The sequence below is a fragment of the Ranitomeya variabilis genome, chromosome 5, assembly GCF_051348905.1.
Source record: "Ranitomeya variabilis isolate aRanVar5 chromosome 5, aRanVar5.hap1, whole genome shotgun sequence".
Lineage (NCBI taxonomy): Eukaryota > Metazoa > Chordata > Amphibia > Anura > Dendrobatidae > Ranitomeya > Ranitomeya variabilis.
Genome location: NC_135236.1, coordinates 138,892,918 through 139,037,096, shown reverse-complemented (window position 1 = coordinate 139,037,096; position 144,179 = coordinate 138,892,918). Strand labels below are relative to the sequence as shown.

The following is a 144,179-nucleotide window of genomic DNA, read 5'->3' as shown; positions in this document are numbered from 1 at the left end:
TGATGACAGTCAGCCATTGTCTGGTCAGGGCTGTGTAGAGGACGCGGTATCGGGCGAAGAGGAGGAGGAGGATGAGGAGGATGATGGGGATGAGTACTTTTTTAATGAGGAAGCTTCTCCTCGGCCAACCGAAATTAGTGGCGTTGCAAGGCCGGGTTCTGTTTTTTTAAGGGAGACAAGTGACGTAGATTTGCCTGTAACTGCCCCTCAAACCAGCACAACCGCAGATTTGACAACTAGAACTTTGGCCCACATGGCGGATTATGCCTTACGTATCCTCAAAAGGGACCCACGCATTATTAAAATGATGAGCGATGACGATTACTGGTTGGCCTGCATCCTTGACCCTCGCTATAAAGGCAAATTGCAAAATATTATGCCACATGAGAACCTCGAACAAATATTAGCAACCAAACAAGCTACTCTTGTAGACCGTTTGATTCAGGCATTCCCAGCACACAGCGCCGGTGATGGTTCTCACACGAGCTGCAGGGGGCTACAGGGCAGAGGTGTTAGAGGTGCACAAATCAGAAGTGGCGTTGGACAGAGGGGTTTTCTGACCAGGTTGTGGAGCGATTTCGCAATGACCGCAGACAGGACAGGTACTGCAGCATCTATTCAAAGTGACAGGAGACAACATTTGTCCAGTATGGTTACTAACTATTTTTCATCCCTTATCGATGTTCTCCCTCAACCGTCATTCCCATTTGATTACTGGGCATCCAAATTAGACACCTGGCCTGAATTGGCAGAATATGCATTGCAGGAGCTTGCTTGCCCAGCAGCTAGTGTGCTATCAGAAAGAGTATTCAGTGCTGCTGGTTCAATATTAACCGAAAAAAGGACTCGTCTGGCTACCCAAAATGTGGATGATCTAACCTTCATTAAAATGAACCACTCCTGGATTTCAAATTATTTTGCCCCACCTTTCCCGGCTGACACCTAGCTTTCCTATAAAAAGGTCTTGCTTGTGGACTGGTCTTACTGAGTGTTCCAATCTCTTAATTTGCAGCAGCTGTTTGTCCAGCATACGACATGTTTACACCTCCCTCAATGGGAAAACTCCCCCCACGGGGCCGTGGTCTCGCCACTTGGCGCAAGCACGCGTTAGAGTGCCGTTTGTCTGAAGAGGTGGGTGTGCCCGCTTTTGGTCGACGGCACTGCCACTGGGTCCCTCATAGTACAATAAAGTGTCTCTGGCGGTGGTGGCGCGCACCCAACGTCAGACACACCGTTGTAACATGAGGGGCCCTGGGACGGTACCGCCGGCCACAAGATAGTTCACCCCCCAGCTCAAACTGTGCTCTACCACGTGCAAACTTAGCTCTCACAGCTCCACCAATGTTTAGTCTATGCGCTGACATCATTCAATGCCTGGCACTGACAATACCAATTTGTTGACATCTATGATGCTAGTTAAAGTAGTCTGGGTCAGTGTCCTATATTGACACCAGTAAATACTTACTGCCAAATTACTATGTCAGAAACTCAGCAGATGAGCCCACCCCTGTACCTAAGTATCCCTCACTTTTTTTTTTTTTTTTGTTTTTTGGCGAGACATTAACATCTATTTATTTTTTGTGAGTACTAACTGTGTCAGACACTCCTTGCAATCGTCCTCCGCTGACCACACCAATGCTGCCTGTGTACCCCTGCGAGATAACTCTAAGTGCCTTGAGCCTATTTTTATTTATTTTAGGCCTAGTACACCTGTCTGCGGTCCCTCCTTGCAATCCTCCTCCTCCGCTGACCACAATGCTGCCTGTGTATCCATGTAACCGATTTAAAACTGCCTTGAGCCTATTTTTATTTATTTTAGGCCTAGTACGCCTGTCTGCGGTCCCTCCTTACAATCCTCCTCCTCCGCTGACCACAATGCTGCCTGTGTATCCATGTAACCGATTTAAAACTGCCTTGAGCCTATTTTTATTTATTTTAGGCCTAGTAAGCCTGTCAGCGATCCCTTCTTGCAATCCCCCTCCTCCGCTGACCACAATGCTGCCTGTGTATCCATGTAACCGATTTAAAACTGCCTTGAGCCTATTTTTATTTATTTTAGGCCTAGTACGCCTGTCTGCGGTCCCTCCTTCCAATCTTCCTCCTCCGCTGACCACAATGCTGCCTGTGTATCCATGTAACCGATTTAAAACTGCCTTGAGCCTATTTTTATTTACTTTAGGCCTAGTACGCCTGTCTGCGGTCCCTCCTTGCAATCCTCCTCCTCCGCTGACCACAATGCTGCCTGTGTATCCATGTAACCGATTTAAAACTGCCTTGAGCCTATTTTTATTTATTTTAGGCCTAGTAAGCCTGTCTGCGGTCCCTCCTTGCAATCCTCCTCCTCCGCTGACCACAATGCTGCCTGTGTCTCCATGTAACCGATTTAAAACTGCCTTGAGCCTATTTTTATTTTTTTTAGGCCTAGTACGCCTGTCTGCGGTCCCTCCTTGCAATCCTCCTCCTCCGCTGACCACAATGCTGCCTGTGTATCCATGTAACCGATTTAAAACTGCCTTGAGCCTATTTTTATTTATTTTAGGCCTAGTAAGCCTGTCTGCGGTCCCTCCTTGCAATCCTCCTCCTCCGCTGACCACAATGCTGCCTGTGTATCCATGTAACCGATTTAAAACTGCCTTGAGCCTATTTTTATTTATTTTAGGCCTAGTAAGCCTGTCTGCGGTCCCTTTTTGCAATCCTCCTCCTCTGCTGACCACAATGCTGCCTGTGTATCCATGTAACCGATTTAAAACTGCCTTGAGCCTATTTTTATTTACTTTAGGCCTAGTACGCCTGTCTGCGGTCCCTCCTTGCAATCCTCCTCCTCCGCTGACCACAATGCTGCCTGTGTATCCATGTAACCGATTTAAAACTGCCTTGAGCCTATTTTTATTTTTTTAGGCCTAGTACGCCTGTCTGCGGTCCCTCCTTGCAATCCTCCTCCTCCGCTGACCACAATGCTGCCTGTGTATCCATGTAACCGATTTAAAACTGCCTTGAGCCTATTTTTATTTATTTTAGGCCTAGTAAGCCTGTCTGCGGTCCCTCCTTGCAATCCTCCTCCTCCGCTGACCACAATGCTGCCTGTGTATCCATGTAACCGATTTAAAACTGCCTTGAGCCTATTTTTATTTATTTTAGGCCTAGTAAGCCTGTCTGCGGTCCCTTTTTGCAATCCTCCTCCTCTGCTGACCACAATGCTGCCTGTGTATCCATGTAACCGATTTAAAACTGCCTTGAGCCTATTTTTATTTACTTTAGGCCTAGTACGCCTGTCTGCGGTCCCTCCTTGCAATCCTCCTCCTCCGCTGACCACAATGCTGCCTGTGTATCCATGTAACCGATTTAAAACTGCCTTGAGCCTATTTTTATTTATTTTAGGCCTAGTAAGCCTGTCTGCGGTCCCTCCTTGCAATCCTCCTCCTCCGCTGACCACAATGCTGCCTGTGTCTCCATGTAACCGATTTAAAACTGCCTTGAGCCTATTTTTATTTTTTTTAGGCCTAGTACGCCTGTCTGCGGTCCCTCCTTGCAATCCTCCTCCTCCGCTGACCACAATGCTGCCTGTGTATCCATGTAACCGATTTAAAACTGCCTTGAGCCTATTTTTATTTATTTTAGGCCTAGTAAGCCTGTCTGCGGTCCCTCCTTGCAATCCTCCTCCTCTGCTGACCACAATGCTGCCTGTGTATCCATGTAACCGATTTAAAACTGCCTTGAGCCTATTTTTATTTATTTTAGGCCTAGTACGCCTGTCTGCGGTCCCTCCTTGCAATCCTCCTCCTCCGCTGACCACAGTGCTGCCTGTGTATCCATGTAACCGATTTAAAACTGCCTTGAGCCTATTTTTATTTATTTTAGGCCTAGTAAGCCTGTCTGCGGTCCCTCCTTGCAATCCTCCTCCTCCGCTGACCACACCAATGCTGCCCATGTACCCCTGGAACCTATTTTAAAGTGCATAGAACCTATTTCTTTATTTTATGTAATATTAAAAAAGCCATGATGGACTACGCTGTCCCATGCTACGAGCTACCCAGTCGACACTTTTGCAAGAAAAGCCATCCCAGCCCTCCACCAGCACCACCTCCATTGTCCATGCACTCTGGCAATCTGTGAGTACAAAGGTGCACCTGACAACAGACGCATGGACCTGTAGGCATGGCCACGGAAGGTTACGTGTCCATTACGGCGCAATGGGTTAATGTAGTGGATGCATGGTCCACAGGGGACAGCCTACTAAGTCTGTCTGCAGTCCCTAATTCAAATTTTCCTCCACTGTCTAAATCTGAGCTTCAATCTTCTGGCTCTCATTAAGTGCTTTTTTAAAAAAAATTGGTGGTTGGGGCCTAATACCTCTGTTTGCCGCTCCCTGGTGTTGTCCTCAACTGAATAAATCTGAGCTTCAACCTTCTGGCTCTCATTAAGTGCTTTTTTTAAAAAAATTGGTGGTTGGGGCCTAATACCTCTGTTTGCCGCTCCCTGGTGTTGTCCTCAACTGCATAAATCTGAGCTTCAACCTTCTGGCTCTCATTAAGTGCTTTTTTTAAAAAAATTGGTGGTTGGGGCCTAATACCTCTGTTTGCCGCTCCCTGGTGTTGTCCTCAACTAAATAAATCTGAGCTTCAACCTTCTGGCTCTCATTAAGTGCTTTTTTTTTTTAAATTGGTGGTTGGGGCCTAATACCTCTGTTTGCCACTCCCTGGTGTTGTCCTCAACTGCATAAATCTGAGCTTCAACCTTCTGGCTCTCATTAAGTGCTTTTTTTAAAAAAATTGGTGGTTGGGGCCTAATACCTCTGTTTGCCGCTCCCTGGTGTTGTCCTCAACTGAATAAATCTGAGCTTCAACCTTCTGGCTCTCATTAAGTGCTTTTTTTAAAAAAATTGGTGGTTGGGGCCTATGTTGTGAATTCCATTTCTCGGACTCCCTCCTGTGGTCATGAATGGTACTTTGGTTAGTTCTGCTCTTGGACTCCCTCTGGTGGCTTTGAGCGGAACTGCTGGTCTCTGAGGTTTGCTTTGTCAGCTGCCCTCGTTTATTGTTATGCTGGCTTCCCTATGTAACTCTACTCAGATCGTTACTTCATGCCAGCTGTCAATATATCAGTATTGGTTCAGATCTCTCTTGGACTTCTCTGAGGACCTGTCTACTCCAGCAGAAGCTAAGTCCCTGCTAGTTCATTTGTTGTTACTGCTGCCTGAATATATTTCTTACTGTAGGGTTGAGCGACTTTCATTTTTTTAAGATCGAGTAGGGTTTTGGGAAACCCGATTTTGTCCAGAGTCGAGTCGAGTGCAGTCGGCCGATTATCGCTAAAAGTCGGGGATCGACCGAAACACGAAACCCAATGCAAGTCAATGGGGAAGCATAGTCGGCAGTGAGTGGAGGCCAGGAAAACACCTACAGTGCCCATTTTAATGCCAAAAACATCCATTCTTGTTTCTGAAGCTTGCCAATCTTAATTAACTGTATAATAATAGTTGGGCATAGGGAATTGGGTGAAAGTTGTGGGGGGAGTAGGGCTGGCTCAAGTTTTTCGTGGGCCCAGGAAATGCGGACTACGTCACGGCGGTGTTGCAGGGAAAGGTAAGTATTTAAAAGTTGCAAGTGCTGTGATCCTGAGCAAGCAGGGGGGGGGCCCACTCGTTCGCATTGCCACTGGCACAGGGCCCCTCAAAGTACGGCGGTGTGTTTGCATGGCGGGGGCGCCTCCCACCAGCAGCGACACTTTTGCGTACTCTGAGGGGCCCTGTGCCAGTGACGTCGCCAACGAGTATGCCCCCCCACCTGATGAAGGAACCTGCACTTTCATCTGCACCTTCCTCTTTGTCCCTGTGTAAGGTGGTATAACATGCGGGAAGGGGAACCTTACTTTCAGCAGGGACAGATTCTGGCTGTGTAGAGTACAAGGGGAATGTAGTGGTCTAGGTCAATGTACCAGCAGACTCATTTAGCAGTGGCTGGGCAATGGGCAGGATGAGGAGGAAACAGATATAGGGCCAAAGAATAAAGTAGGCTACATGCAGTTCAAAATTGGTAACAGGACTAAACAGGCGGCATTGCTTTGTTCAGTGGAGTAGCAAACCCAAGAGCAGCAGACACTGTTTCAAGGGCCTAACCACACTAGTAGGCCAAATGCAGTTTAATATCTGATAGTATAGGGCGAAAGCCAGAATGTGGAAGCTCAGCTTTGTTCAGTTGAGGACAACACCAGGGAGGGGCAGACACCTTTAGTAGGCCGGAAAAGCCTATTGCATTTTTTAAAATGGTAATTTGGAGCAGAAGGTTGAAGCTCAGCTTTATTTAGTTGAGGGCAACACCAGGGAGGGGCAGAAGCCGTTAGTAGGCCCTAACCACCATTTTTTTTTTTTTTAAAACCACTTAATGAGAGCCGGAAGGTTGAAGCTCAGCTTTATTTAGTTGAGGACAACACCAGGGAGGGGCAGAAGCCGTTAGTAGGCCCTAACCACCATTTTTTTTTTAAAACCACTTAATGAGAGCCGGAAGGTTGAAGCTCAGCTTTATTTAGTTGAGGACAACACCAGGGAGGGGCAGAAGCCGTTAGTAGGCCCTAACCACCATTTTTTTTTTTAAAACCACATAATGAGAGCCGGAAGGTTGAAGCTCAGCTTTATTTAGTTGAGGACAACACCAGGGAGGGGCAGAAGCCGTTAGTAGGCCCTAACCACCATTTTTTTTTTTAAAACCACATAATGAGAGCCGGAAGGTTGAAGCTCAGCTTTATTTAGTTGAGGACAACACCAGGGAGGGGCACACAGACAGACACCTTTTGTAGGCCTGAAAAGCCTATTGCATTTTTCAAAATGGTAATTTGGAGCAGAAGGTTGAAGCTCAGCTTTATTTAGTTGAGGGCAACACCAGGGAGGGGCAGAAGCCGTTAGTAGGCCCTAACCACCATTTTTTTTTTAAAACCACATAATGAGAGCCGGAAGGTTGAAGCTCAGCTTTATTTAGTTGAGGACAACACCAGGGAGGGGCAGAAGCCGTTAGTAGGCCCTAACCACCATTTTTTTTTTTTAAACCACATAATGAGAGCCGGAAGGTTGAAGCTCAGCTTTATTTAGTTGAGGACAACACCAGGGAGGGGCACACAGACAGACACCTTTAGTAGGCCTGAAAAGCCTATTGCATTTTTCAAAATGGTAATTTGGAGCAGAAGGTTGAAGCTCAGCTTTATTTAGTTGAGGGCAACACCAGGGAGGGGCAGAAGCCGTTAGTAGGCCCTAACCACCATTTTTTTTTTAAAACCACATAATGAGAGCCGGAAGGTTGAAGCTCAGCTTTATTTAGTTGAGGACAACACCAGGGAGGGGCAGAAGCCGTTAGTAGGCCCTAACCACCATTTTTTTTTTTAAAACCACATAATGAGAGCCGGAAGGTTGAAGCTCAGCTTTATTTAGTTGAGGACAACACCAGGGAGGGGCAGAAGCCGTTAGTAGGCCCTAACCACCATTTTTTTTTTTAAAACCACATAATGAGAGCCGGAAGGTTGAAGCTCAGCTTTATTTAGTTGAGGACAACACCAGGGAGGGGCACACAGACAGACACCTTTTGTAGGCCTGAAAAGCCTATTGCATTTTTCAAAATGGTAATTTGGAGCAGAAGGTTGAAGCTCAGCTTTATTTAGTTGAGGGCAACACCAGGGAGGGGCAGAAGCCGTTAGTAGGCCCTAACCACCATTTTTTTTTTAAAACCACATAATGAGAGCCGGAAGGTTGAAGCTCAGCTTTATTTAGTTGAGGACAACACCAGGGAGGGGCAGAAGCCGTTAGTAGGCCCTAACCACCATTTTTTTTTTTAAAACCACATAATGAGAGCCGGAAGGTTGAAGCTCAGCTTTATTTAGTTGAGGACAACACCAGGGAGGGGCAGAAGCCGTTAGTAGGCCCTAACCACCATTTTTTTTTTAAAACCACATAATGAGAGCCGGAAGGTTGAAGCTCAGCTTTATTTAGTTGAGGACAACACCAGGGAGGGGCAGAAGCCGTTAGTAGGCCCTAACCACCATTTTTTTTTTTAAAACCACATAATGAGAGCCGGAAGGTTGAAGCTCAGCTTTATTTAGTTGAGGACAACACCAGGGAGGGGCAGAAGCCGTTAGTAGGCCCTAACCACCATTTTTTTTTTTAAAACCACATAATGAGAGCCGGAAGGTTGAAGCTCAGCTTTATTTAGTTGAGGACAACACCAGGGAGGGGCAGAAGCCGTTAGTAGGCCCTAACCACCATTTTTTTTTTAAAACCACATAATGAGAGCCGGAAGGTTGAAGCTCAGCTTTATTTAGTTGAGGACAACACCAGGGAGGGGCAGAAGCCGTTAGTAGGCCCTAACCACCATTTTTTTTTTTAAAACCACATAATGAGAGCCGGAAGGTTGAAGCTCAGCTTTATTTAGTTGAGGACAACACCAGGGAGGGGCAGAAGCCGTTAGTAGGCCCTAACCACCATTTTTTTTTTTAAAACCACATAATGAGAGCCGGAAGGTTGAAGCTCAGCTTTATTTAGTTGAGGACAACACCAGGGAGGGGCACACAGACAGACACCTTTTGTAGGCCTGAAAAGCCTATTGCATTTTTCAAAATGGTAATTTGGAGCAGAAGGTTGAAGCTCAGCTTTATTTAGTTGAGGGCAACACCAGGGAGGGGCAGAAGCCGTTAGTAGGCCCTAACCACCATTTTTTTTTTTAAAACCACATAATGAGAGCCGGAAGGTTGAAGCTCAGCTTTATTTAGTTGAGGACAACACCAGGGAGGGGCAGAAGCCGTTAGTAGGCCCTAACCACCATTTTTTTTTTTTAAACCACATAATGAGAGCCGGAAGGTTGAAGCTCAGCTTTATTTAGTTGAGGACAACACCAGGGAGGGGCAGAAGCCGTTAGTAGGCCCTAACCACCATTTTTTTTTTTAAAACCACATAATGAGAGCCGGAAGGTTGAAGCTCAGCTTTATTTAGTTGAGGACAACACCAGGGAGGGGCAGAAGCCGTTAGTAGGCCCTAACCACCATTTTTTTTTTTAAAACCACATAATGAGAGCCGGAAGGTTGAAGCTCAGCTTTATTTAGTTGAGGACAACACCAGGGAGGGGCACACAGACAGACACCTTTAGTAGGCCTGAAAAGCCTATTGCATTTTTTAAAATGGTAATTTGGAGCAGAAGGTTGAAGCTCAGCTTTATTTAGTTGAGGGCAACACCAGGGAGGGGCAGAAGCCGTTAGTAGGCCCTAACCACCATTTTTTTTTTTTAAACCACATAATGAGAGCCGGAAGGTTGAAGCTCAGCTTTATTTAGTTGAGGGCAACACCAGGGAGGGGCAGAAGCCGTTAGTAGGCCCTAACCACCATTTTTTTTTTTTAAACCACATAATGAGAGCCGGAAGGTTGAAGCTCAGCTTTATTTAGTTGAGGGCAACACCAGGGAGGGGCAGAAGCCGTTAGTAGGCCCTAACCAAAGTTGAAGGCCAAATGCAGTTTAATTTCTGATACTATAGGCCGAAAGCCAGAAGGTGGAAGTTCCGATTTAGACAGTGGAGGACAATTTGAATTAGGGACTGCAGACAGACTTAGTAGGCTGTCCCCTGTGGACCATGCATCCACCACATTAACCCATTGCGCCGTAATGGACACGTAATCTTCCGTGGCCATGCCTACAGGTCCATGCGTCTGTTGTCAGGTGCACCTTTGTACTCACAGATTGCCAGAGTGCATGGACAATGCGGTCTTCTACATGCTGGTGGAGGGTTGGGATGGCTTTTCTCGCAAAAGAAGTGTCGACTGGTTAGCTTGTAGCGTGGTACAGCGTAGTCCATCATGGCCTTATTAATAGTAAATAAAATATATAACTAGGCTCTATGAACTTTTAAATAGGTTCCAGGGGTACACGGGCAGCATTGGTGTGGTCAGTGGAGGAGTATTGCAAGTAGGGGCTGCAGACAGGCTATCAAAGGCCTAAAATAACAAACAGTAGGCAGTCATGGCAGTTTTACATCGGTTACATGGATACACAGGCAGGCACTCCAGGCAGCATTGTGGTCAGTGGAGGAGTATTGCAAGTAGGGGCCGCAGACAGGCTATCAAAGGCCTAAAATAACAAACAATAGGCTCATGGCAGTTTTACAGCGGTTACATGGATACACGGGCAGGCAGCTTGGTGGTCAGTGGAGGAGTATTTAAAGTAGGGACCGCAGACAGGCTTCAAAGGCCTAACATAAGAAAATGGGCTGGCTGTAGGCACTTTATAATTGGTTCCAGGGGTACACGGGCAGCAGTGGTCTGGTCAGTGGAGGAGTATTTAAAGTAGGGACCGCAGACAGGCTATCAAAGGCCTAACATAACAAACAATAGGCTCATGGCAGTTTCACAGCGGTTACATGGATACACGGGCAGGCAGCTTGGTGGTCAGTGGAGGAGTATTGCAAGTAGGGGCTGCAGACAGGCTATCAAAGGCCTAAAATAACAAACAGTAGGCAGTCATGGCAGTTTTACATCGGTTACATGGATACACAGGCAGGCACTCCAGGCAGCATTGTGGTCAGTGGAGGAGTATTGCAAGTAGGGGCCGCAGACAGGCTATCAAAGGCCTAAAATAACAAACAATAGGCTCATGGCAGTTTTACAGCGGTTACATGGATACACGGGCAGGCAGCTTGGTGGTCAGTGGAGGAGTATTTAAAGTAGGGACCGCAGACAGGCTTCAAAGGCCTAACATAAGAAAATGGGCTGGCTGTAGGCACTTTATAATTGGTTCCAGGGGTACACGGGCAGCAGTGGTCTGGTCAGTGGAGGAGTATTTAAAGTAGGGACCGCAGACAGGCTATCAAAGGCCTAACATAACAAACAATAGGCTCATGGCAGTTTCACAGCGGTTACATGGATACACGGGCAGGCAGCTTGGTGGTCAGTGGAGGAGTATTGCAAGTAGGGGCTGCAGACAGGCTATCAAAGGCCTAAAATAACAAACAGTAGGCAGTCATGGCAGTTTTACATCGGTTACATGGATACACAGGCAGGCACTCCAGGCAGCATTGTGGTCAGTGGAGGAGTATTGCAAGTAGGGGCCGCAGACAGGCTATCAAAGGCCTAAAATAACAAACAATAGGCTCATGGCAGTTTTACAGCGGTTACATGGATACACGGGCAGGCAGCTTGGTGGTCAGTGGAGGAGTATTTAAAGTAGGGACCGCAGACAGGCTTCAAAGGCCTAACATAAGAAAATGGGCTGGCTGTAGGCACTTTATAATTGGTTCCAGGGGTACACGGGCAGCAGTGGTCTGGTCAGTGGAGGAGTATTTAAAGTAGGGACCGCAGACAGGCTATCAAAGGCCTAACATAACAAACAATAGGCTCATGGCAGTTTCACAGCGGTTACATGGATACACGGGCAGGCAGCTTGGTGGTCAGTGGAGGAGTATTGCAAGTAGGGGCTGCAGACAGGCTATCAAAGGCCTAAAATAACAAACAGTAGGCAGTCATGGCAGTTTTACATCGGTTACATGGATACACAGGCAGGCACTCCAGGCAGCATTGTGGTCAGTGGAGGAGTATTGCAAGTAGGGGCCGCAGACAGGCTATCAAAGGCCTAAAATAACAAACAATAGGCTCATGGCAGTTTTACAGCGGTTACATGGATACACGGGCAGGCAGCTTGGTGGTCAGTGGAGGAGTATTTAAAGTAGGGACCGCAGACAGGCTTCAAAGGCCTAACATAAGAAAATGGGCTGGCTGTAGGCACTTTATAATTGGTTCCAGGGGTACACGGGCAGCAGTGGTCTGGTCAGTGGAGGAGTATTTAAAGTAGGGACCGCAGACAGGCTATCAAAGGCCTAACATAACAAACAATAGGCTCATGGCAGTTTCACAGCGGTTACATGGATACACGGGCAGGCAGCTTGGTGGTCAGTGGAAGAGTATTGCAAGTAGGGGCTGCAGACAGGCTATCAAAGGCCTAAAATAACAAACAGTAGGCAGTCATGGCAGTTTTACATCGGTTACATGGATACACAGGCAGGCACTCCAGGCAGCATTGTGGTCAGTGGAGGAGTATTGCAAGTAGGGACCGCAGACAGGCTTCAAAGGCCTAACATAAAAAAATGGGCTGGCTGTAGGCACTTTATAATTGGTTCCAGGGGTACACGGGCAGCAGTGGTCTGGTCAGTGGAGGAGTATTTAAAGTAGGGACCGCAGACAGGCTATCAAAGGCCTAAAATAACAAACAATAGGCTCATGGCAGTTTCACAGCGGTTACATGGATACACGGGCAGGCAGCTTGGTGGTCAGTGGAGGAGTATTGCAAGTAGGGGCCGCAGACAGGCTATCAAAGGCCTAAAATAACAAACAATAGGCTCATGGCAGTTTTACAGCGGTTACATGGATACACAGGCAGCTTGGTGGTGAGTGGAGGAGTAGTGCAAGGAGTGTCTGTCCCAGTACTCCCAAAATATAAATAGATGTTAATGTCTCGCAAAACAACCAAAACAAAAAAAAAAGGTGGCATACTTAGGTACAGGGGTGGGCTCATCTACTGAGTTTCTGACATAGTAATTTGGCAGTAACTATTTAATGGTGCCAATATAGGACACAGACACAGACTACTTTAAGTTGCATCATAGATGTCTACAAATTTGTATTGTCAGTGCCAGACATTGAATGATGTCAGCGAATAGACTAAAGATTGGTGGAGCTGTGCGACATAATTTTGCACGTGGTAGAGCACATTTTGAGCTGGGGTAGGGGGGAACTCTCTTGAGGCCGGCGGGACCGCCCCAGGGCCCCTCATGTTACAACGGTGTGTCTGACGTTGGGTGCGCACCACCACCGCCAGAGACACTACATTGTACTATGAGGGACCCAGTAGCAATGCCGTCAACCAAAAGCGAGCACACCCACCTCTTCAGACAAACAGCAGTCTCACGGGTGCTTGCGCCAAGTCGCGATACCACGGCCCCGTGTGGGGAGTTTTGCCATTTAGGGAGGTGTAAACATGTCGTATGCTGTACAATCAGCTGCAGCAAATTAGACATTAGAAAAGTAATTCACAGGCAAGAGCTTTTCATAGGAAAGCTAGGTGTCGGCCGGGCAAGGTGGGGCAAAAGATTTCGAAATCCAGTTGTGGTTCATTTTAATGAATGTTAGATCGTCAACATTTTGGGTAGCCAGACGAGTCCTTTTTTCGGTTAATATTGAACCTGCAGCACTGAATACTCTTTCTGATAGGACACTTGCTGCCGGGCAAGCAAGCTCCTGCAATGCATATTCTGCCAATTCTGGCCAGGTGTCTAATTTGGAGGCCCAGTAATCAAATGGGAATGACGGTTGAGGGAGAACATCGATAAGGGATGAAAAATAGTTAGTAACCATACTGGACAAATGTTGTCTCCTGTCACTTTCAATTGATGCAGCAGTACCTGTCCTGTCTGCGGTCATAGCAAAATCACTCCACAACCTGGTCAGAAAACCCCTCTGTCCAATGCCACTTCTGATGTGTGCACCCCTAACACTCCTAGTCTGCTGCCCCCTGGAGCTCGTGTGAGAACGATCACGTGCGCTGTGTGCTGGGAATGCCTGAAGCAAACGGTCAACAAGAGTTGATTGTTTGGTTGCTAATATTAGTTCCAAGTTCTCATGTGGCATAATATTTTGCAATTTGCCTTTATAGCGTGGATCAAGGAGGCAGGCCAACCAGTAATCGTCATCGTTCATCATTTTCGTAATGCGTGTGTCCCTTTTTAGGATACGTAAGGCATAATCCGCCATGTGGGCCAAAGTTCCAGTTGTCAAATCTCCGGTTGTGATTGGTTGAGGGGCAGTTGCAGGCAAATCTACGTCACTTGTGTCCCTCAAAAAACCAGAACCCGGCCGTGACACGCAACCAAATTCCTGTGCCCCCGGGAAAGGTTCGGCATTAAAAATATACTCATCCCCATCATCCTCCTCGTCCTCCACCTCCTCTTCGCCCGCTACCTCGTCCTGTACACTGCCCTGACCAGACAATGGCTGACTGTCATCAAGGCTTTCCTCTTCCTCTGGTGCAGACGCCTGCTCCTTTATGTGCGTCAAACTTTGCATCAGCAGACGCATTAGGGGGATGCTCATGCTTATTACGGCGTTGTCTGCACTAACCAGCCGTGTGCATTCCTCAAAGCACTGAAGGACTTGACACATGTCTTGTATCTTAGACCACTGCACACCTGACAACTCCATGTCTGCCATCCTACTGCCTGCCCGTGTATCCTCCCACAAATAAATAACAGCACGCCTCTGTTCGCACAGTCTCTGAAGCATGTGCAGTGTTGAGTTCCACCTTGTTGCAACGTCTATGATTAGGCGATGCTGGGGAAGGTTCAAAGACCGCTGATAGGTCTGCATACGGCTGGCGTGTACAGGCGAACGTCGGATATGTGAGCAAAGTGCACGCACTTTGAGGAGCAGGTCGGAGAACCCAGGATAAGTTTTCAATAAGCACTGCACCACCAGGTTTAAGGTGTGAGCCAGGCAAGGAATGTGTTTCAGTTGGGAAAGGGAGATGGCAGCCATGAAATTCCTTCCGTTATCACTCACTACCTTGCCTGCCTCAAGATCTACTGTGCCCAGCCACGACTGCGTTTCTTGTTGCAAGAACTCGGACAGAACTTCCGCGGTGTGTCTATTGTCGCCCAAGCACTTCATAGCCAATACAGCCTGCTGACGCTTGGCAGTAGCTGGCCCATAATGGGACAACTGGTGTGCAACAGTGTCATCTGCCGATGGAGTGGTTGGCAGACTGCGTTCTGTGGAAGAGCTGTAGCTTCTGCAGGAGGACGAGGAGGAGGAGGAGGAGGGGGTGCGAACGCCTACAGCCAACTGTTTCCTAGACCGTGGGCTAGGCACAACTGTCCCTAAATTGATGTCGCCTGTGGACCCTGCATCCACCACATTCACCCAGTGTGCCGTGATGGACACATAACGTCCCTGGCCATGCCTACTGGTCCATGCATCTGTAGTCAGGTGCACCTTTGTACTCACAGATTGCCTGAGTGCATGGACGATGCGCTGTTTAACATGCTGGTGCAGGGCTGGGATGGCTTTTCTGGAAAAAAAGTGTCGACTGGGTAGCTCGTATCGTGGTTCAGCGTACTCCATCAGGGCTTTGAAAGCTTCGCTTTCAACTAACCGGTAGGGCATCATCTCTAACGAGATTAGTCTAGCTATGTGGGCGTTAAAACCCTGTGTACGCGGATGCGAGGATAAGTACTTCCTTTTTCTAACCAGAGTCTCATGTAGGGTGAGCTGGACTGGAGAGCTGGAGATCGTGGAACTTTCGGGTGTGCCGGTGTACATGGCAGACTGAGAGACGGTTGGAGACGGTATTGTTTCCGCCGGTGCCCTAGATGCAATATTTCCTCCTACAAAACTGGTGATTCCCTGACCCTGACTGCTTTTGGCTGGCAAAGAAACCTGCACAGATACTGCCTGTGGTGCGGAAAATGGTGGCCTTACAGTGACGGAAGGGATGTTGCGTTGCTGACTAGCTTCATTGGCCGAGGGTGCTACAACCTTGAGGGACGTTTGGTAGTTAGTCCAGGCTTGAAAATGCATGGTGGTTAAGTGTCTATGCATGCAACTAGTATTTAGACTTTTCAGATTCTGACCTCTGCTTAAGCTAGTTGAACATTTTTGACAGATGACTTTGCGCTGATCAGTTGGATGTTGTTTAAAAAAATGCCAGACTGCACTCTTCCTAGACTCGGATCCCTTTTCAGGGATTGCAGACTGAGCTTTAACCGGATGGCAACGCTGTGCTCCAACAGGTTTTGGCTTTGACACGCGTTTTGGGCCAGATACGGGCCCGGCAGATGTAACCTGTTGCGATGTTGATGCCTGCTGCGGCCCCTCCTCCACCTCCGCTTCTGAACTACTGCCGCCTGCACCCTGTTCCCCCAATGGCTGCCAATCGGGGTCAATAACTGGGTCATCTATTACCTCCTCTTCGAGCTCGTGTGCAACTTCGTCTGTGTCACTGTGTCGGTCGGTGGTATAGCGTTCGTGGCGGGGCAACATAGTCTCATCAGGGTCTGATTGTGGATCTGTACCCTGAGAGGGCAATGTGGTGGTCTGAGTCAAAGGAGCAGCATAGTACTCTGGCTGTGGCTGTGCATCAGTGCACTCCATGTCAGAATATACTTGTAATGGGCATGGCCTGTTAAATGTTTCACTTTCTAAGCCAGGGACGGTATGTGTAAAGAGCTCCATGGAGTGACCCGTTGTGTCGCCTGCTGCATCCTTCTCTCTTGTTGTAGTTTTTGCTGAGGAGGACAAGGAAGCGACTTGTCCCTGACCGTGAACATCCACAAGCGACGCGCTGCTTTTACATTTACCAGTTTCGGAAGAGGAGGCAAAAGAGCTAGAGGCTGAGTCTGCAATGTAAGCCAAAACTTGCTGTTGCTGCTCCGCCTTTAAAAGCGGTTTTCCTACTCCCAGAAAAGAGAGCGTTCGAGGCCTTGTGTAGCCTGACGACGAAACTGGCTCCACAGCTCCAGACTTAGGTGGAATATTTTTATCCCCACGACCACCTGATGCTCCTCTACCACTACCATCATTACCAGCTGACAATGAACGCCCACGACGACCTCTTGCACCAGACTTCCTCATTGTTTTAAAATCTTAACCAAAGTAACTTTATTTGTTGCTGTCAAACAACTTACACGGTGAGCTATAACTTCAGTATGATTTCAATATCCCTTAACAGGTTGGTGAGACCACAAGGAAAATCAGGCACAATGTTACACACTCTGTTTTCTGTGGCACAAAATCACAGAGATGACACACACGCAGGACTGTCACTCAAGCACTAATGTCAATATTAATCTCCCACCTAATTTATTTATTTTTTTTTCTCAGGGAGACTTTAGAAACCAAATAATATTAAAAAAAAAAAAAAAAAAGGCTTTCTATGGCCCACAATTAGAGAGAGAGAGGTGGCACACCCAGGAGTCAAGACTGGCACACAAGCTGAGAGGGCAATATTACTCTCCCACTGTTTTTTTATGTATTTTTTGTTTTTTCAGGGAGACTTTAGAAACCCAATAATATTTTAAAAAAAAAATAAATAGGCTTTCTATGGCCCACTGAATGAGAGGGAGAGAGGTGGCACACCCAGGAGTCAAGACTGGCACACAAGCTGAAAGGGCAATATTACTCTCCCACTGTTTTTTTAGGTTTTTTTTTTTTTTTCAGGGAGACTTTAGAAACCCAATAATATTTTTTAAAAAAAATAAATAGGCTTTCTATGGCCCACTGAATGAGAGGGAGAGAGGTGGCACACCCAGGAGTCAAGACTGGCACACAAGCTGAAAGGGCAATATTACTCTCCCACTGTTTTTTTAGGTTTTTTTTTTTTTTCAGGGAGACTTTAGAAACCAAATAATATTAAAAAAAAAAAAAAAAAATAGGCTTGCTATAGCCCACTGAATGAGAGATAGCACACACAGCAGTGGCACACAAGCCCTGACTGAGGCCAATATTTTTCTCCCACTGATTGATGTAGTGTTTTTGTGTTGAGGTAGAATTTAGAACACAAATCACGGAAAAAATAAATAGGCTTTCTATGGCCCACTGAATGAAAGGGAGAGAGGTGGCACACCCAGGAGTCAAGACTGGCACACAAGCTGAAAGGGCAATATTACTCTCCCACTGTTTTTTTATGTATTTTTTGTTTTTTCAGGGAGACTTTAGAAACCCAATAATATTTTTTAAAAAAAATAAATAGGCTTTCTATGGCCCACTGAATGAGAGGGAGAGAGGTGGCACACCCAGGAGTCAAGACTGGCACACAAGCTGAAAGGGCAATATTACTCTCCCACTGTTTTTTTAGGTTTTTTTTTTTTTTCAGGGAGACTTTAGAAACCAAATAATATTAAAAAAAAAAAAAAAAAATAGGCTTGCTATAGCCCACTGAATGAGAGATAGCACACACAGCAGTGGCACACAAGCCCTGACTGAGGCCAATATTTTTCTCCCACTGATTGATGTAGTGTTTTTGTGTTGAGGTAGATTTTAGAACACAAATCACGGAAAAAATAAATAGGCTTTCTATGGCCCACTGAATGAGAGGGAGAGAGGTGGCACACCCAGGAGTCAAGACTGGCACACAAGCTGAAAGGGCAATATTACTCTCCCACTGTTTTTTTAGGTTTTTTTTTTTTTTCAGGGAGACTTTAGAAACCAAATAATATTAAAAAAAAAAAAAAAAAATAGGCTTGCTATAGCCCACTGAATGAGAGATAGCACACACAGCAGTGGCACACAAGCCCTGACTGAGGCCAATATTTTTCTCCCACTGATTGATGTAGTGTTTTTGTGTTGAGGTAGAATTTAGAACACAAATCACGGAAAAAATAAATAGGCTTTCTATGGCCCACTGAATGAAAGGGAGAGAGGTGGCACACCCAGGAGTCAAGACTGGCACACAAGCTGAAAGGGCAATATTACTCTCCCACTGTTTTTTTAGGTTTTTTTTTTTTTTTCAGGGAGACTTTAGAAACCCAATAATATTTTTTAAAAAAAATAAATAGGCTTTCTATGGCCCACTGAATGAGAGGGAGAGAGGTGGCACACCCAGGAGTCAAGACTGGCACACAAGCTGAAAGGGCAATATTACTCTCCCACTGTTTTTTTAGGTTTTTTTTTTTTTTCAGGGAGACTTTAGAAACCAAATAATATTAAAAAAAAAAAAAAAAAATAGGCTTGCTATAGCCCACTGAATGAGAGATAGCACACACAGCAGTGGCACACAAGCCCTGACTGAGGCCAATATTTTTCTCCCACTGATTGATGTAGTGTTTTTGTGTTGAGGTAGAATTTAGAACACAAATCACGGAAAAAATAAATAGGCTTTCTATGGCCCACTGAATGAAAGGGAGAGAGGTGGCACACCCAGGAGTCAAGACTGGCACACAAGCTGAAAGGGCAATATTACTCTCCCACTGTTTTTTTATGTATTTTTTGTTTTTTCAGGGAGACTTTAGAAACCCAATAATATTTTTTAAAAAAAATAAATAGGCTTTCTATGGCCCACTGAATGAGAGGGAGAGAGGTGGCACACCCAGGAGTCAAGACTGGCACACAAGCTGAAAGGGCAATATTACTCTCCCACTGTTTTTTTAGGTTTTTTTTTTTTTTCAGGGAGACTTTAGAAACCAAATAATATTAAAAAAAAAAAAAAAAAATAGGCTTGCTATAGCCCACTGAATGAGAGATAGCACACACAGCAGTGGCACACAAGCCCTGACTGAGGCCAATATTTTTCTCCCACTGATTGATGTAGTGTTTTTGTGTTGAGGTAGATTTTAGAACACAAATCACGGAAAAAATAAATAGGCTTTCTATGGCCCACTGAATGAGAGGGAGAGAGGTGGCACACCCAGGAGTCAAGACTGGCACACAAGCTGAAAGGGCAATATTACTCTCCCACTGTTTTTTTAGGTTTTTTTTTTTTTTCAGGGAGACTTTAGAAACCAAATAATATTAAAAAAAAAAAAAAAAAATAGGCTTGCTATAGCCCACTGAATGAGAGATAGCACACACAGCAGTGGCACACAAGCCCTGACTGAGGCCAATATTTTTCTCCCACTGATTGATGTAGTGTTTTTGTGTTGAGGTAGAATTTAGAACACAAATCACGGAAAAAATAAATAGGCTTTCTATGGCCCACTGAATGAAAGGGAGAGAGGTGGCACACCCAGGAGTCAAGACTGGCACACAAGCTGAAAGGGCAATATTACTCTCCCACTGTTTTTTTATGTATTTTTTGTTTTTTCAGGGAGACTTTAGAAACCCAATAATATTTTTTAAAAAAAATAAATAGGCTTTCTATGGCCCACTGAATGAGAGGGAGAGAGGTGGCACACCCAGGAGTCAAGACTGGCACACAAGCTGAAAGGGCAATATTACTCTCCCACTGTTTTTTTAGGTTTTTTTTTTTTTTCAGGGAGACTTTAGAAACCAAATAATATTAAAAAAAAAAAAAAAAAATAGGCTTGCTATAGCCCACTGAATGAGAGATAGCACACACAGCAGTGGCACACAAGCCCTGACTGAGGCCAATATTTTTCTCCCACTGATTGATGTAGTGTTTTTGTGTTGAGGTAGATTTTAGAACACAAATCACGGAAAAAATAAATAGGCTTTCTATGGCCCACTCAGTGAGAGATGGCACACACAGGGATGGCACTGTAGCAGAAATGCCAATCTTAATCTCCCACAAAAAAAAAAAAAAAAAAAAAAAAAAACTGTCCTACAATTACTATCTCCCTGCAGTAATGTAAGCCAGGTATGGCAGGCAGCAATAGGAGTGGACTGATGCACAAATTAAATAAAAAGTGTGGACAAACAAAAAAGATAGCTGTGCAGAAAGGAAGGAACAAGAGGATATGTGCTTTGAAAAAAGCAGTTGGTTTCCACAGTGGCGTACACACAGCAATACAGCTATCACGGAGCCTTCTAGGGCAGCCCAATGAGCTACAGCGCTGAGGGGAAAAAAAAAAAAAAATAGCTTCCACAGTCCCTGCACACCGAAGGTGGTGTTGGACAGTGGAAATCGCTGCAGCACAAGCGGTTTGGTGGTTAGTGGACCCTGCCTAACGCTCTCCCTGCTTCTGACGAAGCGGCAGCAACCTCTCCCTAAGCTCAGATCAGCAGCAGTAAGATGGCGGTCGGCGGGAACGCCCCTTTATAGCCCCTGTGACGCCGCAGACAGCAAGCCAATCACTGCAATGCCCTTCTCTAAGATGGTGGGGACCAGGATCTATGTCATCACGCTGCCCACACTCTGCGTTCACCTTCATTGGCTGAGAAATGGCGCTTTTCGCGTCATTGAAACGCGACTTTGGCGCGAAAGTCGCGTACCGCATGGCCGACAAGCACAGGGGTCGGATCGGGTTTCATGAGACGCCGACTTAGCCAAAAGTCGGCGACTTTTGAAAATGATCGACCCGTTTCGCTCAACCCTATTTCTTAGTACTGCTAAATTCTAGTCCAGCTTGCTATCATGATATTTCCTTGCTAGCTGGAAGCTCTGGGGTGCAGTGTTGCACCTCCACACCGTGAGTCGGTGTGGGGGTCCTTTTGCATACTCTGCGTGGTTTTTGTAGTTTTTTGTGCTGACCGCATAGTTACCTTTTCTATCCTCTGACTATTTAGTGAAGTCTGGCCTCCTTTGCTAAAACCTGTTTCATTCCTGTGTTTGTGACTTTCCTCTTAACTCACAGTCAATATATGTGGGGGGCTGCCTTTACCTTTGGGGAATTTCTCTGAGGCAAGGTTAGGCTTCTATTTCTATCTTTAGGGGTAGTTAGCTCTTAGGCTGTGAAGAGGCGTCTAGGGAGAGTTAGGTATGCTCCACAGCTATTTCTAGTGTGTGTGATAGGAGTAGGGTTTGCGGTCAGCAGAGTTACACTTTCCCAGAGCTTGTTCCGATTACTAGTTTACTCATCAGGTCATTCCGGGTGCTCCTAACCACCAGGTCCATAACAGGCCTAATACCTCTGTTTGCCGCTCCCTGGTGTTGTCCTCAACTGAATAAATCTGAGCTTCAACCTTCTGGCTCTCATTAAGTGCTTTTTTTTAAAAAAATTGGTGGTTGAGGCCTAATACCTCTGTTTGCCGCTCCCTGGTGTTGTCCTCAACTGAATAAATCTGAGCTTCAACCTTCTGGCTCTCATTAAGTGCTTTTTTAAAATAAATTGGTGGTTGGGGCCTAATACCTCTGTTTGCCACTCCCTGGTGTTGTCCTCAACTGAATAAATCTGAGCTTCAACCTTCTGGCTCTCATTAAGTGCTTTTTTTAAAAAAAAATTGGTGGTTGGGGCCTAATAACTATGTTTGACGCTCCCTGGTGTTGTCCTCCTCCTGAGTGTTCTCCTCCTTGGTGTTCTCTTCCAGGTTGCCTTGTCTGAGCTTCAACCTTCTGGCTCTCATTAAGTGCTTTTTTAACAAAAAATTGGTGGTTACGGCCTACTAACGGTGTCTGCCGCTCCCTGGTGTTGTCCTCCACTGTATAAAGCTGAGCTTCAGTCTTTAGGCTTTCGGCCTATAGTATCAGATATTAAACTGCATTTGGCCTTCAACTTTGGTTACGGCCTACTAACGGTGTCTGCCGCTCCCTGGTGTTGTCCTCAATTGTATAAAGCTGAGCTTCAACCTTCTGGCTCTCATTAAGTGCTTTTTTAACAAAAAATTGGTGGTTACGGTCTACTAACGGTGTCTGCCGCTCCATGGTGTTGTCCTCCACTGTATAAAGCTGAGCTTCAGTCTTTAGGCTTTTGGCCTATAGTATCAGATATTAAACTGCATTTGGCCTACTAGTGTGGTTGGGCTCTTAAAACAGTGTCTGCTACTCCTGGGTTTGCTACTCCACTGAACAAAGCAATGCCGCCTGTTTAGTCCTGTTACCAATTTTGAATTGCATTTAGCCTACTTTATTCTTTGGCCCTATATCTGTGTTTAGTACTCCTCATCCTGCCCATTGCCCAGCCACTGCTAGATGAGTCTGCTGGTACATTGACCTAGACCACTACATTCTCCTTGCACTCTACACAGCCAGAATCTGACCCTGCTGAAAGTAAGGTTCCCCTTCCCGCATGTTATACCACCTTACACAGGGACAAAGAGGAAGGTGCAGATGAAAGTGCAGGTTCCTTCATCAGGTGGGGGGGGCATACTCGTTGGCGACGTCACTGGCACAGGGCCCCTCAGAGTACGCAAAAGTGTCGCTGCTGGTGGGAGGCGCCCCCGCCGTGCAAACACACCGCTGTACTTTGAGGGACCCTGTGCCAGTGCCAATGCCAACGAGTGGGCCCCCCCTGCTTGCTTAGGATCACAGCACTTGCAAACTTGACATACTTACCTCTCACTGCTCCACCGCCGTGACGTAGTCCACGTTTCCTGGGCCCACTAAAACCTTGAACCAGCCCTACCCCCCACAACTTTTGCCAAATGACCCCCAATTTCCAATGCCCAACTATTATTATAAAGTTAATTAAGATTGACAAGCTTCAGAAACAAGAATGGAAGTTTTTGGCATTAAAATGGGCACTGTAGGTGTTTTCCTGGCCTCCACTCACTGCCGACTATGCTTCCCCATTGACTTGCATTGGGTTTCGTGTTTCGGTCGATCCCCGACTTTTAGCGATAATCGGCCGACTGCACTCGACTCGACTTTGGACAAAGTCGGGTTTCGGAAAACCCGACTCGATCTTAAAAAAATGAAAGTCGCTCAACCCTACTCTCCACTCCTGACCTCGGCTACCTATCCTGAACCTGTGCTGTCTGCCCTGACCTTGGACTGCCTGACTACACTTCTGTCTTTGCCTCTCTGTGCTCGGCATTACCGCTTTGAACCACGGGTTAGCTGCTGCAGGTCCAGGGAGTGGCACCTGTAGACTACCTATGGCCCAAGTTTATCTTCACCTATCACCCCCTTAGTTAGGTAAAAATAATAAAATATTTTTTTATTTTTTCCATTCTTTGCAGTTAGGGTTAGTGTTGGGGCTAGGGTTAGGTTTGGTGCTAGGGTTGGGGTTAGAGCTAGGGTTATGGTTGGGGATAGGGCTAGGGTTAAGGTTGGGGCTAGGGTTAGGGTTGGGCTAGGGTTGGGGCTAGGGTTAGGGTTGGGTTAGGGTTGGGGCTAGGGTTAGGGTTGCGTTGGGGTTAGGATTGTGTTGGGGTTACAGTTGGGGTTACTGTTGTGGTGTTGGGGTTAGGGTTGGAGTTAGGGTTGTGTGGGGTTTATGGTTGTGTTGGGTGTCATGGTTCTCAATGGCAAGAGAACGTAATTAAGCATACAAAAGGACTAGCTCTTGGAAGATGGGAACTCGAGCTGACCATGAGCTAAACCTACCGCACAACTAACAGTGGCCGGGTAGCGTGCCTACGTTTTATCCCTAGACGCCCAGCGCCAGCCGGAGAACTGACTGACCCTAGCAGAGGAAAATACAGACCTGGCTTACCTCTAGAGAAATTTTCCCCAAAAGGCAGACAGTAGCCCCCACATATATTGGCGGTGATTTTAGAGGAAAATGACATACGAAGTATGAAGATAGGTTTAGCAAATTGAGGTCCGCTTACTAGATAGTAGGAAGACAGAAAAGGGAACTTCACGGTCAGCTGAAAACCCTTTCAAAATACCATCCTGAAATTACTTTAAGACTCTAACATCAACTCATGACACCAGAGTGGCAATTTCAGCTCACAAGAGCTTCCAGCCTCAGAAATATTCAATCACAGAGAACTGGAACAAAAATGCAAAACAAACTTAGGACAACAAGTCCAACTTAGCTGATAGTAGTCTAGGAGCAGGAACATGCAACAGAAAGGCTTCTGGTAACATTGTTGGCCGGCATAGAAATGACTGAGGAGCAAGGCTAAATAGAAAACTCCCACATACTGATGTGGAAAACAGGTGAACAGAGGAGATGAAGCACACAAGTGCAGTACCACCAGAAACCACCGGGGGAGCCCAGAAACCAAATTCACAACAGTACCTGTTATGACCCCAATGGCGAGGGTCTCAGAGGTACGTGGAAGTCTGCAGAATACAAAAATCCAGCTCATAGGGCAGTGGTAACTGGGTTGACCATATATCTACTCCTAACGCCAACACTAGAAGTAGCCGGGGATCATTCCTACGTTGATTCTAGATGACACGCTCCAGCCGGAGAATCTAGCTACCCCTAGTAGAGGAAAACAAAAGACCTTTCTTGCCTCCAGAGAAGGGGACCCCAAAGCTGGATAGAAGCCCCCCACAAATAATAACGGTGAGGTAAGAGGAAATGACAAACACAGAAATGAACCAGGTTTAGCACAGAGAGGCCCGCTTACTGATAGCAGAATAAAGAAAGGTAACTTATATGGTCAACAAAAACCCTATCAAAATCCACACTGGAAATTCAAGAACCCCCGAACCGTCTAACGGTCCGGGGGGAGAACACCAGCCCCCTAGAGCTTCCAGCAAAGGTCAGGATATAGATTTGGAACAAGCTGGACAAAAATACAAAACCAAAACAAATAGCAAAAAGCAAAAGGCAGACTTAGCTGATATAACTGGAACCAGGATCAGTAGACAAGAGCACTACAGATTAGCTCTGATAACTACGTTGCCAGGCATTGAACTGAAGGTCTAGGGAGCTTATATAGCAACACCCCTAACTAACGACCCAGGTGCGGATAAAAGGAATGACAGAAAAACCAGAGTCAAAAAACTAGTAACCACTAGAGGGAGCAAAAAGCAAATTCACAACAGTACCCCCCCCTTAGTGAGGGGTCACCGAACCCTCACCACGACCACCAGGGCGATCAGGATGAGCGGCATGAAAGGCACGAACTAAATCGGCCGCATGAACATCAGAGGCGACCACCCAGGAATTATCCTCCTGACCATAGCCCTTCCACTTGACCAGGTACTGAAGCCTCCGCCTGGAGAGGCGAGAATCCAAGATCTTCTCCACCACGTACTCCAACTCGCCCTCAACCAACACCGGAGCAGGAGGCTCAGCAGAAGGAACTACAGGCACAATGTACCGCCGCAACAAGGACCTATGAAATACATTGTGAATAGCAAACGACACAGGAAGATCCAGACGAAAAGATACAGGATTAAGGATTTCCAATATCTTGTAAGGCCCAATAAAACGAGGTTTAAATTTGGGAGAGGAGACCTTCATAGGAACAAAGCGGGAAGAAAGCCATACCAAATCCCCAACGCGTAGTCGGGGACCCACACCGCGGCGGCGGTTGGCAAAGCGCTGAGCCCTCTCCTGTGACAACTTCAAGTTGTCCACCACATGATTCCAGATCCGCTGCAACCTATCTACCACAGAATCCACCCCAGGACAGTCAGAAGGCTCCACATGACCCGAAGAAAAGCGAGGATGGAAACCAGAGTTGCAGAAAAAAGGCGAAACCAAGGTGGCGGAACTAGCCCGATTATTAAGGGCAAACTCAGCCAACGGCAAGAATGTCACCCAATCGTCCTGATCAGCAGAGACAAAACACCTCAAATAAGCCTCCAAAGTCTGATTGGTTCGCTCCGTCTGTCCATTAGTCTGAGGATGGAAAGCAGACGAAAACGACAAATCAATGCCCATCCTACTACAAAAGGATCGCCAGAACCTAGAAACGAACTGGGATCCTCTGTCTGACACAATATTCTCAGGGATGCCGTGCAAACGAACCACGTTCTGGAAAAACACAGGAACCAGATCGGAAGAGGAAGGCAGCTTAGGCAAAGGAACCAAATGGACCATCTTGGAGAAGCGATCACATATCACCCAGATAACGGACATGCCCTGAGATAGCGGAAGATCAGAAATGAAATCCATGGAGATATGTGTCCAAGGTCTCTTCGGGACAGGCAAGGGCAAGAGCAAACCGCTGGCACGAGAACAGCAAGGCTTAGCTCGAGCACAAGTCCCACAGGACTGCACAAATGACCGCACATCCCTTGACAAGGAAGGCCACCAAAAGGACCTGGCCACCAGATCTCTGGTGCCAAAAATTCCCGGGTGACCTGCCAACACCGAGGAATGAACCTCGGAAATGACTCTGCTGGTCCATTTATCCGGGACAAACAGTCTGTCAGGTGGACAAGACTCAGGCCTATCAGCCTGAAATCTCTGCAACACACGTCGCAGATCCGGAGAAATAGCTGACAAGATAACTCCATCTTTAAGAATACCAACAGGATCAGCGACTCCAGGAGCATCAGGCACAAAGCTCCTAGAAAGAGCATCGGCCTTCACATTCTTTGAACCTGGTAAATACGAGACAACAAAATCAAAGCGGGAGAAAAACAATGACCAGCGGGCCTGTCTCGGATTAAGGCGTTTAGCAGACTCGAGATACATCAGATTTTTGTGATCAGTCAAGACCACCACACGATGCTTAGCACCCTCGAGCCAATGACGCCACTCCTCAAATGCCCATTTCATGGCCAACAACTCCCGATTGCCCACATCATAATTTCGCTCGGCAGGCGAAAACTTCCTGGAGAAAAAGGCACAAGGTTTCATAACAGAGCAACCAGGGCCTCTCTGCGACAAAACGGCCCCTGCTCCAATCTCTGAAGCATCCACCTCAACCTGAAAGGGAAGTGAGACATCGGGCTGGCACAAAACAGGCGCCGAAGTAAACCGGCGCTTCAACTCCTGGAAAGCCTCCACGGCAGCAGGAGCCCAGTTAGCTACATCGGAGCCCTTCTTGGTCATATCCGTCAACGGTTTCACAATGCTAGAAAAATTAGCGATAAAACGACGGTAGAAGTTAGCGAAACCCAAGAACTTCTGAAGACTCTTAACCGACGAGGGCTGAGTCCAATCAAGAATAGCTCGGACCTTGACTGGGTCCATCTCCACAGCAGAAGGGGAAAAAATGAACCCCAAAAAGGGAACCTTCTGTACACCAAAGAGACACTTTGAGCCCTTGACAAACAAAGAATTTTCACGCAAAATTTTAAAGACCAACCTGACCTGCTCCACATGCGAATCCCAATCATCAGAAAAAACCAAAATATCATCCAGATAAACAATCAAAAATTTATCCAGATACTTCCGGAAAATGTCATGCATAAAGGACTGAAAAACTGAAGGCGCATTGGAGAGCCCAAAAGGCATCACCAAGTACTCAAAATGACCTTCGGGCGTATTGAATGCGGTTTTCCATTCATCACCTTGCTTAATGCGCACAAGGTTGTACGCACCACGAAGGTCTATCTTGGTGAACCACTTGGCACCTTTAATCCGGGCAAACAAGTCAGACAACAGCGGTAAAGGATACTGAAATTTGACAGTGATCTTATTTAAAAGCCGATAATCAATACAAGGTCTCAAAGATCCGTCCTTTTTTGCCACAAAAAAGAATCCCGCACCAAGAGGGGAAGAAGACGGACTGATGTGTCCTTTCTCCAGAGACTCCTTGATATATGAACGCATAGCGGTATGTTCAGGTACCGACAGATTAAACAGTCTTCCCTTAGGAAACTTACTGCCTGGGATCAAATCTATAGCACAGTCACAGTCCCTCTGAGGAGGCAGTGCACTGGACCTGGACTCGCTAAAGACATCCTGATAATCAGACAAGTACTCCGGAACTTCCGAAGGCGTAGAAGAAGCAATAGACACAGGCAGGGAATCCCCATGAATACCACGACAGCCCCAACTTGAGACTGACATAGCCTTCCAGTCCAGGACTGGATTATGGGTCTGTAACCATGGCAGCCCTAAAACAACCAAATCATGCATTTTATGTAAAACCAGGAAACGTATCACCTCGCGGTGTTCAGGAGTCATGCACATGGTAACCTGAGTCCAATACTGCGGTTTATTTGCTGCCAATGGCGTAGCATCAATACCCCTAAGAGGAATAGGATTTTCTAATGGTTCAAGAGTAAAACCACAGCGCTTAGCAAATGAGAGATCCATGAGACTCAGGGCAGCACCTGAATCTACAAACGCCATGACAGGATAAGATGACAGTGAGCAAATCAAAGTTACAGACAGAATAAATTTAGGTTGCAAATTACCAACGGTGACAGGACTAACAACCTTAGTTATACGTTTAGAGCATGCTGAGATAACATGTGTAGAATCACCACAGTAGTAGCACAAGCCATTCCGGCGTCTATGAATTTTCCGCTCATTTCTAGTCAGGATTCTATCACATTGCATTAAATCAGGTGTCTGTTCAGACAACACCATGAGGGAATTTGCGGTTTTTCTATCACATTGCACCGAATTAGGTGTCTGTTCAGACAACACCATGAGGGAATTTGCGGTTTTGCGCTCCCGCAACCGCCGGTCAATTTGAATAGCCAGTGCCATAGTATCATTCAGACCTGTGGGAATGGGAAAACCCACCATAACATTCTTAATGGCTTCAGAAAGGCCATTTCTAAAATTAGCGGCCAGTGCACACTCGTTCCAATGTGTCAGCACGGACCATTTCCGAAATTTTTGGCAATACACTTCAGCCTCGTCCTGCCCCTGAGACATAGCCAGCAAGGCCTTTTCTGCCTGAATCTCAAGATTGGGTTCCTCATAAAGTAAACCGAGCGCCAGAAAAAACGCATCAAGATCAGCCAATGCCGGATCTCCTGGCGCCAGCGAAAAAGCCCAATCCTGAGGGTCGCCCCGTAAGAACGAAATAACTATTTTTACTTGCTGAGCAGAGTCTCCAGATGAACAGGGTCTCAGGGACAAAAACAATTTACAATTATTCACAAAATTCCTAAACTTAAACCTGTCTCCGGAAAACAGTTCAGGAATCGGTATTTTAGGTTCTGACCTAGGATTTCTGATAACATAGTCTTGTATGCCCTGCACACGAGTAGCCAGCTGGTCCACACTTGTAATCAAGGTCTGGACATTCATGTCTGCAGCAAGCATAGCCACTCTGAGGTAAAGGGGAAGAAGAAAAAGAAAAAAAAAAAAACTCAGAATCTTCTTTCTTATAATCCCTCTTCTGCAACGCATTAAACATTTAATACTGGCCTGGCAAACTGTTATGACCCCAATGGCGAGGGTCTCAGAGGTACGTGGAAGTCTGCAGAATACAAAAATCCAGCTCATAGGGCAGTGGTAACTGGGTTGACCATATATCTACTCCTAACGCCAACACTAGAAGTAGCCGGGGATCATTCCTACGTTGATTCTAGATGACACGCTCCAGCCGGAGAATCTAGCTACCCCTAGTAGAGGAAAACAAAAGACCTTTCTTGCCTCCAGAGAAGGGGACCCCAAAGCTGGATAGAAGCCCCCCACAAATAATAACGGTGAGGTAAGAGGAAATGACAAACACAGAAATGAACCAGGTTTAGCACAGAGAGGCCCGCTTACTGATAGCAGAATAAAGAAAGGTAACTTATATGGTCAACAAAAACCCTATCAAAATCCACACTGGAAATTCAAGAACCCCGAACCGTCTAACGGTCCGGGGGGAGAACACCAGCCCCCTAGAGCTTCCAGCAAAGGTCAGGATATAGATTTGGAACAAGCTGGACAAAAATACAAAACCAAAACAAATAGCAAAAAGCAAAAGGCAGACTTAGCTGATATAACTGGAACCAGGATCAGTAGACAAGAGCACTACAGATTAGCTCTGATAACTACGTTGCCAGGCATTGAACTGAAGGTCTAGGGAGCTTATATAGCAACACCCCTAACTAACGACCCAGGTGCGGATAAAAGGAATGACAGAAAAACCAGAGTCAAAAAACTAGTAACCACTAGAGGGAGCAAAAAGCAAATTCACAACAAGTACCCCCCCCTCAAGGAGGGGGCACTGAACCCTCACCAGAACCACCAGGGCGATCAGGATGAGCCCTATGAAAGGCACGGACAAGATCGGAGGCATGAACATCAGAGGCTGTCACCCAAGAGTTATCCTCCTGACCGTAGCCCTTCCACTTGACCAGATACTGAAGTCTCCGTCTGGAAACACGGGAGTCCAAGATCTTCTCGACAACGTACTCCAACTCACCCTCAACCAACACCAGAGCAGGAGGCTCAACGGAAGGCACAACCGGTACCTCATACCTGCGCAACAATGACCGATGAAAGACATTATGAATAGAAAAAGATGCAGAGAGGTCCAAACGAAAGGACACAGGGTTAAGAATCTCCAATATCTTGTACGGGCCGATGAACCGAGGCTTAAACTTAGGAGAAGAAACCTTCATAGGGACAAAACGAGAAGACAACCACACCAAGTCCCCAACACAAAGACGAGGACCAACACGACGACGGCGGTTGGCAAAATGCTGAGTCTTCTCCTGGGACAACTTCAAATTGTCCACCACATGCCCCCAAATCTGATGCAACCTCTCCACCACAGCATCCACTCCAGGACAATCCGAAGACTCCACCTGACCGGAAGAGAAACGAGGATGAAACCCCGAATTACAGAAGAAAGGAGAAACCAAGGTGGCAGAACTAGCCCGATTATTGAGGGCAAACTCCGCCAAGGGCAAAAAGGCAACCCAATCATCCTGATCCGCAGACACAAAACACCTCAAATAAGTCTCCAAGGTCTGATTAGTTCGCTCGGTCTGGCCATTAGTCTGAGGATGGAAAGCAGACGAAAAAGACAAATCAATGCCCATCCTAGCACAGAATGCTCGCCAAAATCTAGACACGAATTGGGTTCCCCTGTCAGAAACGATATTCTCCGGAATACCATGCAAGCGCACCACATTTTGAAAAAACAGAGGAACCAGCTCGGATGAGGAAGGCAATTTGGGCAAGGGAACCAAATGGACCATCTTAGAGAAACGGTCACACACCACCCAGATGACAGACATCTTCTGAGAAACAGGGAGATCAGAAATAAAATCCATGGAGATGTGAGTCCAAGGCCTCTTCGGAATAGGCAAAGATGACAACAATCCACTAGCCCGAGAACAACAAGGCTTGGCCCGAGCACAAACATCACAAGACTGCACAAAACCTCGCACATCTCGCGACAGGGAAGGCCACCAGAAGGACCTAGCCACCAAATCCCTGGTACCAAAGATTCCAGGATGACCTGCTAACGCAGAAGAATGGACCTCCGAGATGACTCTACTGGTCCAATCATCAGGAACAAACATTCTACCAGGCGGGCAACGATCAGGTCTATTCGCCTGAAACTCCTGCAAGACCCGTCGCAAGTCTGGGGAAACAGCAGATAATATCACTCCATCCTTAAGGATACCTGTAGGTTCAGAATTACCAGGGGAATCAGGCTCAAAACTCCTAGAAAGGGCATCCGCCTTCACATTTTTAGAACCTGGTAGGTAAGAAACCACAAAATTAAACCGAGAGAAAAATAACGACCAGCGCGCCTGTCTAGGATTCAGGCGCCTGGCAGACTCAAGATAAATCAAATTCTTGTGGTCGGTCAATACCACCACCTGATGTCTAGCCCCCTCAAGCCAATGACGCCACTCCTCAAAAGCCCACTTCATAGCCAAGAGCTCCCGATTACCAATATCATAATTTCGCTCAGCGGGCGAAAATTTACGAGAAAAGAACGCACAAGGTCTCATCACGGAGCAGTCGGAACTTTTCTGCGACAAAACCGCCCCAGCTCCGATTTCTGAAGCGTCAACCTCAACCTGAAAAGGAAGAGTAACATCAGGCTGACGCAATACAGGGGCGGAAGAAAAGCGGCGCTTAAGCTCCCGAAAGGCCTCCACAGCAGCAGGGGACCAATCAGCAACATCAGCACCCTTCTTAGTCAAATCAGTCAACGGTTTAGCAACATCAGAAAAACCAGTTATAAATCGACGATAAAAATTAGCAAAGCCCAAAAACTTCTGAAGGCTCTTAAGAGAAGAGGGTTGCGTCCAATCACAAATAGCCTGAACCTTGACAGGGTCCATCTCAATGGAAGAGGGGGAAAAAATGTACCCCAAAAACGAAATCTTTTGAACCCCAAAAACGCACTTAGAACCCTTTACACACAAGGAATTAGAGCGCAAAACCTGAAAAACCCTCCTGACCTGTTGGACATGAGAGTCCCAGTCATCCGAAAAAATCAAAATATCATCAAGATACACAATCAAAAATTTATCCAAATAATCACAGAAAATGTCATGCATAAAGGACTGAAAGACTGAAGGGGCATTTGAAAGACCAAAAGGCATTACTAAATACTCAAAATGGCCCTCAGGCGTATTAAATGCGGTTTTCCACTCATCCCCCTGCTTAATTCGCACCAAATTATACGCCCCACGAAGATCAATCTTAGAGAACCACTTGGCCCCCTTTATTCGAGCAAACAAATCAGTAAGCAGTGGCAAAGGATACTGATATTTAACCGTGATTTTATTCAAAAGCCGATAATCAATACACGGCCTCAAAGAGCCATCTTTTTTAGATACAAAGAAAAAACCGGCTCCTAAGGGAGATGACGAAGGACGAATATGTCCCTTTTCCAAGGACTCCTTAATATATTCCCGCATAGCAGCATGTTCAGGCACAGATAGATTAAATAAACGACCCTTTGGAAACTTACTGCCCGGAATCAGATCTATAGTACAATCGCAATCTCTGTGCGGAGGTAGTGAACCAAGTTTAGGTTCCTCAAAAACGTCACGATAATCAGATAAAAATTCCGGAATCTCAGAGGGAATAGATGACGAAATGGAAACCAAAGGTACGTCCCCATGAGTCCCCTGACATCCCCAGCTTAACACAGACATTGCTTTCCAGTCGAGGACTGGGTTATGAGATTGCAGCCATGGCAATCCAAGCACCAACACATCATGTAGATTATACAACACAAGGAAGCGAATAATCTCCTGGTGATCCGGATTAATACGCATAGTTACTTGTGTCCAGTATTGTGGTTTGTTACTAGCCAATGGCGTGAAGTCAATACCCTTCAAAGGTATAGGAACTTCCAGAGGCTCTAAATCAAACCCACAGCGTTTGGCAAAGGACCAATCCATAAGACTCAAAGCGGCGCCAGAGTCGACATAGGCGTCCGCGGTAATAGACGATAAAGAGCAAATCAGGGTCACAGATAGAATAAACTTAGACTGTAAAGTGCCAATTGAAACAGACTTATCAACTTTCTTAGTACGTTTAGAGCATGCTGATATAACATGAGTTGAATCACCACAATAGAAGCATAACCCATTTTTTCGCCTAAAATTCTGTCGTTCGCTTCTGGACAGAATTCTATCACATTGCATAATCTCTGGCGCCTTCTCAGTAGACACCGCCAAATGGTGCACAGGTTTGCGCTCCCGCAAACGCCGATCAATCTGAATAGCCATTGTCATGGACTCATTCAGACCTGTAGGCACCGGGAACCCCACCATAACATCTTTAATGGCATCAGAGAGACCCTCTCTGAATTTCGCCGCCAGGGCGCACTCATTCCACTGAGTAAGCACAGACCACTTACGAAATTTTTGGCAGTATATTTCAGCCTCATCTTGCCCTTGAGACAGGGCCATTAAGGCTTTTTCAGCCTGAATCTCTAAATGAGGTTCCTCATAAAGCAACCCCAAAGCCAGGAAAAACGCATCCACATTGAGCAACGCAGGATCCCCTGGTGCCAAAGCAAATGCCCAATCCTGAGGGTCGCCCCGGAGCAAGGAAATTACAATCCTGACCTGCTGTGCAGGATCTCCAGCGGAGCGAGATCTCAGAGACAAAAATAATTTACAATTATGTTTGAAATTCTGGAAGCGAGATCTATCCCCAGAGAAAAATTCAGGTAAAGGAATTCTAGGTTCAGATGTAGGAGCATGAATAACGAAATCCTGTAAGCTTTGAACCTTCATAGCGAGATTATTCAAACCTGTAGCTAAACTCTGTGGATCCATATTAATCAGGTGAAATCAGAACCATTCAAGGATTAGAAGGAGAGAGAGACGAAGGCTGCAGTAAGCAGAGATGCTAGTGAATCAACTAATGAGCAAACTCAGGGAAAAAAAAAAAAAAAATTCTCTGCAGACTTCTTTTCTCTCCTTTCTTCTGCCAATTATTTTAACCCTTGGCCGGCCAAACTGTCATGGTTCTCAATGGCAAGAGAACGTAATTAAGCATACAAAAGGACTAGCTCTTGGAAGATGGGAACTCGAGCTGACCATGAGCTAAACCTACCGCACAACTAACAGTGGCCGGGTAGCGTGCCTACGTTTTATCCCTAGACGCCCAGCGCCAGCCGGAGAACTGACTGACCCTAGCAGAGGAAAATACAGACCTGGCTTACCTCTAGAGAAATTTTCCCCAAAAGGCAGACAGTAGCCCCCACATATATTGGCGGTGATTTTAGAGGAAAATGACATACGAAGTATGAAGATAGGTTTAGCAAATTGAGGTCCGCTTACTAGATAGTAGGAAGACAGAAAAGGGAACTTCACGGTCAGCTGAAAACCCTTTCAAAATACCATCCTGAAATTACTTTAAGACTCTAACATCAACTCATGACACCAGAGTGGCAATTTCAGCTCACAAGAGCTTCCAGCCTCAGAAATATTCAATCACAGAGAACTGGAACAAAAATGCAAAACAAACTTAGGACAACAAGTCCAACTTAGCTGATAGTAGTCTAGGAGCAGGAACATGCAACAGAAAGGCTTCTGGTAACATTGTTGGCCGGCATAGAAATGACTGAGGAGCAAGGCTAAATAGAAAACTCCCACATACTGATGGAAAACAGGTGAACAGAGGAGATGAAGCACACAAGTGCAGTACCACCAGAAACCACCGGGGGAGCCCAGAAACCAAATTCACAACAGTTGGGGATATGGTTGTGTTGGTGTTACGGTTGGGGTGTTGGGGTTAGAGTGGTGTTGGGGGTTGGAGTTAGGGTTGTGGTTAGGGTTGGGATTAGGGTCAGGGGTAGCGCTGTGTTAGAGTTGGAGTTAGAATTGGGGGGTTTCCACTGTTTAGATATATCAGGGGTCTCAAAACGTGACATGGTGCCTGCCTTTGATTCCAGCCAATTTTGCTTTCAAAAAGTCAAATGGTGCTCCCTCCCTTCTGAGTCCTGCACTGCACTCAAACAGTGGCTTTCCCCCACATATGGGGTATTGTCAGGAGAAATTGCACAACAAATTTTGCGGTCCACAAAAATATGTTTGTAAAGGAGAATGTATTGCCGGACCTATTGTGATGCTGAGTCACTACTCACGGCAAGTCATGAGACAGGATAGTTAGGTTGTCCGAGGTGAGATACCAGGAGGGCTCGTAGTATAGAGGGGTGATATAAAAGCATGGTAACTTAACAGTCTGGGGTCAAATTCCAGGAGGGTACATCAAATGTAGAAGAGGAAATCCAAAAGAGTAGTCAGAACAAAATCCAGGATCATCATCAACAAGATCAAAGTGAGACAGTGCATAAAAGTCACCAACACTCTGCTGACTGCAGAGCTCTAAAGCACCTTTAACATTAACGTCAGCATAAAAACTATGTGCCTGGAGTTTTCGTGGCATTGATTTTCATGGCTGTGGCAAACCTTATATCACTATGCAAAATGCCAAGTGTTTGATGTAGCTGTGTAAAGCACCCCACCACTGGACTCTGAAGCTGTGAAAATGTGTTCTATGGAGTGACGAATTGCACTTCTCTATCTGATGGACTGAGGAAAAAATAATGCCTGCTTGACTGCATTGTGCCAACTGTAAAGCTTGGTGGAATATAGATAATGCTATAAGCTGAATAGAAATATTAATGCTTCAGAATTTTGAAGTCATTTTGGACAATTGTATGCTTCTAGCTTTGTGAGAAAAGTTTGGGGGACACCTTTCTCTGTTCCAGCATTACTGTAACCCACTGTACAAAGCAAGTTCTGTTCCATAAATATTTGCGTGAGTTTGGTGTGGAAGAACTTGATTGGCCCACACAGAGCTTTCAACTAAACCCTATCGAACACCCTTAAAATGAACTAGACAAAACACTTTAAACCAATACCCCTCTCCAACATCAGCGTTTGATCTTACATATGCTCCTGTGATGCTAGTCACTTCTCCTGGATAAGCCGTGAGGCTGGGTAGTCAAGAGGTGCAAGGTCAAAAGGCAAGAGACTACATCATAGACATACCAGTAATATAAAGGTGCAGTCAGGAAACAGTTGGGGTCAGAATTCCAAGATGGTAGTGGATCATAACAAAAAGTGCTAGTCAAACGCATGGTCAACACAAATCTAAGGTCAAGCAGCAAAGATCAAAACACCAGACACGGAGCACAGACCAAGCCTACACCTCATGAGCAAAGCTACAATTGTCAGCAATCAAAGACAGTGAGCTAGTTTAATAGCCAGGTAATTACACTGGACAAGAGACACATGGATGAGGCCCCGGCACATCCTGGTCCTGGTTGGACAGCTAAACTGTCACACCAGAAACTGACAGCTCAGTCCACCCCAGCATTCAGTTGGGTGGCTGAGCTGTCCATCACCATACTGACAGCTCAGCACACCTCATGCCTAGAATGAACAGCAGAACTATCATTCGCTGCATACAGACACTCTGATAGGAGAAATCATGACAGCTCCAATTGGCAAAACTTCCCATAGGCAATGGCCGGACTGGCCATCTGGCAATTTTTAAAAGGCAACAATTTTAACAGTATCGGCATCTTCAGGACACCAGTACTGTTAACAACTCTAACATAGCCAGGAGCCATCAGCTCCCTGCTCCACTACTTTAGTCTGGTTGGACGGTTCCACAGGACTGTACCATAGGGGAAGTTGGGCAACTTGCTGACTGACTTCATTGTGCTGCCTCCTCCAGCCCAGATTCTGCAGTGGAGAAGAAGAACATCAAAGCTCATCATGGAAGTACAGTGATGTGAGTATTATTTATCTTTATCCCCTTCGGCAGGTACAGAGGATGAACAAACAGGGGTGCCTATTAAAAAGTGTCACAAAGGGGGCAGTTTTAAAACAAGGCAAAATAGAAGTGATTTAAAAAAAATGCACAATAGGGGATGATTTTTAAAAGAAAACACAATGACAGGGGGGTGACGTTTTTAATAAGAGACACAATTGGGGTGATTTTTAAAAGGAGGCAGGGTCATTTTTAGAAGGAAAAACAATGCAGGTTATTTTTAAAAAGAGAGACAATGGGGAATCATTATTAGGCCTCGTGCAGATGAACCTTGGATCGCACTCGTACCAATGTTATGGGGCCGCGAACGTGTCCGATTTATCCTCAGAGTCTGCCCCAGAACAAAAATTGCAGCATGCCCGAGTTGCATCCGATATTTGGATGAATCTGTGAAAAAAATCTGACCACACTCGGATGACATCCGTGTACAGTCCAATTTCCTGGGACTGACAGAATGGTGAAGATGGAGACTTTTTTTTCCATCTTATCCTCATTTGAGAAAATCAGATCACACTCTGATCAAATTCTGATCAAAGCGTGATTGTCATAATTGGAACAATTTTCTCGAATGAGAGAAAATAGGTTTGGGTGACCCTAGCCTTATAAGGAGTCACAATGAGGGGTCAATATTAAAAGGAGGCACAGCAAGGGGTCATTAATAAAGGCACAAAAGTGGATCTTTATTATAAGGAGACACGATGGAGATTATTATTCTAAGGAGGCACCAATGGGAGTTTCATTATTATAAAGCAGTAAAAAAGGGGATCATTACTATGAGGAGGCACAATGAGGGGCTTATCACTATAAGGAGGCAATCATTATTACTGTTATAAGTAAGCACAGGGAGACATTATTATAATGAGACATAAAAGGGCATTTTTATAAGGAGGTACAGGTGACATTATTATTATAAGGGGGTACAGTTGGCATTATTAGTCACAGGTGGCATGGGCCTCAGGGTTGCCAACTTGACATTTTATTTTTCTGGACAGCTTCGTAAAAAATCATGGTTCACGAACAGACAATATTTTTATGGACACATTGTAAAAGTATAGTAAATCATTATGATTATCAGTGATCCATGTCTACAGCCCATAATTCTGATATGAAGACATCAGCTGCATTCACTGCAAACTCGAAACTGATGATAATTACAATCAAAATAATCTGTATAAGTTTCTTCAGACTCTAATAAAAATCATGAACAACTACAATTTTTTTTAATGGACATGGGAAAAAAGTGCCCTATTTTTTACAGATTGCCCAGGAATTTCTGAACTGGTTGTCTGCTCTGATGGGCCTGTGTGCTTTCATATGCAAGGGCTCAATTTCAAAATGGGTACAGAAATATAAATAATATATATATATATATATATAGATATATATATATATATATATATATATATATATATATATATATATATATATATATATATATACATACATGACCACACAGCAATCAAAGTGATCTATACTTTATTTGTTAGGATGGAGTAACAGTCAGATTCCGGTACATTTGAATGGAACTGTCTAAATTATTTTTTTCGGATACTAATAGGCGTTGAGAGCATTTCTTTCTCTTTCCCACATGCTCCTGCGACATAAGAAAGTTTAACCTATGCTCTGCAGTCAGCTATTCAGCTCCAGTGTCACATACTCTGCACGCAGTGCTATGAATGAGGCAGTGGGTGGAGGAAGACATCCAACCTATCAATAGGCTGAGAGGAAGGAGTGAGGTAGGGTTGGTAATATCAGGGAAGTGCTCAGACGGATCTCTCCCTACACTCTGAACTCTGCCACCTTCAGGGGCTCAAAATAACAGAGGATAAGTGGGCAGTAGGACGGGAGCATGCATTCATCTCTATCGCGCACCCTTAGGCAATCTTGCAAGCAGCAGCTAATCTCCACACACTAGAAGTGTTCCAGATTTCCCTTGTTTTGAGCTTGACTTTACAACTCATGGTCAGATGACAATTAGTATTCAGCCTAGTTCTTTCACTTGTGGTCACAAGTTTTCCCTTATAATTTTCTTGCATTGTGTGCACTTATAGTTTCGATGACAGACGGCGGTGACTTTTTCCAAGAAACAGGCCAGAGCTCATTTTGGAATCCACAAGATCATCTTGTCATTTGCTCAGCAAATTTAACAGTTTTGCAACTAAGGCGTACCTGCGCCAAACTTAGCGCAGACCTATCTGAGGTCTTTTTGCCCCCTTAAACCAACCATTTTTATTACTTTTAGATGACACATATTCTAAAAAAAAATTTGCAATTTTTTGCAAACAGTCCCAGTATCTGTATCCTTGAAGGGCTTGCATGACATCCATACATTCATGTATCATGTTGTAGTTTACCTTTTGCAGTAAAAATGGTTGGGCGAGTTATTATGAACATTGTGCTTGAAAATGAAAGGAAAAATGGCTACGCTGCAGGTGAATCTGTAACTGGACAGGTGATTTTGGAGTTGCTGGAAGATATTCAAGTATTAGGACTTCACCTACTTGCATGTGGAGGAGCATTTGCATCCTTCACAGGGAAGAGAGGAGGAGAATCTATTGAATGTCTTAATGAGAAGATTTCCCTATTAGAGACATCCACAGGTGAGGACAACAGAGAAAAATGCATTATATTGTGCTTGCTCAAAATGTAATTGGGATGAGAACATTATTGTGTAAGCTTTTAGGAGATCATTACTTTATATGACTGTTGCTTATCTAAATTGTACCTTGCTTTAGAATAGGTTGGTGCCATATATTTAAATCTGATTTTCTATAAGGCTATGTCTACACAGCAATTTTTTTTAGGTGGCCAAAAGCATCTGTATTTCTAGAGGGAAATGCTTTTTTTCCTATCATATTGCAAACCCAAAGTACCATTTTTAGTATGTTTTCTCATTGTTCTCTGAGGTCTTTTTTTACGTTTTTGACTACCAGCAGTTTCTTTGTTTTTTTTTCCGGGTGTATTTTTCTACTTGCGTTTTCTAGATACCGGTATATTTTAATTTCAACATTAAAAAATCGCTGGCTTCAGTATGTCAATTCTTTCAGCATTTTTATATTCAAATAAATAGGGGGAAAAATGGCTCAAAAACACTTGAACTTTACACAGCGTTTTTCCTGCCAACACACTATTTTTTCAGTAGAAAAATTCACTTGCAAATACTCAACGTGTGCACGTAACCTTAAGGAAAGTGCCCACAACCAGGAAATAACAGCAGCATCTTTTCGGAGCATCCAAAATGCTGTATCATGCAGTTAAATCTACATGTGTTTATTGAACAATGCAGATTTACTGCATCCAATACATTATGTTGTGGAATTTCTGTTGCAGAGAATAGCGTCTGCGCAATAAAAATTGCTTAGGTTTGTAAACCCGCACCAAGGGTGAGTTTACGCAGCGTCAAATAGAAGCACAGTGGGCATGGGATTTCTATAAATCCCATCTACTGTGCTTCTAATGTAGAACACAATGTTTTGAAATGCTGCTATTCTGGTTCGTAGGCATGTACCCTAAGAGAAGTTTTTGATGTACTTTTTTTTTAAAGTCCTTAAGACAAAACATCTGTAATTTGCAGCATCTGCCATACCAAGCTAAGAAGTGACAAAAAGACTGCTAACCTGAGCATCACCAGCATGCAAAAGCACATGACAGCAAAGCACCCCAGCAGGTGGGCGGAACGCCTGGATATGATATCTGTGTCTGATGGTGAAACCACTGCCCTTCCCCTGTGTTATTGCCTTCCCAATCTGCTGTCCTGCCCAAGACGTTACACAGGAAGCAGAAATATCCACCCTCCCAAACACAGGCCCAAACGCTAAACACCGACATTGCCAAATTGCTAGCTCTGGAAATGTTGCCTTTTCAGCTTGTGGGAAATGAGTCTTTCCATGACCTCTTGGTGGTGGCAGCCCCACGGTACTCGATTCCCAGCCGCCACTGTTTTTCCTGGTGTGCTGTCCCGGCGTTACATAAGCACTTGTTACAAAATATCAGCCATGCTCTGGCCAACGCAGTAACAGGGAAAGTCCACCTAACCACAGACATGTGGCCAAGTTCTTGCAGACAGGGATGCTACATTTCCCTGATGGCACACTGGATGAACCTGGTGGTCTGGGACAGAGTCAAAGGCTGGGACATCACACATTTTACCCACACCAAGAATAGCGGGTCCAACTTCCATCAGGGTTTCAGTCTCCTCGTATTCCAGTTCCTGGCTCTCATCCTCCTCATCCTCAGCGGAACAAGCATCCCCATCACTCCTCAGCTGGGAAATCTCCAGCACTGCCTTGGTGAAGCGGCAGCACGCTCTGCTGTAGCTCATCTGTTTAGGTGATAAAGCGCAAAATGCAGCGGAGCTATTGAAAGGGATAAAAGAACAGACCGATCAGTGGCTCTCAAACCAGGTCTGGTTGGTTGTGTGCGATTATGGGCTTAACTTGGTGGTAGCTTTAAAACTTTGCAAGCTGGTACACGTTCTATGCATGGCCAACGTGCTGAGCTTGGTTGTACAGCGGTATTTAAAAACATACCCTGACTTGCCAGACCTACTTGCCAAGGTACGCCGTGTCAGCGCACATTTCCGAAAGTCATCTCAGGCTTTCGTCGGTCTAGCTTTGCTACAGCAGCGCTTTAATTTGCATCATCACTGACTTATTTGTCACCTGCCCACATGCTGGAATTCGACCTTTCATATTTTCGCAAGGATTAGTGAGTAGAAATGAGCGAATATGTTCGGCTCCCTCCTTATTTGGCTCCAACTAACAGGCTTTCCATGCATGTGTTGTGAATTTCACCCAACCACGACACATGCAGCTATGGCGGCGGACAGCAGATCAGAAGGAGTGATCCAGATATCGGAGTTCTCTCTGCAGCTTATTCGGTAAGCGCTATAGCTTACCGAATAAGGAGGGAGCAGAACATATTTTCTCATCTCTATTAGTGAGCAGCTGAGGGCAGTGTCTGAATTCCAGCTTCTCAATGCCCGTCAGAGTAGCACTCAGCCCCCACAAATAACAAGTGCCGAGTGGATGTGGATTGCTGACATATGTGAGGTTCTTCAATACTTTGAGTACTGCACCAAGATGTTGAGCGCTTATGACTCTATTATCAGTGTAATCATCCCACTGTTCTGTCTATTAAAACGATCGCTGCAGAATCTCAAAGAAGAAGCTTTGAATGCGGACAGGTGGCTATGGAGCAAGATTTTACAGTGGCTGATACCACACAGCCCAGCCTCACGCCATATTCTCAGGCCACATTGGGTGATGATGAGGATCAGGAGGAGGAGGAACAGGAGTTTTTGGTCTGCGCTACAGAGGAGACTCCCAATCCCAGCTTTATGCCTATTCAGCATGGATGGCTGAAGAGGAGGAGGCAATGCGTTGTGAGGAAAAGAGTATGTTAGTGTTCTTCCTGCCACACATGGCACAGTTCATGTCCAGATTCCTTTCCCAAGACCCTTGTGTGAAACACAACTCGTTCAACATGAAATACTGGCTATGCACCTTTCTTGACCCATGGTACAAGGACAAATTTTGTACTTTCCTGTCGGAGGCAGACATGCCATTTTCAGTGCATGCATGCCAGAGGGCCATTGTGGAAGAATTGCTGAACTGATTACCCTCAGACAACGCTGTGGGCTGAGATATCGGCTCACCCACAAAGATTACAGGGGAGGGCCACGCACACCAGGTACAACTAAGGGGGGAGGGAATGTCCACCAACTGGGCCATTTTCACATCAGCAAAGGCTATCTTTTGGTGTAACTATCACAAGAAGGGAGAAGTTGACCAAGATGGTGAAGGACTACTTAAGTGACCATACTAGCGTCCTTCCTAATTCTTCAGTGCCCTTTAACTATTGGTTGTTCAACCTGCACACTTGGCCCAACCTCTCCTTGTACACCTTGGAGGTGCTGCCATGCCTTACCACAAGTGTGTTGTCTGAGCGGGATTTTAGTTCGGCCGGTGCAATCATAATGGACAGACGTACACGCCTGTCAACAGAAAATGCAGACACGCATTCAACAAGGGCTAGATTTCCTTCATCCTTGTAAGCTCTGCGGATGACAGCAACATAACCTAAATGCAGCTCAAATGGGGTTTTTTTTGTAAGTTGTCTTAACGTCCATGCCTTACCATCCAAACCCATTTTCTTCAGGAAATCATGTCGTCCTCCTCCTCCTGCTTCTGCAAAAGGTACTTACCGTATTTTTTGGACTACAAGACGCACTTTTTCTCATTGCCAAGAGCTCAATCTAAGCATGTGCTGCCCCCGGCAGCCATTTTCCCGCAGGCCATCCCATTGCAGTAATGGATGTGTGGGCGCTCCGGGCTTTCACAAAATGTCAGTGGATTCACCCCACCACAGAGCAATGCTGAACCTGCCGCACCAGTCTGGGATGGGAGTCATATCGCTGGACCACTGAAGACCATCCTGTGACCACGCTCCACCAGTGCTGCTGATCCCCCAAGGGTAAGCTGAATTTTGACTGTAAGACGGACTCCCATTTGACACATTATTTTTTTTCCCTATTTTCCTTCTGAAAATTTGGGGAGCGTCTTATAGTCTGAAAAATACGGTAGTGGTCATCTATGTATACCCCACATGGGTAATTTTTTTTTTGTTGGAAACCTTTGTACATTGTGCAATGGTAAAACTTATACTCTCAAGTTCTACCTATTGTAATAACTCCAAAATGTATTGTGAGGTCCCCATCACGGTCTTTTTTAGCATGTATGATACAGGCCCCTTTGGTAATTTTTGAGAACTTTTCACATTGTGCAATAGTCACATTTCTACTCTACATCTCTATATATTATATTATTATAATTTTTTCTATTGTGTTGCCCTCCTCACGGTCTCTTTAAGTATGTATCTGATAGCCAGATGTTGATTTTTGGGTCTGCACTTGGATATTTTGGAACATCAATGCATTAATATGCTCCACACAACTCTTAAGGTTTCAGCCTTACACAGAATAAGAATATGACTAATGTAACATGCTCTATATATATATATGCTGCTAGTTAGAAAATCTTACCCACACATCCCTTTATACAGGGAAATTCTACTTAATACCTCTGATGCTACCTGCCCACAACCTGCAGTTGCATAGACACAACAGTCAGCAACCACATCCAGTTCATTGTCCCAGCGCAGCTTTTAGTTGTCCCTTTTTAGCATATATGTCTGTTCACAAATTGTTAGATAAGGCATACATATTCGCTAGCAATTTATATTGTCCAGTGCTGGACAAAGATCATTGCTGGCTATTCCAGGCTCCTAAATGTGACTTGTGTCTCTTTATTAAACTGTTGTTTCCCTTCAATTTTCTAAATTTGGGTCCTAAAAAAAAGAAATGGTGGTGAGGTATTGGTCAGTTTCTGTACATTTTGAGCACGCCTAAGAGACTGGGTTAATACGCTCCACAGACCTATTCAGGCCGCAGCCTTATACATATTGGAACATGATCATTGCCATGCTAAGGCCTTTACCTGAGCTCTGTAGCACTGCCTATCACCTGAGTAATACACTCCACAGACCTCGTCACTCTCTAGGACATATCCTGTAATTACTCCATTGTTGCTCAAAACCATGCAAAAGATACATTCTGCCTCTTTGGGTAGTTTCCAGAAGAAATGCGTAGGCTTGTGCAGATTGGTCAATGGAAGTCCTGTCACTTTCCATTGAGAAGGCTGCTTCAAAGCGAAAGGAGGCTTGTACATGTTCCTGACATGGGTTTCAGGCCTGACATACTGACCATAATACAGGCTCTCGCTTGCAGACACTGTATTCAGAATTTAATACTAATGCTTTTGGTAGAATCCAATTTACTGACATTGAGCATACAGCTCCCCCAACTCCTGTATTATATTCATCTTACAGCGGCTTCACCGGCTATGACAGTGGTTCCATTGGGATCCGGTGGGCAAAATGAACTGTGGAGCTCATAAAACTCAGGTTTCACAGCACCTGCTGGCCCTCTGAAAATATGAAGCGATTTCCACATAATGACATGGCGGTGGACGTGGTGGTGGTGGTGGGCGAAGCCCAAAATTCAAATGGGCATGTTTTAGTTGGCATTGTAAAGTGATGGGGAATATGTATTCCACTATCTAGCTAACAATTTGGAATGAGGGAGCGTCCTCCCGAATATAGGAGTGAGAGCCCTCACAAATGTTAAAAGAAAAACTAAAGCCAAAACGCTCCATGTGAACGTATGGCTAAAGTGGAGGGATAATTTTTTTTATTTTTTTTTATTTTGCGTTATATAAATGTAATTATGAAGGAAATATATGTCTTAACATTTTTCCCTTTAAAAAAAATTTAGGTTTGGTAGGTCTTTTTATAAATCCGTAAAACCGGCGCAATAGTCTGACATTATTCCCAGATACCATATGTGAGTCATGAAGGCATGCAGGCATCTTCTCCATACTGTTCCTATTTAGTTTTAGCTCTTTCCCATCCATTTCAGCTTTTTTCCCAGGCCCCAAGCCCTTTTTGTTGGTTCCAGCAGAAAAATATTCGAGTTTCCCATTGACTTGCATTGGATTCGTTATGCGGTACGAATACACGGATATAAGAAATTATTTGTGCCGATTTTCACGAATCTGAATATTTCACTATTCGCTCATCACTAGTTGTTTGTAATATTGCAGTTTAGCTCTATTCATTCCAATGTGGTTGAGTTGCTATATGAGACACAACTCATAGTCAGGGGCGATAGTGTTTCTGAAAGAAAACATCCATGTATTTCTAATTCTGGATAACCGCTTTTAAACAGTGGGGTATGAAAACCCAGCACCGTTGCCGATCAGCTGAGGGAATGGGCGTCAAGACCATGTCCCCATCAATTTATTACACAGTCACAACGTTATTTATGCCACTGTGCTTGGGCAAACAATGAAGGGCATGTGTCCCTCCTAGATGCCAGTAATTGTGACAAATATTTACTAAAGTCGATGTGTGACTGTGTTTGTATGGCATGAAATCACTGCTGGAAAGTAACCAGATACCTGCGAGCGACCTCTAGAAAACCAGTGACCGGGAGTTGAGGTATTAAACAGTATTTCTCTTCTAATTTTTGGAAGCTTATTTTTTTGCTCTTCTTTAAGTTTAAAGGGTACTTGTCATGTAAGATAACGCTATTAACCTGCAGATTAACCCCATATCTCAGGTTAATCTGCAGGTTAATAGCGTGGTGACACGGTTCGTCGCCAGCACTTAGACCCCCGCTGCCATGATGAAATGAACTTGATCCCCCCCAGCAGCGTTCGGCTTCCGGTCATAGGTGTGGCGCTAACGTGGATTCAGTCAGCTCTCTGTATATAGAGAACGGCAGCTGTAACCACACCCCAGCACTGACAGCTTGCTCAGCATTAGGGCCGGCTGTAAGTCAGCGCCAGGATGGCAGTTACAGCCGCCGTTCTTCACACAGAGATGTGCCAGCACCACTACCCATGACTGAACCCCGAACGCTGCCAGGGGGAATAAAGTTAATTTCCTCACAGCGGAGGGGCTCTCTGTCGGCACCACACAATGTCAGAATGTTGTTAAGGTGGAGATTAACCCCATATCTGCAGGTTAATAGCATTATTGTACATGACAGGTTCCTTTTTGAGACCTAGTAAGTCACTTTATGATCAAGGCAGAATTAGTTACTGGGTGGCTAAGGGCTAATATAACCATACATTGAAAATGTTATCGTAAAAGCTTTATTAGTATACATGCGTGACATTGTGCACGGAAGTCCCCGAATGGATTATCTCATTGTATTTCAGTAACCGTAAACAATCTGCATGGTAAAGATTTGTGTTAAGGAAAATTCCATACTTTGCATAGTTGGTGATGTTTGTAATTCATTATGATAGATGGACTCCTCATGTGACATACTTTTGTAAGTAGGGCCCTTATTTGTCGTTAAAATTAATTTGTTAAATTAGTCAAGGTATATTACTCACAAGATAGGCTCTTCATTTATGGCTCATATCAGAGCATAGAAGAGGACCCCTGCTCAAGAACAGTGTATGGGCCCTTTGTAGTCCAATAACTGAGCAGAATGCACCCCATTATATGTCTGTGAGAGAAGGTGCGTGCAACTTTTGGGGACCTGTGCAGCTGCACATATGACACTAATTGTGTGTCCGCCGTTGTCTCAGAGTGAAAAAATATATGAGACCCCATAGCAGATGTTAAGTTGGATCGCACTTGATGTCAACCAAATTTAACATCAAGTTTAAGACAAAAATTAATATAGCCTCTGTTCTATGTACTCTGTTTCCTTTCAGAGGTCAAAAGTGTGTGTGTGGTGGGTTTGGCCTCCTCCTGGCAGGTATGCACCTGCATACTATTTAATTTACTTTATAGGAGAATTCAGCAGACTGTGCTTTACTATACAGAGAGCTACCATAAAAACAATGTATATCTTGGGGGTATCCTTTTTTCCAATGGTATTTGTCATAGAGGAAAATTTAAAATCCATAAGACATCTCCAGGGAGTTTTCTATCTTACATTGAACATATAGGGAAGAGAGAAAACTAATTATAACTGGTGAAGAGTTGACACTCCAGCCTCCTTTGATGTGGGACTAATTATAGCTAGGGAGAGAGAAACTGATTAAAACAGGATAAATATAGAGATTATGCTTCAACCTCTTTTGAAGCTGAGACCCCCTGCCATGAACAGGTGATTAAAACAGGATATCTGCTGGGGAGAAAGACAGTAAGCAGAAGATCTTTTTATGCAAAGACTGAGAAGAGAAGGGGCTTCCTTTGTGCCAAGGAAGAAGCATCCTTGGTTTAATGGAATTTTCTGAGCATGTTCTACTGTAGACTTTTAGTCTTCGTTGTCCAGATATGAAAAATTTGGGGTTTGCATTGATTGGATATTTATGGGAGATAGATTTTTAGCATCGTAGCGAAGGTACAAACAGAACGCATTCACTCATATCACTGTAAGGGCATTAGAACCCCTTCAACGTAATAACAGATCAATAGCTGATGCTATCCAGGTCATGTTTGAAACCTATGTAAAGATAAAACTGTGATTAGAAATCTGACAACAATATCTACCGCATGTAACCTCCAGGGCTGAAGAGATCCTGTAAGTTGGGGATTTCATAAAATTCTAACAGACCCAGCACATTCCACAATCACAATAAGCTCATCAAAGGGAGGTATGTGGGCGCAACCTTGAACTAACAAAAATCAGTATTTGGGTTTGGGTCATGTGTCATTCTACAAGACTTAGTTCATTGTAAGGGTGTCCCATTTTCCTAATCAGAGTGCTTCCCTCCACCAAGCTCTGAGCCATTCCCTCATTATTTCATTATTTCTTTTTATTTTATGTAGCTGTTTATATCATACTGTTTTTGTTCACATTTTGTGTCATCTTTGTATATTTTTATAAACACTTTCTATCTCATCCATATCCTGGTATGCATGGTCCCCTCATCCCTACCCTGGTATGCATGGCCCCCTCATCACTATCCTGGTATGCATGGACCCCTCATCCCTATCCTGGTATGCATGGCCTTATCATCCCTATCCTGTTATACATGGCCTCCTTATAATATCCCCTATCCTGGTATGTATGGTCCCTTCATCCCCATCCTGGTATGCATGGCCCCCTCATCACTATCCTGATAGGCATTGCCCCCTCATCCCTATCCTGGTAGGCATGGCCCCCTCATCTCTATCCTGGTAGGCATGGCCCCCTCATCTCTATCCTGGTAGGCATGGTTTCCCTCACTCTTATCCTGGTTCCCCATCTCCGTCCTGGTATGCATGGCCCCATTCTTATTCTGATATGATTGCTCCCCCTCCCCATCCTGGTATGCAGGGACCCCATCTCGATCCTGGTATGCATGGTCCCATCCTTTTCCTGGTATTATTGGCCTCCATCCCCATCCTGGTATGCATGGCTGCATCAGAAAAACATAAAAAAATATAAACCATTATGCTTACCTTCCTGCACTCCCTTGCAGCGTTTTGTTGTGATGCCAGCAGCTGCTTTATGCTTGCAAGCAACGTATGGCAAGGGCATCAAGTGCTGCTGGCAAGCCGAGGACAGCTGCCGTAATACTCACTGCTTTCCACGCCGGGACTATGTGTGTGAGTATTCATTGCTCTTTAATAGCGAGCACAGTGTCAGGCTTTCACGTGTGCCACTACTAAAGGGAATTAATATTCACTGCATTCCATGCCTATGGGACTGGAGACAGTGAATATTAATTGCCTTAAGTAGCGGAGACACTAGAAAGGCCGGTAGCTGCAGGAAGCAGGCGGCTGCGGCTAACAGTGTGTCAACGATTGAATAAAAATGAATATTCACTGTCCTGCATGCCCATGAGCATGGAATGCAGTGAATATTCATTTTTCATTAGCAGCGGGCACAGGAGTAAGGCGCAGCGGGCACAGGAGTAAGCTGCAGATGCCAGCTCCTGCCTCCTGTGACCCGCTGCTGCTCCCCCCCCTCCCCACCACAGCTAGACAGGCACATCCTGACTATAAGACGCATCCCCCATTTTCCGCCATATTTTTGGAGAAAAAAATTTGTCTTATAGTCTGAAAAATACGGTACTTCAATTTCACAGACTTTATAAAGTAATTTGCCCCTATTGAAGCCCCTTAGTGTTTCTGCACTCTTTAATAGCCCCACTTGCACTCCAAACAGTATAATGACCCCTCTTACAGCCCATCGGAAAGTATAATGGACCTCATTACTAGACAACCCTCCATACGGTATAATGGCACCTTCACGACCCTCTACCACAAAGTATAATGTCCCCCCATAACACTTCAAATAGCATAATGACACCACAAATAGCCCTCTAAATAGTACGATTTCCCAACAAATAGCCCTCCACATAGTATGATGGCCCCACAAAGTAGTCAGTGATTACAAAAATTTAAATGCTCATCTCTCCCCCTTCTCTCACTGCTCCAGTCTCTGCAGCATGTGGTCTACACTGCTCGGCACAGCAATCATGATGCAATGATGTCATCGCGCCCACTATGCTGAGCTGTCGGACAGGGTGAATGACTGAGGAGGGCGCATCACCTGACGATTCCCTCTTCTATCATTGCTTTCAGCTGTATCTGCATTCAGGATGGTGATGAACTTCAAACTTGGGCGGGGAAGGGGGCCAGAGCCCACACTGGCACTAGGCCCCTCCAACTCATGTGCCCTGTAGCAGCTGCATGGTCTGCTGCTATTAGGTGTATGACACTATTTTGATGCTGCCTTCATGTTGCTTCAGGAAATCTACATGTGCATTAGCCACAATGAACAGACATGGACCCTATCTTTTGTATTGAAGCATTCAATGAGCGTGTACAAAGCTCATTGTGAAGGGAGCGGAAGAAGCTGTAACATCACCAATTGAGTTGGCGGATTCTGTGTATACCAGATGTGTACAGCTGTTACCCACCATTGTAACTCTGCCTCAGCTATTAATGAGTCTGCTGAAAACTTCTTGGAAAGAACAGGAAATATGATTAAATACATCCACCATTGGTCTATGTGAAAAGTGCAAGATTACTAACGTGTTTTGTTTTTATAAAGATACTGATCTGCAAAAAGAAACTTTACCTATTTTTTATCCTTGTAACACACAAATCTGATTTAAACAATAGGTCACTTACTGATTCTAAAGCTTCCTCTTAAATAAAAAATCTCATAGGACAGGATTTGCTGCTGCCGGGACTAGTGCCCATGTGTTTTAGCTATGTAGAGACTTTATATGTGACACAGTGACATCAGAATTCCACGGGCCGAGAATACTGAGCTGCCTCTGTGACAGCATGTGCTACTGCTAATTATAGAATCTGCATTTCATTGCTTACTGAATGTACAGCGTTAATCAAACGCAATGGCTAGTGACCATTTGCTTTCGCCTTTCACCAATATTTATTTAAAGTTGTTATTCATAACTGTACAATCATTTCTTTATTCTTCCACCACACAGCATAAAATAAAAACACCTCAAATTTGCCTGCTGGGCAAGTATATAACTTTGAGAAACTAAGCAATATGTCACGGTGATCACGTGACATTGTCACATGATTGCAGCAGCCAATCAGTATCAGCTGCAGCCTTTACTATTCAGTCAGAGTGGAGCTTTGATTGAATATTGAAGGCTGTGGCTGTTAATTGGCTGCATTGGTCACGTGATTTAAGATGTCAGGTGATCACCAGAGGACACATTGCTTCCACTGGAGGAATGGTGCCCATCTGGAAGTCCAGTATGCAGTGTTTTTATTTTATAATGGGCAGTCGAGTTATTAACCCCTTATCGATATCTGCCGTACATATACGGCGCAAGTCAGTAGCAGGTGTATGGAGTGGGCTCACAGGGTGAGCTCCCCTCATGCCCAGCATGGCAACTAACCAAGACCTTTCTTCAACAATCACAGCTAGCATGAAGTGGACCGTGGGGCACTCGGGACGGGTCCGGTGGTCATTTAAGGGTTAGTCATGGTGGCAGTGACCCAATCTGTGGCCCTGGACGTCCAAGTTAAAGGGAAGTTTTTTAAAGGGGTTGTTTTGAAAGAAAATAAAGAATGTTCATGATGCCACCTGTGGTATTCGGTCAAGGATGACCGACACTGCTTAAAGGGGTCCACTGGGGATGATGTTATTGCAGCAGGGGTGGTATGGCTTCCCACAGGTGAAGCTTAGTCCCCAGGGCTCCCGGTGTAGTGGCAAGAATGATAGACGGTGTAGTGCCAGAAAGAATTGAAGGACACAAGGTTGCAGTCTCTTTAACTTTTTTACTGATGATGTTCCAATACACAGGTTACAGGCGGTCTTTGGAATCCGGGCAGCCTGATAGCAATTTGGAATCCCCTTAGCCAGGTGGGGATGGGAGCCTTCCTTACTGCGCTGTAATATGCGTCCCTTGCTGCCTGAGGCTTCTTACAAGGTCCTCTCTCTCTCTCTGTCCTAGGACAGTACCCGCATGGCAGGCAACGCGAGCCTTTATACAGGTGTCCCTATTTGCGGCTACTCTGGGCTCTATATGCTGCTGTGCCTTTGGGTGTGATTGTGGACAGGCAGCTTGAAATCCCCTGCCCTCCAGTTTCTGCTGTGGGGCATACAGTCCCACACAGCCTTGGACTCCCGGGGTCCAGTTCCTGTGCTTCGGCATGGAGGGAGCTCTGTCGCAGCTCCCCTGCAGCTCACATCTCCTGTGCTCCTTCTCCACTCACACTCTCCTACAGACTGAACTAACTCCTCCTCCAAGCCAGAACATATATAGGGAAGCTCCCCTGAAACCGGGTCTAGAGCTCCCGTTCTGGCATGGAATCAGAACATGTTGCATGTATGTGTTACCTGTTAAAAGGATCCTTGTCACTTTCAGGCATGGAATCACCCTCTCCAAGAGGAAGGCAATACCACTGTGGTACCCGAACTCCTGGGGTGCCACTGAAACGTTGTCCTTTGATGTTAACCTGTTAAATGCCGCTGTCAAACTCTGATCTGATTTGTCTAAATGGGGCTTGCTGAAATCCATGTGCATGCTAAAAAAAACACATTTAAATGTGTGAAACAATTTTGTACATGCAAAATTGTCATTGCGTACACTTATGATGTATCATGGGAATATGCCATAAATGTATAAAAGATGCAGGTCCCATCATTGAGACCTACATCTATCTTGAGAATGGGGCCCTGACACACGCTACTGTCAGTGAAGAGGTGTTGGGAATCTTTTATATGAGCCACTACAATTCACTATATTGGTATCTTCTTATGTGGATCCTTCATAATATTATGTATACATAATAAAGAATATAAGGAATATGTACTATGAAAGTAGAAGACACCTTTTTTGCTTCCTCTTTGTCATTTTCTGTTCCTTTTATTCCCTATTTTTAAGTTTAACCCCCATGTGGAAGGAGGAAATTGAAGCTTTTAAGAGATGTTCCCACCGTTAGAAGTGATATGTGTGGCAATATGTGTTTTGCGAATCGTTCATATGTAAGGGATTCCAATTAAATTCAAATGCAGTAGATATGCTCAATTTGCTCTGAGGACTTTCTCTTAACATAGGTAAGACAAAGTAACAAACAAGAAATTATGCCCAAAAGGCCAGCACAGCTTCAGTCTGGCTATCTTCTTGCTTCAAACCAGCTTGCTTATACCTAGTCGTATATTTGTGAAGATCAATACTGTATGAGCTTTTATGCAACTTTCCTGCTCCACAACCCTAGTAATTGAAAGGAAGATAAAGATGTCTCTAGTATTTAAGTTTATAATATTTTATTAATCAGGTAAACTCTGAAGAGATTAAAAGTGATCATGTTTCCTTAAACAACAAACTTGTGCTTTAATATACCGCATCACCTTCTATGGGATCCGGTGGAGTTCTGCTTTGCTGCTCAACTCTATGCTCTATGCGTGAGTCGGAATTCTCCTTTACAATGAAAACCTATGGAGCCTCATTCTGCCGCTCTATAAGCCTATATTATCTGGAGAGCATTGACGTCACTGAGAAGAGGAGCAAAGCTCTGCTGGATCCCAGAGAATGCAGTGGTAGGTGAAAATCAACACACATACACACTACATACAAACAAACACGGGTTTAGTAAAAAAGATCTCATGGCAGTGATTCTTTTAATGGGTTGAGTGAGGGTGACCAGACCTTTAAAAATTTCTATTTCTATAGCTCTAATCTATTTCGCTCCACTTTACAATTCAGAGGGAATATGTACAAGGATAAGATATTACAGAGTAATAAAGTCATACACATACCAAGTGTACCCTGCTCGCAAGCTTACAATCTGTGTACAATCTACACAAGTCACTAGAAAAGGTAACATTTTAGATGATTGAGTTGACCAGATCAGCAAAGGAAAATGCTTTATATAGAGTTACATTAGGTTTCTCAAACTTGTTTAGTAATGGAGTCTTGCCAGGTGAGCATGCTTACAGGCCATGGAGGTTGAGTTTAAAGTTTTTGTTGAAACAGTTGTACCTGCAGATTCAGTTCAATATATAGTTCTCCACTGCCACTGATGGTCCTTGACTTTTGGACAAATCTTCTGATAATTCTTTTCAATCCTGGGTCGATATTGACTTTTAGGACTGTTACTTCAAATAGGTGGCACTAGAGATCAAATCCTGAAGAGGTAATTTGCATACTTAATTCCCCAGAGGAGCATGCATGGCATATAAGTCTCCTACTGTAACTCTGAAATGTCAGGCCTGGCTTGTCACTCTCCAAAAGGAGAAATATTATCTCTTAGATCCCACTCCTCTGTCTGAAATCTTGCCTGGTTGAGGATGGTTTATGGAGAAATGATGATGTTCTTTCCCTTTTTTGATTATGGCCCCAACTGTGGTAACTGGAACCTTCAGTAGTTTATAAATTCTTCTGTAACCAATGCCATCAGTATATTTTGCAGAAATGAGGTTGCGAAGATCTTGAGACAGCTCATTGATTTTACCCATCATGACTTGTTTTTGTGTGGCACCTCAGTAATGAGACACCTTCTCATAAGCCATCAGTTGAACCATAGGATATTATTTTTCACTAAGTGGCAGGATTGCTTTCTAATTACTGAAAAATTTAATCTGGTGTTATGACTTTCCATGGCTTTTTGCCCCTTTTTCTTCATGTGTTCAATACTTTTTTCCTGGGTCATTTCTCATTATTACATATAACTTAATGTATGGACTATCTATGGTTTCATTTCTTTGCCTGTGTGGATTGAATGTGTGGCTAATGACATCTGGTGAGAATATCATGTCAATTGCACCTTTACAAATATATTTACCTAGAAAATTAGTGATGCATTCAATACTTCTTTCACCAGCTATGTTAAGTTTTCTCAAATAAAAAGTCAGAAGGTCTCCCTCTACCAAGAGTCAAGTTCAACGAACTTGGCACTTTGCCAAGTCTGTTATTCTTTGAAGATATCTTGCTTGCTGAAGTTGTTGCTATCTTTGTAAGTTAATGCTTATTCAGGTATGTGCTATTTTAGATTTTGATGAGCACCATAAAAACTGTAATCATAGTTTGTTGATCGAGACAAAGACGGACCTTGGGAGGTGGATTGGAAGGACTAGTAAATATGTAATTTTATGCTAGACAATACATTTTCCAGGATTTTTCCGTCACAGCCACAAAACATAGGCTACAGACCAAGTGGAAATACTATGTATTTTTAGCAGCATAGGAAAAAAAATAATGTACATCCCACAGGAGAGAGCTGTTACAAGCATGACTTGGTGCACACTCTCTCATGTTAGGTCAGGGGCCCCCCATAAAGCCTACAGGAATTTGAGTAGGCAAAGAAATGCTGATAAGCTGGAAGTTGGCGATGAAATAACCGTAACCGTAATCCACCCTCTGTAGTTCCTGGACATTTACAATGTTCTTATTATAAGAGTAATAGTTACCTCTGCTTTTGTATACTTTGTGTCCCGCCGCATGGTTAGTGGGCATCGACCTACTCACTACGTTCACCGTTCTGCTCCTCCCCTTATCTGGCCATCTCGCTGAGTTGCCTCATTCAGCACTCCCAGCACTGCTACATTCTCCTGCTGTCAGAACCTGGCGATAGGGTGGCGCAGACAGACTCTGCAGTAATTTAATCTGCTGTGTGCTACAGAGTTTTGCTTCCCTGGCCTATCCCCTGCCAGCTGGTGATATATTAGCTCCTGAGCTAAGGTTCCTAGTCCTATCTTAGGTTCCTAGTTACAGTCCATTTCTAGTGATCTGTCATGGTGCATGTTCGTTTAATTTCTCCTATTACCATCTCGACTTGTTTACTTCCTTTTTTCTGACGTCTACGCTTCTGACCCTTGCTTTATATTTTTATGCTGTGCTGCCCACCCCGACTATCTGACTACATCTTTGTCTTTGCCCTCTCTACCTCATGTTGTGCCTGTGAGCATTCGGTCAGCTGCTGCTGCTGGTCCGGTGACTGCCCTGGAGTTGCACCTGGTGGATGTGCACCCACTGGTGACCAGTGTCGCAGTGGGTGCACATCCGCCATCATCACACTATTTTCTTTTGCACGTGTATTGGAATTTTTGCACACATCTTGGGTCCAAGAATGATATTTTAAATCTGAGAAATACAATTTGAATTGTTTTTAAGAGAAATAAACTTCTCCCTATAAATGCATGGTTAGGTGCAAAAATGGGGGAGCTAACTTCTAAAAAAGCGAAAATACAGTTTATAAAATTGGTTAGATTTTGGAAGTCATGACTTTTTGTGCAGGGCCTTTGTAATTTGTCTCATCAGCTTCATTGACATTGGCTGATACAAAAGCAAATTACGGTATGTTATTTCCAGTCCATACATATTTTGAATAATCTAATGCATATTGACCCTTCCTGTTTCTTTGTAGGTGAAACCCACATGTTTACAGCTGGAAGTCATACACTTCCATTTCGTTTTCTTCTTCCTGATGGGTGAGTGCATTTACACACAGGCTGAATGTTTTTCCACTTTATATTGATGTAGCCTTTTTTTAACCTTTTTCAATATTGTAAGTATAAAGTATTTTGCATGCTGTGTTTTTTATTTTTTCATTTTGTTCTGTCTTTCCATAAGCTGCCCTTGCATTTCGCTAGAAAAACACTATTGAGTGCAGTCCAATAACAGACAACGGATGGCTGCTTTTAGAAATTTTATTTCATCTATTACCAGTGGACCCTGTAGTTGGACCCCCACAATAAGGCCTTTCTAACATGGTTTTGACAAATATCTTTAAAACAAACCTTTCCCTGTTCCATATTGGAATTTCAAGATTAAACTTAAATTTAAAAAATGGAATATCACAATCTTTTCTAACGTTTAAGCTCGATGTGGCCCTCAAGACAATAAAATATTTTTTTACTTCAATATTTTCAGGATTATAAAAACTTCCATTTATTTTTTTTATCATCAAGATGTATTTTTGTGGCTGCAGTTACTGCTAGGCTCATACTAGAGTTTGGAATTCTGTTCCTTGACCCCTTAGTGACCTAGGAATAGTACGCCCGAGGCCAGTACCTCCGCTTTGAGGTGGGCTCCGGCGGTGGGGATGGAAGCCTTCCATCTATTGCAGTGTTATAGTCCCTTGCTGCCTTAGGCCTCTCACAAGGTCCTCATGGTTTCTCTCTGTCCTCCTTGCAGGTAGGACACTAACCCGTATGACAGGTAGTTCGAGCCTTTTTACAGGATCTCTATCACGACCTGGGCTCTCTGTGCTGTGTCTTCGGGTGTAAAGGTGGACAGGTGACTTGAAGTCCAGCTGTCTGCCGGTTTCTGCTGTGATCCTTAAAGTACTGCACTACCTCGGTCTTCCGGCTACCGGTATCTCCATTTCAGCTTGGAGGGAGCCCACTCGCAGCTCTCCTCCAGCTCCTTTCTCTCCTGTGCTTCCCTTCCACCTTCAGGCTCTCTACAATCTGTTCTGCTTTCCTTTCTCTTTTCAGGTGCAGCACCTCACGTGGTTGTACGGCCCCTCTTTTTCTCTCTCAGACTCTCTGCCTCAGACTGTTCCATTCTACTGTCTGGCACTCACTGACTCCTCTCACTCCCTGACTAACTCCTCCTCCAGACCAGAATATATATCTATATCTAGGGAAGCTTCCCTTAAACCAGGTTCAGAGCTCCCCCTCTGGCCTGGAGTAAGAACATGTTGCATGCTTGTGATTACCTGCTAAAAGGGATCCTTTCTCACTTCCAAGCATGACATCACTCTCCCCGCAAGGAAAGCAATGCCACTGTAACAATCAGGGACCTGGGGTGTTACACTATTCCAGCATATTTTAAAAAGAAACAAACTATTCTACTCATCATCCCACACCACACAGTATCCTCTTATGCAGCAGGTTCAGGAGCCAGCAGCTGACTTTGGTGTGCCACCACGGGCACATGAAGTCACTAGCAAGCCAACATCAGCTGCCGGCCTCTGATTGGTGTGAATTGCAGTCATAGAATGGAATGCAGCTTCGTTGACTTGTGGTGCTGCGACCCCTGATGGCATAAACTCATATGAACTCTAGCGTGGGAATTTTTCTGAATATTTTCTCACGCTAGAGTTCATATGAGTTTATGCCACCAGGGGTTGCAGCACCGCAAGTCAACGAAGCTGCTTTCCATTCATTCCCTAGTTTTTACAGCCAGGGGCAGCAGCATTAGCAGGCTCCTGGTTGTAAAATTATTTAACCTGGACACGCATGGTCTGTGTGTAATACGTATTTTTCTTGCCCCCATAGACTTTCATTGGTGGATTTTTTGCACAATACACTGACAAACGCAGCATGCTGCAATTTTCTCAGCCCGTTAAATATGGCAGAGAAATATACGGCTGATGGGAGCTGCCCCATAGGGAAACATTGGCCCATGTGCAATGGGTTGTTTTTGCGCCTCTCGCTCGTCCGTATTCCTCTCTATTGTGACCCCGGCCTCACAGTCTCAGACCTGGCTGTGCACATTTGTATAATGATCCAGTCTGAACCATCCCTAATGCTTAATATTACATATCCTATTCCTGCATGTTATCTAAAAATTTATACAGTATTTAATAAAAAAAAATTGTATTTTAATATATCAGTGAACCTCTTTTTATATATTTTCTTTTGCCTTTCTTTAAATGAAACTTATCAGCAGATTCATTTTTTCCTTAAAAGAGTTGTCAAGTACCTTGATGGCCTATCCTTAGGACAGGTCATCAATATCAGATCGGTGGAGATGCGACACTCAGCATTGCCGATCAGCTGTTCTAGGTATCGGCATGGCCATGTGTGCTCAGTTGTGGAGCAGATCTACACAGCTCCATGAACTATATAGTGGCTACTGCACTCAGAGGCCGGTATTTTGTACAAAGGGACAACCTCTGTAAAGCATCATTCTACAGACAGCTTCCATTTAAGATTAAACCGTCCTGTACTCTTGACAAAGTATTTAGGCCTCATTTATTTAAAACTGTGGGGGTTTTCTTTTTTCTTTTTTTAACTCATTCAACTGAATGCATCAAGAACACATGAAAAATGCATAAAAAACGCACTCAATATACAGTGTTTTTACTGCCTGTAAAAAAAAATGCTGGCAAAAGCATTGTTTCTATTGTTATCAATAGCAACCTTCATATTCTAAGCTGCTCGGGAAACACGAAAGCTGAGCTCTGATTGGTTTCTATTGGCAGCGAATTATGTTTTACTGAAAGTCCTGAGAAATGAGGGCTGATTTCATGTGTGAATAGCAATTATAACAAACCTAGCAAATACTATATCACAACTTGTGCTCAATCGCTAAGAATTTGAAACTTGAAAGTAATATTCCAATTGACAGTGATACGGAAACCCATAAGGAAATGTAAAGTTTGTGACGTAGTAACATACCCTAATGTAAACTGAAACAAACAGCATTTTACATGTCCAAACATGATTCTGAAAATAAATGTAAAGATTTAATTTTTGTAGGTACCTTGCTAGGCACACTGCATGCTTCAACTTTTCCCACCTCTAGTATGGCCATATGTGCACATTCACATGCTGCTGAAAATGGAGAAGTTGATAACAGCGGTCACGCATAAAATATTAAAATGTCTGAAACAAATATCTTCTGGTTAGGAGACAATTGAACATGAAGCCCAAGATAATCATTGATACCCAGTATACCCCGATTTTCTGTGGCCTATTGATCAGGCCTCTATAGCACACTAGATGCTACAAACTATTTTAAAGTGAGGTTCCCTACTGGATGACGTTAATAACAGAATAATTTTTTGTGGCCTAGTGATCAGGCCTCTATAACACACTAGATGCTACAAACCATTTTAAGGTCAGGTTCCCTACTGTATGACACTAGGAACAGAAGATTTTTTGTGGCCTCTGGAACAGGCCTCTATAACACACCTGATGCTACAAACTATTTTAAAGTGAGGTCCCTTACTGTATGATGTTAACAACAGAAGAATTTTTGTGGCCCCTGGATCAGACCTCTATAAAACGCTAGATGCTACAAACTATTTTAAAGTGAGGTCCCTTACTGTATGATGTTAATAACAGAATAATTTTTGTAGCCTATGGATCAGGCCTCTACAGCTTAATTTCAACCCAACCAAATGACAAAGTGTGATACGGCGGGCTGTCTAAGTTTCTGGAACAGAAACAATTATAACTTTTTTTGAATGTGCCTTAGGTCTGCAGGCAGGTTCATATCACCACAGCACTAAATGACAAGGTGGGATACAGTAGGCTGTTTCACATTTAGCTTGTGAAAAAATATTAATTATAATGCTATACTCGTGCATTGAGCACAATAGAAGCAATGCACAACACACTTGTAGGAAGTGTGCTCTGCTGGCTTTGTCTGTGGATCTCAGTAATGGCAAAAAAAATGCTGGAAGGTAAATTTAACAGCCACACTCGACACTAGCTAGCTACACTATTTGACTGATATACAACCACTTAGCTAACTAGCTAAAATGTGGATACAGCAGGCTTTTTCACATTTAGTTAGTGAAAAAATATTATTTAGAGTGCTATACTTGTGCATGGAGCACAATAGAAGCAGTGCACAACACACTTGTAGGACATGTGCCCTGCTGGGTTTGTCTGTGGACCTCAGTAATGGCCCCCAAAAAAGTGCCGAAAGGTAAATTTTACAGCCACACTGGACACTAGCTAGCTACACTATCTGACTGATATACAACCACCTAACTAACTAGCTAAAATCTTGCTGTTAACAGTGCTAGCATCAGGAGCAGCCAGTGTCAAAATGGAGCTAAAACAAGATGTCCGCTATTTATATGGAGAGGGACATGTGATTTGCACAGGCAGTGACACAAGCCGTTGTGTCAGGACATTGTGGTTGTTTCCTGCGCCCTGATTGGCTAGCCGCTATGTGTACAAATAAAGTTAGGAAAAAAAATGCCTGTTTACAAGAACACAGCGCCTCTGAGCTCGGCAAATCCCCTCCCCTTATCAAATACGTGCGAAACGCTCATGATACACCACCATTATCGTTGCTAAAGTGCTGAAAATACTTTTATGGCAACGCAAATATTTTACAGCACTTTTACAGAATGTTACTGATTTTTACCAATTTTGTAAAACTTTGCTCTTGTTTCCGATCATGAATCCGAATCTGCTACATTCATGCTGAATTTATGTTTGGCCATCGTTTTCCGAACAAATTTGCTCATCACTACTTACTACCCTAACAAACTGTATCTAATCATGTATGTTTTAAAATGTTGATGTGCAAATATGGATGCCACACGGATGTCACACACATGACAATACAGATGGAAATAGTCCGAGTTCTCTGGATTAAAATCGAACAATTTAGCATACGACCGTTTGACCGTAGCCTCATAGATAGGGGCCTCCCCATCATTGTTAATGATGTTCACTATTTCACGATCCAGATACCCTTCACCACTCAGTTCTTTACAGCTCTTTTCCCAACAATCACAGCCATGGCAAAACATGGAAATTTGGTTATTGTTCATTTGGTTCCTAAATATAAAATTAAGCTTCAATCTAAATAGTGTTCACCAAACAAACTAAAATTTCCTATCATTTTATTTGTAGCAGCTATTGAATCACCTATATACACTGCGCAGGCATGGCGGGCACCTTTTTAAAATTGATTTTTTTTCTATCTGAAGAACATCAACCACATTTATTATTGGGACACTACACATGCGATTATGCTGCAGCGCAGGTGCCACGTATGGCACCTGCCTGCAGAAGGTTTTTTTTTTTCTTCAGTATATACAGATATTCGTTATGTAAACTAGGGGGCAGGTCAGTGATGGATCAGGGACCTGTCAGCAATCTGCATTATGAATACAGTAACTAATCAGAGCACCACATGAAGGCCTTCACCCCTCCACAGGCCGCCCCCGGAGCACGAGCATATCATTAACTCAAAACTGAAAATAAAGATTAAACAACAACCTCAAGATGGATTTCATCAACCCAGGTATCATTGTAATCAGTATAACGGTGCCGACCCGACACTGTCTGTAGGTTACTGTGCACAATCCTGCTGACAGGTTCACTTTACGAGCTTCTTCAAAACAATCGTACTCTACAGTTTCCCTCTGATTACATAGAAGAACTACACAGCATTAAACAAGATCTTGTTTTTAATGTCCTTTCAATAACCTGTGTACCTTTTTGTTACTTCTAGATCACTTGTCTCATCTTTTAGTGGCAAATATGGCAAGGCACGGTATGAGCTCAATGCGGTTTTAGAGAGACCACTACTACCTGTCTACAGTGTCCACCGAGAGCTGCGCGTCACCAGCCGTATTGATGTCAACGCTCCACCACTGCTCGTAAGAAGTTTGTTGGTTTTTTTTAAACTTACTTTTCTCAGTGATTCCAGTTAAATTGTGTTTACCTTCCAACACCGAGTACCTTTCTCCGTCTGCATTTGGTATCTGCACTGGTAATGTATGCAGGTGTGCCAATTTGTTTTATTAGCCCGACATCACGCAGTCCCATTTACCACAGCGCCTGCGTTTGTAAGGCTCGCTGTCCAATATGTGAATAATGACAGCCGCAGAAGACCTAATTATGGCAGACTTATTATTAATCATTGCAGGTCTGCTATCTAACGCAGACTATTATATGTCACGTATCCATCCATTTTTCATGCCATTTTCTACCACTAAGTAAGTGTATGCAGCTGCTGCGGGAATCCTTTCAGCTATCATGCCCTAATGGCAAATTGGATCACATTAAAGCATTGAACTCCATAATGACTGCAAATACATTGTATGGCAGGGAGGATCAGAGCATGAGTAACAACACATTGGCGAGATGTGGACCTAATGAGCTTTATTCTTTTATCTGCACCCATTTTATCAAAATAATATACAATTATACCTTGCACTTTCATGACAACTATACAGGAGCCTAATGGTTCAGTATTTAAATATGAATGATACCATCACAGAAAAATACTCTGACAGTTGAAACCGATTTCAAACAACACCAATTTGACATAAAATATCTTTTTTTTTTTTTTGGAAAGTTAAAATATAACAGCGATTTTTAGAACTTTTCAAACTCCAGGACATTCAGATTCACCCATGTCATGGCGCCAATAAAAGTACTCACACAGCTGATAGTTTTTTTTTTCCCATATTTTATTTAACATTACGGAAATTAATAATGCTTTGGTTTTTTACTCTTAAAGCTATAATAAGTAAATAACTTTTTTAAATCAGGTTTCTGTTAGTGTATTTTTTTTTACAAATTATTTGGCAATATTTAGTTTTGTTTCATATCACAATCGTTATTGAAAATTAAAAACTAGTAGTCTTGTAATTTTTACACTGGCCACTGTTTTTTTTTTTTTAGACTTTTACTTCCTGTAATTTCAGGAAGAGTTTTCAGAAGGCTCCATATCATCAGAGGCAGGGTTACAATGACTGGTAACATCTCTATACACAGCTGATATAACACAAGATCCACTAGTCACAATAAGATGTCATATGCTCCCTCTCCTTTCACTATGACCTTTACACATGCTGATTAGATGTTTCAATACAAAAGGTAGGGTCAGTGTCTGTTCATCTTGGCCAATGTACATGTGCTGTTTTTTCAAAACAGAAAGTCAGAGTCTAAAAAAGAATCCGAGGTCACTGTAAAAATTGAAAAATTACAATTTTTACTTTTTAAAACGTTTTGTGATGACGGGAAAAAAGCAATTGCCAAAAGTGAAAAAAAAAAACATTTAAGACAAATACCTGATTTAACCCCTTAAAGCAGGGATTTCAAATTTAAAACCTTTGGACAAAGTCACAGGCCAGTCTTTGCCATTTATTAAAAAAAAGTCTACATTTTTATCTAAGTGTTTCTATATCAATTATAATGATGAACTTTTTCATATGGAAACAAAGTCAAAGGAGTTGTCCCACGAACAAAGTATGTTTTAATTAATAGAACTTAGATTAAAATAAAACACATAATCACAAATGGGGCATACTGGAATAATATGATAAGTTATGTAAAAGAACAAAAAGCATGTGGCCTAATTTAAATATATAATAACCTAGGATAGAAAACTTGAATTAATAAATAATACAGATAATAAAGTATGATGCAAACTAAAGTACCCACCAAACACTGTCTGATATCCTCACAGTGAATTACCCCACAGTACCGCATCAGCAAAGTGTGATGACTCCTACACAGTATGATGCCACAACTGTGTTCCCTACAAAGCCATTCAGACATTGTAATAGGCTCCATATAGTACTCTATATGGAATAATGTTCCCCATATGGTCCTTTATACAGTATAATGGCCCCATATCGTCCTCCATACAGTATAATGGCCCCCACATAGTTTTCCATACTGTATAATGGCCCCACATAGTCCTCCACATAGTATCATGGACCCCACATAGTCCTTCACACAGTATAATGGGACCCACATGGTCCTCGATACACTGTAATGGGTGCCAGATTAAAATAAATAATTACACACCTCTCCTCGCTCACCTGCTCCTCTTCATTGCTTGGCACAGCTGATGCAAAATAGACATGTAATCACGCTCACTATGCTGAGATGTCAGACACAGATGGAGAATGTTGGCTTTCAAGTTTATCGCCATCCAGGATGCTGATACAGTTGGAGCTGTGATGCAGTGTGGGGGGGCAGGTGCCAGCACTGCAGGTAAAATATAATCACCCTGTGGGCCATAGTTTGACATTTGTGCCTTAAAGGGAATCTGCCGAAAGGTTTTTGCTATGTAATCTGACAGTAGCATGATGTAGGAGCTAAGACCTGCATTTCAGCGATATATCATTTTAGATTACTGAATGCAGCAGTTGTGATAGAATCACAGTTTTTCATTGGTTCAGTTCTAGCAGAGCACAGATGTTGAGCCTTGTATAATCCCACCAACACCACAGCTTGCTATGTTCAATGTATATTGACACAAATCTGCTAATCAGTGGTAGGGGATAGGGGAGTCGTTGGACCAGGAGGCTTGAGGGCAGCTAGTCCTTTAGTGATAATTTCCTGCTGATAAAACACTAATTGAAACGAAACCAAAAAACTCAGACTAGTAAGCGACACATCAGTGGAATCAGGGTCTCTATCCCTACATCATGGTGCTCTCAGTTTATGTACCAAAAACCAGGTGACAGATTTCCTTAGAGGATCTGGCAATTTTTTGTTTTTTTCACTTGTCTTTTTCCTCCCTTAGGGTACCTTCACACAGTGCCATTTTGATCGCTACGACGGTACGATTCGTGACGTTCTAGCGATATCGTTACGATATCGCAGTGTCTGACACGCAGCAGCGATCAGGGACCCTGCTGAGAATCGTACGTCGTAGCAGATCGTATGGAACTTTCTTTCGTCGCTTGATCACCCGCTGACATCGCTGGATCGTTGTGTGTGACAGCGATCCAGCGATGTGTTCGCTTGTAACCAGGGTAAACATCGGGTAACTAAGTGCAGGGCCGCGCTTAGTAACCTGATGTTTACCGTGGTTACAAGCGTAAAAGTAAAAATAACAAACAGTACATACTCACATACCGGTGTCTGTCCTCCGGCGTCTCAGCTTCTCTGCACTGTGAGCGCCGGCCAGCCGGAAAGCGAGCACAGCGGTGACGTCTGACGTCACCGCTGTGCTTTCCGGCCGCTGTGACACAGTGCAGAGAAGCTGAGACGCCGGAGGACAGACACCGGAATGTGAGTATGTACTGTTTGTTTTTTTTACGTTTACGCTGGTAACCAGGGTAAACATCGGGTTACTAAGCGCGGCCCTGCGCTTAGTAACCCGATGTTTACCCTGGTTACCCGGGGACTTCGGCATCGCTCCAGCGCCGTGATTGCAACGTGTGACCGCAGTCTACGACGCTGGAGCGATAATCATACGATCGCTGCGACGTCACGGATCGTGCCGTCGTAGCGATCAAAATGGCACTGTGTGACGGTACCCTTAGTCCTGAAACCCAGAACTTTTTAAATTTTCTGTCAACATAACCATAATAGCGCTTATTTTTTGTAGTTGTCAAGTTGTAGTTTTGAACGATACCTTTCATTTTTACTGTACAATCTGCTGAAAAAAATGTATAAAAGGTCTAAGCACAATATAATTGAGAAAAGAAATACAATCCTGCCATTGTCTTTTATTGTTGTTCATTGTGTGTATGATTGTCACGTACACACTTCTCAGCACGTGACATGGAGTGTGCCTGCATGGGTTAATTTGTGTCCTCTCACTCAATCCAACCTCTGCTTTAGGCTATAATGTGATCATAAATAACACCCCGACAAATTCAGCACACCCCGACTACTAAACGCTGCCACCACTCATCAAACACACGGGGTGATGAGTCCCCAAAATATGTTACTGTCAGAAACTCAAAAGGTCACACACTCTCTGAAAGTCTATTTCATTCTTTTACAGCATATATAGTCAAACTTATTAAAGATTTTAGGCTTTAATGTAAAAATATACAGTACTTACAATAAAATATAAAAATGTTAAAATTAAACAACACACAAATATACAAAACAGTTATAAAATAAAAAGGGAGAAATAACAGAAATACCTTAAAGTTTCTGTCTACAATAATGATCTGTTTTCCTGAGAGAAGGCGAAGTTAATCATGTTTGTAAGTGGAGGACTTTCTAAGGGAAAAAAAAAAAAAATGTTCCAGCTCCAAATGAATAAAATGAAAAACTTTAATGAAAACATTAAAAACACAATAGAACAATGCTCCATACGGACAACACCATAACCCTAGTGAGTAAAGCTACGCGTTTCGACCGGAAAGGTCTTTGTCAAAGGATTTTCTAAGCCTGCGGCATTTCAAATCTCCTGTGTCTTCCTATACAGACAATATGTAATACTGTATTCTTCCTAGTACAGACCATTTACTAATCCCTCTTGAAACTAAGAATCCAGGAGCTAAGGTGCCAGGTTTGACACCTACAGGAAAAACCACTTTATACTTACAATATTGGTATTGCCAATTTCACCATTTTCACCATTTTCTCAACTGAATGTAACTCTACTGCTGTTATGCTTTTCCTTTATGGATTACATATTTCCTTCAGAATGATTATGACGATACTAAATTTGTTCACTTTTTTATTATTTTCGTGATTATTCAAAATGTTAACATTTTTTGAAAAACTTTTTGCTTCACCATTGTTGGACATCTGTAACTTTTTTTACTTTTACATACATTAAGCTAGGTGAGGACGTTTTTTTTAAAACCTGAACTGAAATTTGCAGTGATATATTTTAGGGTACTATAACGGGAATGGTGTTGGAACCACTGTACCGTGGACCGAGGATAGCCTTGAGGGGTGTAACTAGGCGAACACCTGACTCTTCGCTAGAGCCCTTGAAGGTATGGTTAGACTTGGCTCCAGATGAATGCCAGGTGCTACTTCAGAACTGACCTCGGTCACATGACAGCTGACCCCCAAAGGGGCAGGAAGCTGAAACAATGGAGAATAGAAAGGTTTGGCTGGTACAGACAGGCAAGACAGGTATACTGGAAGACATGGCAGGTGAAGGCAGGTATGACTGGTGTGCAGGCAGGTGCTGGTGGATATGGCTGCAATACTGGCAGACACCGCAGATGCAGACAGGTACAGCTGGCATACAGACAAGCACGTCAGGTGCTGAAAGATAATCTATAACAGGGGACCTGAGAACTAGCAAGCATGGGAACAAGCAGACACATTGCTCATGTACCTCCCAACAGGTGGAGGTACCTTAAATAATAAGTGTCTCCCCACAATTGGCTGGGGACACTATAGGACAGCGCGGACTGTCTCTTTAAGAGACCGCGAGTGTGCGCACCCTAAGTATAGTGCCCAGGAATCTGCCAGGCGAGCGCAGTCCCTGGGAGGCAGGAGCAGGTAGAGGAAGCGGTGAGTCAGTCTGCATCCCTGCCGGGAGAGAGGAGGTTCGGAAGCGTGCAGGGATGCCGACGCTACAGGTACATACTGTATGTCATTTTGATCACTTTATATTTTTTTGAGGGGGGGATGTGCGGTGATTGCAAAATAGCTATTTTGATATTTCTTTCAACGTTCAATATACAGCTCTGGCAAAAATTAAAAGACCACTGCAAAATGTTCAGTTTGTCTGATTTTTCTCTTCATAGGCATATTTTTGAGTAAAATTTAACTTGTTCTTTTAGTCTATAAACGTCTGACAACATGTCTCCGAATTTCCAAGTGATACATTTGCATTTTTTTTCTGAAAGGGAGAAATGGTCAAAATTAAAAAAAACAGTGCTTTCAGACTCCAAATAATGCAAAGAAAACAAGTTCATAATCATTTAGAAACATCAATACTAATGTTTTTACTCAGGAAGAGTTCAGAAATCAATATTTTGTGGACTAACCATGATTTTTAATCACAGCTTTCATGCGTCTTGGCATGCTTTCCACCAGTCTTTCACACTGCCTCTGGTGCAAAAATGTAAGCAGTTTTTCTGTGTTTGATGGCTTGTGACTATCCATCAATCTCTTGATTTCATTCCAGAGGTTTTCAATGGGGTTCAGGTCTGGAGATTGGGCTGCCCATGTCAGGGATTTGATGTGGTGGTCTCTTAATTTTTGCCAGAGCTGTCCGCTGTATGTAACAGTTTAAATAATTTTATACTCGGTGTATTTGGTATTATCTGGTCAATGTCTTTGTTTTAATGAGGGAGAAATAGTGAGGATTTTATTTATATATATATATATATATATATATATATATATATATATATATATATATATATATATATATATATATATATATATACACTCACCGGCCACTTTATTAGGTACACCATGCTAGTAACGGGTTGGACCCCCTTTTGCCTTCAGAACTGCCTCAATTCTTCGTGGCATAGATTCAACAAGGTGCTGGAAGCATTCCTCAGAGATTTTGGTCCATATTGACATGATGGCATCACACAGTTGCCGCAGATTTGTCGGCTGCACATCCCAAAGATGCTCCATACAAGGCAGGATGGATCCATGCTTTCATGTTGTTTACGCCAAATTCTGACCCTACCATCCGAATGTCGCAGCAGAAATCGAGACTCATCAGACCAAGCAACGTTTTTCCAATCTTCTACTGTCCAATTTCGATGAGCTTGTACAAATTGTAGCCTCAGTTTCCTGTTCTTAGCTGAAAGGAGTGGTACCCGGTGTGGTCTTCTGCTGCTGTAGCCCATCTGCCTCAAAGTTCGACGCACTGTGCGTTCAGAGATGCTCTTAGGCCTACCTTGGTTGTAACGGGTGGCGATTTGAGTCACTGTTGCCTTTCTATCAGCTCGAACCAGTCTGCCCATTCTCCTCTGACCTCTGGCATCAACAAGGCATTTCCGCCCACAGAACTGCCGCTCACTGGATTTTTTTTCTTTTTCGGACCATTCTCTGTAAACCCTAGAGATGGTTGTGCGTGAAAATCCCAGTAGATCAGCAGTTTCTGAAATACTCAGACCAGCCCTTCTGGCACCAACAACCATGCCACATTCAAAGGCACTCAAATCACCTTTCTTCCCCATACTGATGCTCGGTTTGAACTGCAGGAGATTGTCTTGACCATGTCTACATGCCTAAATGCACTGAGTTGCCGCCATGTGATTGGCTGATTAGAAATTAAGTGTTAACAAGAAGTTGGACAGGTGTACCTAATAAAGTGGCCAGTGAGTGTATATATATATATATATATATATCTATCTGCTATATAATTGTCTAAGGGTTACTTCCATCTTTCTGTCTGTCCTTCTGTCTGTCTGTCTTTCTTTCTGTCACGGAAATCCCAAGTCGCTGATTGGCCGCGGCAAAACAGCCATGACCAATCAGCGACGGGCACAGTCTAGTGGCAAAATGGCTGCTCCTTACTCCCCGCAGTCAGTGCCCGCTCGATACTCCCCTCCAGTCAGCGCTCACACAGGGTTAATGGCAGCGTTAACGGGCCGCGTTATGCCACGGTGTAACGCAGTCCGTTAACGCTGCTTTTAAAGGGAACCTGTCACCTGAATTTGGCGGGACCGGTTTTGGGTCATATGGGCGGGGTTTTCAGGTGTTTGATTCACCCTTTCCTTACCCGCTGGCTGCATGCTGGCCGCAATATTGGATTGAAGATCATTCTTTGTCCTCCGGAGTACACGCCTGCACAAGGCAATATTGCCTTGCGCTGGCGTGTACTCCGGAGGACAGAGAATGAACTTCAATCCAATATTGCGGCCAGCATGCAGCCAGCGGGTAAGGAAAGGGTGAATCAAACACCCGAAAACCCCGCCCATATGACCCAAAACCGGTCCCGCCAAATTCAGGTGACAGGTTCCCTTTAACCCTGTGTGACCAACTTTTTACTATTGATGCTGCCTATGCAGCATCAATAGTAAAAAGATCTAATGTTAAAAATAATAAAAAAATAAAAAATCGGTATATACTCACTGTCCGTCAGCCCCTCGGATCAGGAACAGGCCTTTCCCGCTCCTCGTGACTCTCCGGTGACCGCTCCATGCATTGCGATCTCGCGTAGCTACTTCATCATCTCGCGAGACCGCAATGCACTCTTGGGACCGGAGCGCGTGAGGAGCATTGGTAAACGCCTCGCTTGGATCCGGGGGCCAACGGAGGGTGAGTATAGAACTATTTTTTAATTTAATTCTTTTTTTAACAGGTATATAATGCCCACATTGCTATATACCACGTGGGCTGTGCAATATACTACGTGGGCTGTGCAATATACTGCGTGGCTGTGCAATATACTACGTGGGCTGTGCAATATACTACGTGGCTGTGCAATATACTACGTGGGCTGTGCAATATACTATGTGGGCTGTGCAATATACTACGTGGGCTGTGCAATATACTATATGGCTGGGCAATATACTACGTGGGCTGGACAATATACTACGTGGCTGTGCAATATACTACGTGGCTGTGCAATGTACTACGTGGCTGTGCTATGTACTACGTGGCTGTGCTATGTACTACATGGCTGTGCTATGTACTACATGATGGCTGTGCTATATACTACGTGGGCTGTTATATACTACATGGCTGTGCTATATACTACGTGGCTGTGCTATATACTATGTGGCTGTGCAATATACTACGTGGCTGTGCTATGTACTACGTGGCTGTGCTATGTACTACATGATGGCTGTGCTATATACTACGTGGGCTGTTATATACTATATGGCTCTGCTATATACTACGTGGCTGTGCTATATACTACGTGGCTGTGCTATATACTACATGGCCGGCCGCGAACAATCAGCGACAGGCGCCGTCCGGCCATGAATTGGTGTGGGATTTGAGCCATGCTTCGCTAATTGGTCGTGCCCGGCCGGCCGAATCCTGTGTATTCAATGTATTATTCTAAAATCTTCATAAATAAACTACATATATATTCTAGAATATCTGATGCGTTAGAATCAGGCTACCATCTAGTATATATATAACATTTAAAAAAAAAAACAACTTTTTTCTTAATTTCTTAGTTCCCATAAAGGACTTTGAACCTGCAATTGTTCGATAACTTATACGACAGTACATACAGACAGTAAAAACTACTGTTTTGCAGTATATAGTGAAATCGTTTTTGTCTGATTACGCTCTGCATGCGGCTGAACTTCACAAGAGGACTAACATAAGAGTTATGGGGGCCTTCAGCAGTCCCCAATCTCCATGTTAATCCATTGGTCCCCTGTTATTATTTTGTGGCAGGCAGATGGGAGCAAGTGTGCAGGCTCACTAATTGATGCCATTTAAGCTCCACAATCAGAGATTAAGGGCTCTTTCAGATGTCTGTGAGCATCGGTCCGATCTCAAATCACAATGCACGCACTGGCCATGCAATTCCCAATCTCAAGCGTGGTAGCCTCATTGAAATATATGAATCTGTCACACTCTGGGTCGAGCGATGTGCGGACAGGCCGTGCATTATGATCTGATGTCAGACCAATTATCACGGCCATCTGTAAGAGCCCTAGTAGTAGTATTTAGAGAATTTATCCCATCAAAGTTTGTATCCTCTTAATATATTGCAGTTATCTTTTATGTCACTGTGTAATTACAATTGCCCATTTTCCCCTTTCTACCCAGTAAATTCTTCTCTTTTTCTCTTCTCTATATAGAAACAGGAAGTCTCTTGTCACTGCACTTCCCCTCTTAACCTCCTGTTCCAGCTTCTCCCTCCTCTACCTGCCAGGACCTCTTGAAGTGACGACTCATGCAGGGGAAGAGCCTTCCTGTTTCTACATACAGCTTAGAAGGATTCAGCTGGTCAATTTTAAATCACATGATGTCATAGACCTAAAGGAAAACAGAAGAATTAACTGGGCTCTATAGAATAACATTTGTCCAAATGCGATCAAATATTTTGTCGGATTGCACTCGGTCCAAAAATGCGGTCTTTTGCACAAGCCTTTAACATGATGCCGATCACCCGATGGAAGAGCAAAACACTCTTTTGTTGAGTGAAAGTTTCTTATGTGCTGCACAGAAGATTGTTGCTCTCGGTAGTACATCATGAGATGTAAACAGGACTCGCGCTTCTGAGCACAATGGCAGCCTGTGTAAGTAGGCTATTAAATGACCGCTAAGCATGTTGCCGATCAATGGTCGTTTAACACTGTGCATCAAGCAGTTTAAAATAACTTTTAGCAGCCTAGAATGAAATTGTACTTGGAGCATTGTGTTTCTGATGATGGGGTCCCTTTAATTAAAGGGGATAGACACTGGTCCAGTTTCTGAGATAGCCAGTCATAACCAGCAAATTTCTTTGTGCAGGAACAAAAATGTCATGTGAAGAACAGCCACAAGCTGCTGCATTGTAGAGACAGTACTTTCACAATATCCAGGTGCATAAACTGCGTCACCAATAGATCTTTTCACAAGAGTATGTAATAAACATCTTGAGTATCTTCCACATGTCAAACTCACAGAAGTTTAAAGGGACTTAATCCTTACTTAAGGGCACAGAATGAGTGTTCAAACCAAGTACTGGCACTCGGTGCATCATGACGGGCCAAACATTTATATACACCTTGCCACCAGCACGATTTCCCCCATATTTCCACCCCCCTTCTTTGATTGACAGCTCAGGCTTGATAGAGCTAGGTAGAAATAGATGAAAACAAGCAGGTGGGAAGGTGCCGTTAAAAGTTTGAACAATATAATCCATATATTTGTCAACTCTCATGGTACAGTCTTGAAAGTTTCATATCTTGTTTTGGGGCTATATGGTTACCTTTTATAGCTCTGTTTACAGGCTGCAAAACAAACCCTGTGTCATATGACACACAAAATAAAAATGTAAGAGGCCTCTGTGGTTGATGCCTCTCTAATGTCTACCTGAAATGATGACAAATAGTAGGTCTCTTCATCGAGCATATCAATATCTGAAGTGTTACTTATTTATACACAACATAGGAAAAGTGCAATAAATAAGACAAGTGACGTGATGCGAAATTATCAATAGGCCGAGGGAAGAAAACGGTTGTAGTAGTAAATATCGGAGTAGTTCACAGCTAAGCAATGTTGTTAAGTATCCTTATATATTTGTCGTAAATGATGATAATTAGGGTTGAGCGAATAGCTTCGGATAAGTGCTTATCTGAATAGCTATAACACTTACTGAATATGAAAAATTATATAAGAGCAATATTCAAGATATACAGCATCTGACTGCGTCAGAAATAGCCATCTCCAATCTAGAAACGAGTCAGAAATACTCCCAAAGATATATGGTAAATTAGAAAAATTTCAGTCATAAGATCTGTCATAAAGATATATACAAAACATATTTTATTCATACATAGACATAAAATGTGAACAGCAAAAACAAAAATAGAGTCTGGAGAACATCACTAGTATCAAGTATATGACCAGTGGGATCAAGTTCCTGAGGCTACTAAACCATATTATACAATGTACATATGCCTCTAAGAGGCAAACAGTATAGTGGATAGTTCAAGACTGATCCTTACCCATGTCGGTCACCGTGATGTCACCAGACTGCCAGCCCCAGTCCAATTTTTCTAATTTTCCACAATGCTTACCGAATAGATGCAGCGGGAACCCGGATACCTGGAGCGCTCCCGATAATCCGCTGTTCGGTGCTGCAGCTGCATGTGACCCGGATGTGTGACAGTCATAACACATGTATGTGGAGCGCCCCCACACCGCCGCAGGGCCGAGGGGTACCCGGAGCCGGGCCTCGGGGATCTCAGTCCTGGGGTTGTCACGGTGGCTAGACCCGGTCCGTGGCCCTGTCTGTCAGTGGGGGACGTCCGTTGCAAATAGGTGCTGTTAACGGTGGTGTAGCGGTGCAGTTGTGGGGTGCAGGTCGCGGTAAATAACGAGGACAGCAGGTTGCAGTCTCTTTACCTCTTTACTGGAGATCTCTCGGTCCTCAGTCCAGAATCCGGTCCACCAGGCTGCGCAAGTCCGGCCGGTTCAATGGCACCTCCAGAGTTCTCCTCACAGGTGGAAATCAGTGCCTTCCTTCTTAGCGCTTTGTGTTGTAGTCCTTCCCTGCTGTGCTTACGGAAAGTACCCCACAACTGTTGTGTCTGTTTCTTAAGTTCCCTCACAACTCGATTAACTGATCTTCTGCTAATCTTCCGTCCCTTCCTGATGTTACAGTAAGAACGGCACCCGTTTGTCAGGTAGGCCTGGAGTTCTTCCGGGACCCTAGAGACGCCCCTCTCCCGCAATTGCCCCCCAAGACTTCATAGGTGATATGTGGTAGACAGCCCGCCTGAGACTGACTGTCCTGCCGCTGTTTGGAGTATGGCTTAAAGCTGTATATTATTCCACTCCCTCGGCGTTCCGGCCACCGGTAATGCGCCTCAGCAAGGTGCTGCCTCTTTCAACAAAACCCCTGCTGGTATTCTCCTTCTGCTTGATTTCGTTTCTCACTCAGCACAATCTATCTCGCTTCTAATCCTTTCTTAGGGCACCGCCGCTATTCTGAGCAGGCACGGTCCCGTTACGTTCTTTCAATGCCAAGCCTCTGCCAGGATCCCACCCCTGGCAGAGACCCTACTGTCTCTTCCTCCACAACACCCTCTCTCACTAGGTGTTGCTTCGTTCGATCCAGTCAGCTTTTTCTACTAACTTCCTGCCTGACCCCCAGTTTACCCACTATGGTGGGGAGTGGCCTAATGAATAGCACCCTTAGCTCCCCCCGGAGGCCCAGCTGTGAAACATATTGGTGTCTGTGATACCTGATTGGAGGAACTCCTTCAGTGCCATCGAACGCACCATGGCTCCCCTTAGTGGCGGAGCCACAGTACTGCAACGACCAGGACTCTGGGGCGCTGCACTCCCCCCTGGTTAAACACAGTACTCCGGGACTGGGAAGAAAACAACAATACAGGTTAGCAAAAAGACATACAAATTTGTTGAGTGCAAAACAATAAGCATACTTGAACAGGCTTCCCTTTATGGGAGGTGAGGACACTTTAACGTTACAAAACATAATCAAATATCATAGCAACAGGCTACAATTAACTCTCATTACCCAACCGGGTATTCTACTAAGTGCAAATGCTGGAACAATAAATTAACATTGCCTTTAAGAAACATACACTCTTAGTTTATCAAAGGCCTTCCTATAATCACATTACAGGGCAAGGTAACTTCACATTCTCCTACTTTGAACCTGCAGGACCGCCTGTCCCTATGGCACCAGACCTACTGCCTCTCCTTTCTTTTACAGGACCGCCCCGTTCAGCCAGGGCCTACTGCCTTTCTCTACTATACATAGTATAGACATAACATTCCTTTCAATTTGAGAGCATGGAGCACACTCTGCTTGGCTCCTATAAGGACTCACTCACTAACCCCTACGGGTCTACTTTCTGTCCTTAGTAACGAACTAACTTTCTATGGGGACGCAGGGTTTACCTTCTATCCTCACATTCGTTATTACTTCTTTACTTTCAGTTAAATGGAACTCTACATCTACCCCTACGGGCTTTCTGCATCTTTCTCTTCAAAGAACATTATCTAGGTTTCACATTTTAAACAAATTAAACACACATAACTTTTCCATGAAAAACAGTTACATTTCCTTCAAAGCATTATCTCGACATTACTGTTCTAAAACAGTATCACTTTCAAGTTCAATTCTAACCTCCCCTTTAAGAGGAGATCAAGTCTTTCTGAGGTAGCTCTTCTTCTCAGCCTACCAGTCCATGCAAAGGCTCCGGAATGGTATCTTCGCAAAATGTCTTTAAACAAAACCAGTAGGAAGCACCTTTAAGAAGGTGCAAACTATTTACAAGCAGTTTGTATCATGCACTGTTCATGATTCAGCAGTTTTTATAACATTGTGGAACAAAAAAGCAAAAATGAAAGTGAAAGCAAAAATAAAAAGCAATAGGGATCCCGGGTAAACAAAGGGATCCCTTTAAGAGTTAACCCAGGACGGGTTTTAGCAGCAAAACAGCAAGGAAATAAACAGTTAACTATTTACAGTTTCAGGTTTCCGAGGCTTAGTTGGGCGGCTTCCAGGGCTGCACCTGGCCCTTAACCCTTCTTGGCCTGGGCAAAGTGAGGTCCAGGGTTACACCCAGTGCTGAACAAACGCCGTTAATCCGTCTTTCATGTACGATTAAATCATGCGCAGCGATGGAGGTCTGCGCAGCTTGAGTATGGGCATCTGCTGCAGCAGAGGTAGCGGCTGCTGCAAGATCAGTCACTGGAACGGAGTCAGCAGCTGTGGCACTAGCAGTCGCTGGGGTGGTGTCGGTCGTCAGGGCAGGGTGGCTCTTCCTACCTGCTTCAGATGCGGTTCCTCCGGTGCCGGTCTGCTCCGTCTCCGCTGGGGTCTGGAACGCTGGCTGCGGGGCCTTGTTCTGCGACGCTGTCATCTCTGCTTGCAGCACCTCGCTTTCCGGCAGGGCCTTGCTTTCCAGCTTCGGAGCGCTGGGACTTCTTCCCTGCTCCGGACCAGATGAGGCTGCCGACAGATGTCCGGTGAGGCTCCTGATGATGGCCTTCTTCCACCCGGCCTCGGTGCTCAGCTGCGTCCGCCGGGGTCGGTCGCTGAGCTCGTCCACTCCGGCCTGCAGGAATTCAGCATCAGCGGTGGAGGCCTGGTTGCGGTGCCCCTCCGGGTGGCTGGGGGAGTCCTCTGCTCCGACCCCACGCTCCGGCTCCGGGCGGCTCGCCATGGCGTCCTCCATGTCGCTCGCTCCTTCTTCCTGGTCCTTTTCCCGCTCTCTTCTTCGTGGGCGGTTTCGTTTCCGTTGTCTCTGCCCACCATTAAGGATCAGGAGGCGGATCTCGGCTGCTGACGGACACGTCCTCAAGGGGCCGAGATATTTAGACTGGGCGGCCATTGTCTTTTGCGCTCTTCAGCTTGTTCACGCCCACTTCCACGCCCTTCTTCTTCTCCTGCGCTCTCCTTAGCGCTGTAATGGCGGCGGTTTTGGCGGGAACTTCTGGCGGCAAGTGGCAACACACAGTCCTTGTAATAAAGCACAGTCCAAGCACGATAAATCACAGTTCCAAGGCACACATGACCTGATTCTTCAGGCTTAAGTAGATCCTGTTCGTGACGCAAAGATTTGGAGCGCCCCCACACCGCCGCAGGGCCGAGGGGTACCCGGAGTCGGGCCTCGGGGATCTCAGTCCTGGGGTTGTCACGGTGGCTAGACCCGGTCCGTGGCCCTGTCTGTCAGTGGGGGACGTCCGTTGCAAATAGGTGCTGTTAACGGTGGTGTAGCGGTGCAGTTGTGGGGTGCAGGTCGCGGTAAATAACGAGGACACCAGGTTGCAGTCTCTTTACCTCTTTACTGGAGATCTCTCGGTCCTCAGTCCAGAATCCGGTCCACCAGGCTGCGCAAGTCCGGCCGGTTCAATGGCACCTCCAGAGTTCTCCTCACAGGTGGAAATCAGTGCCTTCCTTCTTAGCGCTTTGTGTTGTAGTCCTTCCCTGCTGTGCTTACGGAAAGTACCCCACAACTGTTGTGTCTGTTTCTTAAGTTCCCTCACAACTCGATTAACTGATCTTCTGCTAATCTTCCGTCCCTTCCTGATGTTACAGTAAGAACGGCACCCGTTTGTCTGGTAGGCCTGGAGTTCTTCCGGGACCCTAGAGACGCCCCTCTCCCGCAATTGCCCCCCAAGACTTCATAGGTGATATGTGGTAGACAGCCCGCCTGAGACTGACTGTCCTGCCGCTGTTTGGAGTATGGCTTAAAGCTGTATATTATTCCACTCCCTCGGCGTTCCGGCCACCGGTAATGCGCCTCAGCAAGGTGCTGCCTCTTTCAACAAAACCCCTGCTGGTATTCTCCTTCTGCTTGATTTCGTTTCTCACTCAGCACAATCTATCTCGCTTCTAATCCTTTCTTAGGGCACCGCCGCTATTCTGAGCAGGCACGGTCCCGTTACGTTCTTTCAATGCCAAGCCTCTGCCAGGATCCCACCCCTGGCAGAGACCCTACTGTCTCTTCCTCCACAACACCCTCTCTCACTAGGTGTTGCTTCGTTCGATCCAGTCAGCTTTTTCTACTAACTTCCTGCCTGACCCCCAGTTTACCCACTATGGTGGGGAGTGGCCTAATGAATAGCACCCTTAGCTCCCCCCGGAGGCCCAGCTGTGAAACATATTGGTGTCTGTGATACCTGATTGGAGGAACTCCTTCAGTGCCATCGAACGCACCATGGCTCCCCTTAGTGGTGGAGCCACAGTACTGCAACGACCAGGACTCTGGGGCGCTGCATATGGAGAGCCTGTTTGTTGGGCTCTCCATACATTTGACACATGCAGCTGCGGAGCCGAACATCTGATTATCGGAAGCGCTCCAGGTATCTGGGTTCCCGATGTGGCTATTTGGTAAGCACTATATCTAGTCGGATAAGGAGTTATCCGAAGCTATTCGATCTACCCTAATGATAATGTATGGAAAAACACTTCTGAGAATGATGAAATGCCCTATTGTTTATACAAATGCACATGTACACGCATGCAAAAAGTATTGACAGAAACTGTTTTATCTTATTTGTTTCCTTAGGGACTGTTTTATGAATGGTTACATTTGCACCCACAAGTCAAAGTATCTTCTTAATATCTTGGCTGGATAGTCATACAGATGAGGAGTAAGACAAAGAGAGTAGTTGTAGTAGAATATGTTTTAGTAGTACAAAATAATATATACCTGTGTGAATATCCATAAGCAAAATTTAGCCTGGAGCTTCTTACTCATGGGTAGCTTGGTGGGGAGCACTAGAGATTGGCAGATTATACACATGACAGAGCAGCAAACACTGGATGTTTGGGCCCCCCATTCCTGTGAATGGGTTCCGAGTTCAGGTACTGTTCTTGTACACAAACTGAACTTTTTTTAACTGTTCAGCCGGACGCGGACATCCAGGTTTTTGCCCATTACTAATGATTATCATTGTTTGAATTACAGCAGTGTATATGTGCTAGTCTAACTCCACCCCCTTCTGTGATAAGAAACTCAATTCTATATCTGTGCACATACACACCGCCTGGCATGGGGGGGGATACCTTTTCAGCTCTGCTGTATTACTAAATCTAGAATCTCTGTGTCAGAAAGGCTGCACCCAGTAAACTAAGAGATACATCGTTGGATTCAGGGTCTCTTTCTCAACATCATGCTGCTCCCAGACGAGGTAGCAAAAACCTGGCACCAGATTCCCTTTAATTAAGCCTTTTCATAACTTTTTGCCAAAACTGTACATTCCTCCACATTGTTGCAGGAATATAGATACAAAGTTTTTCCCATTTCATTTCTTTCAGGTCTGTGGGCGCCATAACGGGATGAAATTACAGGCCCACAGAGCTGAAAGAAATGAAACATCCAGTTAAATTGGAAAAAATCTAGCAAATTGTGTGCCTGCCCGTATAGTAAGTGGTGGCTGTAGCCACACCATCCACACCCTTATTACTGCAAGTTGTAACTCCCAGGAGGTAATTTAATTTTTCCAGGTAATCAAACTTTCAGTAAGGCCTCTTTCACATGTCAGTGTGTCCAGTAGGTGTGGTGACAGTTTTCACACTTACCGGAGACACTATAGGATTAGTAATGGATAGGTGTCTTATAAACGCCTCTCCATTACTTAGCCTTGGGATTGATGTCACCAGACAGTACAAAGGTGAAATCAACCCCACAAATATGACACCCCCTTGCCACCACCACAGAGCAAGTGGGAAGAGCTGGCAAAGCGCTAGAATTGGCTCATCTAATAGATGCACCTTTTCTGGGTGGCACCGCACTTCTATTTTTTGGCTGGGGGGGCCAATATCCATGGCCCCTTACCAGCCTGAGAATAGCAGCACCCAGCTGTCTGCTTTAGCAAAGCTGGTTGTCAAAAATAGGTGGGACCCCACAATGATTTTTTAAATTGTTTAAAGAAAATAAAAAAAAACAGTGTGGGGACCCCTCTTTTCTTAACAATCAGCCTTGCTAACGCTGACAACCGAGGGTTGCAGCCCGCAGCTGTCAGTTTTGCTTGTTTGTTTATTAAAAATACATGGGAACCCACGCCAGTATTTTTATCTATTTATAGAGCAGGTGGCGGCTGACGAATACTCCCAGCTTTCGCTGTTATCAGCTGAAAACAACTCTCAACATTGTCCCCTGCTAGCGCTGATCACATCATCAGCAGGGGAGAATGATGCGAGCTGTCTTCAGCACCCGACGTGTGGTACTGCTGCTCACAGGCGGTACACGGTTGCCACACGTATGCCACAAGTATTACACATATGGACACTGATACATCCAGTACTGGTTTTTCCTGGACTGGAAATATCAGGACGTGTGAAAGAAGCCTAAGGCAGCAGAACAGTATTGTATTTACCTACTGATTAATCCTATATCTGCAGGAAAGTAGGATTTTCCAGAGTGATTGTTTTTTGTATTCTAATTATTATTTTTCTCAGATTCCAATATATTCCATTTTCTCTAAACCAAAAAATTAACATAAGTGTGTTTGTATATTTTGTATGGTGTGTATGTATGCCGATACGTATTGGTACATTTGGACTGTTTATACAGTACTATGTTTTGAAGTGTTATTTGTTTTCAGAGGAAGAGAACCACATTTTCTACTGTTTTCCTGTAATGTATTGTGTTTTTTCCTGAGTGTGTTCTTCAATACAGTGCTATCCAGTCGAAAGGAGAAAAGCTATTAGCACTGAAGGTCGTCAATGCTGGATAAACACTGTAGATTGTGACCATGTGGTGGACATAATCTCGTGTATGCCTTTTATATGATTTATCTGCCATATTCATATCAGGATAAGCTATTTGCTATCTTGTAATTGCACCTTTTAATCACGACATATTTTCTTTAATGGCCGTCTGTTGTTAACATCACCATGTTTGTGCAGTGCGTATATTGTTATCAATGTAATATGAGAACTGCTCTTATTCTCTAGACACCGGAAGAACAATCTAAAGAGAAAATGGTTGGCTACTGGCTGTGCGCCTCCGGACCAATCTCGCTAAGTGCCAAAATTGGAAGGAAGGGTTATTGTAATGGTAAGTTATTATTTTTATTACTGTATATTGGTATGGTTAATTTGATAACGATTCCGTTCCAGTGCCTGAAAGCTGGGCCATAAGTGGCATTTTCAGCAATTATTTTCACTTCGCTGTCAAACATTTCATGCAGAAAAACTCCATTTACATGCTTCTTTTTGACAATATGCACACTTTCTGCCTTTCATCAATGTTCATCTGGCAATTGTGACAAATGCAATATGGGCCAGGGCTAGAAGCGGGCCACTAATCACACAGCCCCTAGAGTCCTCTGTTTTTCTCCTAGGCCAGGGTCCTCCTATGTTTCACCCCTCCCCATCCCCTCCCCCAGGATGTTCCTGTAGCCCCTCCCATGTTTGTTTGACCTCTTCCTGCTTGCTGTAGCATGTGCTGTGGCTGCAGGGAAGGGAAAAGAGATTGCCTGCATCAGTGTGAAATCACTCCCTAGTGCTTTCAGAGGGATTCTGGAAGTCTGACCTCCTGTACAGCCTTCCCCAGTGACCACACATAAGCTATAGGACATGTGAGAAGTGCTGATTATTCACTACTGCATATATTCGTTATTAGGTAACATGGGCATATATAGGAATTATGAGGCCCCTATAGGAAAAGTAAAATTGGGCCTCTCCACTTCCTAAAAAATATATACATTCGCCAGAGTAGGTGCGGTCATGGCGCAGTGACAGAAAGGCATACCTTCCACTTTGTATAACAGGGAGAGGGACGTGTGTTGCAGTACTTACACAATGATTGTGCTTCTATTGAAGCCCCATAGTGTTATCACTCACCACAATTGCCCTTTCATGGCAGTCACCATAGAATATGATGCCCACTGAAATCCCCTGCCCACATACAGTATGATAACTCACTCATTGAATTATCCCTAACAATTTGCCCCCACAAGCACACTCTGATGACACCAACAAAGTATGATGCTTTCAGACAGTATGAGGTCCCTACAGAGTTCCCCCTCCCAGTAAGATGTCCCTACAGAGTTCCCCCACCCAGTATGATGTCCCTACAGAGTTCCCCCTCCCAGTAAGATGTCCCTACAGAGTTCCCCCACCCAGTATGATGTCCCTACAGAGTTCCCCACCCAGTATGATGTCCCTACAGAGTTCCCCACCCAGTATGATGTCCCTACAGAGTTCCCCACCCAGCATGATGCCACTAAAGCTCCCTATACATAGTATGAAGGCCTCCCTGCCAGCTATACACAGTATGGTGCCCCACAGATCCCCACATGTCCAATGTTCTCACAACCTCCACCATACACACACACACATACATTATGATGGCCACACACTCCCTCTTTACATGGTATGATGGACTCACAGCCCCTCTATACATGGTACTATGCCCCACTGCTCCCCTATATGATGTCCAATATTCTCTCAATCTCCACTATCCTCCCCCACCCAACACAGTATGATGGCCCTACAACTGCTCCTTATGCATCATAATGGTAGCACAGCCCCTCTATACAAAGTATGATGGCCTCGCAGCCCTCTGTACACTGCATGTTGGCCTCATAGCCCCTGTATACACTATATGATTTCCTCACAGCCCCTCTATGCATGGTATAATGGCCTAACAGCCGCTCTATGCACAGTATGATGGCCTCACAGCCCCTGTATACACTATATGATTTCCTCACAGCCCCTCTATGCATGGTATAATGGCCTAACAGCCGCTCTATGCACAGTATGATGGCCTCACAGCCCCTGTATACACTATATGATTTCCTCACAGCCCCTCTATGCATGGTATAATGGCCTCACAGCCGCTCTATGCACAGTATGATGGCCCCAGTACGGTGGCAAAGTGAAGTATAATGTTTGTAATCTGTTCTGCATATTGCAATAAATTTGTCATTCTATGTGCCCTATTTTGACAAAAATTTTAAGCGGCATGTATTCTCTGAAGTATTAATAAAACATTCATTTTTCTCTACTAATTATATAGGCAATAAATTCACCAAAACAGCAAATTTCCCTTGTTTTTTAAGGCTTCACCGCATTTATTATAATGTCGTGCGCTAGCTGTCTGGGGAAAATAATAAGGCACACAATATTAATGCATAATTATTATCAATATGAAGACATTTGTAATGCTATGGGGGTTTTTTCTTTTAGGTGAGGCCATTCCAATTTATGCAGAAATTGAAAATGGGTCATCCCGATTAGTGGTTCCCAAAGCTGCTATATTCCAAATTCAAAGTTTCATTGTTCATGGGAAGATGAAAACACATAAGCAAATGCTGGCTGGAGTGCGCGGGAATCATATAGCTTCTGGAAGTACTGAAACCTGGAATGGAAAGATTCTAAAAATCCCCCCAGTGACACCCACAATTACAGACTGTCACATCATCCGAGTGCAATACACTCTAGCAGTACGTATGCTTGAGACCATACAGTAGGACTTCTATTGTCCTTGTGTCAAGATCAAGTTTGTACTATTTCTTTATACATTTATAGCCGTAACGTCTGTAATGTATGGGGTTTGGATATTGTAAATCATTCTTGTTAATCCTTTATAAAACATTCCCGAAAAAATGATATTGTTCAGAGTACAACCATTTTAAATACTGGTCAATTAAAGGGGTGGACATTATTTCCTATATATAGGATAGGGAAAAATTTCACAACCACTGGGGGACTGATTGATTCTTGGGATCGGTGGGAGCTTCAGAGGTCGGAAACTCAGTGGTCAGTAGGTTATACCCATTGATAAAGTATAGTTTCTGAACTCTGTAGAACCTATTTAATTCTGATTGGAAAATGTTTGATAAACTTTGCATGGCAGGCATGTCAGTGGCTGCTTCCAAACGACTTCTCTATTAAAGGAACACTAATTAAAACTTACTATGTAATAGTAGTACATAATAAGAGAACAGAGATAAGCACACTGCCACCTTAGGCTATTCAACATGTAAAAAACATTAGATGATTTTTAACTTGGAGTGTCCCTGTAGCCACACACTTAGATTCGTACTCTTGCAATCAGTTGCAATTTATCAAAAATTATGAAGAAACCCTGTCAGTTATCAGAAAATTACAGAAGAAAACATTTAACCCCTTAACCCCCGGAGCTTTTTTCGGTTTTTCATTTTCATTTTTCGCTCCCCTTCTTTCCACAGCCATAACTTTTTTAATTTTCCGTCAATATGGCCATGTGAGGGCTTGTTTTTCGACGAGTTGTACTTTTAAACAACACCATTGGCTTTACCATGTCGTGTACTCAAAAACGGGAAAAAAATTCCAAGCGCGGTGAAATTGCAAAAAAGTGCAATCCCACACTTGTTTTTTCTTTGTCTTTTTTGCTAGGTTCCCTAAATGATAAAACTGACCTGCCATTATGATTCTCCAGGACATTGTGAGTTCATAGACATACAAACATGTCTAGGTTCTCTTTTATCTACGTGGTGAAAAAAAAATCAAAAGTTTGCTAAAAAAAAAAAAAAATTGCGCAATTTTCCGTTACCCGTAGCGTCCCCATTTTTCGTGATCTGGAGTTGGGTGAAGCAATGCCGCGGTGACCTAAAAACATAATTCTGGTGTTTTTATGTTTTTTCTCGCTATGCCTTTTAGCGATCAGGTTAATCCTTTTTTTATTGATAGATTGGGCAATTCATAACACGGCGATACCAAATATGTGTATTTTTTTTTTTTTTTTTTTAATTGTTTTATTTTGATTGGGCCGAAAGGGGGGTGATTTGAACTTTTATGTTTTTTGGGTTTTTTTTCAGATTTTTAAACACATTTTTTTCTTACTTTTGGCATGCTTCAATAGCCTCCATGGGAGCCTAGAAGCTGCCATAACTTGATCGCCTCTGCTACATAGAGGTGATGCGCAGATCACCTCTATGTAGCTGAATTACAGCATTTGTATGAGCGCCGACCACTGAGTGACGCTCATAGCAATCCGTCATCAACAACCATAGAGGTCTTGAGGAGACCTGTGGTTGTGATGGCAATGCACCGATGACGCCCGATCACGTGACGGGGTCAGCGGTGCGCGTATTTCCAGCCCGGTGGCCGGAAGTGCTTGTTAAATGCAGTGTTTGACAGCGGCCTTTAACTAGTTAATAAACGTGAGAGGATCGCAATTCCACTGGTGCCTATTGCAGGCACATGTCAGCTGTTCAAAGCAGCTGACATGTCGCGGCTTTAAGGTGGCTCGCCCACCTCAAAGCGGAGGATACTGCCAGCTGGCATACTATTCCATCAGCTGGCAGAAGTTATAAAGCTAATTTTGAAAAATATCTATTTTTTCATTGAATGTTTTTCTTTATTTGCAATAATCGAGTACTATATTTCTTGCAGGTTTACATACACATTCCTGGGGCAAAAAAATTGATGGTGGAACTACCTCTAGTTATTGGCACAGTCCCATTTAATGGATTTTTATACAGGAATTCAAGTGATCCAAGCCACTCTACTGTAGACATGAGTTGGCTTGCCTTAGCATTGTCAGAGCAACCAGAAGGTAACCAGTATTACAGAATTATACCGTATGTGATTTAGAGATCTGTCTTGTAGAACCTAGAAGCTATGGCTTACGGCTATGGCTTATGGCCCTGGCTTACATTTCATAAAGTATAACCGCCATCCTCGTATGATCCTCAGCTACATAAAAACACTAATTGAGTAGTCAAGGGTGGACACGTCATTGGTGTAACCTGTGCAGCCGAACAGGCTCCCAAGAGTTAAGGGGGCCCTTTTCCACATACACATCCAAAACAGTTGGAATTGTACATTACAAAAACCTGTTGAACTACAAAGTGCCCATAAACTGTTTTTGCACAGGGACCCACTTCTGTCTGTGTCCCCCAGTGTGAGTAGTTGTCATTTGTCAATCACTGCCAACTTTAGAGCCACTTGGGAAAGTTTGAGAATGGCAGCATGACTGTTTATTACAAAAGTATTTCCAAGAATCCATTTATTCCTTAGCTAAAAGGGTGGAGAATAGATTACCGATAGCTGGTGGACTGTGGTCAGGGACTGCCAACAATCCTGTATCTCGAGAACAAGGTTCTGCATAGCCCCTTGTTGAATGGAGTAGAGTAGCACTCCATTCATAGTGTACAAGACTCCCTGAAAAAGCCAGAACCTGAATTTGGCTCCCATTGATGGACACATGCTTCCCTTACCTTTATCATAGCCTGGGATTCTTTATGTCTTAGATGAAATCAATGTTAAAGAGATCTATTAATGATAAGAACTATAAAAAGTCAACATACATTTTAGTATACTTATGCTTTTATTAGCACCACCAAATTATGCTGATATCGTGTCAGAGGAAGAACTTGCCGGGAGAACTCCTGTATACTATGACCACAGTGACTTAATTGAAGGACTTCACTTTCCATCATTTACAGTGATCCAGGAATTCAGGTTCCAACCACCACCTCCATATTCCCAGGTAAAAATGACAACTCAAGAAGAAAAATGTAATTGGAAAATATCAAGGTCACTAGTTAGTAAGTGAAATTATATCACACTATAACAAATTATAAACTGAAAAATAGCGTAAAAGGTATTAAAAAGACTACGACTGGCGAGTATTTTGCTACACTAAATACACAGGTCTACAAAAAATATTTTTTGTAATCATCGCAGGTGACTTTGTACATTTCTGAATCAGAAAAAAATGCTTCCCCTTAAAAACAGTTTTTATTGAACCAAAATAATTTCATATGCAAAATAGAAACAAAAATATGAGCAGAAATTGAAAGTGCTTGACATTAGACGTTCGTTGATATGATTTTTCAGGGTTGTCCCTATATAACATCCAACAGTAATCTGCCATCATTGAGTCATTCCAAAAACCCAGGTAGCGGCATTCCATTACTTTAATGTCCTGATGAAACTGCTCGCCAGGGCCGGATTTAAGAGGTGGGTGGCCCGGGGCCCATTTTGGAGGGAGGCCCATTTTTCAAGGTGCTGCAATATATAATGCAAAAACACAAAATGAAACGAACACAAGTTTATTTACAAAAATCATTTACACAGAGTAATTCAGGTAAAATCATTCATTTTTTACAATCCAGGCACTTTCCTTGATTTTCGTGCTGCAAAATCACTAATGATGTCACTAAAGTCCAATTCATGCAGTATATCTGACTCAATGCTCGTGATAGCCAAATTTACAAGTCGTTCTTGCTTCATGGATGTCCTTAATCGATTTTCAGCTAATTTGAGTTTTGAGAAGGAACGTTCACCACTGCAGTTTGTTACCATCAAAATTAGATATATGCTTAGAGCTATATCAATATTGGGAAAGTGTCCTGCACTCCCTTTTTCATGATAAGCTTGTACATAAAAAGTTCAGTGCTGCTATCTTTTGGCTCCTCGTCTGTGAATAAATTGGCAAATGTTACAAACTGACACAGTTCATCGATAAATGTAATGTCCAAGTCATCTGAATAAGACCTGACGAGTTGCTCTGCTGTGGCCTTAAGCTCGTCTGAAGACAGTTCTTTCAGATGGCTAAAAAAGCTAAATTTGCTTGATCTATCTTTATATGCTTGAAGACGTTGGTCAAGAGAAGCGATAAACTCATCAATGATAGGCAAGAAAGTTTCTGTTCTGTATTTTTCAGAAGGGCTGAGTTGTACTTCTTCCGTATGGCCATAATCCAATGGATTGAGACACGTTTCGGCGCCTGTGTCGAGTTATTATCTGAACATACTCAGATGAACCAGACAGCTCTTTGCCTTGCTTCTCATAAATTTTGAAGGAGTCACGCTTTGATGTGACATCGTTTTTTTAAGCTGGTCAGTGACGCCACAGCAGTTTTAAATCGAGTTTTGCGTGTTGTAGATTTTTACTAGTAGCATCTGTTCTTTGCAGGATATCATTCCAGAAGGTGGTGTTAATGCAGCGCCCCAGAGTCCTGGTTGCTGCAGTAATGTTATTCCTCCACCGGGGGGAGTAATATTACGTCTGGAGGCAATAAAGGAGATCTTCTGTCCAGGTATCACAAACACACCACACACTTCACACTCCACTCCACCAGGGGGAGCAAAGGTTCTATCTATTAGGCCACTCCTCACAGTTAGGTAAAACAGGTGGGTTGGTTAGAAAGTTAGGGAGTTCCTGGCTGGAGACCGAGAGAGAAAGGTCTCCAGGCCAAGCTGTCTGGAGTGATCTCCAGCGGATTCAGACTTTGGTCTGAGGAGGACGAGGGTCCACGGAGCTGCGCCTGCACCCCATGCGGCAGCATCCTAAGAAAGAGACATTGAAAGGAAGCGTGTTCTAGTGAGTGAGAAACGAAGGCATAGCAACAAGTGGATACCAGAGAGGATAGTAGACGTGAGGAGCTGCATCCTTCTGGTGCGCGTCCCAGTAGCCAGAATACCGAGGGAGTAAAGTGCTCTACGCCATTGCTTCAGAGACTGGCAGGACAGTCAATTCCAAGTTGGCTGCCCGACCTAAAATACCTAAGAAGACAGGTGGCAACTTGTGGGGGTTGGGGCGTCTCTAGGGTCCCTATAAACAAGCCTCAGGCCATCAGTCATACGGGTTTTGTTCTAAAGACCACGGGGAACAGAGAGAGAAGAGTAATAACAGTGAGGACTTCATTAGAGCTTAAGCAAGTGAAGACCTACTGTCTTACTGTGCGCATAGGAAGGCTATTGCATTCCACCTGGATAAGGGGACTCTGGATTTGCCTTCAGACCAACCAGACTCTGCCTATCCCGTGATCCGGTTCCCAGGAATGTGTACACTGAAGCCTTCAGTAAAAGGTAAAGAGACTGCAACCTTGTGTCCTCGTTATTCACCGCGCCTTACACCATCACCATCCACACTCTGGGAAGCCCTGGGGACACACTTCACCTGTGGGAAGGTATACCATCTAGCTGCCATAACATCACCCCAGTGGACCCATAAGCAATGTCAGTCACCCTGACCGAATACCACAAGTGGCGTCAGGAACACTATCACTTTAAAGACCTTTCCCCCTTTTGATACGGACGCCTCTAGGGCCACGGACCGGGTCAGCCACCGTGACATCCCTACCGAACCGAAGGACCCGATACCGAGTACCCCACGGCCCTATGGGGGCGCTCCGTTAATATCAATTTCAAGCTGATTCATTTGTCTTAATAGTCCTTCTGCTTCACACCGAACACAACTTTTTTCTTCAAAGTCATCAGCAATCTGTTTAAGTACATCTTTAATCTGCTGATAGTCATGCTTAAGTACCTTAGTAGCGTCAGCTTCTGTTGGGATCGGAGAAGGCTGCTGCATGCCATAAGCTAAGCATTAGGTACAGGGAGTGTACTAAGGAAGTCTGGCTAGGCTAGCCAGGTCAGTGGATGCTGACACCATGACTCTGCGCCAGCCACTGAGATGTAGGACCGTAGCCAGGTCCCTACACTTTCAATAGTTTCTCTTTTGTTATATGTTCCTTATCATTAGAAATGATTCACAGCAAAGAGACGTGTATTTTACATGTTTTGAGAAATGTATCCCTATATTAGTGGGAGGCCCCTGCTTGGTGGGTGGCCCACGTCCTGGGCCCCTTGGGCCCCCTAAATCCGGGCCTGCTGCTCGCCTTGTTCATCGCTTACATCCCCAAGATTTTGATGGAAGAAGTCTAAATGTGAATGCAAAAAGTGCATTTTCAGAGACATGTGACATCCAAGACACTGGAATGTGAGTTGCCCGCCAGGGCCTAGGGGTACTCGGTGCCGGGTCCGTCGTCGTTAAAGGGGTGGTCACGGTGGCGGCGACCTGGTCCGTGGCCCTGGGCGCCCAAATAAAAGGGGGACAGGCTTTAAAAGGGGTGTGAAAATAATAAAAGTTTGTGACGCCATATGTGGTTCTCGGTCAGAGGTGACCGACGTTGCTTAAAGGAGTTCTCTGGGGCGATAGTGCTGCAGCAAAGGTGGTGTCGCTTCCCACAGGTGAAGCGGGGTCCCCAGGGCTTCCGGTGTGTTTGGCCAAAGTGGTGTAGTGCCAGAATAAACAGAGGACACATGGTTACAGTCTCTTTACCTGGTTTACTGGTTGTAATAAGCCACAGTCCAGGGTACCAGCAACAGGTGGTGATGTGATCCGGCCGACCTGGAGGCAATGGTGGATCCCTCTCCCAGGTGAGGTCTGTAAGCCTTTCTGCTCGAGCTCGTATGCGAGGTCCTTGCTGCCTGTCTATTTCCTTTGCCAGGATAAACGAATTTTAATTTTTAACTATTCACAGTCACTTTAACATTCAGAAATTCTCTATTTTCTCTTATGCCTGCCAGGCCAGAAATTGCTGTGCCTCCTGCTCCTCCCGACGTCTACAATGCTCCCACCAGGTGATCATGGAGATCTCCCCCTGGAGTGCAATCATGTCCTCCTCCGCGGGTCCCTCTGCGAACACCATTGGTTCCAGAGAGCTAGCTTTGGGTCCACAAATTGGGATAAGTGGGGCTTCCATCTGACCCAAGTCGCTGTCCTCCCGATCCTGGTGTAGCCAATAGCATATTTCCCCAGGCTTTGGAGTTGGTGGGACTGGTAGGGGGTCCACCAGGGTGTCATCGAGCCCAGTGGTGGCTACAGGATAGGTGGCTGGGGTACCTTCAGCATACAGTGGCATTTCACCGAGGGCCCCGAAACCCTGGTCAGGTGTATATAGCGGTGGAGGTGAGTTGGGCCTATCCGTCGGGTCTTCCGCCGCCGGGGTCAGGGTCATGCCACCTAACCTTCTCTTCCAGAGCGCCGGATCTCTTTTCCTGCTACAGGCCAGACAAGGCTGCTGATGGTAGTCCGGTAAGGCTCCCCATGAAGGCCTCCCTCCACTCAGCCACAGTCTCCCGCTGCATCTTCATGAGCTGCCGGGTGAGTCCTTCTAGTTCTCTCCGCATGTGGTCTGGATCCAACATCGGTGATGGGTACAGCTCTTGCTGGTCCCGGCTGGGAGAGTCTTCTACTCCACCCCATGCTCCAGTGTCTGCTCACCTCCCTCTGCCATGTTGCTTTCTGGCACTTCCTCCTCAGTCTGGTTTCCCACGGTTTCATTCCACCACGCCTGTCTTTGTGGGTGGTTCCTTTTCTTCTTACTGCCATCCCAGACCAGGAGGCGGACTTCTCTTGTTGATGGGCATACTTCTCTCACATAGTAATACTGATGAGGGGTGGCCATAGCCTTCGCGCCATTCCTCCAGGTGCCGCCCATGACAACAAGCCTGTCTCCTCCTACACACCACATGGTGCTGTAATGGTGGCAGTTTTGGTGGCAATTTACAGTCCAATGATCACTGTTTTAAGCACAGTCTCTTAGGCACACAGGACCCAATTTTCCGGGTCGGTCCATGCTGTTCGTGACGCCAAGTTGAGTCACGTGCCAGGGCCTAGGGGTACTCGGTGCTGAGTCCAGTCATTGTTAAAGGGGTGGTCACTGTGGCGGCGACCCGGTTCGTGGCCCTGGGTGCCCAAATAAAAGGGGGACAGGCTTTAAAGGGGATGTGAAAATAATAAAAGTTTGTGATGCTACCTGTGGTTCTCGGTCAGAGGTGACCGACACTGCTTAAAGGGGTTCTCTGGGGGTGATGGTGCTGCAGCAAAGATGGTGTCGCTTCCTACAGGTGAAGCAGGGTCCCCAGGGCTCCCGGTGTGTTTGGCCAAAGTGGTGTAGTGCCAGAATAAACAGAGGACACACGATTACAGTCTCTTTACCTGGTTTACTGGTTGTAATAAGCCACAGTCCAGGGTACCAGCAACAGGTGGTGATGTGATCCGGCTGACCAGGAGGCAATGGTGGATCCCTCTCCCAGGTGAGGTCTGTAAGCCTTCCTGCTCGAGCTCATATGCGAGGTCCTTGCTTCCTGTGGCTCCCTGACAAAGTCCTCTCTCTCCTGTCCTGGGACAGTTGCCCATATGGAGGGCTTTTTATAGGGTCTCTATCACAACCTGGGCTCTTCATGTACTGCTTCACCTTTGGCTGTGGGTGCGGGCAAATTACATAAAGTCCTTTGCCCTCCGGTTCTGCTGTGCAACCTGAACCAGAACAACACAGCCTTGGGCTCCTGGTGCCCAGTTCCTGCACTTCGGCTCAGAGGGTGCCCAGTCACAGTTCCCCTCAAAGCTCTTTTGCTTTTCCTTTGCTCTTTTCCTCCAATGCTTACTAACACGCAACCCTTCATTTTATCTTATGCTCCTGGAGCTGCAGCTCACACGTGGCTGCACAGACCCACTCTCTGCTCTCACTCCTCTCTCCTCTGTCTCTGAACAACTACTTAACTCCTCCTCCAGACCAAAATACATATATCTGGGGGAAGCTCCCCTGAATCCGGGTTCAGAGCTCCCCCTTCTGGCCTGGATTCAGAATGTGTTGCATGAAGGTGCTTTACCAGATAAAGGAAATCCTCCTTGCCTCCAATCATGATATCACCCTACTAGTGTTGAGCGATACTTTCCGATATCGGAAAGTATCGGTATCGGAAAGTATCGGCCGATACCGTCAAAATATCGGATCCAATCCGATACCGATACCCGATCCCAATGCAAGTCAATGGGACGAAAATATCGGAATTAAAATAAACCCTTTATAAACTTGTAGGTTCATTCTACATGAAGGAAAACAACTAAGAATAATGTAGGATGTATTGGGGGACGTGGCGGAGATATTAAAGGGACAGAGGTTTAGCCCAATGTAATAGAATAGCATGATTTTTAATTTTTTTTTATGAAGTTCGGCGTTAGAAAGAATTTGACTATGTAATTTTTTTTTTTTTTTATGTCAGATATTGATGTTTCACTACTTCCACGCCCTTCACCTTCTTTTTTACTTCTCCCACGCTTTCTTCTTAATTATCCTCATCATCAGCTTCTTTGACATCAACTTCTTCACCTTATTCATCTTCTTCTTCATCTTCTACCTATTATTTTTTGGGTTACATTGTTCATATTCTTTTTATTTTACTATTATCTTCATCATATTCAACTTCTTCATCATATTCTTATTTGTGACAGGCATTCCCGTAGTTGTTATCTATAAAAGTTTGAAGATTACACCTTCCGTTCTGCCTGTCACAAACCAGTTACATTTGTCCGCGTTCAGTTTGGCCTGCAGCATCAGGCTTTATCCAGGGGCACCACGAGGAGGAACGGACTCACCCCCATACACTGCTTAGTCTTCTTCTGCTTATAATTTACATAATATTTTTTTGCTCTGATATTTTGTGTTATGCTTAATGTCCTTCTGCTCTTTGTTCTGCAGCCTCTTGTTCTTCTGCTTCTCGGTCTTCCAGGTCGTCGTCGTCTCCAGGGTCGTCGTCTCCGGGGTCGTCGTCATCGGGGTGGTCTCCGGGGTCGTCGTCATCGGGGTGGTCTTCAGGGTCATCGTCTCCAGGGTCGTCGTCATCACGGTGGTTGTCGTCTCTGGTGTCGTCGTCATCTTAGGGGTGTTCTTCCGGGTCATCGTGTTTAGTCTCTTGAACTTGGAAATGTAGCAGAAGGTACAAGAAGGCTGAGAAAATGCCGAGAACCAGCTGATGGAACTGGAACTCGGATGGCTACCCGAAGGTCCAAGAGCCAATGGAACTACCGAGGACCAGCTGACGTTACTGGAACCCGGTTACTAAGCAGGAGGTACCCGTGCCTGAAAGCACTACCAAGGACCACCTGACGTTGGTGGAACTCGGATACCCAGAGGGAGGCACCTAAGCCAAAGGCTCTGCCCGGAACCAGCTGACGGTACTGGAACCAGGATGGGGAGCAGAAGGTACAAGAGCAAAAGACACTGCCGAGAACCAGCTGACGGTGCTGGAACCCGGATGGGTAGCCGAAGGTCCAAGAGCCAATGGAACTACCGAGGACCAGCTGACGTTACTGGCACCCGGATACTAAGCAGGAGGTACCCGTGCCTGAAAGCACTACCAAGGACCACCTGACGTTGGTGGAACTCGGATACCCAGAGGGAGGCACCTAAGCCAAAGGCTCTGCCCGGAACCAGCTGACGGTACTGGAACCAGGATGTGGAGCAGAAGGTACAAGAGCAAGTGTCTGCGTGGCTTTTGCAGGACACGTTGCCGGCTGCACAGCAGGGGAACAGCTGGCGGTGCTGGACCCCACTGACACATTGGCGAGGTGTTTGGCTCTGTGCAGCCAGCACTTCCGGACAGCAACGAGCGGTGTTGTAGCCCGGGCTCTGCAGGGGGAGCAGAGTGTAGGCCGAAGCCTACTTGAACCAATTTCAAAGGTAACCTTTAACCCCCCCTCAGGGGTTAGAAAGTAGAAGAGCCACAGCTTATGCAGCAGTAGTGCTGCACAAGTCAAAGGTTGCTCTTTTAATTTCGCTCCTTGCACACGCTGAATGAAACACGTATAACATTTAGCCCTTTATACAGTCAAACTGTGTTGGAGGCGCGAGTTCCCTTTGTAATGAGACGCAGCACAGATGTCAAGAATCCCACCTTGGTGCTGGGTGCAGCCTCCTGAGCGTTGTTATTTGCTGTACAGGAGTCTGCGCTGTCGTGTTATCCCCTGGCCTAGCGCTGTTAGCGCTGCCCATCTTCTGACCTCATTTAATGTTGGCCGGTGCGGTTCGCGATGCCCATGAATCCCAGCCCCGCAGTGTATTGACATAGTTTAAACACTGCGGGGCTGGGATTCATGGCCTGGCGCAGTACATATGTTCGCCTCTCGCTTGGGTTCTTACACCTGCTTCAGACTATGTGGCGTCAGCTGATCCCTTATCGCATGCCACGGCCATGAAGCCGCACAGTCCGAAGAAGGCGGAAGGAGATGAGGGACAGGCGAAGTGATGCACTGCTCCTGCCCATCAAACACACCCTCGCAGTCCCAATAAATAAGACACCGAGGGGCGTTGTGTGGGTCAGGGCGGCCGCAGAGGCGCAGGCAGCCAAACAATGATGCCAGAAGACGGGCAGCGCTACCAAGGGGGTTGCAGCGTGTCATTACAAAGGAAAGTCACACCACCGGGACGGTTAAATGGTCACACAGAGGACACATTGCAGACGTGTTTTCAGTTCCACATGTGCGAGGAGAATACGTTTCTGAGCCACCTTGCACACATGCAGCATTACCGCTGTACAAGGTGGCTGGATAACGTAAAAACGCCTGGGGGAGGGGGGACAGGTTCCCTTCAATTTCAGTTCTTGTGTCTGCGTGGCTTTTGCAGGACACGTTGCCGGCTGCACAGCAGGGGAACAGCTGGCGGTGCTGGACCCCACTGACACATTGGCTGGTGTTTTTCTCTGTGCAGCTAGCACATCTGGGCAAAAACTGGCGGTGTGTTAGAGCCCAGGGACAGCAGGAGGAGGAGCAGGAGGAGGAGGAGCAGGGGGAGGGGAGTGTAGGCCGAAGCCTGCACAGGCGGCAGCTTTGGGTGTGTTGTGTCTGCGTGGCTTTTGCAGGACACGTTGCCGGCTACACAGCAGGGGAACAGCTGGCGGTGCTGGACCCCACTGACACATTGGCGAGGTGTTTGGCTCTGTGCAGCCAGCACTTCCGGACAGCAACTAGCGTTGTTGGAGCCCGGGCTCTGCAGGTGGAGCAGAGTGTAGGCCGAAGCCTAATTGAACCGATTTCAAAAGTCACCTTTAACCCCCCCTCAGGGGTTACAAAGTAGAAGAGCCACAGCTTATGCAGCAGCAGTGCTGCGCAAGTCAAAGGTTGCTCTTGTAATTTTTCTCCTTGCACACGCTGAATGGAACACGTATAACATTTAGCCCTTTATACAGTCAAACTGTGTAATGGAGGCGAGAGTTCCCTTTGTAATGAGACGCAGCACAGGTGTCAAGAATCCCACCTTGGTGCTGGGTGCAGCCTCCCGAGCGTTGTTATTTGCTGTACAGGAGTCTGCGCTGTCGTGTTATCCCCTGGCCTAGCGCCGTTAGCGCTGCCCATCTTCTGGCATCATGTAATGTCGGCCGGTGCGGTTCGCGATGCCCATGAATCCCAGCCCCGCAGTGTCTTAACATTGTTAAAACACTGCGGGGCTGGGATTCAGGGCCTGGCGCAGCACATATGTTCGCCTCTCACACTCGGGTCCTTACACCCGCTTCAGACTGTGCGGCGTCATCTGATCCCTTATCGCATGCCACGGCCATGAAGCCGCACAGTCCGAAGAAGGCGGAAGGAGAGGAGGGACAGGCGAACTGATGCACTGATCCTGCCCATCAATCACACCCTCGCAGTCCCAATAAATAAGACACCGAGGGGCGTTGTGTGGGTCAGGGCGGCCGCAGAGGCGCAGGCAGCCAAACAATGATGCCAGAAGACGGGCAGCGCTACCAAGGGGGTTGCAGCGTGTCATTACAAAGGAAAGTCACACCACCGGGACGGTTAAATGGTCACACAGAGGACACATTGCAGACATGTTTTCAGTTCCACATGTGCGAGGAGAATACGTTTCTGAGCCACCTTGCACACATGCAGCATTACCGCTGTACAAGGTGGCTGGATAACGTAAAAACGCCTGGGGGAGGGGGGACAGGTTCCCTTCAATTTCAGTTCTTGTGTCTGCGTGGCTTTTGCAGGACACGTTGCCGGCTGCACAGCAGGGGAACAGCTGGCGGTGCTGGACCCCACTGACACATTGGCTGGTGTTTTTCTCTGTGCAGCTAGCACATCTGGGCAAAAACTGGCGGTGTGTTAGAGCCCAGGGACAGCAGGAGGAGGAGCAGGAGGAGGAGGAGCAGGGGGAGGGGAGTGTAGGCCGAAGCCTGCACAGGCGGCAGCTTTGGGTGTGTTGTGTCTGCGTGGCTTTTGCAGGACACGTTGCCGGCTACACAGCAGGGGAACAGCTGGCGGTGCTGGACCCCACTGACACATTGGCGAGGTGTTTGGCTCTGTGCAGCCAGCACTTCCGGACAGCAACTAGCGTTGTTGGAGCCCGGGCTCTGCAGGTGGAGCAGAGTGTAGGCCGAAGCCTAATTGAACCGATTTCAAAAGTCACCTTTAACCCCCCTCAGGGGTTACAAAGTAGAAGAGCCACAGCTTATGCAGCAGCAGTGCTGCGCAAGTCAAAGGTTGCTCTTGTAATTTTTCTCCTTGCACACGCTGAATGGAACACGTATAACATTTAGCCCTTTATACAGTCAAACTGTGTAATGGAGGCGAGAGTTCCCTTTGTAATGAGACGCAGCACAGGTGTCAAGAATCCCACCTTGGTGCTGGGTGCAGCCTCCCGAGCGTTGTTATTTGCTGTACAGGAGTCTGCGCTGTCGTGTTATCCCCTGGCCTAGCGCCGTTAGCGCTGCCCATCTTCTGGCATCATGTAATGTCGGCCGGTGCGGTTCGCGATGCCCATGAATCCCAGCCCCGCAGTGTCTTAACATTGTTAAAACACTGCGGGGCTGGGATTCAGGGCCTGGCGCAGCACATATGTTCGCCTCTCACACTCGGGTCCTTACACCCGCTTCAGACTGTGTGGCGTCATCTGATCCCTTATCGCATGCCACGGCCATGAAGCCGCACAGTCCGAAGAAGGCGGAAGGAGAGGAGGGACAGGCGAACTGATGCACTGATCCTGCCCATCAATCACACCCTCGCAGTCCCAATAAATAAGACACCGAGGGGCGTTGTGTGGGTCAGGGCGGCCGCAGAGGCGCAGGCAGCCAAACAATGATGCCAGAAGACGGGCAGCGCTACCAAGGGGGTTGCAGCGTGTCATTACAAAGGAAAGTCACACCACCGGGACGGTTAAATGGTCACACAGAGGACACATTGCAGACGTGTTTTCAGTTCCACATGTGCGAGGAGAATACGTTTCTGAGCCACCTTGCACACATGCAGCATTACCGCTGTACAAGGTGGCTGGATAACGTAAAAACGCCTGGGGGAGGGGGGACAGGTTCCCTTCAATTTCAGTTCTTGTGTCTGCGTGGCTTTTGCAGGACACGTTGCCGGCTGCACAGCAGGGGAACAGCTGGCGGTGCTGGACCCCACTGACACATTGGCTGGTGTTTTTCTCTGTGCAGCTAGCACATCTGGGCAAAAACTGGCGGTGTGTTAGAGCCCAGGGACAGCAGGAGGAGGAGCAGGAGGAGGAGGAGCAGGGGGAGGGGAGTGTAGGCCGAAGCCTGCACAGGCGGCAGCTTTGGGTGTGTTGTGTCTGCGTGGCTTTTGCAGGACACGTTGCCGGCTACACAGCAGGGGAACAGCTGGCGGTGCTGGACCCCACTGACACATTGGCGAGGTGTTTGGCTCTGTGCAGCCAGCACTTCCGGACAGCAACTAGCGTTGTTGGAGCCCGGGCTCTGCAGGTGGAGCAGAGTGTAGGCCGAAGCCTAATTGAACCGATTTCAAAAGTCACCTTTAACCCCCCCTCAGGGGTTACAAAGTAGAAGAGCCACAGCTTATGCAGCAGCAGTGCTGCGCAAGTCAAAGGTTGCTCTTGTAATTTTTCTCCTTGCACACGCTGAATGGAACACGTATAACATTTAGCCCTTTATACAGTCAAACTGTGTAATGGAGGCGAGAGTTCCCTTTGTAATGAGACGCAGCACAGGTGTCAAGAATCCCACCTTGGTGCTGGGTGCAGCCTCCCGAGCGTTGTTATTTGCTGTACAGGAGTCTGCGCTGTCGTGTTATCCCCTGGCCTAGCGCCGTTAGCGCTGCCCATCTTCTGGCATCATGTAATGTCGGCCGGTGCGGTTCGCGATGCCCATGAATCCCAGCCCCGCAGTGTCTTAACATTGTTAAAACACTGCGGGGCTGGGATTCAGGGCCTGGCGCAGCACATATGTTCGCCTCTCACACTCGGGTCCTTACACCCGCTTCAGACTGTGCGGCGTCATCTGATCCCTTATCGCATGCCACGGCCATGAAGCCGCACAGTCCGAAGAAGGCGGAAGGAGAGGAGGGACAGGCGAACTGATGCACTGATCCTGCCCATCAATCACACCCTCGCAGTCCCAATAAATAAGACACCGAGGGGCGTTGTGTGGGTCAGGGCGGCCGCAGAGGCGCAGGCAGCCAAACAATGATGCCAGAAGACGGGCAGCGCTACCAAGGGGGTTGCAGCGTGTCATTACAAAGGAAAGTCACACCACCGGGACGGTTAAATGGTCACACAGAGGACACATTGCAGACGTGTTTTCAGTTCCACATGTGCGAGGAGAATACGTTTCTGAGCCACCTTGCACACATGCAGCATTACCGCTGTACAAGGTGGCTGGATAACGTAAAAACGCCTGGGGGAGGGGGGACAGGTTCCCTTCAATTTCAGTTCTTGTGTCTGCGTGGCTTTTGCAGGACACGTTGCCGGCTGCACAGCAGGGGAACAGCTGGCGGTGCTGGACCCCACTGACACATTGGCTGGTGTTTTTCTCTGTGCAGCTAGCACATCTGGGCAAAAACTGGCGGTGTGTTAGAGCCCAGGGACAGCAGGAGGAGGAGCAGGAGGAGGAGGAGCAGGGGGAGGGGAGTGTAGGCCGAAGCCTGCACAGGCGGCAGCTTTGGGTGTGTTGTGTCTGCGTGGCTTTTGCAGGACACGTTGCCGGCTACACAGCAGGGGAACAGCTGGCGGTGCTGGACCCCACTGACACATTGGCGAGGTGTTTGGCTCTGTGCAGCCAGCACTTCCGGACAGCAACTAGCGTTGTTGGAGCCCGGGCTCTGCAGGTGGAGCAGAGTGTAGGCCGAAGCCTAATTGAACCGATTTCAAAAGTCACCTTTAACCCCCCCTCAGGGGTTACAAAGTAGAAGAGCCACAGCTTATGCAGCAGCAGTGCTGCGCAAGTCAAAGGTTGCTCTTGTAATTTTTCTCCTTGCACACGCTGAATGGAACACGTATAACATTTAGCCCTTTATACAGTCAAACTGTGTAATGGAGGCGAGAGTTCCCTTTGTAATGAGACGCAGCACAGGTGTCAAGAATCCCACCTTGGTGCTGGGTGCAGCCTCCCGAGCGTTGTTATTTGCTGTACAGGAGTCTGCGCTGTCGTGTTATCCCCTGGCCTAGCGCCGTTAGCGCTGCCCATCTTCTGGCATCATGTAATGTCGGCCGGTGCGGTTCGCGATGCCCATGAATCCCAGCCCCGCAGTGTCTTAACATTGTTAAAACACTGCGGGGCTGGGATTCAGGGCCTGGCGCAGCACATATGTTCGCCTCTCACACTCGGGTCCTTACACCCGCTTCAGACTGTGCGGCGTCATCTGATCCCTTATCGCATGCCACGGCCATGAAGCCGCACAGTCCGAAGAAGGCGGAAGGAGAGGAGGGACAGGCGAACTGATGCACTGATCCTGCCCATCAATCACACCCTCGCAGTCCCATTAAATAAGACAACGAGGGCTGTTGTGTGGGTCAGGGCGGCCGCAGAAGCGCAGCCAGCCAAACAATGATGCCAGAAGACGGGCAGCGTTACCAAGGAGCTTGTTGCGTGTGTCAATACAAAGTCAAATCACACCTGAGGGACGTTTTAATGGTCACAGAGGACACATTTTAGACGTGTTCACTTCAACATGGGCAAGGAGAATAAGTTTCTGAGCCACCTTGAACACATGCAGCATTACTGCTGTTCAAGGTAGCTGTAAAACATAGAAACACCTGGGGGAGGGGGGACAGGTTCCCTTCAATTTCAGTTCTTGTGTCTGCGTGGCGGTCGCAGGACACGTTGCCGGCTACACAGCAGGGGAACAGCTGGCGGTGCTGGACCCCACTGACACATTGGCTGGTGTTTTTCTCTGTGCAGCTAGCACATCTGGGCAAAAACTGGCGGTGTTAGAGCCCAGGGTCAGCAGGAGGAGCAGGGGGAGCGGAGTGTAGGCCCAAGCCTGCACTCGAGCAAGTTGAAAGGAAACCTTTAACCCCCCCCCCCCCCAGGCGTTTGTAGCTGAAAGAGCCATTGTGTACAGCACTAATGCTGGAAAAGGTAAACTTAGCTCTTTTAATTATGGTCCTTGTACATGCGGAACCTAACATTTATGAAATGTGTCCCCACACAGCGTTAAACCGTCCGGTAGGTGGAACTTTCCTTTGTCGTGTGACGCAGCACAGCCATCATTTTTACCCCCTTGTCGCCGTTCGCCCCCTCCTCAGCGTTGTTTGAATCTGTCCCGGAGCCTGCGCTGTTAGGTTAGCCCATGGCCATGCACACATGTTGCGCTGCCCGTCTTCTGACCTCATTTGGTGTCAGGCTGGCTGCGCCTGTGCGGGTGCGCTGGCCGAGATCCCGCCTCGCAGTGTCGTCTAATGTAATCCCACCGCGGGCCTGTGATCCGTGCCCGTGCGCAGTGCATATCCTCTCCTCTCACTCCCCTCCCTACGGCTTTTTCAGACTGTGCGGTGTCACGGCCGTGGCATGCTATTAGGGACCAGCTGACATCGCACAGTCTGAAGAAGCCGTAGGGAGGGGAGTGAGAGGAGAGGATATGCACTGCGCACGGGCACGGATCACAGGCCCGCGGTGGGATTACATTAGACGACACTGCGAGGCGGGATCTCGGCCAGCGCACCCGCACAGGCGCAGCCAGCCTGACACCAAATGAGGTCAGAAGACGGGCAGCGCAACATGTGTGCATGGCCAAGGGCTAACCTAACAGCGCAGGCACCGGGACAGATTCAAACAACGCTGAGGAGGGGGCGCACGGCGCCAAGGGGGTAAAAATGATGGCTGTGCTGCGTCACACGACAAAGGAAAGTTCCACCTACCGGACGGTTTAACGCTGTGTGGGGACACATTTCATAAGTGTTTGGTTCAGCATGTGCAAGGAGCATCACGAAAAGAGGCACTTTTTCCCTTTGCATCATTACTGCTGCACAAGGTGGCTCCTTCAGTAACAAACGCCTGGGGGGGGGGGGGGGTCAGGTTCCCTTACATTTAACTTGTTGTGCCTGCGTGGCGGTCGCAGTACACGTTGCCGTATACACAGCAGGGGAACAGCTGACGTTACTGAACCCCAATAACAGAGGAGGGACTGTTGACTGTGCGTACAGCACTTCTGGACGGCAACTGGCGGTGTTGGAGCCCAGGGACAGGTGGAGGAGGAGGAGGTTGGAGGAGGTAGGAGGGATTGCCACACACACAGCAGGGGAACAGCTGACGTTACTGAACCCCAATAACAGAGGAGGGACTGTTGACTGTGCGTACAGCACTTCTGGACGGCAACTGGCGGTGTTGGAGCCCAGGGACGGGTGGAGGAGGAGGAGGTTGGAGGAGGTTGGAGGAGGTAGGAGGGATTGCCACACACACAGCAGGGGAACAGCTGACGTTACTGAACCCCAATAACAGAGGAGGGACTGTTGACTGTGCGTACAGCACTTCTGGACGGCAACTGGCGGTGTTGGAGCCCAGGGACGGGTGGAGGAGGAGGAGGTTGGAGGAGGTTGGAGGAGGTAGGAGGGATTGCCACACACACAGCAGGGGAACAGCTGACGTTACTGAACCCCAATAACAGAGGAGGGACTGTTGACTGTGCGTACAGCACTTCTGGACGGCAACTGGCGGTGTTGGAGCCCAGGGACGGGTGGAGGAGGAGGAGGTTGGAGGAGGTTGGAGGAGGTAGGAGGGATTGCCACACACACAGCAGGGGAACAGCTGACGTTACTGAACCCCAATAACAGAGGAGGGACTGTTGACTGTGCGTACAGCACTTCTGGACGGCAACTGGCGGTGTTGGAGCCCAGGGACGGGTGGAGGAGGAGGAGGTTGGAGGAGGTTGGAGGAGGTAGGAGGGATTGCCACACACACAGCAGGGGAACAGCTGACGTTACTGAACCCCAATAACAGAGGAGGGACTGTTGACTGTGCGTACAGCACTTCTGGACGGCAACTGGCGGTGTTGGAGCCCAGGGACGGGTGGAGGAGGAGGAGGTTGGAGGAGGTTGGAGGAGGTAGGAGGGATTGCCACACACACAGCAGGGGAACAGCTGACGTTACTGAACCCCAATAACAGAGGAGGGACTGTTGACTGTGCGTACAGCACTTCTGGACGGCAACTGGCGGTGTTGGAGCCCAGGGACAGGTGGAGGAGGAGGAGGTTGGAGGAGGTAGGAGGAGGTAGGAGGGATTGCCACACACACAGCTGGGGAACAGCTGACGTTACTGAACCCCAATAACAGAGGAGGGACTGTTGACTGTGCGTACAGCACTTCTGGACGGCAACTGGCGGTGTTGGAGCCCAGGGACGGGTGGAGGAGGAGGAGGTTGGAGGAGGTAGGAGGGATTGCCACACACACAGCAGGGGAACAGCTGATGTTACTGAACCCCAATAACAGAGGAGCGACTGTTGACTGTGCGTACAGCACTTCTGGACGGCAACTGGCGGTGTTGGAGCCCAGGGACAGGTGGAGGAGGAGGAGGTTGGAGGAGGTAGGAGGGATTGCCACACACACAGCAGGGGAACAGCTGACGTTACTGAACCCCAATAACAGAGGAGGGACTGTTGACTGTGCGTACAGCACTTCTGGACGGCAACTGGCGGTGTTGGAGCCCAGGGACAGGTGGAGGAGGAGGAGGTTGGAGGAGGTAGGAGGAGGTAGGAGGGATTGCCACACACACAGCTGGGGAACAGCTGACGTTACTGAACCCCAATAACAGAGGAGGGACTGTTGACTGTGCGTACAGCACTTCTGGACGGCAACTGGCGGTGTTGGAGCCCAGGGACGGGTGGAGGAGGAGGAGGTTGGAGGAGGTAGGAGGAGGTAGGAGGGATTGCCACACACACAGCAGGGGAACAGCTGACGTTACTGAACCCCAATAACAGAGGAGGGACTGTTGACTGTGCGTACAGCACTTCTGGACGGCAACTGGCGGTGTTGGAGCCCAGGGACGGGTGGAGGAGGAGGAGGTTGGAGGAGGTAGGAGGGATTGCCACACACACAGCAGGGGAACAGCTGATGTTACTGAACCCCAATAACAGAGGAGCGACTGTTGACTGTGCGTACAGCACTTCTGGACGGCAACTGGCGGTGTTGGAGCCCAGGGACAGGTGGAGGAGGAGGAGGTTGGAGGAGGTAGGAGGGATTGCCACACACACAGCAGGGGAACAGCTGACGTTACTGAACCCCAATAACAGAGGAGGGACTGTTGACTGTGCGTACAGCACTTCTGGACGGCAACTGGCGGTGTTGGAGCCCAGGGACAGGTGGAGGAGGAGGAGGTTGGAGGAGGTAGGAGGAGGTAGGAGGGATTGCCACACACACAGCTGGGGAACAGCTGACGTTACTGAACCCCAATAACAGAGGAGGGACTGTTGACTGTGCGTACAGCACTTCTGGACGGCAACTGGCGGTGTTGGAGCCCAGGGACAGGTGGAAAAGCAGAGGAACACAATGTAGGCCGAAGCCTGAGAAAGTCGAAAGGGAACCTTTAACCCCCCCCCCAAGGCGTTTGTAGCTGAAAGAGCCAGCTTGTGCAGCACAAAAGATGCAAAAGGAAAAGGTGGCTCTTTTCATCATGCTCCTTGCAAACACAGAACTAAACACTTATAAAATGTGTCCCCTGCAACCGTAAAACCGTCCCGGAGGTGGGACTTTCCTTCGTAATGTGACGCAGCCCAGCCGTCATTCCTACCCCCCCGGCGCCGCGCACCGGCTCCTCAGCGTTGTTTTATTCCGTCAAGGAGCCTGCGCTGTTATGTTATCCCGTGGCCAGGCACACTTAGCGCTGCCCGTCTTCTGGCATCATTTGGTGTCTGGATGGCTGCGCCTGTGCGGCCGCGCTGGCAGAGAGCCCGCCTCGCAGTGTCTTCTGATTTAATCCCACTGGGGGCCTGGGATCCATGGACATGCGCAGTGCATATCTGAACCTCCACCTCTCACTCATCTCCCTATGGCTTCTTCAGACTGTGCGGTGTCACGGCCGTGGCATGCTGTTAGGGACCAGCTGACACCGAACAGTCTGAAGAAGCCATAGGGAAATGAGTGAGAGGTGGAGGTTCAGATATGCACTGCGCATGTCCATGGATCCCAGGCCCCCAGTGGGATTAAATCAGAAGACACTGCGAGGCGGGCTCTCTGCCAGCGCGGCCGCACAGGCGCAGCCATCCAGACACCAAATGATGCCAGAAGACGGGCAGCGCTAAGTGTGCCTGGCCACGGGATAACATAACAGCGCAGGCTCCTGGACGGAATAAAACAACGCTGAGGAGCCGGTGCGCGGCGCCGGGGGGGTAGGAATGACGGCTGGGCTGCGTCACATTACGAAGGAAAGTCCCACCTCCGGGACCGTTTTACGGTATCAGTGGACACATTTTATAAGTGTTAAGTTCTGCGTGTGCAAGGAGCTAAACAAAAATAGCTACCTTTTCCTTGGGCAGCATTACTGCTGCACAAGGTGGCTCTTTCAGTAACAAACGCCTTGGGGGGGGGGGACAGATTCCCTTACATTTCAGTTGTTGTGTCAGCGTGGCGGTCGCATGACACATTGCCGGCTACACAGCTGGGGATCAGCTGACGTTACTGAAACCCAATAACACTGGGTCGTATGTTTTGACTGTGCAGACGGCACGTCTGAGCCTCAACTGGCGGTGTTGGAGCCCAGGAATTTAAGTTCAGGTGGTAGAAAGATGAACACAACAGGAGACCTGGATAACGTATACAGTGACCTAATTATTCAATCAGGAGGAGGAGTGGCAAATTCCGGCGAGATCCAGGCCTTGTTCATTTTCAGGAAAGTAAGCCGGTCAACGTTATCGGAGGATAGTCGCATGCGACGGTCAGTTAGTACACCACCTGCAGCACTAAAGACACGTTCCGATAATACACTGGCCGCAGGGCAAGACAGCACCTCCAATGCATACTGGCTTAGCTCTGGCCATGTATCCAGCTTTGAGACCCAAAACTTGAAAGGGGAAGAGCCGTCTGGGAGTACAGCAAGAGGGCAAGACATGTAGTCTGTCACCATCTGACGGAACCGTTGCCTCCTGCTGACTGGAGCCGTCTGTGATGGTGTAGACTTTTGTGGCGGGCACAGAAAACTGTGCCACAGTTCGGCCATACTGGTCTTGCCTTGGGCAGAGGCACTGCTTCTGCTCCCTCTTTGTGCAGAGCCTCCACCACGGCCTGGACGCACTGAGCTGCTTTGGAATGCACTAGCAGCACTTCTCTCAGTTGGAATGGAGAAGATGATGGAATTGACCAGTGTGTCTTGGTACTCCCGCATTTTTCGCTCCCGGTTCAACGGTGTGATGAGGCTTTCTACGTTGTCCCGGTAGCGAGGATCGAGGAGGGTGAACACCCAATAATCAGACATGTTGAGAATGTGGGCGATGCGGCGGTCGTTTCTCAGGCACTGCAGCATGTAATCCACCATGTGCTGCAGACTGCCAACTGCCCAAGAAACGCTGTCCCCTGCTGGAGGCGTGATCTCTGCCCGCTCGTCATCACCCCACCCTCGCTGTACACACTGAGTACTGGACAATTGTGTAACTCCCTCCTCTGGACGGATGTCTTCCTCCTCCATTGACTCCTCCTCATCCTCCTCACAAACGGTCCCCTGCCTACGCGTTTGTGAGGAACCACGTGGCGCTGACTGTCCAGAAGATGATGGAAATGGTGAATCCTCATCCTCCACCTCTTCCACAACATCATCCCTTAGCGCTTGCAGTGATTTTTCAAGCAGGCAGATAAGGGGGACAGTCATGCTGACTAGTGCATCATCTGCACTCGCCATCCGCGTGGAATAATCAAAGGGACGCAAAACCTGGCAGACGTCATTCATAGTGGCCCACTCTGTGGTTGTGAAGTCTGTACGGCGCTGACTGCGACTTTTTTGCGCCTGAAGCAGCTGGTACTCCATTACAGCTTGCTGCTGCTCACACAACCGCTCCAACATATGTAACGTGGAATTCCACCTGGTAGGTAGGTCACATATGATGCGATGTTCCGGCAGGCGGTGTCGGCGCTGCAGAGCCGCAATGCGCGCTTTTGCCGTGCTGGAACGCCGCAAGTGAGCACACTCTAGGCGGACCTTGTGCAGCAGTGCATCAAGATCCGGATAGTCCCTCAAAAAGCTCTGCACGACCAAATTGAGCACATGTGCCAGACATGGGATGTGAGTGAGGTTGCCGAGGCCCAGAGCTGCCACCAGATTTCGGCCATTATCACACACTACCATGCCTGGCTGGAGATTCGCTGGCACAAACCACACATCGCTCTCCTGCTTGATGGCATTCCAGAGCTCCTGCGCTGTGTGGCTACGATTCCCCAAGAAAATTAATTTCAAGACGGCCTGTTGACGTTTGGCCACGGCTGTGCTCATGTCGGTCGTAACAGGTACACGTTCATCACGGGTCCATGTGGAGGTGGACTGTGACGGCTCCTGCAGCGATGATTCTGAGGAACTGGTGTAAGAGGAGGAGTCAATGCGTACAGAATGGATTCCTGCAATCCTTGGAGTGGGCAGGACACGTCCTGCGCCACTCGCACGGTCTGTACCCGGCTCAACGACATTAACCCAATGGGCAGTGAGGGAAAGGTATCGCCCCTGTCCATGTTGACTGGTCCACGCATCGGTGGTGAGGTGGACCTTGCTACTGACGGCGTTCAGTAGCGCGTGTTTTATGTGTCCCTCCACATGCTTCTGCAGGGCAGGGACGGCTTGCCTGCTGAAGTAAAAGCGGCTGGGCACATTGTACTGTGGGACTGCCAATGACATCAAGTCACGGAAGCTGTCAGTCTCCACCAGCCTGAATGACAGCATTTCCAGTGACAGAAGTTTGGCAATGCCTGCAGTCAGAGCCTGTGCTCGTGGGTGGTTTGACGAGAAAGGCCGCCTTTTCTCCCATGCCTGTACTACCGATGGCTGTAGACTGGGCTGGGAGTGTGTGGATGACTGGGAAAGTGGCGCTGCGGGTGGAATTACAGCGGGTCTCTGGACAACAGGGGCAGAGGTTCTTCCACGGCGATCCTGGGAGGACGCCGAACCAGCTGCGTGTGAGGTAGAGGAAGAGGCAACACGAGCTGAAGAGGTGGTAGCTGCCGCTGTTGGTTGGCCTACCTCTTCAGTGTGTTTTTCTAACTCCGCCGGGTGCCTGTTGCGCACATGTTTCCACATGTTGGAGGTATTGAGGTTGCTGACATTTTTCCCTCTTTTGACTTTTTGATGACACACGTTGCATCTGACATAGCAAATGTCATCTGCAACTGTGTCAAAAAAGGACCAGGCACTGCAAGTCTTGGGAGCGCCCTTTTTGGCTTTTGGAAGAGACATGCTCCTAACGGGTGCCAAAGCGGAGGCTGCAGGATCCGCAGTCTTCCCCCTCCCTCTCCCTCTTTGGGCCGTACGGGGAATCTCTTCCTCAGAGCTGCTCCCACCACCTTCCTGTCCCTCACGCCAAGATGGGTCGAGGACCTCATCATCTACACTACCCTCTGCCCCCAACTGCTCCTCCTGGGTAGTCTCAGCAGCAGAGCACGCACCAGTAAGTGGCACCTGAGTGTCATCATCAGCTGATGCGGCCTGCGATGTGGTGACCGGAGCCACTGGCCCACCCGCCTCTTCAGAGGAAGACAGAAAAAGCTGTTGGGCATCACTGCACCCTGCCTCTTCTTCCATTTCTCCAATGCTGCTTGGCTGGCCCCCTGTTTCCAAGCCAAGAGATTCAGAGAACAGAAGTAGAGACGGCTCCTGTCCTGGGCTCTCTGTCTGCCTGGGCAATTTGGCAGGTGGTGAAGAGACAGATGGCTGCTCTCCAGTGCTCTGTGTCTGAGAGGATGTGGCACTAATGGAAGTTGATGCATTAGCTGCCATCCATCCGACAACAGCTTCAATTTGTTCTTCACGCAGCAGCGGTGTACGGCGCTCGGACACAAAGCTTCGCATGAACGACTGTTGCCTGGTGAAAGTGGGTGCTGATGAGTCACCGGTGCCCGCAGCAGGCACAGAATCCCCACGTCCCCTCCCTGCTCCGCGACGGCTCCCACGCCCCCGTGCCTTACTCACTGCCTTCTTCATCTTGGTTGACTGATAAAGATAAGCAGAAAAGTACTAACGGATTTGTGTGCTTATTCCTGAGCAACTCCTCCTAACAGGTATAAGAAGCACTAATTATCTAAAGTGTGGACTAGACTTTAATATGAGCTAATGTGGCCTACAGAAATGTAAAGTGGTGTAACTGGTGTGTTTGGTGAACTTTATTATTTATTTATTTTTTGGGGGCTGAGCTGACAACAGATAGAGCTGCAGTCACACGGAGACCGTGCAGACAGACGTAAACGGCGCTACAAGGCCCAAAAACCCTCCTCTACTTTATCCTATGTAGTGTTTTTCCACAAATTAGCTGGAGACGGGTGGAAAGACACTAATAGGATTTTTTTGAATAAATTAGCAGCAGACTACACTATTTGGAAAAAAAAGAAAATTGATTTGGCGGTATGACGCAGTGAAAAACCCTGAGCTGGAGACAACCAGGCTATAGCTGCTCACAGATTACAGGGCGAGCTGCAGTCACACGGAGACCGTGCAGACAGCCGTAAACGGCGCTGCAAGGCCCAAAAACCCTCCTCTACTTTATCCTATGTAGTGTTTTTCCACAAATTAGCTGGAGACGGGTGGAAAGACACTAATAGGATTTTTTTAAATTAATTAGCAGCAGACTACACTACTTTGAAAAAAAAGAAAATTGATTTGGCGGTATGACGCAGTGAAAAACCCTGAGCTGGAGACAACCAGGCTACAGCTGCTCACAGATTACAGGGCGAGCTGCAGTCACACGGAGACCGTGCAGACAGCCGTAAACGGCGCTGCAAGGCCCAAAAACCCTCCTCTACTTTATCCTATGTAGTGTTTTTCCACAAATTAGCTGGAGACGGGTGGAAAGACACTAATAGGATTTTTTAAAATAAATTAGCAGCAGACTACACTACTTTGAAAAAAAAGAAAATTGATTTGGCGGTATGACGCAGTGAAAAACCCTGAGCTGGAGACAACCAGGCTATAGCTGCTCACAGATTACAGGGTGAGCTGCAGTCACACGGAGACCGTGCAGACAGCCGTAAACGGCGCTGCAAGGCCCAAAAACCCTCCTCTACTTTATCCTATGTAGTGTTTTTCCACAAATTAGCTGGAGACGGGTGGAAAGACACTAATAGGATTTTTTTGAATAAATTAGCAGCAGACTACACTACTTGGGAAAAAAAAAAAAAAAAGGAACAGTATGAGGCAATGAACCACCCTCCCTGAACTGAATACAACCAACTATGGATGGCCTATGTGGCTGCACTCAGACTGGAGACTGGGCTGCACTCACACACACACACACACAGACCCTGCAGATCGCTGTGAAAACAGCGCTACAAGGCAAAAGCAAGGTGAATAGTAGGTGAACACAGCGGTTGCTAAATTAGCCTTTGGAAAGCACAAAGAAGCAAATCGCTATCTCTAAACTGTCCCTCAGTCAGCAAACAGCGTCCTGTCACTAACTGAATTCACAGCAGAGTGATCGCAAAATGGCGCCAGCGACTTTTAAACTGCATCATGACATCATTACACCAGCCAATCACAGCCTTGCCAGTAGTTTCATGCCCTCCATGCTAAACAGGATGTGCCCACACTTGGAATCAATCTCATTGGCTGAATTTCTGCTTTTTGAATCTTAGAACTTCCGATTCCGGTATCCGATACGCGGCAAGTATCGGAATCCCGGTATCGGAATTCCGATACCGCAAGTATCGGCCGATACCCGATACTTGCGGTATCGGAATGCTCAACACTACACCCTACCCAAAGGGAAGGCAACATCACTGTAACAACCAGTTACCTGGGGTGTTACATATGCATTTAGCAGTTCCTCAACACCTTTAACATATTCTGGAGATTGTTGTTTTCCTAAGAAGTTTTCACAGATCCACTTGAAACTTTTCCAAGATCTCAATTCCTTATCATTTAGAGTTCCTTCAAATACATCATCTCTCATAAGCTCTCTGATCTCAGGACCAACAAATACCCCTTCCTTCAGTTTTGCTGGTGAAATGCTGGAGAATTTCTGTGAAATGTACTGGAACCCTTGTGAATTTGTCTTTGCCATGGCTTTCACAAAATGTTTAATCAATCCCAACTTTATATGTAGTGGAGGAAGAAAGATTTTTGTTGGAGCAACTAAAGGATTATGCTGAACATTGTCTCTACCTTGAGCATAGATGTTTCTCTGTCCCCAATCACGACAAACATAATGCTCTACTGTATTTCTACTGTCCCATAAACACAAGAAGCAACAATATTTTGTGAAACCTTCTTGCATTCCCATTAGCAGACCAATCACTTTCAAATCTCCTCAGATACTTCATTGATGATGCTTAGATTGTATAGCATCCAAAACAACTGACAGATTTTCATAGCTTCCCTTTAGATGACATGAGTGAGCAATAGGGATTGATGGTTTCATATTTCCATTGTGAAGCAACACTACTTTCAAACTTCTCTGGGATAAGTCAATAAACAATCGCCAATCTGCAACAAAATTCTCTTGATTCAGTTCTTCAAAGAGGTCATTCACATTGTTACAGTACACCATTGGTCCATCAACTGTGAAAAATTGTGCTAAAGTGTTACTTCGGTTTCGGTAATAACACACCTTGACATTGTCATGAAGAAGATTCTTCTGTTTCAAGTTACCTAGATGCAAGAAGGTCAGCTTTATCTTTTGACAATGAAAGGTGTCTGATGACATCATGTTGAGTAAAGCATTCTGACTGCTCGGCTGCTCCATCAGGTACATACTCATCTTGACTTGAGGTCTCCATGTCTTCGCCAGTAGCTTCAGCTCCATAGTCTTCATATTCTACTTCATTTTCATCCAATACAGACAACAGTGGTACAGGAACTGGCAAGGTACCATCATGTGGAACTGGCCTAATCTCAGATTCATGTTCAGGGTATTTAATCTTATATTTGTTTTTTGTAGAAAAGCCCTTCAGTTTGACACAACAAAAGTAGCAGTCATCACTATGATTTTTGGGTTCTCTCCAAATCATGGGAATAGCCAAATGGCATAGCCACTTTTCTCATATTTAACCAGTCACGAAGACCATTTGAACAACTTGAGCATATCACTTGAAGGGCCCAGATTTTGTCTTGATCACCAAGAGGACACTTTTAAAGTACATCTGATACATCTTTTTAATATCAGGAGTGATTGAACGTATTTGGCTTTTTGGTGTAAAAGAACCACACACAGCAGAATCTGTTCGGATGATTGATATACTGTCAGGGCATTTTTCTCCTTTAAATCAGATCAAACAGTAGAGTAAGTTCAGTTCAATGGTGGTGACAAACAAAAAAAAAATCTGATGAGCCAACCGACTACACTGTGTTCCAAATTATTATGCAAATAATATTTCCTCATATTTTCTCTAAATTACCTATCTGAATTGCAGTCATTGTTATTTTCCAGTCATCTAATAGTATAGTATAATTGCAATGTTTTGGAACAAACTGCCTATGAAAACAGTATCTTTTCTAAAAAAAAATAAACACTCAAAATGCATGTTCCAAATTATTATGCACAGCAGAGTTTTCAACCTTTTTTTTAATTTTGAACAAAAAAAATGATCAATTGTGAAGTTATAAGCATTATCAGCTTATTACAAAATGAAATCAAACAGTTTTCAAGTGAAAACTTTATTCTAGGTGGTGATACATTTGCACATAGGACCCCTTGTTCGAAAGAAGCTTCTGAACTCTCTCGTCCATTGAATTTGTCAGTTTTTGGATGGTTTCTGCTTCAATTGTTTTGCATGTGGACAGAATACCCTCCCAGAGCTGTTGCTTAGATGTGAACTGCCTCCCGCCATCGTAGACACTCCTTTTGATGATGCTCCAGAGGTTTTCAATGGGGTTGAGGTCAGGGGAAGATGGTGGCCACCCATAAGTTTGTCCTCTTTTATGCCCATAGCAGCCAGGGATGCAGATGTGTTTTTTGCAGCATGATACGGTGCATTATCATGCATGAAAATTATCTTGCTGCGGAAAGCACGGTTCTTCCTTTTGAACCATGGCAGGAAGTGTTGTTTTAGAAACTCCACGTAGATTATGGAGTTCATCTTTACCCCTTCAGGGATCATAAAGGGGCCGACAATCTCTCTCCCCATGATTCCAGCCCAAAACATTACTCCACCTCCTCCTTATTGGCGCCTTAGCCGTGTTTTCATGGGTTGTCCATCAACCAGCCATCCTCCACTCCATCCATCTGGACCATCGAGCGTTGCACGGCACTCATCGGTGAACAAAACAGTTTGGAAGTCAGTCTTCATGTATCGGTTGGCCCACTGGAGCCGTTTCTGCTTGTGTGCAGTGGATAGAGGTGGTCGACAGGATGGCTTACGCACAGCTGCAAACCTCTGAAGGACCCTGCATCTTGTTGTTCTGGAGACGTTGGAGGCACCAGCAGCTTCAAAAACTTGTGTGCTGTTATGACAAGGCATTTTTGCAGCTGCTCTTTTAACCTTATGCAATTGCCTGTTGGAAAGGGTTCTCAATTTTTCCTTATCAGCATGCACACGTGTGTGCTGGGAATCAGCTACATACTTCTTGATTGTGCGATGATCACGATGAAGTGTCTTGGCAATGCTGATTGTAGTCATGCCTTGACCTAAATACTCCACAATTTGTTGCTTCTCAGCAGCCGACACATCCTTTTTCTTTCCCATTTTGGCAAAAAATGTAGGCTGCTTAATAATGTGGAACAGCCTTCTTAAGTAGTCTTGCCTTTATTTGGACACACCTGCCAAACTAATATGCACAGGTATCTGCAATTGCTTTCAGTGATATAAAGAGCCCTGACACACATCACCATCAATTAGTTTAAATGACAAACAAAAAAATTCTAACCTTATCACTCCTAAACTCTTTGTGCATAATAATTTGGAACACAGTGTATATGTAGATATTTCCTCAGAGATGACAGGCAGCTTGTATTTAGAACTGATTTTACCGGTAGATAACTATATACAGTTGTGAGGTAAATGGGTCAGCCTATTCCTTACAGATGAACATTTGCAGACAGGCAGTATATCAGTGTGATATTGGCTGCTTTCAGGTTCTCTCTCTGTGGAGACTCTCACTCAGTTAACCTCAGTGGCTGAACTGTTTTCTTCCCTCTGAGGCAACTTGCCCTCCCAGAAATGCAGTGAAAATCCTGTCACAATGGCGGCTGACTGCTGCCTTCCCTTCAATCTCCCTGTTGCAGGGTTCAGATCCCTGTAGAGGTCTATTTCCTGTCAGAGTCTCACATACCAGTCCTTGCTGCCATCACCATCCTTTTCTGACTAACTCAAATCTTACCACCTCATGACAGTTAGCTCCTCCTCATAACAATGTGACTTTCCAAGAAGTAGTCATTAGTTGACTGCACTGTCAATACTCCTTCCCATAAAACTCACTAAAACCTTTAGGGTATGTTTCCATGTTCAGGAATGGCTCAGTATTTGCTCAAGATTTGACGCAGGCAAAATCTGCACCAAATCTGCATTTGAGGTCACTGGCAGGTCACCTGCATTTTTGATGCATTTTTTCCACATGCGCTTTTGATGCATTTTTTTCATTGCATGCATTTTTTTGTCACTTGAAATAAATTGAAAGTTGGCTTCTGGGAAGGAAAAAAAAAGTAATTTCCTGTTTGCTGTTTGCAGATATATTGGGATATGTTCCTACGGTCAGTACACGCTGCGGGTTGAACGGTGTGTACATCTGCAGCATCCGACCCGCAGCATCCAGCTGTTACAGCATAGTGGATGGGATTTCAAGAAATCCTATGCCCACTAGGTGGGCACTAATGTCCGCCGCTCACCCGCAGAGACGGACATGCGGAGCGACTTTCCAGACTGCAGCATGTCAATTTATGTAGTGGAGATGCTCCGTCTCCGCTGTGTGTATTACCCATACACTTTCATTAGATGCAGAAAAACCACATTATCTTCCTAGTCACATGCATATTAAGTGCGGTAACGCACTATGCATTTGTACTAATTTACATAACGGTTAATTTTGTGACACAGCTGGACGTATATGACACAGAAAGTGGAAGAAAGCACAGAGAGAGGTCCCCTCCTTTTTTAATAAATAAATAATATTTTTTTAAAAAATAGCATGGGGTCCCCCTATATATGTCAACGAGCCAGAGTAAAGCAGACTACTGGGACTGGTATTTCAGGCTGGTAAGGATCCAATATCCTTACCAGCCTGATAATACCAGGCTGCAACAGTCTGCTTACATTGGATGGTTAAAAATAGTGGGATCCCCTCCAAAAAAAATTATGTGGGGTCCCCCTATTTTTGTTAATCAGCCAAGGAAAAAGCAGACAGCTGTGGCCTGGTATTCTCAGGCTGGTGAGGACAATGGATTTTGGCACTCACTAGCCTAAAAATAGCAGCCCGCAGCCGCTCCACAACTGGCACATCTAAAGATGCGCCAATTGTGGCACTTTACTCGGCTCTTCCCACTTGCCCTGTAGCGGTGGAAGGTGGGGTAATATTTGTGGGGTTGATGTCACCTGTGTATTGTCAGGTAACATCAAGCCAACGGTTTAGTAATGGAGAAGCGTCTATAAGACACCTATCCATTACTAATCCTATAGTTATATGGTAAATAAAAACACACACCAAGAATAAAGTTCTTTAACCCCTTTCTGACCTCGGACGGGATAGTACTTCCGAAGTACTCCGGCGGTGAGCCCACATCAAAGCCGGGACATGTCAGCTGTTTTGAACAGCTGACATGTGCCCGCAATAGCGGCGGGTGAAATCGCGATTCACCCACCGCTTTTAACTAGTTAAATGCCGCTGTCAAATGCAGACAGCGGCATTTAACCGGTGCTTCCGGCCGGGCGGCCGGAAATGAGCGCATCGCCGACCCCCGTCACATGACCGGGGTCAGCGATGCTTCTGAATAGTAACCATAGAGGTCCTTGAGGCGCTCATAGCACACCTGCATTTCTGATGATTTCTGATGATCGCTGCTTTGTAGCAGAGCCGATCGCGTTGTGCCAGCTTCTAGCCTCCCATGGAGGCTATTGAAGCATGGCAAAAGTAAAAAAAAAGTAAAAAAAAATGTGAAAAAAATAAAAAAGATATAAAAGTTTAAATCACCCCCCTTTCACCCCAATCAAAATAAATCAATAAAAAAAATCAAACCTACACATATTTGGTATCACCGAGTTCAGAATCACCCGATCTATCAAATAAAAAAAGCATTAACCTGATCGCTAAACGGCGTAGTGAGAAAAAAATTCGAAACGCCAGAATTACGTTTTTTTGGTCACCGCGACATTGCATTAAAATGCAATAACGGGCGATAAAAAGAACATATCTGCACCGAAATGGTATCATTAAAAATGCCAGCTCGGCACGCAAAAAATAAGCCCTCAACTGACCCCAGGTCATGAAAAATGGAGACGCTACGAGTATCGGAAAATGGGGCAATTTTTTTTTTTATTTTTTTTTTTTAGCAAAGTTTGGAATTTTTTTTCACCACTTAGATAAAAAATAACCTAGTCATGTTTGGTGTCTATGAACTCGTACTGACCTGGAGAATCATAATGGCAGGTCAGTTTTAGCATTTAGTGAACCTAGCAAAAAACCCAAACAACAAACCAGTGTAGGACTGCACTTTTTTTGCAATTTCACCACACTTGGAATTTTTTTCCCGTTTTCCAGTACATGACATGGTAAAACCAATGATGTCGTTCAAAAGTACAACTCATCCTGCAAAAAATAAGCCCTCATATGGCCAAATTGACAGAAAAATAAAAAAAGATATGGCTCTGGGAAGGAGGGGAGCGAAAAACGAACACGGAAAATGGAAAATCCCAAGGTCATGAAGGGGTTAATAATCTTAATTTACCATACTTACTGCATCACCTAATCCCCGAATCCCTCGATCTCCTTAAAAAAAAAAAAATAATTAACCAACACAAATACTCCCTGTCCGACGTAGTCCAATTACTGAATGTCCCACAACGAGTCCAGCTCTGCTACATCTGGATGCCTTTGGCTGAATGTTAGCATTATGCCACCTTCCAGCCTGACATCCAGACACAGCAGAGCTTGTAGATGTCCACCGGAGATAACTCGGTCTCCGTTGGTCATGTGCACTTCAGTTCTCACGGTCAGCTGACCGTGAGAACTTTGCTAGTGACCGGAGATAACCCTGGCGGTCACATGCACAGCAGTTCTCGGGGTCAGCTGATCTCATCGCTAGAACTGCAGTGGATGCGAACTTCCAGCTGTGGCACAAGGTAAGACATGTAAATTACTTCACATGCGCAGTAAGCTGCGTTTTGGCACTTACTAAGCATGTGACTATAAAGATGATGTGGTTTTACCGCATCTAATGATAGTCTTTGGGCAATTTACGCTGCTGTAACTGAGCATCTCCACATCGACATGCTACGGTCTGGAAAGACATGCCGCATGTCCGTATACGCAGGTCTGTAACCTGCATCTTTGAACACATAGTGGAGATGGGATTTCATAAAATACCATCCACTATGCTGTAACATCTGGCCGCTGCGGATGGAACACTGCAGCTGTACGCAGCATCCAATCCGCAGCAAATAATGAACGTGGAAACATACCCTAACTGATGTTGTCCCTGTAAGAAAATTCACAATTAAGTAAGTCAAGAAAAGAAATGGGAATAACATAGGAAAACCCCACATACGTTGAAAATGCAGAAATCATGTAATAACAAAAGTACTTCTGTCTCAGAAACTTTATGCAAAACTAAGCATATTTTTGGAATCAGCACATCAAACTCCATGAAACAGACAAATTTAGTGATGAGCGAATGTACTCGTTGCTCGGGTTTTCCCGAGCACGCTCGGGTGGTCTCCGAGTATTTTTTAGTGCTCGGAGATTGTTTTCACTACAGCAGCTGAATGATTTGCAGCTACTAGCCTGCTTGATTACATATGGGGATTCCCTAGCAACCAGGCAACCCCCACATGTACTCAGCCTGGCTAATAGCTGTAAATCATTCAGCTGCAGCGATGAGAACTTAATCTCCGAGCAGTCATAAATACTCGGAGGTCACCCGAGCGTGCTCGGGAAAACCCGAGCAACGACTACACTCGCTCATCACTAGACATATTACCTTTGCTGATGATTTTTTTTGTGTTGACCAGTGTTACAGTCACATGCATGATGTCTAGCACATGAGAAAAAAAGAAAAATTCACTGGAGTAGTCATTTTCCAAAGGAAACTGTCTGCAAAAGAAAAATATTTAGTGATATACCGCATGTAAATACAGTTTAAAAAGGGAGTCTGTCAGCATAAAATGACTATTCAAACCAAGTACAAGCACTCAGGGGTACTCTTGGTGTGGCCAGACATTTAAGTCCACCTTACCACCTACTTGTTTTCCCTTTATCTCCACCCTCCTCTCCTCTTCTTTGACAGCTCTGGCTTTATAGAGCCAGAGAACGGTGGGGATGGATGGAAAACAAGCAGGTGGGAAGGTGCACTTAAAAGGGTTGTGCCACAAAAAAAAGTACATTTTAATCAATAGATCTTGGAATAATAAGAAGTTCCACAATAGGATATGTTTAAAAAAGTGTTCCTGTCCTCAGGGCCAGCATTGGGGGCAGGCCGACTAGGCATCTGGCTAGAGCCCTCGCTACCCCTGGAGCCCCCAGCCAGTTTCATGCCGCTAACAGCGGCACACCATGTGGCCGCTATGGGGCCTGAGCGGCAGATGACGCTTCCTCTTCCATCATTCCCCCACTGGCGCAGCAGGTACACGATGATGTCACTTCATTGCGTGCCAAGCTGTGCCAACAGTGGAACTGATGAGACACTCTGTAGAAGCCAGAGCAGTGGGGGGACAGGAGAAATAAGTATTGTATTCATTTAGTTTTATAATACTGCAGGACTGTGTGGTTTCATTATGCACTGTGTGTGTATGTGTGTGTGTGTGAGGGGTCTGCATTCTACTCTAGGGGGCTGCATTCTACTCTATGAGGAGGCTGCATTCTACTCTATAAGGAGGCTGCATTAACCTTCGTGGAGCTGCATTATACTAGGGGGGCTGCATTATACTTGGGGAGGCTGCATTATACTTGTCTGGCTGCATTTTACGCTGCGGGGCAATAGCATTATACTCTATTGAGGATTATGGTGTGCATATAATATATTTACTATATGGGGGCTGAATTATACTGTATCAAGGACTATGGGGTGCATTATACAATATGGAGGACGATGGGATGCATTATACTATATTGAGGACTATGGGGAATACATTATACTATAGGGAGGATATGGGGAACATATACTACAGTTGAAACTAGAAGTTTACATATACTATAGAAAAAGACACATATGCATGTTTTTCTCAATATCTGACATGAAATCAGAATAAACCTTTCCCATTTCAGGTCAATTAGGATTACCATAATTATTAATATTTGCCAAATGTCAGAATAATGAGAGAGAGAATGTTTTAATGTATTTTTATTACTTACTGCAAAGTGAAAAGTTTACATACATTTCATTAGTATTTGGTACCATTGCCCTTAAACTGAATGACTTGGGTCAAACGCTTGGGATATCCTTCCACAACCTTCTCACAATAGTTGGTCGGAATTTGGTCCTCCTGACAAAACTGGTGTAACTGATCCAGGTTTGTAGGCCGCCTTGCTCACACCTGCCTTTTCAGCTTGGCCCATAAATTTTTAATAGGATTGAGATCAAGGCTTTGTGATGGCCACTCCAAAACAATGACTTTGTTATCCTTAAGCCACTTTTATACCATTTTGGCAGTATGCTTCAGGTCATTGTCCATTTGGAAGACCCATTTGCGCCAAAGCTTTATCTTTCTGGCTGGTGTCTTGAGATGTTGCTTTAGTATTGCCACATAATCTTCTTTTCTCATGATGCCTTCTATTTTGTGAAGTGCACCAGTCCCTCCTGCAGCAACACAACCCCACAACATGATGCTGCCACCCCCGTGTTTTACAGTTGGGATGGTGTTCTTAGGCTTCCAAGCTTCTCCCTTTTTCCTCCAAATGTGATGATGGTCATTATGCCCAAAAAGTTCAGTTTTAGATTCATCAGACTACAGGACATGTCACCAAAAATTAAGGTCTTTGTCCTGACTCCCTGTGTGCATTTGCAAACATTAATCTGGCTTTTTTATGTTTCTTTTGAAGTAATGGCTTCTATCTGATAGATTGGCGTTTCAGCCCATGTTGATACAGTACCTGTTTCATCTTTACAAGGTCTTTTGCTTTTGTCCTTGGGTTGATATGCACATGTCGGACCAAAGCACGTTCATCTCTGTAACACAGAAACCATCTCCTTCCTGGGCGGTATGATGGCTGGACATTCCCATCTTGTTTGTACTTGATTATAATTGTTTGTACAGATGAATGAGGCCCCTTCAGGTATCTTGAAATTGTACCCAAAGATGAATCAGACTTGTGCAAGTCCACAATTCTCTTCATGATATCATGGCTGATTTCTTGAGACTTCCCCATGATGCTACACAAAGAAGCAGTGTGTTTCAGGTGTGCATTAAAATACATCCTCAGGTGTGTCTTTAATTAACTCAGATGTTGCCAAAAAAAATTATGGGAAGCTTCCAAACACATGACATCATCATATGAGCAGTTCAGAATTGTTTAAAGACATAGTAATTTTAGTGTATGTAAACTTTTGACTTTACAGTAAATGATAAAAATGTCTTAAAACATTTTCTCTTTCTCTCTCTCTCTCTCTCTCTCTCTCTCTCTCTCATTATTCTGGCATTTTGGCAAATAATAATTTTGGTAATCCTAATTGACCTAATGCAGGAAAGGTTTATTCTGATTTCATGTCAGATATTGGGAAAAACATGCATATGTGTCTTTTTATATAGTGTATATAAACTTCTAGTTTCAACTCTATATGAGGACTATGGGGCACATTATACTATATGGAGGACTATGGGGTGTGCATTACACTATATGGAGCACTATTGGGTGTATTATACTAAACCAGGAAAATGCTGCCTATTCATCGAGTGTTTTGCTTGTTTATGTTGGAACAAAAATCATTGTTCTCGGCAACACATTGCCAGTTGAAACAGGCTTTGAACAACTTCAATATTGTCAACCACGCTGGTGTAACAGCCTGAACTCAGCGCATGTACATACAACCAAAATGTGCAGGAGGAAAGCAGAGAATGACGGCTGTGTCACACAGCTATGCTTAATGTCGCTCTCTGTTTCTCTCCTGCACACTCCTTTCGGCTTTTCACTTTTTTCTGGATGCATGATTTGAAATTCTAATGTGAGTTCCACCGATAGATATGATGCATGGCATATTGCTCTGCAAGACAGAGTTTTGAAGACTGTTACTACCACCATATGCTGGGGCTGGTGCCTTTTCAGCTTCTCTAGACGTTCCTTTAAATGATTTGCCACACCAAGGGTGCCACTGAGTATCTGTGCTTTGTGCAGTCATTTTGTGCTGACAGACTCCCTTTTAACTTGTGCAGCAGTCTAATTGAAGTTATATTCTTCCTGCAGGTGCTCATTTCCAGGCAGCTGATCAGCTAACAGTCAGCATTCACTGCACAATGATTGTGCTGTAATAACTTCACCTGCTCTTTGACTGAGATCCTGCTCTGCTACATGGTGCTGAACAGGGTGTCAGTTAAGGAGCAGTAAACACATTCACTTTGTAATGAGCACGGATTAAGGACAGTCTCAGCGTGAGCAGCTGCCAGGAGGCTATAACTTCACTTTCTCCCTGCAGCCGCACTTCCAGTTAGATTCCTAAACATGTTTAAAACAGTATTTTCCTGGAGGTTACCACTCTAACTGCGGGTATATAGCATTTTATTCTATTTTTTTTTTTTCTGACAGGTTCCTTTTTTAATTATTCGACTGTTTTTATAAATACACTGCATTACCATTTATACACTTATCTAATATATAATTGCCTAGAATACTACTTCCTGCAATTTGTGCCAACTTCCGTGGCTTTGTCCGGAGCTAATGTCCGGCGATAATGTCCGGAGCTAATGTCCGGAGCTAATGTCCGGAGATAAGTGACGTCACCAGTGTCCTACACCCAGGCAGAGCACAGGGGCCCCAGGCAGCATATGGGGCCCCAGGCAGAGCACAGTGGCCCCAGGCAGAGCACAGGGGCCCCAGGCAGCATATGGGGCCCCAGGCAGAGCACAGTGGTCCCAGGCAGAGCACAGGGGCCCCAGGCAGCCTATGGGGCCCCAGGCAGAGCACAGTGGCCCCAGGCAGAGCACAGGGGCCCCAGGCAGCATATGGGGCCCCAGGCAGATCACAGGGGCCCCAGGCAGCATATGGGGCCCCAGGCAGAGCACAGTGGTCCCAGGCAGAGCACAGGGGCCCCAGGCAGCATATGGGGCCCCAGGCAGAGCACAGTGGCCCCAGGCAGAGCACAGGGGCCCCAGGCAGAACATGGGGCCCCAGGCAGAGCACAGGGGCCCCAGCAAGAGCACAGGGGCCCCAGGCAGCATATGGGGCCCCAGGCAGAGCACAGGGGCCCCAGGCAGCATATGGGGCCCCAGGCAGAGCACAGGGGCCCCAGGCAGCATATGGGGCCCCAGGCAGAGCACAGTGGCCCCAGGCAGCATATGGGGCCCCAGGCAGAGCACAGTGGCCCCAGGCAGAGCACAGGGGCCCCAGGCAGCATATGGGGCCCCAGGCAGAGCACAGTGGCCCCAGGCAGAGCACACACCAAATCGGAGGCCGAGGGGCCCCGCCAACCAAATCGGAGGCCGAGGGGCCCCGCCAACCAAATCGGAGGCCGAGGAGCCCCGCCCACCAAATCAAAGGCCGAGCGGCCCCGCCCACCAAAGCGGAGGCCGAGGGGCCCGGCCCCGCCCACCAAAGCGGAGGCCGAGGGGCCCCGACCACCACATCGGAGGCCGAGGGGCCCCGCCCACCAAATCGGAGGCCGAGGGTCCCCGCCCACCAAATCGGAGGCCGAGGGTCCCCGCCCACCAAATCGGAGGCCGAGGGTCCCCGCCCACCAAATCGGAGGCCGAGGGTCCCCGCCCACCAAATCGGAGGCCGAGGGTCCCCGCCCACCAAATCGGAGGCCGAGGGTCCCCGCCCACCAAATCGGAGGCCGAGGGGCCCCACCAACCAAATCGGAGGCCGAGGAGCCCCGCCCACCAAATCGAAGGCCGAGCGGCCCCGCCCACCAAAGCGGAGGCAGAGGGACCCCGCCCACCAAATCGGAGGCCGTGGGGCCCCGCCAACCAAAGCGGAGGCCGAGGGACCCCGCCCACCAAATCGGAGGCCGAGGGGCCCCGCCCACCAAAGCGGAGGCCGAGGGTCCCCGCCCACCAAATCGGAGGTCGAGGGTCCCCGCCCACCAAATCGGAGGCCGAGGGTCCCCGCCCACCAAATCGGAGGCCGGTCCCCGCCCACCAAATCGGAGGCCGAGGGTCCCCACCCACCAAATCGGAGGACGAGGGGCCCCACCAACCAAATCGGAGGCCGAGGAGCCCCGCCCACCAAAAGTAAGTGCGGCCCCAAAAGTAAGTGCGCCCCCGGGTGCAAAAGTAAGTGCGCCCCCGGGTGCAAAAGTAAGTGCGCCCCCGGGTGCAAAAGTAAGTGCGCCCCCGGGTGCAAAAGTAAGTGCGCCCCCAGGTGCAAAAGTAAGCGCGCCCCCGGCCCCGGGTGCAAAAGTAAGCGCGCCCCCCAGTCCCGTGTGTGAAAAGTGCTGCTGTAAAGCTGGTAGCGCTGTTCAAGCACCATGTATTTCCTTCAGGAAATGCCCATCTAATATATAATTGCCTAGAATACTACTTCCTGCAATTTGTGCCAAGAAAGAACATACCAATATACATAGTTATTGATACATATTATTTATTATTTACATTATTGTTCTTAAGCAAAGAACCGTTGTTGTGGCATTTGCCACAACACGCAAAGTTGTTGTCTGATGTCTTTCATCACTCCCCTCATAAGCATGTTCATGGATCCTGTGTAACTGTACCTTAAATAACAAGAATTGTCAAGAGCTGGTGAGTGCAGCCATTTTTTGTTCTTTCTTACTATTTATTAATTGTATTATTCTTACATTTGAATAAATAAAGTATATATGGATTCTAGACTCCCGATTCTTTAGAATCGGGCTGCCATCTAGTACTATATAATTATACAGTTTCCAACATACTTTCTGTATCGGTTCTTAGGGCTTTAAGTGTTTTGCTTGCAAACATTAAATAGGCACAATTATTGTTTACTTCTTGAGGATGAAAATCTACTCTGGTCATATGATTTCAAATCTTGTAACACACCATTAACCTGAGTGAAAGCAAGATTTTATTACTTACTAGTACAGAATGAGATACAGGAGTAATTGATACACACACGTCTAATATACTTTCTGTAAGATTTCATTAGACACAGGCCAACCAAGATGCCCTCTCAGAGGGGCATGAGTATATATACTTATGGATAGACTAAAAATTCCTGATTGTTATTGCTCAATTAAAAAAGGATCACAAGTCACCTGTGGTCTCACAATGAGGAAGAGATTGAATGTAGAGGTAATCGAGCATTTGCCCTGCAACTCTGTTGAAACAGCCTGTTATAATAGTGCAGCAACTCACTCGAGAAAATGGATAACACACTAAAAACAGCAGCTGACCCTGCCGGATCCTGATCAGACTTGAGATCCTGACTCTGCAGTCCCTAGTGGCTCCTGCATAAGCTAACCACAGACTAGACTATGACAACTCCAAACTAATGTTCCTTGAAAAGCCGTTGAGCACCTCACGTTCCTCTGAAGGAACTGGAGAGCAGAGCAGAGTACAAATTGCCTACAGAAGGGAAAGTGTGCTGAAATTGAAAGATCCCAGTAAAACAAATCCCAGGAAGTAAAACAAACCACAAAAAAAATAAATAAATAAAGGATTAAGTACGTACTGTTAGAATATATGCTGCCTACTTCCTAAAAAGAAACAGAAGATATTCCACATCCTAGATATCACTGAATGAAATATTCCAGTTGTAAATCTTTATTCATTACATAGTGGAATGTGTTGAGAACAATAAAACCTAAAAATGATCAACGTAAATCACAACTAATATCCCACGGAGGTCTGGAGTTGGAATGATGCTCAAAATCAAAGTGGAAAATGAAGTTACAGGCTGATCCAACTTCAGTGGAAATGCCTCAAGACAAGGAAATGATGCTCAGTAGTGTGTGTGGCCTCCACGTGCCTGTATGATCTCCATACAACACCTGGGCATGCTCCTGATGAGGCAGCAGATGGTCTCCTGAGGGATCTCCTCCCAGACCTGGACTAAAGCATCCGCCAACTCCTGGACAGCCTGTGGTGCAATGTGATGTTGGTGGATGGTGCGAGACATGATGTCCCAGATGTGTTCAATTGGATTCAGGTCTTGGGAATGGGAGGACCAGTCCATAGCTTCAATGCCTTCATCTTGCAGGAACTGTTGACACACTCCAGCCACATGAGGTCTGGCATTGTCCTGCATTAGGACGAACCCAGGGCCAACCGCACCAGCATATGGTCTCACAAGAGGTCTGAGGATCTCATCTCGGTACCTAATGGCAGTCAGGCTACCTCTGGCGAGCACATGGAGGGCTGTGCGGCCCTCCAAAGAAATGCCACCCCACACCATTACTGACCCACTGCCAAACCGGCCATGCTGAAGGATGTTGCAGGCAGCAGATCGCTCTCCATGGTGTCTCCAGTCTCTGTCATGTCTGTCCCATGTGCTCAGTGTGAACGTGCTTTCATCTGTGAAGAGCACAGGGCGCCAGTGGTGAGTTTGTCAATCCTGATGTTCTGTGGCAAATGACAAGCATTCTGCACGGTGTTGGGCTGTGAGCACAACCCCCCATCTGTGGACGTCGGGCACTCAGACCATCCTTATAGAGTTGGTTTCTAACCGTTTGTGCAGACACATGTACATTTGTGGCCTGCTGGAAGTAATTTTGCAGGGCTCTGGCAGTGCTCCTCCTGTTCCTCCTTGCACAAAGGCTAAGGTAGCGGTCCTGCTGCTGGGTTGTTGCCCTCCTATGGCCCCCTCCACATCTCCTGGTGTACTGGCCTGTCTCCTGGTAGCACCTCCGGCCTCTGCCTCTGGACACTGCGCTGACAGACACAGCAAACCTTCTTGCCACAGCTCGCATTGATGTGCCATCCTGGATGAGCTGCACTACCTGAGCCACTTGTGTGGGTTGTAAAGTCTCTCTCATGCTACCATGAGTGTGAAAGCACAACCATTCAAAAGTGACCAAAACATCAGCCAGAAACCATTGGTATTAACCCCTTAGTGACAGAGCCAATTTGGTACTTAATGACCGAGCCAATTTTTACAATTCTGACCAGTGTCACTTTATGAGGTTATAACTCTGGAACGCTTTATCGGATCCCGCTGATTCTGAGATTGTTTTTTCGTGACATGTTGTACTTCAAGTTAGTGGTAACATTTCTTCGATATTACTTGCGATTATTTATGAAAAAAATGGAAATATGGCGAAAATTTTTAAAATTTTGCAATTTTCAAACTTTGTATTTTTATGCCCTTAAATCAGAGAGATATGTCACAAAAAATAGTTAATAAATAACATTTCTCACATGTCTACTTTACATCAGCACAATTTTGGAAACAATTTTTTTTTTTGTTAGGGAGTTATAAGGGTTAAAAGTTGACCAGCAATTTCTCATTTTTACAACACCATATTTTTTTTAGGGACCACATCACCTTTGAAGTGATTTTGAGGGGTCTATATGATAGAAAATAACCAAGTGTGACACCATTCTAAAAACTGCACCCCTCAAGCTGCTCAAAACCACATTCAAGAAGTTTATTAACCCTTTACATACTTCACAGGAACTAAAACAATGTGGAAGAAAAAAATTAACATTTTACTTTTTTTTGCAAACATTTTACTTCAGAACCATTTTTTTTAATTTTCACAAGTGTAAAAACAGAAATTTAACCACAAATTTTGTTGTGCAATTTTTCCTGAGTACGCCGATACCCCATATGTGGAGGTAAACCACTGTTTGGGCGCACCGCAGAGCTTGGAAGTGAAGGAGCACCGTTTGACTGTTTCAATGCAGAATTGGCTGGAATTGAGATCGGACGCCATGTCGCGTTTGGAGAGCCCCTAATGTGCCTAAACAGTGGAAACCCCCCACAAGTGACACCATTTTGGAAACTAGACCCCCCAAGGAACTTATCTAGATGTGTGGTGAGCACTTTGAACCCCCAAGTGCTTCACAGAAGTTTATAACGTAGAGCCGTGAAAATAAAAAATCGCATTTGTTTTCACAAAAATGATTTTTTCGCCCACAAATTCTTATTTTCACAAGGGTAACAGGAGAAATTAGACCACAAAAGTTGTTGTGCAATTTCTCCTGAGTACGTCGATACCCCATATGTGGAGGTAAACCACTGTTTGGGCGCACCGCAGAGCTTGGAAGTGAAGGAGCACCGTTTGACTTTTTCAATGCAGAATTGGCTGGAATTGAGATCGGATGCCATGTCGCGTTTGGAGAGTCCCTGATGTGCCTAAACAGTGGAAACCCCCCACAAGTGACACCATTTTGGAAACTAGACCCCCCAAGGAACTTATCTAGATGTGTGGTGAGCACTTTGAACCCCCAAGTGCTTCACAGAAGTTTATAACGTAGAGCCGTGAAAATAAAAAATCTCATTTTTTCTACAAAAATGATCTTTTTGCCCCAAAATTTTTATTTTCACAAGGGTAACAGGAGAAATTAGACCACAAAAGTTGTTGTGCAATTTCTCCTGAGTACGTCGATACCCCATATGTGGAGGTAAACCACTGTTTGGGCGCACCGCAGAGCTTGGAAGTGAAGGAGCACCGTTTGACTTTTTCAATGCAGAATTGGCTGGAATTGAGATCGGATGCCATGTCGCGTTTGGAGAGTCCCTGATGTGCCTAAACAGTGAAAACCCCCCACAAGTGATACCATTTTGGAAACTAGACCCCCCAAGGAACTTATCTAGATGTGTGGTGAGCACTTTGAACCCCCAAGTGCTTCACAGAAGTTTATAACGTAGAGCCGTGAAAATAAAAAATCTCATTTTTTCTACAAAAATGATCTTTTTGCCCCCAAATTTTTATTTTCACAAGGGTAACAGGAGAAATTAGACCACAAAAGTTGTTGTGCAATTTCTCCTGAGTACGTCGATACCCCATATATGGGGGTAAACCACTGTTTGGGCGCACCGCAGAGCTTGGAAGAGAAGGAGTGTCGTTTTACTTTTTCAATGTAGAATTGGCTGGAATTGAGATCGGACGCCATGTCACGTTTGGAGAGCCGCTGATGTGCCTAAACAGTAGAGACCCCCCACATATGACACCATTTTGGAAACTAGACCCCTTAAGGAACTTATCTAGATGTGTGGTGAGCACTTTAAACCCCCAGGTGCTTCACAGAAGTTTATAACGTAGAGCCGTGAAAATAAAAAAATCGCATTTTTTCTACAAAAATGATCTTTTTGCCTCCAAATTTTTATTTTACCAAGGGTAACAGGAGAAAATGGACCCCAGAAGCTGTTGTACAATTTGTCTTGAGTACGCCGACACCCCATATGTGGGGGTAAACCACTGTTTGGGCGCATGGCTGAGCTCGGAAGCAAAGGAGCGCCATTTGACTTTTCAATGCAAAATTGACTGGAATTGAGATCGGACGCCATGTCGCGTTTGGAGAGCCCCTGATGTGCCTAAACAGCAGAAACCCCCCAAAAGTGACCCCATTTTGGAAACTAGACCCCCCATGGAACTTATCTAGATGTGTAGTGAGAACTTTGAATGCCCAAGTGCATCACAGAAGTTTATAATGCAGAGTCGTGAAAATAAAAAATATATATTTTTTAACAATAAAGATTTTTTAGCCCCCAAGTTTTTATTTTCACAAGGGTAACAAGAGAAATTGGACCCCAAAAGTTGTTGTCCAATTTGTCCTGAGTATGCTGGTACCCCATATGTGGGGGTAAACCACTGTTTGGGCGCATGGCAGAGCTCGGAAGGGAAGGAGTGCCATTTTGGAATGCAGACTTTGATAGAATTGTCTGCGGGCGTTATGTTGCCTTTGCAGACCCCTAATGTACCTAAACAGTAGAAACCCCCAACAAGTGACCCCATTTTGGAAAATAGACCCCCCAAGGAACTTATCTAGATATGTGGTGAGAACTTTGAATGCCCAAGTGCTTCACAGAAGTTTATAATGCAGAGTAGTGAAAATAAAAAATATTTTTTTTCCCACAAAAAAGATTTTTTTAGCCCCCAAATTTTTATTTTCACAAGGGTAACAAGAGAAATTGGACCCCAAAAGTTGTTGTCCAATTTGTCCTGAGTATGCTGGTACCCCATATGTGGGGGTAAACCACTGTTTGGGCGCACGGCAGAGCTCGGAAGGGAAGGAGCGCCATTTTGCAATGCAGACTTTGATAGAATTGTCTGCGGGCGTTATGTTGCGTTTGCAGACCCCTAATGTACCTAAACAGTAGAAACCCCCACAAGTGACCAAATTTTGGAAACTAGACCCCCTAAGGAACTTATCTAGATATGTGGTGAGAACTTTGAAAGCTCAAGTGCTTCACAGAAATTTATAATGCAGAGTAGTGAAAATAAAAAAATATATTTTTTTCCAACAAAAAAGATTTTTAGCCCCCAAGTTTTTATTTTCACAAGGGTAACAGGAGAAATTGGACCCCAAAAGTTGTTGTCCAATTTATCCCGAGTACGCTGATGCCCCATATGTGGGGGTAAACCACTGTTTGGGCGCACGGCAGAGCTCAGAAGGGAGGGAGTACCATTTGACTTTTTTAGCGCAAAATTGGCTGTCGTGTTTGGAGACCCCCTGATGTACCTAAACAGTGGAAACCCCCCAATTCTAACTCCAACCCTAACCCCAACACAGCCCTAACCCTAATCTCAACCCGATCCATAATCCTAATCACAACCCTAACGATAATCACAACCCTAACCCCAAAACAGCCCTAATCTCAACCCTAACCATAACCCTAATCAAAACCCTAAATCCAACACACCCCTAACCCTAATCCTAACCCTAATCCCAACCCTAATCCCAAACGTAACACTAATCCCAACCCTAATCCAAATCCTAACCCTAATCCCAACTCTAACCCTAACTTTAGCCCCAACCCTAACTTTAGCCCCAACCCTAACCATAACTTTAGCCCCCGTCGTCACAAAAAAAGTTCAATGTAACCTTTTTTTTGTACGTCGCGTCCGCCATTTCCGCGGATGCGTGGCCGTAACTCTGCCCCCTCCTCCCCAGGACATAGACTGGGCAGCGGATGCGTTGAAAAACTGCATCCGCTGCCCACGTTGTGCACAATTTTCACAACGTGCGTCGGTACATCGGGCCGACGCATTGCGACCGCCCCGTACCGACGCAAGTGTGAAAGAAGCCTTAGGCTACTTTCAGACATAGCGCATTTTTGAGCGCTATTTTGCGGGCGCTTTTCAAAAATGCGCAATGTCATTTTCGTCTGCCGGCAAAGTGAATGAGAAATTCACTTTGCCGTTCAGACACACCGCAAAAAAACGCGGCGCTTTTGTCTGCAAACACGCCGGCGTAAAAAGAATTGACATGTCAATTCTTTACGCAGCGGCGTGTCTGCGTATCCCCCTAGGGCCCCATATTACCTTCCACACACAGCGCCTTTGTCCTGGGTGTCGGCGTCTTTGTACGGAGGGGTTGACACCCAGGACCGGACGTGACGTCGGACAGGAAGAGGGAAGCCCCCGCCCCCCAGTGAAGCAGCATGGAGTCCTTCTGTGTGTGTGTGTGTGCGTGTGTGTGCGTGTGTGTGTCCCCATGCGACGCTAGTGCCACCATTGTGCTAAGTCGCCGTATGGGACTACTACTCCCATCCGGTATTAGGATGGGAGAGTTGTCCCTGTGTCCGGCGACTTAGCACAATTGTAAAGTTACACAAAACACCTACACACAATACACATACATGACACACAGTACATACAACATATAACACAGAGTATATACTCACCAACAGCACACTTGTAGGCGAAGCCCTCGATCCTCCAGGAAAAAATCCAAAAATAATAAACCAAATTCATACTCCCTGTCCGCAGAATCCATAAAACGAGTGTCCCACGCCGATCGGCTGCTCTCCGGCGATACACTGCCAGGAGCGAAGCTCCTAGCAGTGTATCGCGTACTGTTCCGGAGTTCAATGACTCCGGCGTCTCGGTTAACAGCAGTACAGCTGCGTTGAACTTTCCCACGCAGCACTGCCGTTAAGCGAGAGTGCCGGGGTCAATGACCGCCGGTAAACTCGCTCGCGCATGCGCAGTGACACACCGACAGGAACTATGGCTCCTGTCAGTGTGTTGCTGCAGCCGTGGAGAGCAGACATATCTCTGGATGTGTCTGTTCTCCATGGAAAATCTTGATACGTGGCACTTAAATATGTGGCAATTAAATACGTGACACGTGGCACTTATACGTGATACGTGTCACTTAAATATGTGGCACTGAAATACGTGGCACGTGGCACTTTGATACGTGGCACGTGGCACTTTGATACGTGGCACGTGGCACGTGGCACTTTGATACGTGGCACTGAAATATGTGGCACGTGGCACTTTGATACGTGGCACGTGTCACTTAAATACGTGGCACGTGGCACTGAAAGATGTGGCACGTGGCACTTTGATACGTGGCATGTGGCACTTTGATACGTGGCACTGAAATATGTGGCACGTGGCACTTTGATACGTGGCACGTGGCACTTTGATACGTGGCACGTGGCACTTTGATACGTGGCACGTGGCACTTTGATACGTGGCACTGAAATATGTGGCACGTGGCACTTTGATACGTGGCACGTGTCACTTAAATACGTGGCACGTGGCACTGAAATATGTGGGACACGTCGCACAAAAAAGTTACATGTAGTTTTTTTTGTGTCGACGGTCCGCCGAAGCACGACGCATCCGTCGCACGACGGATGCGACATGTGGCAATCCGTCGCAATGCGTCGCTAATGCAAGCCAATGGAGAAAAAACGCATCCTGCAAGCACTTTTGCAGGATGCGTTTTTTCTCCAACGACGCATTGCGACGGAAGCCAAAAAACGCTAGTGTGAAAGTAGCCTAACCCTAACCCTAGCCCTAACCCTAAATTTAGCCCCAACCCTAACCCTAACCCTAACCCTAACTCTAACCCTAACCCTAACTCTAACCCTAACCCTAACCCTAATTTTAGCCCCAACTTGTCTTCTCCTGCCGGCCGGCAGATGGCAGCAGATGGCGGGCGCACTGCGCATGCGCCCGCCATGATGAAAAAGCCGGCTGGCAGGAGAAGACAGAAGAGGACCCAGGGACCCCGGGTGAGTATGTTAGGGTCCCCGAATCCCCCTATTTCTCTGTCCTCTGATGTGCGATCACATCAGAGGACAGAGAAATAACTGATCGCTTTTTTTTTTTTTTTTTTTTTGCGGTCGCCGGTAAACTGTTAATTACCGGCGATCGCAAAGCAGGGGTCGGTGCAAATCGACCCCGATCATGTTCTTTGGGGTCTCGGCTACCCCCGGCAGCCGAGACCCCAAAGAACATCCGGGTGCCGGGCGGCGGGCGCACTGCGCGTGCGCCCGCCATTTTTTCCCGGAAAAAAGATGGCGGCGCCCATGGGGAGACACGAGGAGCACCGGGGGAGGTAGGTAAGTATTGGGGGGCTATTGGGGGCCATCGGGGACCACATTTCTCTGTCCTCCGATGTGCGATCACATCGGAGGACAGAGAAATTAAACGGCAAATCGCGTTTTTTTTTTTTTTTGTTGCGACCGCCGGTAAACGGTTAATTACCGGCGATCGCAACTCGGGGGTCGGTAAAAACCCCCCGAATCATGTTCTCTGGGGTCTCGGCTACCCTCGGCAACCGAGACCCCAGAGAAAATCCGACTCTGGGGGGCGCTATTCACTTTTTCCACAGCGCCGTTAATTAACGGCGCTGTGGTTTAAGTACCCTTAGCGGCCGCCGTTAAAAGGCGTATCGGCGGTCGTTAAGGGGTTAAGATGTGGTCAGTGGTCCCCACCTGCAGAACCACTCCTTTACTGAGTGTGTCTTGATAATTGCCAATAATTTCCATCTGTTGTCTATTCCATTTGCACAACAGCATGTGAAATTGATTGTCAAACAGTGTTGCTTCCTAAGTGGACAGTTTGATTTCACAGAAGTTTGATTTACTCTGAGTTATATTCTGTTGTTTAAGTGTTCCCTTTATTTGTTTTGAGCAGTGTATATAGTATGGCTGGACATCCAAATGAGACGATCACCTGCAGGAAATACCAGCAGGGAGAAATTTATAAAGTATATATCCGAAAGGTGATTCGGCAGACAGATGAGTAAATGAAAACACCGATTACCCTATTATCTAAACACGCGGAAAAAAGGTTTATTTGCTGTAAGAAGCTGACCACAAAGCAGAGGCTCAAGGCTTCGAACCCAGGCGTATTACACAGCCCCTTGGATGTTACCCTTAGTGATATGGAACCCAGTGAACATTTATCACCTATGCTGTGATTACATGATAAATGTATGTTGTGTGGAAGATGCCTTTAAGTGTGAATAGTTTCTGTATAGCTCAATCTTATATTTTTTTGCATTATTTTTGTTTTAAATTTTGTCTACACAGGTGGATCCTTATCCCGAAAATCACACTGGATAAAAAAGCAATGCCTCATTCATCCTAAAGGGACAAAGCCATCATTCTAAATCTTTTTACGAATATTTTCATAGTTCTTTGTTCAACAAGTGTTGATAATGTTAAAGATGTAGCAGGAGTTAAACAAAACTGTGAGGCGCGCTATGAATTAAACATGCTATAGAGCCCCTGCACAATGTACAGGGTGGGCCATTTATATGGATGCACCTGGATGGGTCGTGTATATGGATACACCTAAATGAAATGGGAATGGTTGGTGAGGTCAACTTCCTGTTTGTGGCACATTAGTATATGGGAGAGGTAAAATCTTTCAAAATAGGTGGTAACCATGGCCGCCATTTTGAAGTCGGTCATTTTGGATGCAACTTTATAAATGGCCCACCCAGGTGTATCCATATAAATGGCCCACGCTGTACAATTTATTGGAGCTGAAATATTAGGCAAAATGAATGAAAAAATATTTAAATGGAACCTGTCAGCAGGATTGTGCACAGTAACCCACAGACAGTGTCAGGTCGGTGCTGTTATAATAATTAAAATAATAACTGGGTGATGAAATCTGTCTTGTGGTTGTTGTTTAATCTTTATTTTCAGTTTTAAGTTAATGATATGCTTGTTCTCTGGGTTGGGCCTGTGGGGGGTCTTCATGTGGTGCCCTGATTAGGTATTCATGTGTATGGCTTCTGACAGGTCACTGATCCCTCAGTGACCTGCCCCCTAGTTAACATAATGAATATTATATATACATACTGAAAAAAATAAAAAACCTTCTGCAGGCATGTGCCAACTTCGGAGGAAAGTTTTTTTTCTCTAGCAAGATGGCGCCACCGGCACTTGCACAGTAGCAGCAATCGGATCACCTCTATCTACACCGATAGCTCCTACTGCGCAGATTCAGCGGGCACCATTTTCAAATGGATTTTTTTTTATATCAGGATAACCTCAACCATAATAATTATATGCACATTACACATGCGATTACGCTGGCGCCTGCCTGCAGAAGGGTTTTTTTTTCAACATGTATATATAATATTCATTATGTAAACTAGGGAGCAGGTTAGTGAGGGATCAGTGACCTGTCAGCAGTCTTCATTATGATTAGCTAAGCAGAGCACCTCATGGAGACCCCACAGGCCGCCCACAGGTATCATTTTAATCAGTATAATGGCGCCAATCTGACAGTGTCTGTAGGTTACTGTGCACAATCCTCCTGACAGGTTCCCTTTAATGAAAATTATATCTGTATTTATAAAGTAAATGCAGATCGTTTGCAAAAGTACAGCAGAATGGATGGCCACGTCAGAAATCCTACCCATTTCATATTAGGCAGCATAAGATGCAATGCTTATCAGGGAAAATATAGTGTAAGGCATCTGACCTGCCGAGCAGCAAAAAAAAAGGGAAATTATGCAATGTGTCAACAATATTTTTTTTTTGAAGATACCATGGAGACTGTAATTTTCAAAACAGATCTCTCATCTGATTTCATAATACAAACTCTCTTTGAATAGTTGCATAATCCGTTTTGAAACTCTTTCCATTCACTTAGCCTGACTTACAGCTGCAGCTTGCACTGAGCAGTACGATTTTTCAGCAGAAGAGCTGCCAATCATGTAAAATGGGCAGATACTTATCCCCTTCATGACCGGAGGTATTCTCGTTTTTGCTCCCCTTCTGCCCAGAGCCATAGCTTTTTTTTATTTTTTGGTCAATATGGCCATGTGAGGGCTTGATTTCTGTGGGACGAGTTGTACTTTTGAACCACACCATTGCTTTTAACATATCGTGTACTGAAAAATGGGAAAAAGTTCAAAGTACGGTGAAATTGCAAAAAAAAGTGCAATTCTTTACTAATTACAATTGTTTTTTCTTTTAATATGTTCACTAAATGCTAAAACTGACCTGACATTATGATTCTCCAGGTCATTAAAATTCATAGACAAGGTTTTTTTTTATCTAAGCGGTGAAAAAAAATCCAAAGTTTGTTAAAAAAAATGCACCATTTTCCGATACCCATGACATTTTTTGTGATCTCGGCTTGGGTGTAGGCTTATTTTTTGTGTGCCGATCTGATGTTTGTAAAGATACCATTTTGATGCCGATACAATCTTTTGATCACCCATTATTGCATTTTAATGCAATGTTGCGGTGACCAAAAAAAGTAATTCTGGCGTTTTGACTTTTTTCTCATTACACCATTTAGTGATCAGGTTAATTCTTTTTTATATTGATAGATCGAATGATTCTGAATGCGCCGATGCCAAATATGTGTGTTTGATTTTTCTATTGTTTCATTTTGAATGGGGCAAAAGGGGAGTGATTTGAACTTATAGCAATCCAGCCATGACAACCAAAGAGGTCTGCTGGAGACCTCTGGTTGTCATGCCAACCCATCGGCGACCCGTGGTCATGCGATACGGGTGCCGTTGGGCGGGATTTTCGGTGCGCTTGGAAGCGCGTGTTAAATGCCACTGTCAGAATTTGACAGCGGCATTTAACGGGTTAACAGCCATGGGAGGATCGCGATTCCTCCCACGGCTGTTAGCGGCACATGTCAGCTGTTCAAAACAGCTGACATGTGCAGTAAAAAATTTGGGCTCACCGCCAGAGCACACATCAAAGGGAGGGTGTCCAGCATCGACGTATTATTACGCCCGATGTCGGTAACGGGTTAAGTTAACTTTCAAAAATAATTATAGATCCATTGTGACATAGATTTTCAAAGTAAATACACCAACCTCTTAAAATCTAAAGATTTAGTTAATAATCTGTCAATGATCTTGACAGATCCACTTTAACCTTTTGCCGACATTTGCCTTAAAATATACAGTGAATGTCGGGTACACTTGTATGGAGCGGATTCAGGAACTAAGCCAACACCATGCATGATGGGAGCTGACTTTTTTTTATGTAGCCGACACCTGCCTCTTAACTGCAGCAATCAGAACTTGCACCAACCACTGCTATTTAACCACTTAAATTCTGTCAATTTGAAGAACGCCATTAGATTAATACTGCCTGATCCACGGTCAGCATTAATCAGACACTAGCTGACTGCAGCCAGGTATGATTTACTCTGAAATTCTGTGGAGTTTGAGTAAGAATACTTTGAATAGCCGGCCAAGGACTATGTGGTTCAGCTGACCAGTCCACAGCAAGTACCGTGATGACCTGCCTGGAATAATGTGTAAAAGCGCATTTCATCCAAACCCAAGTAAATATCAAGGACTCAACTGACTACTAGCTATTGTGCCAGAATAATTCACTGGATGGGAGAGATGGAGAGGTAGACAGATGCCATGTGATCTGGACCATCAGAGTCACATTGTACAGCTGAGGACTGGACAAGTGTTTTTCCATTTTTTCATAATATATGGAGGAAAAGATAATTTTTCACAGACTGGTGTTTTCAGCCTCTGGTATTATAATTGGTATTGAATTGATGGATGGTAAAGTGTGTTTTGGGCACCATGTGGAATACATTGAGCACATGCATTAGAGATTATACACGTTGCTGAGATATATGTTTTCAAGGATTTTACTGCTCCATTTCCTTTAATTCAAAAATACATTTGGTCCTTTGGACAGTGCATCATTTGGCATGGCATAAATCTAACTTCTTAGGTCATTTTGGGTAGGAAAAACAGGCTATTTCTGGAGTACGGTAAGTCTTACATCGTCAATACAGTATAATCGCTTACTAAGGCTGGTTTCACACATCTGTGTTTCATGGTCAGAGTATAGACTATGATGCATGGATCGGCTATGGTTCTCGTGACACAAATTCAATATCTTCTGTATACCTATGAGGCTGCCGAGTTCACATCAGGAGACACATGGCCTTATTTGGATCGCAAAACACAGATATGTGGAAACAGCAGTGAAGTAACTCAACGCTTGTGAGCCTCAATGCAAAATCTCCAATGGAGACCCCAAACTAACACAGGTCTTTACTAGAAATAGTCTTTTCACATGGAGCAAAGGGACCTTTGGGGCCTCCTTGGTCTTCAGGGTGCAGGTGTGAATGCTACCCAGCACCTATTATAGTTACGCCCATGGGAAACACCCTAAGGGCTTGCTTACACTTACAATTTTTTCTTGTGCCGATTCAGTATGAAAAAAAATTGCAGCTTTCTGCAATTGGCACAGTATCTCGCACGGTGCAAAGCCATTCAAGTCATTGGGTGCGTGCAAAACATCGGATTGCACTTGGATATCATCTAAATGCAGACCGATATACGCCGAGACAGGCAATGGAGTAGATAAAAAAATTAATGTCTCCTCCTCCTCACCTATGATCCAATTATCTCACGCAAAAGGACTGGAGCACCGAGCACTGACACTGGACTCAAGCTAGCAGCAGAGTTTGAGCCAAGATCCATTAGCATATCACTTCCAATGCTCTACGCTAATGTGACCCCAGCCTAAAGAGAAGTCTGTTAAAGGGGTTGTCAGGTATGACTGTAGACTGTATTATGAATCCCCCAGCGCACCCATAGTGTGGTGCGCAGATTTGCTGGTTTCTGAGCTGGGAACAGCGGTGATGTATGCGTTATGCCAGTGTATGGAGCATGGATGGGCTCTGGCTGAGGGTATGAATATCACATATATCACTGCCATTCCCGCTTCAGAAACCAGCGAATCCTCACAGCACATGGTGCTTGTGCTGGGTGGGAATCATAAGTCTGCAGTCACACAGAGTGACTGCAGACTTTTCATTTTAGCCTGTACAATCCCTTTAATTGTGAATTCTTCATTGTAATTAAAGTGCAATTATTTTGGCTTGATAATACCTAACATAATATAATACCTATTTAGTATTCTGAAATGTGATGAAGCTGCTTGAAACAACATGGCGATGCACACAGGGAGTACGTATGCACTGTAGTACTTGAAGACAATATGAATACATGATATTTGTCCAGTATTTCCCAAACTCCAGTCCTCACGGGCCCCACGGGTCATGTTTTCAGGATTTCCATAGTGTTGCACAGGTGAGACAATTCCTGATGCCTTGATGATACTTCCACTACTTGCGCAATACTAAAGAAATCCTGAAAACATGACCTGTGGGGTCCGGGAGGACTGGAGTTTGGGAAACACTGTATTAGTCGATGACAGCACTATACTTGCTCAGGTAGCTAAACATTGGAATTTCTTGAATGCAATGGACTAATAGAATGTACAACCTGAGATTTAAGTGTTACTAATGTGAATCCTTGTGCCTATGCGCTGTAATTGTATGTTCATGATATAGCAGAACATGGCCTTAATTGCTATAAATTTTTTGTATGTCTTAAAATAAACAGAGTTTTGTATGACCGATTACTGTGCTTGCGTGTCTCGTAGTTTATTCAGTTCTGTACCAAGAAGGAAAACACAGGAGCTGGTAAGAGTGATATTTCTCGGTTTATTATTTTATACCATTCTAAGCTTTTGGGAAAAAATACAAATAAAAAAATTTGTTTTGTTGTGTTTTTCATTTTAGATGCACCAAGATTTTAGAAGTATGGGCCTAATTTAATTAGTGCTAATTTTAATGATCTATTTAAGAGGGTGATGCTTACAGGGTAATAAGCCAGAGCACCCGTCCCCAAAGAATCGTATGAGCAAAACCCTCTTAAAAAACACCATGACAATTAGCACTAACTAAAAAAGGCCCATATGCCTGGAACCATATGGAAGATTATTCTGTTTTTCACTTTTTTTTTTTTAAATAGGGAGAAACTATAAAAAAAACTAGAGCCAAAAATTGTGCAACTTTATAGTTACATACAGTGGGTACGGAAAGTAAACTCTTTGTTTCATTGCAGCCATTTGATAAATTAAAAAAGGTGTTTTTTTTCTCATTAATGCACACTCTGCATCCCATCTTGACTGAAAAAAACAGAATGTAGATTTTTTTTAAATTTTATTAAAATAGAAAACTGAAATATCACATGTATATAGGCACTCATGTGTTCTTTAGATGAAAAGTATATTCCTCAGGCAAAATAAGTATTTTTGAGCCAAAAATAATTTATTTAAAGTTCCAAAATAATGTATTAATCAGAATAGGACAGCAAGTACAGACATCAATATTTAAATTACAACGTTTCGGCTAGCATGCCTTTCTCAAGTTAAGTCTGTTTCTGCAAGACAAAATGCAACTATTATCATAATATAGATAATTTTTTCAAAGAAAATCAATCAGACCGTCTGGTCAACATTTACTATAACACTATATATTGTGACAAAAGCGTAGTGCAAGTGGCATAAAAGGAAGACATCCCTAATAGAAGTCTGAACAAAGCAAGAGGAACACCAGTAGAGAGAGAGAGAGAGAGAGAGAGAGAGAGAGAGAGATACGGAAAAATGTATAGAAAAAAAGGAAAAAGGAAACAAAGAAAAAAAGAAACAAAAGAAAATAAGGAAAAAAGCAAAAAATGGTACTTTACTGTGAAATATGGTCTTCAAAAGGTAAGTAATCCCACTAAATCAAGGGGAGATATATTGCTGAGTCAGAGAGCGCAATACAATGAGCGTAGAACATGTAGCTGCAGCCTTAGTGTGCCAGATATACACTCACCGGCCACTTTATTAGGTACACCATGCTAGTAACGGGTTGGACCCCCTTTTGCCTTCAGAACTGCCTCAATTCTTCGTGGCATAGATTCAACAAGGTGCTGGAAGCATTCCTCAGAGATTTTGGTCCATATTGACATGATGGCATCACACAGTTGCCGCAGATTTGTCGGCTGCACATCCCAAAGATGCTCCATACAAGGCAGGATGGATCCATGCTTTCATGTTGTTTACGCCAAATTCTGACCCTACCATCCGAATGTCGCAGCAGAAATCGAGACTCATCAGACCAAGCAACGTTTTTCCAATCTTCTACTGTCCAATTTCGATGAGCTTGTACAAATTGTAGCCTCAGTTTCCTGTTCTTAGCTGAAAGGAGTGGTACCCGGTGTGGTCTTCTGCTGCTGTAGCCCATCTGCCTCAAAGTTCGATGCACTGTGCGTTCAGAGATGCTCTTAGGCCTACCTTGGTTGTAACGGGTGGCGATTTGAGTCACTGTTGCCTTTCTATCAGCTCGAACCAGTCTGCCCATTCTCCTCTGACCTCTGGCATCAACAAGGCATTTCCGCCCACAGAACTGCCGCTCACTGGATTTTTTTTCTTTTTCGGACCATTCTCTGTAAACCCTAGAGATGGTTGTGCGTGAAAATCCCAGTAGATCAGCAGTTTCTGAAATACTCAGACCAGCCCTTCTGGCACCAACAACCATGCCACGTTCAAAGGCACTCAAATTACCTTTCTTCCCCATACTGATGCTCGGTTTGAACTGCAGGAGATTGTCTTGACCATGTCTACATGCCTAAATGCACTGAGTTGCCGCCATGTGATTGGCTGATTAGAAATTAAGTGTTAACAAGAAGTTGGACAGGTGTACCTAATAAAGTGGCCAGTGAGTGTAGGTATCTTATGGCTTTTCTAATAGTCCAGAAGAATTGGGGCATGAAAATCAAAATTTTAACTCCTATATACCCAGAGGTAATATATGCTTTGGACCTGTAGAAAGACCGGTTATCAACTGTATAAATTGAAAGGGGGGAGGACGAATCCAACAAAACAACCTGAGGTCTATGATAGGTAAAAGTGCTTTATTGTGTAAGGCAGCAGACAATAACAACTGTGAACAACCATCACAAAAGATAAAAAATGGGACACAGTGACCCCTGGGTGCCTAAATAGATATAAGGTGCCTAATCATCAAGCATTAATGTAATAATAGTAAATGTATTCAAGTAAATATAACAAACAATGCAAGTGCACCATAGGTTTACATAGTAAACGATCCCATATCCAGTGCCAAGTACCCAATTCAATTATGCACAAATATATGAGATACATGGTATGAATACATCACCTGGAGAACAAGTACAGGCAGACCGGGGGTCAATGTGTCCGCCCCAATGTGCGATTCAGAACACCTTCGTCAGGGGGCGCATAGAGTGACAAACAGCACGAGTTTAAAAAGGGCCACGAACCGGAAATAAAGATTACTTTTGCTACGGAAATGAGCGCACGTCGTCAAGGTAACCTAGCAATGCTTCAGTGTCTGCGGCAAGATCCAGGTTGCGAGGATGGAAACACGTGGAGCCCCACGTGATCCAACACTCACTGGCCATAGAACATCAGCGCAACTGGAAGCTTACGGAGACGGCGCGTGCGTAGAACAGAGAAAGGGCAAGGTGCATGTGCAAATGCCCACAATGATTACAAGTGGCATAATAACAATTGGCAAAGAATAATATCACACAAGGGGCAGCAAGATGCCATCCAAGTAGTAAAATTAGTATTCATCAAAAGGTTACAAGTGCAAAACCTAAATAACAGGATAATTCTGAATATATCAACTTATTCACTTGCATCATAAAAACTGTAAATATCGCCGCTATAAATATAAAGAGATGATAAAGGGAGCAACAAGAACAAAAATGTATACATAGCAATATATTATTATGGAGAGAATAAATATTCAAGGACTATACCTCTCCCACAAGATGTACAAAAAGAAATATTCATATATTAAAGGGACACAATATACATTATACCTAATACACTTATATAGCAGAAGATAACTACCATGTTTATACAATTGTAATATTGAAGATATAGCATCAAAAAGGATCATAAACTATGCTTGTCACATCACAATAGAATAGATCACAAAAATACATTACATGTATCATAATAACGCAATGACAAACGTAAAAATAGCTCCATATCTGGAAATCTTTGCAACAGCAAATTAATAAGGTTTCGAGGAATTGACACCCTAGATGTTGGGATACGGGGTGGCAAACTCTAAACCAAATTGGCACATTTAGAATCAAGATGGATTTGGACTCTTGGAACGGTACATCCCAATGGATTAAATGAAAATCTAAGTTCTGCCCCATTCTTGTGACTGTCAGACTGTGAGGACTCTTGCGTATGTGGACGGCCATCGTATTGTTTTAATAATATTTTTTATTTTTTTCCTAGATAATATATATGCTGTATTTTAACTCGGCCATGGCTGGTTCAAATTCTTCAGTGATTGTTAGAGAAATAGAAGAAGGCCAAGTCCTGTGTCCACATAGAGATTTCCATCTATGGAGCTATTTTTATGTTTGTCATCGCGTTATTATGATACATGCAATATATTTTTGTGATGTATTCTATTGTGATGTGACAAGCATAGTTTATGATCCTTTTTGATGCTATATCTTCAATATTACAATTGTATAAACATGGTAGTTATCTTCTTCTATATAAGTGTATTAGGTATAATGTATATTGTGTCCCTTTAATATATATGAATATTTATTTTTGTACATCTTGTGGGAGAGGTATAGTCCTAGTATATTTATTCTCTCCATAATAATATACTAGCTGTTTCCAGCCAGCTAACGCTCGGCATGCTCATTGCTATCTAATTAACGCTGCTAGTGATTAAACTAAAGTAAATAATGACAACATTCAATAGCGCTTACGCAGGTGGTAAATTAAGTTAAAATGAAGTTAATAATAATAATAATAATTAAATATCAGAATAATACTAATACATTTTATTCACAGTGTAAAATCAAAAGCAAACTGGATTTGTGTGGTAATGTGTGGGGACAGAGCCTCATGTGGTAATGTGTGGGGACGCAGCCTCATGTGGTAATGTGTGAGGACGGAG

General features: G+C 45.5%; 1 protein-coding gene across 2 annotated transcripts; it reads left to right on the top strand.

Annotated features, from left to right (window-relative positions):
- The first annotated feature begins 39,103 nt into the window (after window positions 1–39,103).
- On the top strand, window positions 39,104–135,527 carry ARRDC4 (arrestin domain containing 4). 2 transcript variants are annotated; one of them, XR_013215631.1, is made up of 9 exons: window positions 39,104–39,965; window positions 56,731–56,794; window positions 62,517–62,664; window positions 81,756–81,858; window positions 83,994–84,250; window positions 86,184–86,346; window positions 87,128–87,282; window positions 134,034–134,332; window positions 134,432–135,527. XR_013215631.1 is itself a non-coding variant. In XM_077263400.1 (8 exons), the coding sequence occupies exons 1-8, from the start codon at window positions 39,734–39,736 to the stop codon at window positions 134,462–134,464; spliced, it is 1,155 nt and encodes a 384-aa protein (XP_077119515.1). In that variant the 5' UTR covers window positions 39,109–39,733; the 3' UTR covers window positions 134,465–135,523. The 2 variants fall into 2 exon arrangements, 1 of the variants encoding a protein (XP_077119515.1); XM_077263400.1 differs by lacking the exon at window positions 134,034–134,332 and having other exon boundaries at window positions 39,109–39,965; window positions 134,432–135,523.
- Window positions 135,528–144,179: the final 8,652 nt, after the last annotated feature.

Bases quoted from the DNA above. Each gene is read 5' to 3' on its own strand.
- ARRDC4 (XM_077263400.1), top strand. From the start codon at position 39,734: ATGGTTGGGCGAGTTATTATGAACATTGTGCTTGAAAATGAAAGGAAA. The intron at 86,347-87,127 runs GTAACCAGTATT...TGCTTTTATTAG, and splicing joins ATTGTCAGAGCAACCAGAAG to CACCACCAAATTATGCTGAT. The intron at 87,283-134,431 runs GTAAAAATGACA...TTGTCTACACAG, and splicing joins CACCACCTCCATATTCCCAG to GTGGATCCTTATCCCGAAAA.